General features: G+C 38.4%; 2 protein-coding genes and 1 long non-coding RNA gene across 3 annotated transcripts in view; 2 read left to right on the top strand and 1 right to left on the bottom strand.

Annotated features, from left to right (window-relative positions):
- Window positions 1–233, top strand: part of LOC145066587 (uncharacterized) — a 4,156-nt gene extending 3,923 nt beyond the window's left edge. The window contains exon 2 of the long non-coding RNA XR_013688785.1: window positions 1–233. This exon is cut by the window's left edge and continues 2,828 nt beyond it. This is a non-coding gene — a long non-coding RNA (uncharacterized LOC145066587).
- Window positions 234–5,826: 5,593 nt separating this feature from the next.
- Window positions 5,827–7,905, bottom strand: LOC145067568 (germin-like protein 9-3). The gene is made up of 3 exons (XM_079014681.1): window positions 7,849–7,905; window positions 6,428–6,681; window positions 5,827–5,929 (listed from the first exon to the last, which is right to left on the bottom strand). Exons 1-3 carry the CDS (start codon window positions 7,903–7,905, stop codon window positions 5,827–5,829), a joined length of 414 nt encoding a protein of 137 aa, XP_078870807.1.
- Window positions 7,906–14,767: 6,862 nt separating this feature from the next.
- On the top strand, window positions 14,768–83,211 carry LOC145067569 (mannose/glucose-specific lectin-like). The gene is made up of 4 exons (XM_079014682.1): window positions 14,768–15,262; window positions 15,378–15,605; window positions 82,423–82,869; window positions 82,960–83,211. Exons 1-4 carry the CDS (start codon window positions 14,768–14,770, stop codon window positions 83,209–83,211), a joined length of 1,422 nt encoding a protein of 473 aa, XP_078870808.1.
- Window positions 83,212–144,179: the final 60,968 nt, after the last annotated feature.

The following is a 144,179-nucleotide window of genomic DNA, read 5'->3' on the forward strand; positions in this document are numbered from 1 at the left end:
GGGTTTAATTCATGGAAAGTCTACTGAAGGAGGCCTAAGCCACGTGGCGGGGAGTTATTGTTCTGTTGAGAATTCTGTTAGAGGGAGGAGATCTTTATGGGTCATGAGGATGTAATAGTGATATCATCTTTTTTCCATTCTAGTATTGTAATCGGATCTGAGAGCTTGGGCAGGAAGACTCATTTTGGAGCTTCAATGATTTGGAATTGAAATAAAAACATCCATCCCCCTCATTCTTGTTTTTCATTTTCTTGAATCTTATCAGTTTCCCACCAAAACCAAAAGACACTCCAGCTTTGCGTTGGTACCATTTTGGAGCTTTTAAAGGTGCTGCATAGAAATTATATATAAAACCAGCATTTAATAATATAATATTATATAAGAAAGGGGAAAAAAGAATATCAAAACTCAGAAGTGAAAAAATATACAAGCCAAAGATAAGGGGAAATAGGGGTCTTTGGTTATTGGATTCTTATGAAATTGGAATTCAATATTCCATTCCATGGTGCGTTTTAAAAGCCAAAGATAATGGGAAATTATGGCATCTTTGCTTAGTGGATTCAAATGAAATTGGAATTCAAGATTCCATTCCATGGTTTTTGGTTGCCAAATTTACAAAACTTAAATCTGTTAGAATCCTTTGATATATTTGTTTGGCTGGGTGGAAGGAGTTTAAATTCATTCGTTTTTATTAGAAGACCAAAATACCCTCATTATTTTATGCAATAAAAACCAAATGCACTGTGAATAGCACGCTTTGGAGTTTTAGAATTTGAGCATAAGACTTTAGCATGCTGACATATTTGGTCCTTATGTAGAAAATAAATTACAAAAGTAGTCCCCATAATTTACAGAAAAGTCCCTGCGCAATTTTCTTTATGGAAATGGTCCATGTGGTAAATTAGTATACTCTTAGGATTGGAAATTATATAATGAAAATGATTATATATATATATATATATATATATATATATATATATATATATATATATATATACACACTAGCCGTTTACCCGCGCGAATCGACGGGTGCAAATAGTTTTATTGAGATGATTAACAGTTTTGCAGAAATAGTTTATCGGACATCCAACTTTCAATCATAGGTAATGAGGCGTATAAAAAAACCAAAAATTAGTTTTTTTTCGTTGTTTGTTCCCTTTTGGTTTGACTATTCTATTTTGGGTTTTACTAAGAAGTGTCAATAACCAAAGTTTAGTTTTGTTTTTGGTCATCCAACTTTATTTTCATGGTTTGAACCTTGATAATTATAAAATTTTTAAATTTGTTAGTAGTTGTATGACTCCAGCTTAAAAAATAAGCAAGACCAATTATTAAATTTTAAATATGTTGATCGTTTAATTTATAATAACGCTTTTAAAGAATAGCTACGTGAATATATATAAACATATAGAAAAGTTGTTTTAAATTTAGTCTTGGTTAGGGTAAATAAGAATTCAAATAATCAATAGATAATCTCTTCATAAAACTATAATATTTGCCTTTTATAAAAACCCGTCTTCTAAACTGATCGGATACATCTCAAATCAGACTTCATTAAGTACAATGGAATACATAAAAATATATAGTTAGTGAGTAACTCAATCAACTTATAACATATAAAAATGTGTAGTTAGTGAGTAACTGGATCAACATTAATTTGAAAAATAAATAAAAATAAAAAATAAAAAATAAAAAAAAAAAGAAATAAAAAATAATCACTTTTATTTGACAATTACAAATAAATAAATAAATAAATAAATAAATAATGATGCAAAGGGCAAAACTGTTCTATTCTTGGCACATATGCTACTCATCCAAATTCCAGCCCAGTCATACCAGCAGCAACTCAAAGAAACGTTTGTATCAATCAACATCAGAAGATATTCCCCAGAGTGTGTACAAAAATAAAATAGAGAATAAGAAAATGTCACAACCATTTCAGTTTCTCCGAAAAAGTGAAAATAAAGTAGACAATTTACCACTTGGAGACATAAATATTGTTTTCTAAAAACAACGAAATGAGATAAAATAAGAAACGATGATGTTTAGTTTTCTCAAAGCTTTAAAAATAAAACTACTCTCTTTTTTTATTCCTGTAAGTATATTATTCAAAATTTAGCTATTCAAAAACAATTCATACTAAATTGCATCCTTAGAAATGCAACAAAAAGCAAAAGTAAAAAACCAAAAGCACAATCTACTTATGGATTTTAAATTCAGCTGTAAGAAAAAATAATGTCACGATAACCTTGAAAAGATGAAATAATCAGAAGTTAGAGACTTTTTTGAGGGACATTATGAATATTTTTTTTTTAATGTAGTCAAACCTTTGGGTACCTGCAACTCGTAATGTTCACATCAAACCACAGAAAAATCAATTCAAATTTTGACAAACAATAAAAAACCTCAAAATTAATAACAAAAATATGGTATTAACGACAAATTACTCAAAATATTTGATTTGACTCCTTTGTGAAGAAATCATTCATGGATGCTGCTTAATAAACCCAAATTAAGCACCAAGTCAAGAAAGTATAGCTATGTATTTCCACAAACAATTTTGAAATTACAAAAACTAATCACAAATTTGTTGTGAAACACATGAAATTGAACATAACTATGTGTCCTATAAAGAAACGCATACTTCTCATTGTCATGAATAAAAAACAAATTTTGAGAGAGAGATAGAGAGATAGAGAGATGGATGAAGGTAGTACCATTAAAAACACGGTTGTATCCCCAGATTCTGTTTCCTTTCATCAACATCATGAGGCACCCCCTTGATTCTCTTCTATTAATGAAATAAATCATAATAAAATATCCATAATCATAACCAAACTTTTAGATCAAATAGAAAAAGAAATGATATAAAAAAGGTCAAATATATATCAATGTGAAACGAGTTTCTGATATATAAATATTAAAAAAAGTCAACAATTTAGTTGAACTCCCACCAAATCCTAATTTCTTTTCCATAAATCCATGAAATAGTAGACCTATTCATTAGGTTATGTCTGTTGTCTCGGGACAAATCTGAAATGTAACTCCAATACTCCATATCCCATACAATTTGCAATTGTTGTGCACATCCTACAGAGAACAAAAAAAGAAAAAAATAACATGAAAGCATAAATGAATCTTGTAAGTTATCAAAATATGAAGTAAAAGAAAAAAATCTGATCAATATATACATGTGGTAGGGGAAGTTGGAAGCAGAAGGGAAAATATGAAATGCAACTCCAATTCAGAAAACAGTCATCATATTTGAAGAATAATAACCGATAAGGATAATATGCAAAAATCAGAAAAAATTGTCACTTCAATTTCACAACTGACCATTTAAACATTAGAAAGACTGATGTGTAGACCAAGCAAAAATCAGAAGTGGGGATTCTACAAAAAGTTAAGTGATTGACTACATAGATTTCAGAAATCATAACAAATTACACTAATATAAGTAAAGAATTCACCAAATCAAGCAAAATAAATCAATACTTACTGGGATTCGACATCAAACATCTTGATGGAGGATCAAATCAAGGGTATCGACCTATTTATTGCCCATATAGTTGTATTTTGAGGTATTTATTTAGATGAGAGAGAGAGAGAGAGAAAGAATGGATAAATTGGAGGATTTGATCAAGTTTTTTTTCCAATCGATATCCTTTTCCCCTAAATCATCATGAATGAATGGCCCTGTTCCAACAACAGCAAGGGTTGTCCTTTTTTCCAATAATGCCTAAAAGAAATAAGAAATCATCATTAGATTATGTACGTAAGTAGAGGAATGAAGAAATTAAAGGTTTAGAGTATTTAAGAGAAAGGGGGAGAGTTAAAGGAGAGAAAAGAAGGCATGTTTCTTGTTGATATGGAGAGAGGCAAAAGAGAGTTAGAGATATCTGGGGTTTGGGTTAGGATGAAGGAGAGAATGGGGGTGTATATTTATAATTCAAAAGGAACAGATGGATCAGATGTAGGTTAGTGAGAATATCGAATTCTGGTAACTGGTATGGTTATCCATGATGGCCTTGGAACTGGAGAGCATCTAGAGGAGATAGATTTTGCAATTGATAGAGGATCATTTGGCTTACCGATCAACGCATATCGACCACGAAATCGTTTTAGGTTTTCTAGTGGTGATGGAGTTCACCAAAACCTTAAAAATACGATGAGAGAAAGTTTGATGAGAATGGATTAGGGATTAAGCTGTAGCGACACTGACTACTGGTAGCGGTGGATTGGGGTTTTAGAGAGAGATACATCAGCGAAGACGGTTTAGTGGTTGTGGGTCGATGGTTTCTAGAGGCTGAGAAGGATGAGGAGAGACGATCATACGATGATTTATATATGCCAGAGCTGGTAATGACAACAAATGGGAGATACAACGATAGTTTGTTTGGAGATGATTGGTTTGTACCTTTGTGTTATTACCTCTGTATATATAAGGAGGGCAGACCAAAATCACAATATTTGACTCGGTCAAGGATTAAAGGGCCAGGTCAAAGCTTGATTTGAAGGTATTAGGCGAAAAACTTGGGAGATTTTTGGGATAAGGTGATATTAGTTCAAAACATTGCATAAAGTGATTGTTTGTATTGCAGTTTAGTTTGTACCTCTTAAAATTCAGCAAAATCTTGTAAATGCTTTTTAAGGTATACAGATAAAGATATATATATATATATATATATATATATATATATATATATATATATATATATATATATATATATTATAATTGGATTATGTATATTTGAACATATAAAATAATTAATTATAAATATAATAATATGATTCAATATTAGTTATTGATTCCCATTCATTCCATACATAGAAAAGATGAAACTATTTTGTTTCAATAGCAAAAAGGGTATTTTGGTATTTTAATAGAAACGAATGAAATCGAGCACGAAGAAGCATGTTACATGAGCCTTAAGGACCCTCACCAACACCATATCGAGCACAAGCCTACATGAAAGAAAGAACAAATATAAGCATTTCATAAATCTCAAAATAAAAACAAACAACTATCAAACATAAGAACATTGAATAGGAGAAAAATAACAAACCTCAATGTTATAAATACAATTTTCCCATTAAAAGAAGATGCTGATATGACCCCTGGTAACTTTCGATACCAGTGCACATTGAATTCCAATTGGTTCCAGATGGAAATTCAGACACAATCTGAAAAGTTGAAGGATCATTTTAAAATGTTTAGTAAATGTTGTCACAAAAATAACTAAAAAAATATCTAAATATCTCAGCAGATTTAGTGTTCCAACAAATAGTTTAATTATCTTTAGCACATGTAATCAGATATGAACCATCATGAGGACACCATTCCATTGCTACAACACTTGAAAAGTTGAAAGATCATTTTAAAATGTTTAGATAAATGATGTTTGATAAAATGAAGGTACACTTGAGGAGGTTGAAGGAAAACATAAATGAAAGAAATTTGTAATAAGTATAGATTAATAGAGGAAGGATCGTTTCCCTAAGTTTCTTTTTTAAGTTGTTTCTTTCTGCATTAAGTAGGAAAGAAAGCTGTATACCTTTAGTATGACCTACTAACTCTCGCAATGGTGACATTGTGTTCCTCATATCCCATAACTGCATGCCAAAAACAAATGTAAATTGCAAGAATTAAGAGTTTTAAGTATGGATGCATAAACAAAAACATAATTCATAATCATTACCCTTAGTGAAGGTGAATTATCATCCTCTGAAGCAACAATAAGTTGAGTGGAAAAATCAGGACGCCATTGCAAAACTGAACATCTTTTTCTAACTGAATCTGAGAAGCTGCGAAGTGAAAAATTCATATCAAATTGGTTGGTGGATGTAACGATTTGCAAAATTCATTATCTGAATCTGAATGCATACAATTACCTTATAATTGGTTTTTGCTTCTTGAGGTCCCAAACCACTACAACCACCAAAAAAACAGATTTAAAAAGATGTATTAATATTTGGATAGCTAAAACATATTCAGGTAATTCACATCCATACCAGTTATGGGAAGTTCTAATTTCTTGGTTGTTGATATTCAGGTAATTCACATCAAAGTTTAATAAATGAAGAAATAATCCTTCGATTGACTCCAATTTGGAGTGAAATCGATATCGATTCAGCTAGATAATACCAATTTCAATTTCAATTTCATGTACTCTGTTGATGATGAAGTTATGATTGTACCCAAGAAATTGAATCGCTTTCAAACTTAAGGAAGCACACATGCAACACAAGCAGCTAAATATCTCCCACAAGTTGAAAAATGAGCACCCATTTCACTACAACAACATACAATACACACATTAACCCTCACTAAGCTCCTTAACTTTTATTTATATAAAAAAATGTTACCTACAAAGGACAGCATGTGGTATTGTTAAGTGAGTACTTATCAATTAATTAGCCTGAAAACCCGGATTTTATCTTTTGAATGGTAGCAACGTCGGTCTTGAATGACATGGCCAATATCTGATCATCGATGCTCGAATTGAAAATTGAATTTGGAACAGATATAGTCCCTGCGCTTGCAGTACCAAATGCAGAGAGTGCTAAAGCTGGATTCTTAGTAGTGTCGACAAATCCAACTTCTAAATAGCCCATGAGAACAAACAACAGCTCCGAAGCTCCTGGATGGGTGTGTGGTGGGTTGACTGTGCCATTAGGGAACTAGAGTACAAGATAAGAAACACTTTGACCATTAAGAGCTGGAAATTCAGCCATGGTTGCTTTCAGAACCTTAAAAGCTGTTAGAAATGGTGCACCCACTAGTGCTCTCATTGTTCAGGCTTGAGAGAGGCACATGGATTGTTTGAATCATGAGACCACAAATCCTAATTTAGACCACAAATATGATTGGTTGAAATCTATATAAAAAAGTAATACAAGAATATAATGTAACTTCACAAATCATCCTAATCAATGAATCATTAAACCCTAAACTCAGTTAGGATGGACCAGAGCAACAATTAGAAAGCCTTCGGTACAGTTAAACCTAAGGATTCAATAAAATGCCTAGATAGATAAATGAATCTGATCGAGTAAAGTAATTAACAAACTATTGTAATCATACCAACTGATAAATAGCTTTGGGAAAAAGCCGGTGGTGATGTCCATAAGAATTTGTCAGAGGAACCCTACTCTTGAAGTGAAAATGAGAAAGAACTTTCTGATCAGGAAGTGGCCTGAACAACAACTCCTCAGTGAATTCTTCTCCATTGATTTGTTCTATTACTTCTCTCGTGGATTTAGAGGTAACGTGGAGTGCAAACACTAACAGCACAAAAATGGAAAGTAAAGGAGACATGAGATTCTGAATGTTCGTGATTATGTACTGTGGTATAGATCTAAAACTAACTAACAGAAACAACATAGAATCGAAATTAAAGAGCAATTAAAAATCCTTACCAAAGAACTTCTGCATGAGTACAGTTGAAGAAGGCCTAAAAGAAATCATATGAGTAAACAGAAACCCATATATGATTTTAGGGAAAAAAAGAGTGTAACGGAGAGAAGAAACGTATGATGGCATCAATTATTGGCTCGTGAATAGATAGAAAGGTTATGGTTTCTTGATTGAGAAAAAGGTTAGGATTGATAGAATTTATGAGAAAGATCTTGCGAAGGAGTTGATAAAGCCTGAGGTTGTGACGATGAATATATGGGATATGTGGATGATATCATCTTCGGATCCACAGATTAGAGGATGGTGGATGATTTTGCTAGGCTCATGACAAACAAATTTCAGATGAGCATGAATAGAGAGATTAACTTCTTTCTAGGACTTCAAGTTAAACAGATTCCTCAAGGAATCTTCATCCATCAAGAAAAATATACCTCTAAGCTGCTGAAGAAATACTCAATGGATAACTGCTCTTCAGCTAAGGTGCCCATGGAATTCGACTAGAAGATCTATGCTGACACCTTCGGAGAACCGGTTGATCACAAGACCTATAGAGGACTCATTGGGTCTCTCATGTATCTCACTGCTAGTCGACCGGATATAGTGTTTGCAACGGGTGTATGCGCAAGGTATGAGGCTGATCCAAAAGTGTCTCACATGACCGCAGCCAAACAAATTCTTCGATACCTAAAAGGAAGCAAGTCTCCTGGTCTATGGTATCCTGTAGGCAATGACTTTAGTCTTCAAGCATTTACTGATGCTGATCATGCTGGATGCAAAATTGATCGAAAGAGTACATCTGGTGGTTGTCAATTTCTGGGAGGAAGGCTTGTTAGCTGGTCATCACCAAAAAAAGCTGTGTTTCATTGCCTACTGCAGAAGTCGAATATGTGGCCGCAGCCAGCTGTTGCTCACAAGTGTTATGGATGAAAACACAATTGTTAGACTACGGGTACAAAATGTTGCGGATACCAATCTATTACGACTCTGAGAGTACCATAGCAATTTCTCACAATCCTATCCATCACTCAAAGACCAAACATATTGAACTACGGTATCATTTCATCAAAGACCACATTCTGAAAGGTAACATTGAACTCATCTTTGTCCCTTCACATGAAGAAATTATTGATGTGTTTAAAAAAGCACTTGACTCTACCAAACTCAATGCATTTTACAAATGTTAGGAATGATGAATCCGGTCCCTCAATTCTTCCTAAATTGATAGCTACCGCAGACAATTCATGGTCTCCATTGCGGTTCTAAATGAAAGATATTTATAATAAATGGTTTTGGGATATCCTGTGTACTGCAGTCCATGTACCGCAACCATATACTATACTTACCTTTCATTGGTCTTTTTGTTTGTTACTACTAACCTCTTTTACAAGTGCCCTTCTCAGTTTCTTCTACTGTGATCATCCGCAATAGCAAAGGATCCATCCGTGATAATGAGTCCATCCGCATTTTTTAAAAAAAAAATTAAAAATATAAAAATTATAAACAAAAAAAACCTTTTCAAAAATTATAAACCATAGTGTGCTATTTAATGAAACTTCATTAAATAGACCTATTTTAGGTGTGATGACAAAAAGATTGCTTTTCCATAAACACATCCTTAACCTGTCCTTTCCTATAGCCAGAACATCCCATCAGTTACAACCTCCACTCCCTCTCCGCACGTTTTCCAGACGTGATGTCACATGTCTGACTTTTCTTTAAATGCTAGCCCTTTTAGAAAATCCTCATAATCTTTTAGAAACAATTTCATTTTTATGTGGCTAAGATTAAATCCTAACCCAAAGATTCCCCCCAAAATGACCCTGATTCTTATCCTCCGTTTACCTAGGGTAGATTCCTTTTACCGTTCATCCTCTCCCCTATATAAACCTTTCGCCATCTCCATGGTCACTTTATGCTTTCAGAACTCTCAAACCCTCAAAAACTCATTGAAAACACAATCTCTGTAATCTTCATCGTCTTTCTACCTTCAACAATGGTGAAATCAGGCGTGTCACAAAAACCAACTAGGCCCTCTGGATCATGAAGCTCCAACCCCACAGACTCTCCCACGATTGCTTCCAGTAATTTTAGAGCAATCTTCGATGATCATTCCTCCTACAATGCCCCACTCAAGTTGATGATCAAGTTCTTAAAGAATCATCTGTTGTATGGTCCATTCGACGCATTCACAGATGTTGTTCCCATTTCTACACTCTTCAGGTGTTCTTTTTCTGCCTATCGACCACCTAATAACCCTCAAGAAGTTCATCTCAACCAAATCGATGATTCCCTGGTTATACTGTCAAAAGAGAAGTTTCTTACCGCCATCAATCTCTTGGTTCACCCGTCCATCAAGTTTTTCACTCCTTCAATGGCCGACATCACATCTGCTCTCTATTAGATAGGATACCAAAAGAATATTAAGGGCATTGGTGAATTCAAGAAGAACCAACTGCCTGCGGTGTGGCAATACGTGTGCCACTATGTCATCCACAGTCTCTCTGGTAGAACCGGAGGCATTGACAATATGGGTCTCAAGCTGCAGGAACTTGTTTGGAGTATTTTCACCGGCCACGACGTCAACTACGACCAAATTCTTTGGGATGATTTCCTTTACTACATTCCCAAGGAAAGTCCTAAGGAGAAACCAACCAAGCTCACTTTTGCTAGGTTTTGGTCTCTATGCATCTCGGATCTTCATTCAGATGCAGGTATCAGCATGGGTGATGACATCAACTTCTTCGTCACCAAGGATCTTAAAAGGTACTCTCCCTCCTCTGATCAAACTCCCTTTGCACCTATCCATAGACTTCCAACATACATTCTTACAACTCTTGGTCTTGAGACTGCTGATGTCTCTGATCACATAGAGGCTACGGAGGGTATTGACCCATACCCACCTACCCCGCCTCTTCCATCCGCAGTTGTTATTCCTGAAGGTAACACAGTCCCTTCTTCGACCACCCTCTTTAATGTCTCTGGGAGAAGAAAACAGTTGGCATCCAAGAAAACACCTCCAACTCCCAAGAAGAAAGCTCCCAAGACAACCGCACCCTCAAAGAAGCGTAAGTCAAAAACTGTCACCGTATTTGACAGTGATTTAGATGAGGATGCGCAACCAATTTCCATTCTCAAGAAGAGAAAAACTACTCCCCCTAGCCAAATGCGTGACTGGACTGATACCGCAACCTCTCAACAGGCTCCGGTAGTCCTTGGGGTTTCCGCAAACCCATTCACTGCAACCATCGAATTCCACTCAAGCTCATCAAGTGAGCATGTTTCATCTCACCCTGGAGACACCCCAACGGTACTATCCAAATAGGATGATACTGGTCCATGCCCTAAGGTCTCCAGGGCTTCCCGACTGCACTTCTTTTCTTCTGAGGAGTTGAACTTCATCCTTTTATCTGTCACCCAAACACTGCAAACACATTCCCATCCGCTGGGCACTTCTTCCGCCATTGCCAGAACTGAGCTGAGGCCACACTAGACCACAAGTCAAGAACAACAAGGACGCTTAGGAAATCCTACTCTACTTACATCTAGTATAGGTGGTTTAGGCACGGTGAGCACTAATGTGCCAAGATCCGTGAACCCAAGGGACACCTTGGTGCGAAATCAAGGAATTGACGGTGGTGACTCTAGTGATTCTTAGCGCCGGTATCAACCATCTACCGAAGCTGAAATCAAGAAGTATGAAGCTTTCAAAAGGGCCTTCGAAGCCCATAAATATCAGCAAATCAAGCAGCAACAACAGAAAGAACAGGAACTCCAAGTTGTGGCTAAGTATTGGGCAAATGCTATCAACAATGCCAATACCGTAGCCACCATTCTTAAAGTTCAAAGTTGGATGGATCAAATGGCTGCATCTCTACAAAAACAACAGGCAGATGCAGGTGCCCAACAAACATCCAAAGTTCCTCCTACTCCAATCGTTGAAACATCACAAGACAAAGGGCCCAAAATTGAAATCAGCTCTACACCCACCTTCGGTCTTGATGATGATGACATCCAAGAGGTAAAAAAACCCTCCTCTTCTGATGACGACTTAATGATGTTTGATGAAGGTGAAGAATCTAGTGTCTCTCACCACTCCACCTCCAAACCCAAAAAGAAGAAGAAGAAGAATGTGGTGACCAGGAAATTTTTTTATCTCTCTAAGCCAAAGTCGATCAAATCCTGGCTGCGGTCAAGCCAACTCAACCGCAACCAGATGATATCCCACGACCGTAGTCGCTGATTGAAAGGATTGAGCGACTGGAAGCTCGAGAAAGATTGGCAGCGGAGCGCATCTCCTTGAAAGTTGAAATGGGGATCAAGTCTCTTGACAACAATCGAAAAGCTGATCATAAAGAGTTTTTATCTACTGCTGATCGTCTCATTTCAGAAGTCACTACAGTCAAGACATCCCTTCAGACGGCCATTGCTGATTAGGCTTCCAATTCTGAAAAGTTGATTGCTGAGACTCACTCAGCTTATGAGTCTGCAATCTCTGTTCTTCAATCCACTATCAACAAGCTGCAGCGCTCATTAACTGCCAACTTCCATGGTCCTGAGATTCTTCTTCTGGTCAAAGAAATCCACAAACTGCTTTTCAATCCCTTTATTCCCAATAATCAGCAGCTGGCTGATGCCATGAAATCCTAGTTCCAAGACGTTTTCTCTAAGGTTGATGGCCTTTGTTCTTGGCTTGAGGAAACTCCGAGGGTGCGTTCCTCAAGAGGGGGAAGTGATGAAGAAGTCCATCACTCTCATCACTCTCATCATTCAATCTCATCACATCAATCTCCTCCAATCATCACAGAGAAAATTCCAACTCTGCATCAATCTCCCCCCATCATCACTGAAAAAATCCCTACACCACAATCATCCCATCATACTCCACCTCACCAATCTCCACCTCATATTGAAATTACCCTAGAAAAACAAGAGAATCCCCCGCATTTCAAACTCCTCGCGGATCATATGTCATCTCCAAGTTCAATCGATTCTCCTACCACCCTCCAAAAAAAGGACCGGAAGTCAGCCAAACTTGCTGAAGAGATCTGGAGATTAAGTGGTTTTGACACCGTCATGGACGAATCCTTAATCAACTCTTGGTTCAATCCCCATAGAAGACTGCTAGATGAAGAGTACGTTCCCCACCTCACATACGCAGAACCACCTCCTGATGGGTACTGGGATTTTCCATTCTCGCCTAATGCCAGATACTTCACTATATTTGAGCAGTTCGACCAAAGCCTTCCTGATGCTAAAAGACTGCCTATGGAGTTCGAGAGACTTAGTCAATTCTATACTAAGCATGCCTCACCCATAAAGCATATATGGTCCAATGACAGACCATCCACAGTCGTAAATTACAAGGCTCGGAAGTTCATGAAGGCAGAATTCTTCCAGTACACCCTCACCCGAAGGGGACAGGATTGCATTCGCACCCAACATGACTTCCCTAACATGAACCCAGAGGAAGTGTTTCTCATCGCCAAAGTGTTTCAGAACAAGGCGGAGAAACATCAAAAAATGAAATTTGCGCTTGACCGGGCCAACAACTTCTTGATGGAAACAGATTGCCACTTTGCCAAAATAGATGGGGACATCCATCCCATCATTTCTAAGAAGATTGATCTACCACCCCTCGACCCCGCACTGATGCCCACCGAAGGCTTTGCAGACAGATCTCTAGGAGCAACCAACTTTCCTGAACTTGACATCATCTTCAAAAGGAAGACCGACAACATCAAATACTTTATTTCTATGATGGCCATGCATCGACTCACCAGGAAACAAATTGACATATGTCGAATTGCAGTAGAGAAATCCAAATTCACTACCGCAGAGGTCAGGTTTGAGATCTTGAGAAGAATAACCTTGTTGGAGAATGTTAGGAAGTTCTGGTGGATTTTGATCACGTATCTTCATCTTGATAAATGATCAGAAGTTAAAGAGGTCACTTAGGGGGAAATTGTTGAAACATTAAAGTGACCCTCTTGAGCTTCTCCACTACCGTAGTCTGCACTGCACCCGCAATCAATTTTCTCCTTCAAGCATCCGCATCCGAAGTCCAAAGGATCCGCAGTTCTTAGTTTTTTTACTTAGTCTATTTTGTCTCATTTCATTTCTCTCTATTGTCCAGTAGTCCTTGCACGGATACTCTTAGAGAATTTATTGTTGAAATGCATGCGTCTCTATAAATAGGGACCATGCTCTTTGTATCAATAGATCTATCTCTTTCTAATACACTTCTCCAAATTTATCCTTTCTATCTCTTTCTTACTCTCACATACTACTTAATCTTACATAGCTGATTACGATCTCTCTTCGGAGCAAGTCTCTGTGACTTAATCACTAAGTTTGATCTCACTCACTAACATTGGCTTGAATGCATTCCATGTTATGAATCAACTTATGTGTATATTTGATATAACAACTGTTGTCATTTTTCTTTTCTTTATTTTCCGCATTTAACTATCTAACCATCTAACAATCTAGCTTAATATTATTGTTGTGCTCATAGATCCTCTGAGATTAACAATTCCGCAAAATACTTGTTCTAACTTTTGTTCAAGTGTATCTCAAAGTTTTTATCTCAACAATATCAAATGACATTTGACTTAACAGTAAGCAGTGACTCTTTCAAATGAAAGGTTATGGGTTACATAGGTTGTATTTTGGAGTATGTTAGCTAGTTTGTTATTTCAAAAAAATAAAATAAAATAATGAGATAGCATATATGTTTAAATTAACAATGTATACGTTTATATTTATGAGTTTACAAATTACACTATACATTGTCAAAATTAATTTCTATCTTAATTTGTTTTTTTCTATATTCTAAACTAGATATCATGTCATCTTGAAGGCGTACAACACTTGTATTTTCAAAATTATTTTCTGTCTTAATTTTGTTTTTTTGTATATTGTAAAATAGATATCATGTCATTCATTGAAGGCGTGCAACATTTAAATATTCCCCTTGAGGATATAAAATCGGCCACCAACAACTTTTGTGATCAAAATTTTATTGCAAAAGGTGGATTTGGAAAGGTATTCATAGGTGAACTAACTGTGTCCGGGCACCACATGACCACGGTTGTAAAGAGGTTAGATCGTACATTGGGACAGGGGAATCGTGAGTTCTTAATGGAAAACCAGATGCTTTCATGCTATAGACACAAGAATCTTATCTCTCTTGTTGGATTTTGTGACGAGGGTGGAGAAAAGATGCTTGTTTAAGAACACACAAAATATGGAAGCCTTGACAAATACATAAGTAGCACCGACCTCTCATGGATGCAACGTCTGAAAATAAGCATTAGTGCAGCCCGTGGTTTCAATTATCTTCATAATGAAATGGGACCACAACATCGAATCTTACATCGTGATATCAAGAGTGCAAACATTCTCCTGGATGAGAACTGGGAAAGCAAAATATCTGATTTTGGATTGTCAAAAATCGGCCCTTCAAATCACAAACACACTTTTCTTTTCACAGCTGCTTGTGGTACCTTCGGCTATGCTGACCCCGTATATGTAAATACTGGAATTATAACAAAGGAGTCTGATGTGTATTCTTTCGGTGTAGTCCTCTTCGAAATCTTGTGTGGGAGATTGGCATGTGCTCAACAATATCATGATGAGCGTCGTTATCTTGCTCCATTGGTCCAACGTCACTGTGAACAAAGCAGATTAGATGAGATCATTCATCCTGATCTATGGAAACAAATGAAGCTACGTTCATTGAACAGTTTCTCAATGATCGCATACCAATGCTTCAAAGAGAGTCGAAATGAACGTCCAAGGATAGGTCAGATCTTGGAAGAACTTCTTAATGCGTTTGAATATCAAGTAAATTTATTTTTGTATGATGGTTACAGTTTTCAGTATTTATATATTAACATCCTAGAACCTTGTCTTTGTTCTATCACTAACCTAATTGATTTTATATTTTCTTTGTTCCAAGGCTAGTAAAAAAACACCATACATTGCCAGGGTTGGTCCATGGGGAAGAAAAACTGGATGTCCACAAAATTACTGGTCTTTCATGCTTGAGAATGGTCATCATCTGAAAAAGATAAGCGTTGACCATGGTGATATAATATATTCCCTCATGCTCACCATTGAATGTGAAGGTGTTGTGCATAATTTTGACAAGGCTGGTGGTTGGGCTGGTGGAAACACAATTTCTGAGGTCAAGAAATCTTAACTCCACCAATCAACAAAAAACATATATACATATGAATTTGTATATGTTCATGACGTCATGTTTGGATTTGTCTTACTTAGGTTATATTATATATATATATATATATATATATATATATATATATATATATATATATATAGAGAGAGAGAGAGAGAGAGAGAGAGAGAGAGTTATGTTCCAATGAGAATATTTTTCCCGTGAGAACATTTGAGAACATTTTTAAATCATCACAACGATATCAGTTCATAGGCCATAAGATATAATTCCACCGGATCTACAGCTGAATGTCACTAAATCTTCTTTGTTGATCTAGTTCCATAGTTCTCAACTCATGGCTTTTCACCTTGTAAAATTGTGTGTGAATGTATGCCACAACTCCATGGTAATGTCATTGGGCGATTTACTATTGGTCCGACATTCTCAACTCTGCTCCTGTACCATCCGCAAGCATAACGACTTTTCCAAATCATCTCCTCCTCCGATCTCAGAGTGTTCCACCAATTCACTGTAAATGAATGAGAATTTCATGCCCTCAAGTAGTGCCCTAAATCGCAGTTGTTCTTCCATCTTCTACAGCGTGGCAGAAAAAGTAAAAAATAGAAAAAGAGAGATGTCTAGAGAAAAAGGGTGCTAATGTTCAAGGAAGAGGAAGAGTGATATATTGACTTTCTTTCATCGTTTTCTGTTTCTTCTCGCCAGCAGTTAAGAAAATGCAAACCCTGCCTACGTCTAGCATTCTATAAATTATTAGGTTTTTTTATTTACTATATAATATCAAACTCATTTAGAGGTCATAATATTAATATTGAATGATTTATAGATTATAAAATTAATATTAACTGGGAATTTGATAATATATTTTGACATCGACATTCTGATCCAGACATATTATTTGTATAGATTTTTTTGAACACCAAGTGTTCGATGAAATGCCTCAATGAAAAAGTAGCATTTTATATGAAAATCCTTAACTTTGAATCCTCATTAAGCCAAGCATTAAGGCCCTTAGGTTAAATTGAATTTCATATCTTAATAGCCTAATAAGCAACCAACAATCATATAAAAAGTGATAAACTTAAGGCCTAACCATTAAGTCCTTAATAGAACACCAAAAGTGATTTAAAAGCTATTATGATCAATTTTCCCAAATCTGTCCTCCAACTTCTAAAATTCTTGCAGGTCAATAAGAACATCTAAAAATCATGAGACTTAGTTTTCTGGAAATCCTAGGTTGTCTAATTTCTTCAAACTTTGAATTACATTTCAAAATTCCAACCTCTTGAGGGGTAAAATTGGCAATCTTCTCAGGCTGCTCCATGCTGTCACAGATTTCATGCATTGTCTTGAAAATATCATAATCATTCATTAGAACTCCAAATGCTAAAATTCCAAATCCTATAATTAGATTTGGATGTATAGTTTCCCACACATAAAGGTACTGATGTAATTCTTAGTAGATTGGTACAGTTTATTCCAAGATTGTTGAGTGGTCCAGAAAGTGACAACCTAAAGTTACTAACTTGTAAATTTAATATAAAATCAACCAAAAATCATTAGAATAAGATCTTTATATTTCTGAAAAGATAAAAGCGGGAACTTTACTAGTATTATTGTATTAAAACTTAAGAATGCATTGAAAAGTAAGAAAATAGATCCCCAAAGCGCACTACAATCAAAGAGAAAATAAGAAAATATATACATAAGTTTTATAAAAGTAGTAAACCAAAGCACAAGATAAATAATGTTATAATTGTTGTGTAGGTTCTCGGAAAGAAAATGATCCATCTTGTTAATGCTAGCTGATTTTCAAGTTCAAGGAGGTGAGTTACATTAACTCTCCTATTAAGGAGGTGAGTTACGTTCAATATGTGTAATCACATGTGATCAAGTACACGATAACAACTATTGAATCGAGATCATGAAAATGATTATTGTCCACATAAATGATATGTGATTAGATACATAAAATAACATGTGGTTATTTGTATCTAATGACATATGATTTATGTGGCTAAGATTCATTTTCGTGTTCTCGATTCAATAATTGTTTTTTCAACTTTAATCATACATGATTAAATACATTTAATCAAATGTGATTATATGATTATAATAACATATGATTTTATTTGGAAAAAATGAATATTGTCTATATAAATCATATACATACAATCACATGTGATTATATACATGATAACAAATATTAAACCAAGAACACAAAAACAAATCATTATCCAAATTAATCATATGTGTTTAAATACATCTAATCACATGTGATTAAATAAGTGAAAAAATTATTAAATCTAAAACTCGAAAGTGAATTTTGTTCATATAAATCCTATGTGATTAGATAAATTTAATCATACGTGATTATATACATGAGAACAATTATTGAATCAAGAACGTGAAAATATATTTTTTTTCTATATAAATCATATGTGATTAAATACATATAATCACATGTGATTAAATACATGAGACTAAATATTGAGTCGAAAACGTAGAAATGAATATTGTCCATGTAACACCGTTAAATTTCAAATAATTTTCATTTAATTTTTAATAAAAACATCTCATTTCCAAATCATTCGAAAATCATGTATCCATTATTTCCACAAAACACAATACATAATCCATATCCGAAGATCTCAAAAACATATCATCTGCAAGTGTGTACTGATCATGTCGGCGCCTTCCCACGATCATCACTGGTACCTAAAACACATAACACACAATGGTAAGCATAAATGCTTAGTGAGTTCCCCGAAATACCACATACAACACATACGCCTTTCTAGGCTATAACTCTATAGGATCTTCCAATCCAAGTGTCTCAGGAGATTTCCATCCCATAACTCTGTTGACCTTCCGGCCCATAACTCTGTTGACCTTCTGGTCCATATCATGATAGTTATATCATAAAATATCACATATATAACATGCATCACATTAACATCATACACATAAGACCATCCGGTCACACATAATTACCCCATCGGGTATGGCATAGTGAGAAGACTCACCTCGCTTGATGTCGGATAATCACTCATGCTCGATTCCCCGACTTATCATCCTCCTATATCATAAGTACATCTCTAATTAATACTTTCCTGGCTTAGTTTGACTAACACTATTAAGTCAACACTAGTCAACCCTGGTCAACGCTGTTCAACGGTCAACCTTTGACTCGACTCGTCGAGTCTTGCATAGACTCGTCGAGTCCATACGTGAACTCGAGTCCTTTGAACCCTTTCTGACTCACCGAGTCACTCACCCAACTCGGCGAGTCATCCACTGATCTGAGTCACGGGACAACTCGCTCCGATTCGTCAAGTCTGCTCATGGACTCAGCGAGTTCATTTCATGCACAACCTCAAACAACTTTCTGAGGCCAGATCTATTCCCCTAATCCTTAGATCTAGGCTTCCCAAGCTTAATAGTCACGTAAAGTCTCTATCTTGATGCACATGCAACATCTATATGACCATATATGACGATTTAGCCCCAAATACCTTAACCCAAGGTCATAAGCTCCATTGCTCTTCATAAAGCTTGATGAGTAAGGCTCTTTGGACCTCTATGGATCCAGATCCAAAGCCTCATCACCAGAAAGGGACTATTTGGACATCAAATCAACCTAACAAAGTTCACAAGGAACCCTAAATCCATATATACTTCATAAAACAGAAGATGAGCCGAATTAATACCTCAAATACGATGATCTTAGCTTCAAATCCAAGTAATAGCAACCTCATTTGCTTCCTCTTGGCTAGGACCTCCTTCTTCTTGCTAAACAACACCACAAAGGTCAAGAATGGCTTCCTTTCTCTCTCAAAACGCTCAAGCACTCTAGGGTTTCTCTCTATGGACTGGTAGCCGCAAATGAAGGCCATAAGGGCCTTTAAATAGGTCCCAAACCTGAGAAATTAGGGTTTCTTTCGTCAGCTCTGACTCAGCGAGTCGCTCCCTTGACTCATCGAGTCCCCTCATTAACCACGTCATCCAGTCACGACCATACTCGACGAGTCTAAGCACCAACTCGTCGAGTCACCTTACATAATTAAAGAAATACAACATAAATCAATATACCTGGGAAACTGGGTGGTAAAATTCTCCCCCACTAGAATCAGACTTCGCCATCGAAGTCTCGCTCAGCAAATAACTCTAGATACTGCTCATGCATCTCTAACTCCGACTCCCAAGTTAGCTCGGACCCCTTCCGATGTTGCCATTAGACCTGAACTAATTACACCTCCTTGATCCTCAAAACCTTGATCCTCATATCCCGAATCGTGATCGGCCTCACAACATAGTTCAGGCTCGCATCCACCTGAATGCCCTCTAGTGGAACCACTGCTGACTCATCGACGATACACTTCCTCGACTCAGACACATGGAAGGTATCATGAATCTGACTCAACTCCGCAGGTAGCTCCAAACGATATGCTACCCTGCCCACCCTGGCGGTCACCCTGAAAGGACCAATATACCGAGGCCCCAACTTGCCTCTCTTCCTGAATCGAATCACACCTTTCCAAGGTGAGACTTTCAGGAGAACGAAATCACCCACCTGAAACTCGATCTTTGACAATTGTTTATCCGCATAACTCTTCTGACGGCTCTGGGCTGTCCTGAACCTCTGTCTGACCTGCTGAATCTGCTCGGTGTTCTGTAGTACTATCTCTGTGCTACCCATCACCCGCTGCCCTACTTCTCCCTAGCAAATGGGATTCCGACACCTCCTCCCATATAACAACTCAAAAGGAGGCATACTGATGCTCGAATGATGGCTGTTGTTATAGGAAAACTCATCCAAAGGTAGATAAGTGTCCCAACTCCCTCCAAAATCCAATACACATGCACGAAGCATATCCTAAACAGTCTGAATAGTCCGCTCACTCTGACCATCGGTTTGAGGGTGATAGGCAATGCTGAAATGCAATCACGTACCCAACTCCTCATGAAACTTCTTCCAGAACCTGGAAGTAAAACATACATCCCATCCAACACAATCGAAATTGGTACCCCATGCCGAGACACTATCTCCCTCACATACATCTCTGGCAACTTCTCCGCAGAAGAACTCTGACTGACAGAAAGAAAGTGGGCACTCTTCGTTAGTCTATCCACTATCACCCAAATCGCATCGACACCCCTTGGGGTTCTAGGTAACTTGGTGATGAAATCCATAGAGATCTGATCCCACTTCCACTGGGGAACCTCGAGTGGCTGCAATTTACCATGTGGAAACTGGTGCTCAGCCTTAACCTGATGACAGGTCAAGCACCTCTCTACAAGGCATGCTACATCCCTCTTCATGCATGGCCACCAATAATCTTTCTTCAGATCCAAGTACATCTTGGTAGCCCCGGGATGGATCGAGAACCTCGATCGATGCGCTTCCTCCACAAAGATGCTACGTTCTCCACCAATATATGGCACCTAAATATGACCCTGAAATGTCATAAGCCCTAGGTTATCAGTCACAAACTCAGATACTTGCCCACTCACCCGCTCTTTCTTACGGTTCTCCGGCCTCACAGCCTCGGTTTGGGCCTCTCGGATGGCATCCAACACCGGAGTCATCACAGTCATCCTCATATACATACCTCAGATCGGGGCACTTTCTGCCCTCCGACTCAGGGCATCAGCTACCACATTCGCCTTGGTACAAGATCTCATAATCATAATCCCTTACCACATCCAACCATCTCCTCTAGCGCATGTTCAAGTTGGGCTGATCCATCAAATACTTCAAACTCTTGTGGTCCGTGAATAAGGTACACCGAACCCCATACAGATAGTTGCGATAGATCTTAATGGCGAACACTACTGCCCCCAACTCCAGATCATGAGTGGGATACCTCACCTCATGAGGCTTCAGGTGCCTCGATGCATACGCTATCACATGCCCCCTCTGCATAAGCACTGCACCTAACCCAGATATCTATGCATCGCAGTAAACCACAAAATCATCAACTCCCTCTAGGAGGGATAACACCGGGGCTTCGCACAACTTCTGGCGAAGAGTCTCAAATAAGGTCTGCTGCTTTAGACCCCATGAGAATGCAACACCCTTCCGGGTCAATCTAGTGAGTGGCACTGAAATTTTGGAGAAATCCCGAATGAATCTCCGATAATAACCGGCCAACCCTAGAAAACTCTTGATCTCGGTTACCGACTTTGGCACTTCCCAACTCATCACTGCCTCAATCTTGGCTGGATCAACCAATATCCCATCCTAATTAACGAGATGCCCCAGGAACTGGACCTCCCATAACCAGAAATCACACTTGTAGAATTTGGCATAAAGCCTCTCCAATCTCAATACCCCAAGAACCTCTCTCAAGTGCTCCTCATGTTGCTCCCGGGATCTAGAATACACTAGAATGTCATGTATGAACACGATCACCGATCGATCCAACATCGGCCTACATAGTCTGTTCATGAGATCCATTAATGTTGCTGGCGCATTGGTGAGCCCGAAAGGCATCACCACAAACTCATAGTGCCCATAACGCGTCCTGAACGTCGTCTTTTGGATATCCTCATCATGCACCCTCATCTGATGATATCTGGACCTCAGATCAATCTTGGAGAAGCATGATGCCCCCTGCAGCTGATCAAATAAGTCATCAATCCTCGACAAAGCATAACGGTTCTTAACCGTTAACTTGTTCAACTCCTAGTAATTAATACACATTCAATGTGAACCACCCTTCTTCTTAACAAAGAGGATCGGCGCTCCCCAAGGCGAGCTGCTCGGACGAATAAACACCTTCCCCAACAGCTCCTGCATCTGTGAGGATAACTCCTGCATCTCCGACGGTGCTAGACGATAAGGTGTCTTATCGATAGGCGCGGTCCCGAGAATCAAATCGATGCGAAACACCACCTGCCTCTCGGGAGGCACACCTGGAAACTCCTCAGGAAATATGTCCGGGAAGCCACGCATTATCGGGACATCACCAAACAAACTTGGCCTCCCAGAGGCCACCCGTGTATCCATCACATAGGCTACAAACCCCTTGCAGCCCTGCTGCAAACTCTGCCTCGCCCTGGCAGCCGAACAAAATGCTGATCCACTACGAGTCCCCTCACCATAGACTGTCAGCACTCCCCCACTAGGATCTCGGATCATCACCAGCTACTGCTCGTAGTCTATTACTGCCCTAAATCGGCTCAACCAATCCATGCGCACGATAACACATACGTCCCCCATCGCAATCAGGACCAGATCTATCGGAAACCCAACGCCGAAGATATCAAGTACACACCCCCGAATCACATCTGTGGCATACACTGCTCGCTCCTTAGCTATAGAAACACACAAAGGTCGACTTATCACCTCTCGCTGGATACTGATGTTCCTACTGAATTCTAATGACACAAAAGACCGACTCGCACCCGAGTCAAATAACACCAAAGCAGGTACAAAATTCACAAGAAAAGTACCTATGCATAACATAATATAAACACAAGATCTTATTAAAGCATAAATAAATATGAACAGAATACATACTAGCCACGACGTCGGGTGTTGCATGAACCTCCTCTGCTGTCAGCTGGAACGCTCTCCCTCATGCCTTCGGTACCTCGGCCTTCACCGGCCGACCCTCAATAGCTCGCGTAGCAGCAGGAGCAGATCCGTGCGGCGTCGCCTGTGTTGTCCCCCTCAACTGCGGACACTCGGCCTTCCGATGTCTGATTTGGTTGCAATAAAAGCAAACAATGAACCCCTTGGGGCAATCCTTGGCGATATGCCCCTCCTTGCCACACTTGTAGCAAGCACCAGATCTATAAACCCCATCATGACCCTTTCCGCACTTTCTGCAAGTGTGGCCCTTCTGACCCCCATCATGACCTTGAATCGGCGGGCTTTCCCCGCTTGGTTGTCGGCTGAGATTGCGCCGGTCGTTTATCCCTGCTCTGAGACTCGGCCTCCTCCCTGGCTTGAGTCTCCAGCTCAATCTCCCTCTTCCGTGCATTTGCCTGGAGCTCAGCAAATGTCCGGTATGATGTGTTCGCCGCGAACTCATGAATGTCTCTCCTCAGAAAGCTCAGATATCGGCTCATGCGTGCCTGCTCGATCGACAATTGCTCAGGGCAGAACATCGCCCTCTCATGAAACATCCTGGTAATCACAGTAACTGATTCAGTACCCTGCTTGAGGGTCACAAACTCCTGAGCCAACCGTTCCCTTTCCACCGGGGGAACATACTCATCTCTGGACATGGTGGTGAACCTCTCCCAGGTCACTGCTGAAATCTCCGCAAAACTAAGATGCACAGTCACAAACTTCCACCAGTCCTTCGCTCCCAAGCGAAGCTGGTTCAGCGCAAACCGAACCCTCAAATGCTCTGGACACGAACATGTATAGAAGCATCCCTCAATGTCAGATATCCATCTCATCGCAGCAATCGGGTCCTGCGTCCCATCAAACTCTGGTGGCTTCTTTTGCTAAACTCCCGGTACAGCAACGAGTCACCCCCCTATGGCCTGGCGGCAGCGATAGCTACAGTGGCCGCATCAACAACAACATCAGTAAGAGCAGTGTACCGCTCATCGAAGGTCTCAATCAGTGTGGTCTTAATAGACCTGAACATCTCTGGAATCTCAGCTCAGACGGCAGCAGCCACCTCCTCATGAATCATCTGGTGGAGCTCCTCATCGCTCACACCTCCCTAGCTGGTCTCTGGTCTGTGGCGCATCCCAACCATGATGTCATTGAAATACAACATAAAAATATCAGGGACTCGCTCCAGTATACTCGCACTCGATAACCCAACCCTTCTTGATTCCTTGTACCCTAAGGATTCCTACTTGGACTGCACACTGATCCGGTGTTTCCAGTAGTACGGGCCCAGTACTACCTTCCAAAACGAACTAATATTCATCCCAAGTCATCCTCCAAGGATCCTAAGTCACAAGTACTTTATCTCTTTCCACACATAAACCACCCTTTGGTAGACTCTCATAGCACATCACTGCTACCTACTCATTCTAAGGCATCCCATGGTAGCAGAAATCTTCCTAGGCTAAGGCATCAAAAATCAGGCCACTCTAGTCCTAATATGAATACCTAGCCTACTCTAGCATGCATAATACATTTCAATATATATATATATATATATATATATATATATATATATATATATATATATCATAACACATAATGTAAGGGTAAATTGGGAAATCACTGTTCGGGCGCTGGCTGATCGTACACATTGTTTCCATGCGCATCTTCCAAAATTTTTTACTCTTTAGAAAAATTGTTTATATTATGAAAATCTTTCTCAACTCCTCAGTTTGAGTTCTAATACACCCAAAGGTGAATCCGAATCCCTCAAACCAAGGCTCTGATACCAATTTGTAACACCGTTAAATTTCAAACAATTTTTCATTTAATTTTTAATAAAAACGTCTCATTTCCAAATCATTCCAAAATCATGTATCCTTTATTTCCACAAAACACAATACATAATCCATATCCTAAGATATCAAAAACAATGATGGGTTTTGGTCATAAGAACATCCTATGTGCTCATACAAACCCTAATGCTTGGATCTAGGTTTCTCTATTGTACATGCAAGTTATCCAAGACTATAAACCCTAATTCTAGCATTCAAATAATCATATTAACATGAGAATGGGTTTAAGATATTACCTTGATTGTTATGTAGCAATAACAATCTCAATTCCTCCGTGTATTGACTTTAGAAAGCTTAGAGTTACAAATGTCACTCCTCTAATGGTTCACAAACACCAAGAACAAGAAGATGAAGAGGAGAGAGGATGGAGGCTGCCCAAAAACTGTGTGAAACCCTAGAAGGATGCTTAGCCACGTTTTTGGGTCATAAGGGATCTATCTATATATATATATATATATATATATATATATATATATATATATATATATATATATATAGGAGGCTATTAGGGTTATCTAACAAGGAAACCCTAAATTGGATGCTTAAGCCCTAAGCAACCCATTGATTCCTTTCCTTAAAGCCTTGGACGATTTCCCCATGGGTTTCCCCATAGAATTCGTCCACTACTTAATATAAGGCAATCCATGGCCCAAATTGCAAATATCTTATTATTACAATTCCAGTCCTTAAGTTTAATTAATCTCTTTTAGTCACAAAACTAATTACTAATTAATTCTTGACTAATATTAATTAAACAATATGATTTCTCCTTTAATATATTATTCCCATAATATATTAATAAATCATATTTAATCCTTTCTCTCCATAATTCATCCTATCAAGTTGCTTTGGTGAAGGCAACCCAAAAGGACCATGCACCATCGGGTCAAGTACGTACCAAAATAGTTATGTACTTAGACACTAATCCAACAGTCTCCCACTTGGATAAGTCTAATAACTATTATGCGTATGACTTCAGATCCTGATCTGCAATCGTTGCTTTCCAAAGCCGCTGTCAACTCTGATCCTTATCAGATACGCGTGTCCTTTAGATAAGGGATCATATGTTCCTCCATTCTAGATATCGTATGAGACATGATTTCTAATCATTCTCTTTGTACTATTTCTCGACTTCCGATTTATGACGACTAACTAATTGAACAAATCAAATTAGCCCAAGCCCAGCCGAGCATTTACGTTTGTCATCACTAAATCATCGAGGGGCCCAAAGATATCGCTTTTATCCTTCTTTGGATAAAAGGAACGGATAAACATTGGTACAATGCTTGCTTGCACTCACTCACTGAATCACACACAACAATATGTTTTTTAACACCAAGTTACTAGTGCGTTTAAATATTATCAATGTGCAACCGATTCGCAAGATACAACTCACACATCTCGGTTTCAAGAATATAAGATGTTATCGTCTCACCAATCACTCGTGATCCAATTCATGGAGTGATCCAAGTGAGCGTGGGTTTAATCCAATGCTCAAATCATATTCATAAGCACTCATGAACGTTGCAGCAAACCTTTGCTATGTCTAATACGCTCTAGACAATCTACAAACCAATTCATGACAGTCTTCATTAGTACTTACTTCCAACGTATGACTAACTGTGGTCCGTTTGAATAATTCGATTATTCTTAATAAACTCAATTATTCTGGAAGTCAAAACATGCAAAGTGAAACACAAGAATAATACTAATCCCATATGGCCTCAAACCTTTGAGTATAAATAAAACTCCTTTTATTTATCACCATATCGATTACTCATTATTTGTCGTTTCGGGTAATCAACTTCTTACTTAAATTATTACACTTGTCCCATGCTCTTAGCATGCACAAAATGTTTACCTATGGTTCTTACTTTGTGCAATAGATCAAATTGAACACATTTCCAATCATTCTCATTTCACAACTCCTAATCCCTTTCCATAAGTAAAAGAATATCAAATTCTTGCTACTTATAGAATATATTAGATTCTAACATTTTATGCAATGATCCTTTCGCAATGTCACTGCACTAAAGTCACAAAGACTATTGCCAATGAAATTACAAAGTCCTCTATCGGAGATTGTTACAATACAATTCCTTAGATATGATGTCTCTCACTCAAAGAACATTCCTTTGAACATCCTTTTGCATAAAAGTTTCTAATCTTAGTCACAGGTTTTCAATATTCAATTCCAAATATGGACACGTTTCCATATTTTCCATATGACAACTCATTCTTAATAGAATCTTATCTATTCATAATAAGGTCGATATGGTCCATCCAATATGGAACCATTTCCATATTTTCCAATACTATACTTCCAACTACTCACAAGCGACCAATCCTCGTCGAACTTTGGATTGTTCTTTGATAGTTGTTTAATTATTTTAGTCAAAACCGATTCTTGTCCCTTTTCCCTCTAAATGCGCTAGACATTTGGAAAATTTTAGAATGGTCAAATATTATAGCATTTGCAATCGATCCTATACCCGAAGCGTATGGGACACGATGCATAATGTCTTACATAAAGATTTGATACTTTATCAATCTTTTGCCATAATGTTTTATTTTCTATGCTCTCAAATTCAAATTGTGAAGAGGAATGCCGTAATCATAATCAAAATTTTGAGAACACACTATGTACATTTGACTAAATTTATTAACATTCCACAACCTAACCCTTTAGATTTGAAATGAAGCATAATATTCTCTCCCTTAATTATAGCAAAACAACTTTACAACTCTTGCGACTTTGCAATGTAGAACTCTTGTTTTCTATAATTAATATTGTTAACATGCAATACTTGCCATAATAATCATACAATCATAACTGTTATGCTCCTACTATCATGATGATTATTATAAACATAACACTTATGCTCCCACTAGCTTTGACATGTATTTAGAAATAGCTTAACTTTCAGAAAAACAATACTTATTGAATTTCTTAAGTTCATGTTTCTAATACCAAATGCTTTGATAATCCTTTATCTAAGCTTATACAACTTTCCTTTTAGATAGCTCTTATGTGTGTCTAAACAATTTCAGACTAATTGCCAAACCTCACAATTCAAATTATGGAAAGGGATACCGTAACCATAATCGAATTCGAGAATGCAATTTTACAATCACTATCTTCATAAAATCTTTCTTAGTGAAAGTATTTCCTCACAATCATTCTCATGAAGGAGGAAATCTTATGACACTTAGATTTAATGGTATATTTGTTCCTATCCATGTGAATTTGTCAAAACCAAAGTTTACGACAAATTCAAACTCATATGGACCGAACTTTCTTAATATTGTCTTCTTTCCTTATGGAAGCACAGCTGCCCACCATGTCTTCCAAGTAGTTAAGCAGCTCACCTTTTCCTATCAATGTAGCTTTCATTGATCAAGGTCCTTGCCTTTTATGCATTTCAAATGAGAACTCATATAACTCACATGCATAATTAACTTACTTGGAACGACACAAAAACAAAATAATGTCAACACGATAGGTTGTAAACCTCAACTCGTGTGCTAGTGATGATTGATAAGGTTTATTTGATTTGTTCTTGAAACCTTTCAAGACCATTAAGACTCCCACTGACTCCTTGACACATAAGATTCTCTTGTCAATAACCATTTCTTGACAAACAAATATTCAAGAGTTAGTGTAGCTTTTATCAAAATACTTCATAAATTGGTCCAAGTTGGTCTTTGTCTTATCCAAGACATCACAAATTTCCACATTTGATGAATATTATAAACCTTCTTAATACTTTTCACTCAATGTCACAATCCTAACTTTAAGACTTGTTTTGGAACGAAGTATGATTGACTTCTTGATTTAACCATTTCTTCAATTCTTGATTCATCTTCTCATACATACAATTGTACTAAGACTCACTTAGTGGAGCAATGGAGATATGGTTCTTAATCGTTAAGACCTATCATAAAGCATAAAAGCTACTCTCCCTTCTTTTTAGAATGGAGAAACTTTTATCTTTCTGCCTACTTGATTCTTCTTATTCGTTTTGCTATTGATTTAAACCTTTTTAATCAATTCCGAATTAAACTTAATCTTATAAGTATAATCATATTTATTAAACTTTTAGTAAATCATGATGAATATCTTGTTACTCTTATGGTGGACTTGATTAACACACAACTTTGTGTACTCGATCTCCTAGTCCTTCACTTGACACTTTGTCAATGAATTAGTCTAATTTCCAAATATGAAATTTCTCATTCATCGTGCAACCAAGTTGCATGATTCCAAGTTTCTGTCCAATTGAACCTTGGGCGATGAGAAACTCTCCCTATTTGGCAAATTCTTGACTTTTCCATAAACACCATAAATAAGAATCATATCCATTTTGTTGTAGAAATATTCAAACATCAATTTTCATAACGATTTCATTGCAAGGAAGTAAACAAATAAATAAATAAGTCAAACAAAAAATTTATTTATAAAAGCAGCGGAAAACATTTGTCCTTACAATGCAAAATCCATTGAAAACTATGTAGTCAAATATTCCTAACAATTCTATCATAACTATCTAAGCTCAAAATCTAATCATCAAGTCCATGCGATCGAGATCCATTTCTTTGTGATTAGACTCATCTTGCTCTTTCCTCAAGCTTCGTTTCTTTTCACCGATCCTTCAAAACATTCAAATTCAATCTTATCACATCATGTATCAAGAATCAACGAATAGGAACTTAATGGAGTTAGATAGTGGATTTTACCTGAACTCAACCATACTCTTTGACTCTCCCATCTTTTGGACTCTTCAGGCTCTTAGGGCAGACTTGTATCCAACGCCCTTTCTCTTGGTAGCAAACGCAGGTCACTTCTCCTAGAACGTCCTCGGATGCATGGTCGGTTGACTCTCCCAACAAATATGCTCCATTGCTTCGCCAAATCATTTCTGATTCAGCAGCAATGAGCATGTATGTAACGCCCGAATCTGACTTCGTATGAAGAAGTTATGATTTTTCGAAGTTTCGGACTAGCACTGTACAGCCCAAAATTCGAATATTAAATCAAGTGATTTTTAGCCGACAGGACCTAAATGAGAATCGAAGATCTCGTTGAGAGTAGCGTAACAAGAAAAAGGTGGGCGAAAACGGGTCTCGGATGAAGAAGTTATGAGGATTTAACGGACCAATCCTGTCCCGGCCCGTTGATAATATAAAATTTAAAATCGAGCCAAAATTAGCCGACGGAGTCTAAACGAAAGTTGTAGAGTACGTTCCCACCTTCGCGTGGATATAAAGAATGTCAAAAACGGATTTCGTATGAGAAAGTTATGAATTTTTAAAGTTGAAGTATGAAAATGCGAAACCTGGTGCGAGACTGATGACATGGCGCGTTGTGGGCCGTCCGATGAAGGTCTCAGATCTTGCTTCGGATCATGCCACGAAGCCTCGCCTTACGACCTGCGTAACCTAGGTCTTATCCGGTTTGAAGTGGCTAACAGCTGGAGTCAATCTGGCAGTCTTATCCGAAGCTACGCCCCACGTAGCTGCTGAACGCCCAGCGTACCACCGAGGCTTCGCGCCTATAAAAGGAGGCCGAGGCTGCCTCCATTTTCACACCATTTCTTCACTCTCTCTCTAAAATACTTTCTCTCTCTAGCTCCCCAACCACGCCTAAGCCCTAGATAAACCCCTAGCACCCTAAGGAAGCCCCGAGGCTCCCGGAGTCCCGAGAAAAAGGAGTTTTTCGGTTTCGAAACGCTACTCCAATTAAGTCCCAGTTCTCGATAAAATTCTTTGTAAGTATGCTACGCTTACACAATTTTTAATATAGCTTTCAAATAATTATAGGAATGTTATTAGGTCCTTAAAATAATTATTTGGGCTATTATTATGAGTTATATCGAGTATTATTAACGCTTAATAATAGTCGGACTAATAAATTTGTCGCGGTTATCGTTAAACTAAACCCTAGTGGTATCGATACTAGGTTTTATCGAAGGAATATCATTTTCAGAGTATCGAAGCGTTGTCCGAGTGCTGAGTCACCACCTAATCAGGTGAGTGCATAGTTACTTTCAACTTACACATAAATATGAAGTATTTTATATAAATTACGTGCTATGTGTGCATATTATATGAATACTTGCTATCTATGCTGGATGAACGTTGTTATACATGTTTTCAATGATTTAAACCGTATATGTATTTTATATCTACAAAAATGTTGGGGTAAAACATGGGTAGATGTAATAGGTGATGTGTGATAAAATGATGAGAGGCCTCGATGTTGATGTTGTTGATTCTGTCATCTAGCGGAGTATGGATGACGACCACGGACTCTTCTAGACAGTCCAGTGGAACACTAGCAGGCTCGCAACCTGTATGTGTTTGTGAACGATGTGTTCACCGGTGTACTCCATCCCCACATGGTTGCCTTTAGGACATTTATTGCTGAGGAATCCCCTTAGCAGTAGTGTCCATCCCGATGATAATCCTTAGGATAGGTCCCTTATGATAGATGCTTAGGGACGTAATGTGAGGATAATGGGAACGGGTAATCCGGTTATTGTTGATTGATGAAATTAATAAACTTATTTATTGTGGGTTGAAAACCCTATGTGCTCACCAGGCTCCCAAGCCTAACCCACTCAGTTTTATGTATTACAGGTAGTGGCGCTTGAGCATAGATATGATGTTTGGACGAGGGATTACGGATATAGGCCTGTAGATATGAAATAATGTAGTAATGCTTATACTGTACTGTTTATGCTTTTGATCTGTACGAACATGACATCCCAAGTCTTTTAATGAAATACATTTCTATGGAAATGATTTTGATAAATCTTTATCATATTTTTGTTTTGGGACAAATTCCGCAACATTTTCATTTAAAATGTAACTCTGATTTTTAAACAAAGCATAAACAAACCGGTCTTTTCTGGTCATGATTTTGGGGATGTCACAGTTGGTATCAGAGCATTAGTTTAAGCGAACTAGGAATTTGTAGGATTTCTAGACTTAAACTTAGAATGCTAAGAGATGATTGTGAGGTGTGAGCACTAGCTTATTTTAGGAATTGTGCCTAAAATGCTTTTATGTGCTAAATGCTTTATGCATGATATGCTGTTATTTTGTTCGGATCTATGGTCTGTTGCCGACCGGATCTGGAAACCTTATGTGTTTAGGATTCTAAACGTACGACTACGATATTAGAACTAGCATGTAAACGTTTCGGAGTGATAAGGATGATTTAAACGTCTCTCCTAAATAAAGATCTAAATTCACCTTATTCGGTGTACAGATCAAGATGGCAAGGACCCGTAGCGGAAACGTGAACGCGAATGGAGGTAGGAACCAACCCCCAGTGGTTTAGCAAATACCTATTGTTGAAGAAGTTGCACCTGAGCCAGTTACCATGGCTGGAGTTCAAGCCATGATTCAGGCTATGCTAGCTGAACAAAGGGAAGAAATGAGACGGATGCGCCACGAGAATAGGGACGAACCTAACATACATGTTGAACCGACGGAGCCGGTTCCCGAGCCATCTGAGGAAGGGAACTATAGCCGTCAAGTGAGTCAAATAGGGACTCAAGGTGAGCAAAGGGATGGACCAGAAGGGAGAAACAACAAGGATGGGCGGATGTACAAAAATTTCTTGGGTGCGAAACCACCAAGTCTCTCAGGAAGCCCAAAGCCTGTTGAGATTATGGACTGGATCTCCGAGATGGAGATGGTGTTTGAGAGCTGCGACTGCAGCGAGAAGCAGAAGACTGTCTTCGCTGTGAGACAATTGAATACTGGAGTCTTGAGCTGGTAGAAGCTATTGGCAGATACAATGCCACGAGGAGAAGCTCTGAAAATGTCATGGGATGAGTTCTTGGAACAACTGAAGGCGCAGTACTGTTTAGAGATAGACCTGATTGATCTGAACAATGAGTTCCAAAATTTGAAGAAGGGGAGAATGAGCATCGATGACTATGCTGTTGCATTTACGGAAAAGATGAAGTTGTTTCCATACCTACTGCCAACCGAACTTTCCAAAATTGAGAAATTCGCAAACGGACTGCCGGCTGACTTTGGCCCAACAGTCAAGATGGCAACCACTCTGAAATCAGTTGTTCGAGCAGCTAAGAACGTGGAGACCCAAAAAAAGGAAAGAGGTCTGGAAAGGGCTGAGGTTGGTGAGAAACGGAAGTTCGATGGATCCTCGAAGTCCAACAAGAAGAGTAGGTTCTCGAAGTCTGGTTCGAGAGGAAGAGGATCAGAAGCGAAGTGGTGTGACAAGTGCAAGAAAAAGCACTCTGGGAAGTGTGACGGAGGGGTCACTTGTTACAAATGCGGAAAGCCTGGGCACTATGCCAACGAATGCACCCTCAACCAGAAGGCCTGTTATGGGTGTAATGAAGAAGGGCACATTTTGAAGGATTGCCCAAAAAAGAAAGATGCGGGAAGGCCCAACATACCACCGAAGCCGAAGGCGAGAGCCTTCCAGATGACACTCGAGACTGCAAAGGAGGCAGCAGACGTCGCTTCAGGTACCTTTCTTGTAAATGGTTTTCTTACAAATATACTATTTGATTCCGGAGCCAACTATTCCTTTGTATCGCATAAATTTTGTGGGAAATTAGCATTACCTGTAGAAAAACTAGATAATGCCCTGATTGTAGAAGTTGCCAATGGCAAATTCGTACCTGTTAGTGATCGTATTAGGAACATCGTCATCGACCTAAACGGAAACGAATTCCACGAAGAGCTATTACCCATAGAGTTAAACGGTTTCGCCGTCGTTTTGGGTATGGATTGGCTAAGCGCCAACGATGCCGAAATATGATGCCGAAAGAAGATAGTTAGGATTAATCCCCCTGGAAAGGAGCCTTTTATGGTGTACGGGGACAATCGTAGAGTGAGTTCTGGAATCATCTCCTTGATGAAAGCCAGGAAATGTTTGGCCAAGGGATGTGCATCATACTTGGCATTTGTAATCGATGCTAAGAAGGAGAAGAAAGAGATGCAGAATATACCGGTTGTGTGTGATTATCCGGAAGTCTTTCCCGAAGATCTTCCCGGATTACCACCTGATAGGCAAGTGGAGTTTTGTATAGACTTGTTACCAGGAACGACACCGATAGCAAAAGCACCTTACCGATTAGCACCAACGGAGATGAAGGAGCTTATGATTCAACTTCAGGAGCTGTTGGACAACGGTTTCATTCGACCTAGTTCATCACTCTGGGGAGCTCCGGTGTTATTCGTGAAGAAGAAGGACGGAAGTATGAGAATGTGCATAGACTACCGAGAGCTGAATAAGGCAACGGTGAAGAACAAGTATCCATTGCCGAGGATTGACGACCTATTCGATTAGCTGCAAGGTTCAAGCTACTTCTCAAAGATCGATCTTAGGTCAGGATATCATCAACTGAAGGTGAGAGAGCAGGATATTGAGAAGACTGCATTCAGAACAAGATATGGACACTATGAGTTCTTGGTTATGTCATTCGGACTAACCAATGCTCCAGCAGCATTCATGGATTTGATGAATAGGGTTTCTAAACCATTCCTTGATAAATCCGTGATAGTGTTCATCGACGACATTCTAATCTACTCAAAAAGCCAGGAGGAGCATGGCAAGCATCTACGAGAAGTATTAAAAGTGTTGAAGAAGGAGAAGCTTTTTGCAAAGTTCTCCAAATGCGACTTTTGGATACGGGAAGTCCAATTCTTGGGTCATGTTGTTAACCAGGAGGGAATAATGGTTGACCCCGCAAAGATCGAGGTTGTGATGAAGTGGGAACGTCCGAAGAGTCCCACGGAGATTCGAAGCTTTCTAGGATTAGCCAGATATTATCGACGATTTATCCAAGGCTTTTCTTCGATAGCTGCTCCATTAACAGCTTTGACTCATAAAGGATCTACGTATACGTGGAGTGAGAAACACGATGAGGCATTCGATAAGCTAAAGAAGAAGTTATGTGAAGCACCGATACTTTCTCTACCCGATGGAGTCGAAGATTTCGCGGTTTATAGTGATGCATTTGGAGTTGGGTTGGGTTGTGTTCTGACCCAAAGAGAAAAGGTGATAGCATACGCATCTCAACAATTGAAGGAGCATGAAAAGAACTACCCGCTCATGATCTAGAGTTGGCAGCGGTAGTATTTGCCTTAAAAATATGGAGGCATTACCTCTACGGCACGAAGTGCAAGCTCTTCACTGATCATAAGAGTCTCTAGTATCTCTTTAATCAGAAGGAGTTGAACATGAGGCAACGACGCTGGCTAGAAGTTCTCAAGGACTACGACTGCGAGATACTTTACCACCCAGGTAAAGCAAATATTGTTGCTGATGCTCTCAGTCGAAAAGTCAATCTTGAAAGGAAAAGGCCAAGAGCGTTAAGAATTGAAGTCGTCTCGACGATTGTGGAAAGTATCAGGAAAGCTCAAGAAGAAGCTTTAGAGAAGAATGACCGAAAGGAAGAACGTTTGGGAAGAACGTTAGTGTTCGGTACAAACAGTCGAGGACTGAAGGTATTCCAAGATCGAATTTGGGTACCCAAGACGGGAGGAATAAGAGATCTTCTAATGGAAGAAGCACATAAGACCATATACTCAATTCATCCCGGTAGCACTAAAATGTTTAGGGACCTAAAACCCTACTACTGGTGGCCGACAATGAAGCACGATGTTGCGAAGTATGTGGCCGAGTGCGTAACATGTGCGAGGGTTAAGGCACATCATCAGAAACCATATGGAAGATTCACCTTTACCTATACCCATGGGTAAATGGGAAGACATCACCATGGATTTTGTGACTAAACTGCCCAGGACAAAGAGCGGACACGACATGATTTGGGAAGTCGTGGATCGTTTCACCAAGAGTGCACACTTCATAGCAGCCAACGAGAAGTGGTCTATGGATAAGCTTGCAAATGCTTACGTGAAGGAAATTGTAAGACTTCACGGTGTCCCTCTAACAATTGTATCAGATCGTGATAGTCATTTCACATCGAGGTTTTGGAGGAGTCTACAAGAGGAGTTGGGTACAAAGTTGTGTTTAAGCACTGCTTACCATCCGCAAACTGATGGTCAGAGCAAAAGGACGATTCAGACGCTGGAATATATGCTGAGAGCATGTACCCTCGAATTCCAAGGGAATTGGGATGAGCACTTACCTCTGGTAGAATTTTCCTACAACAATAGTTTTCACTCGAGCATCAAGATGGCACCTTACCAAGCCTTGTATGGACAGAAGTGTCATACGCCGTCTTGTTGGCTTGAAGCCAGAGAGAAGCAGTTTATGGGCCCCGAGATAGTCCATGAGACTGCTGAGAAATTGAAGGTGATTAGGGAAAGATTGTTAGCAGCTCAGGATCGTCAGAAGAGCTATGCTGAAAAGAAAAGACGACCAATAACCTTCAAAGTTGGGGATTCTGTTTTGCTTAAAGTCTCACCATGGAAGGGACTTATACGATTTGGGAAACGAGGAAAGTTGAGTCCAAGGTTTATTGGACCATTCAAAGTTCTTCAGAAGATTGGGAACCAAGCTTACAAGTTGGAATTACCCGAAGAACTCAATGGTATTCATAAAACTTTCCATGTGTGTTATTTGAGGAAATTCACGGGAGATGTTCCCAACATAATTCCAATCTTGAAAGGATGGATGAGAACAAAAGGCTGATCGAAGAGACTGAGGCAATTGTTGAGCGTAAGACTAAGAAGTTACGACGCAAGATGGTCGACTTGGTGCTAGTCCGATGGAAACATTCGAATGGGCCGAATCTCACTTGGGAAACAGAGGATGACATGATGAGTCGCTATCCACATCTGTTTGCTGATGCATGATTCCGGGACGGAATCATCCTAAGGAGGAGAGAATTGTAACGCCCGGGTTTCAGGGCTAAGCATTTTTGTCAATGTGATAGTCTAGGTCAACTCTTTTAACTCTTTTTGAAGTAATAAAGATGAAATATTTGAGTATTATGTGAATTATATATGTTTATTATTTAATTATAAATGTATAATTAATAAAGACTAAAAATGAGCGTCAAAATTAAAGTGTGAGATAAGCCCGATATCTCAACATAAAGTTGTAGAATATGTATCAAGGTTTCCGTGCAGATAAGGAACGCCGAAATCCGAGTTATAACGAAGAAGTTATGACCTGTCGAAGTTTCGCGACAGAACCGGCACGATACCGAAAAGCGTAAATAGTGAATTTATGATAGAGCAAGATTTAGCCTTAACAATCTAAACAAAAGTCGTAGAATATGTTAAACTAGGAACATCGATAAAAAGAACGCCCGAATCTGACTTCGTATAAAGAAGTTATGATTTTTCGAAGTTTCGGACTAGCAGTGTACAGCCCAAAATTCGAATATTAAATCAAGTGATTTTTAGCCGACAGGACCTAAATGAGAATCGAAGATCTCGTTGAGAGTAGCGTAACAAGAAAAAGGTGGGCGAAAACGGGTGTCGGATGAAGAAGTTATGAGGATTTAACGGACCAATCCTGTCCCGGCCCGTTGATAATAAAAAATTTAAAATCGAGCCAAAATTAGCCGACGAAGTCTAAATGAAAGTTGTAGAGTACGTTCCCACCTTCGCGTGGATATAAAGAATGTCAAAAACGGAGTTCGTATGAGAAAGTTATGAATTTTTAAAGTTGAAGTATGAAAATGCGAAACCTGGTGCGAGACTGATGACGTGGCGCGTTGTGGGCCGTCCGATGAAGGTCTCAGATTTCGCTTCGGATCATGCCACGAAGCCTCGCCTTACGCCCCGCGTACGAGATCCGGAACGCCCCGCGTAACCTCGGTCTTATCCGGTTTGAAGTGGCTAACAGCTGGAGTCGATCTGGCAGTCTTATCCGAAGCTACGCCCCGCGTAGCTGCTGAACGCCTAGCGTACCACCGAGGCTTCGCGCCTATAAAAGGAGGTCGAGGCTGCCTCCATTTTCACACCATTTCTTCACTCTCTCTCTAAAATACTTTCTCTCTCTAGCTCCCCAACCACCCCTAAGCCCTAGATAAACCCCTAGCACCCTAAGGAAGCCCCGAGGCTCCCGGATTCCCGAGAAAAAGGAGTTTTTCGGTTTCGAAACGCTGCTCGAATTAAGTCCCAGTTCTCGATAAAATTCGTTGTAAGTATGCTACGCTTACACAATTTTTAATATAGCTTTCAAATAGTTATAGGAATGTTATTAGGTCCTTAAAATAATTATTTGGGCTATTATTATGAGTTATATCGAGTATTATTAACGCTTAATAATACTCGGACTAATAAATTTGTCGCGGTTATTGTTAAACTAAACCCTAGTGGTATCGATACTAGGTTTTATCGAAGGAATATCGTTTTGAGAGTATCGAAGCGCTGTCCGAGTGTTGAGTCACCACCTAATCAGGTGAGTGCATAGTTACTTTCAGCTTACACATAGATATGAAGTATTTTATATAAATTACGTGCTATGTGTGCATATTATCTGAATACTTGCTATCTATGCTGGATGAACGTTGTTATACATGTTTTCAATGATTTAAACTGTATATGTATTTTATATCTACAAAAATGTTGGGGTAAAACATGGGTAGATGTAATAGGTGATGTGTGATAAAATGATGAGAGGCCTCGATGTTGATGTTGTTGATTCTGTCATCTAGCAGAGTATGGATGACGACCACAGACTCTTCTAGACAGTCCAGTGGAACACTAGTAGGCTCGAAACCTGTAGTTGTTTGTGAACGATGTGTTCACCGGTGTACTCCATCCCCCACATGGTTGCCTTTAGGACATTTATTGCTGAGGAATCCCCTTAGCAGTAGTGTCCATCCCGATGATAATCCTTAGGATAGGTCCCTTATGATAGATGCTTAAGGACGTAATGTGAGGATAATGGGAACGGGTAATTGGGTTATTGTTGATTGATGAAATTAATAAACTTATTTATTGTGGGTTGAAAACCCTATGTGCTCACCAGGCTCCCAAGCCTGACCCACTCAGTTTTATGTATTACAGGTAGTGGCGCTTGAGCATAGATATGATGTTTGGACGAGGGATTACGGATATAGGCCTGTAGATATGAAATAATGTAGTAAGGCTTATATTGTACTGTTTATGCTTTTGATCTGTACGAACATGACATCCCAAGTCTTTTAATGAAATACATTTCTATGGAAATGCTTTTGATAAATCTTTATCATATTTTTTTTGGGACAAATTCCGCAACATTTTCATTTAAAATGTAACTCTGATTTTTAAACAAAGCATAAACAAACCGGTCTTTTCTGGCCGTGATTTTGGGGATGTCACAATGTAAGTTAGGTCAATGAGGTTATCGTCATGATCCATCATATAATACTTTCTTTTGAACTCATTATATGATTCAAGGAGTGACTGTAAAACCCAGTTCACAGCCAACTCATCCGGGAATGACACACCCAACATTATGAACCTATCAATGTGTGATTTTATTCCTAGAATGTGGGCACACACAGATTTACCATCTTCATGTTTCATTTCCAATAGGGCTTTAGTGATGTTGAACCTTTCAATTCTTCTATCTTGTGGGTTAGGGAGAACAATTGGAGGAGGTGGAGGAAGTGAAGTATGATTTGTTGTTCCCCGATCAAATCATGGAATACTATCTTGTGGGTTAGGGAGACCATAGTTGTCGAACTTTGACATCTACAAAATAGGAGAAAACGAATTCAAGTTAGTTGGTTGAGTGAGTCCTTAGTAAATCACCCAAATGAGATACTAAGGCTAGGACCCAACACAATATACTACAACCTAGAAAAGGGATGCCATAATCTTGTTGCAGAATATTTGAAGGTAAGTGAATGACGATTCACTAATTTCCACCATGAAAAACGGAAAAAGAAATTTTAGTTTTAAATCTATGAAAACTCCTAGATCCTTTGAGATTCATTGAACATTTCAATGACATGTTTAAATCTCGATATGCCCCTCTAGTTTCTGACTGGGATGCCGAGGATCACAAAGCGGGTGTGAATAACCATGCAAACTACATGGTGCCCCCACATGTTACCTTTGCTTAGAACCATTTAGTGTGCCGGTAAACCACACACGCTCCACTAACGTCTTCGGAAGGGCACAAAGTGTAATTTCATGGAATTGCGTCAATTCACTTTTGCCTAAGTAACTAAGATCGGGAATTTGGAAAAACATTTAGTTACTTTTGTATTTCATTATACTTATAATGGAAGGTTTTCGTCCTATCCTACCCGTTCGGCTAACGACCCTCCACTAGTCAAGAGTGCGGTGGGTAAGAGTGGATACCCATTCAATCGCCATTTTATAGACAATTTCCTTAAACACCCCTTATAGACCAGCTTCGTGAATGAGGCCTACTAACGGTAAGACTGACTTTCACTCATACATATATATAAAGTTAGACTTTTAATGTTATATATAGTATAGGGTGTATTTTACACTTTTAAAATACTATATGGTCAAATTTAATAATTATACTTTTAATTCAATTAAATTGTAAACCAAAACTTTTATAGATTTATTAAACCTCTTTTAATTATACACCTTAATTAATTAATAAAACCACAAGGGTGTGATTTGAACTTTTCAAAACAATACTAGGGTTTTAGAATTTAACATTTCTAATTAAACCTTTAATCAACTTTTAAATTCCAAAACTTGAGGGCACGTTTTGAAACATTTCAAAAACATTGGGGTTTAGAATTTAAATATACATCAAAATTAAACTTTTTAATCAAAATTTAAATTCCAAAACTTGAGGCAAGTTTTGAAAATTTCAAAACATTAAGGTTTAGAATTTAAATATGCTTCAAAATTAAACTATTAATCAAAATTTAAATTCCATAACTTGAGGGCAAGTTTTGAAACCTTTTTCAAAACATTAGGGTTTCAACTATTTAAATTTCAAAACTAAACTTTTGAGTTCAAATTTAAACTATAAAACCTAAAGGGGAAAATATGAAACTTTTCATAACACAAGGATCAAATAACAAATAATCTTAATTAACATTTAATCACATAATTATCCATATTTGATTTATTTAATGATTTATTGCAAAACAATTTACCACTTTAATCAAAATAATTAATCAATTATCACATAAGGAAACAAATATTTTATTAATTGATAAATATCTTCTATTAGATCAAGAATATACTCATATATATATATATATATATATATATATATATATATATATATATATATATATATATATATATATATAAAAATCAGATTTATATTGATCTAATATGATAAGGCAACTATCCTCAAGCAAAAACAGCAAGAAATCCCGAAAATAGCTCCATCTGACGCTTGAGCTCGCCGAGTACCCCCATGGACTCGCCGAGTCCACAGTGGGACTCGCCGAGTCCATCATGTAGAACCACAAAAATTGAATTTTTTTAAAATACAAGGCATCAATACAATAGAAACCAATCAAGGCTCTGATACCACTGATGGGTTTTGGTCATAAGAACATCCTATGTGCTCATACAAACCCTAATGCTTGGATCTAGATTTCTCTATTATACATGCAAGTTATCCAAGACTATAAACCCTAATTCTAGCATTCAAATAATCATATTAACATGAGAATGGGTTTAAGATATTACCTTGATTGTTATGTAGCAATAACAATCCCAATTCCTCCTTGTATTGACTTTAGAAAGCTTAGAGTCACAAATGTCACTCCTCTAATGGTTCACACACACCAAGAACAAGAGGATGAAGAGGAGAGAAGATGGAGGCTACCTAAAAACCGTGTGAAACCCTAGAAGGATGCTTAGCCACGTTTTTGGGTCATAAGGGATCTATATATATATATAGGAGGCTATTAGGGTTATCTAACAAGGAAACCCTAAATTGGATGCTTAAGCCCTAAGCAACCCATTGATTCCTTTCCTTAAAGCCTTGGACGATTTCCCCATGGGTTTCCCCATAGAATTCGTCCACTCCTTAATATAAGGCAATCCATGGCCCAAATTGCAAATATCTTATTATTACAATTCCAGTCCTTAAGTTTAATTAATCTCTTTTAGTCACAAAACTAATTACTAATTAATTCTTGACTAATATTAATTAAACAATATGATTTCTCCTTTAATATATTATTCCCATAATATATTAATAAATCATATTTAATCCTTTCTCTCCATAATTAATTCTATCAAGTTGCTTTGGTGAAGGCAACCCAAAAGGACCATGCACCATCGGGTCAAGTACATACCAAAATAGTTATGGACTTAAACACTAATCCAACAAACATATCATCTGCAAGTGTGTACTGATCATGTCGGCGCCTTCCTGCAATCATCACTAGTACCTGAAACACATAACACACAACGGTAAGCATAAATGCTTAGTGAGTTCCCCAAAATACCACATACAACTTTCCAGGCTATAACTCTATAGGATCTTCCGATCCAAGTGTCTCAGGAGATTTCCATCCCATAACTCTGTTGACCTTCCGGCCCATAACTCTGTTGACCTTCTGGTCCATATCATCATACTCATATCGTAACATATCACATATATAACATGCATCACATAAAAATCATACACATAAGACCTTCCGGTCACACATAATTAACCCATCGGGTATGGCATAGTGAGAAGACTCACCTCGTTTGATGTTGGATAATCACTCGTGCTTAATTCCCCGACCTATCGTCCTCCTATATGATAAGTACATCTCTAATTAATACATTCCTGGCTTAGTTTGACTAACACTATTAAGTCAACACTAGTCAACCCTGGTCAACGCTGGTCAACGGTCAACCTTTGACCCGACTCGTCGAGTCTTGCATAGACTCGTCGAGTCCATACGTGAACTCGAGTCCTTTGAATCCTTTCTGACTCACCAAGTCACTCACCTAACTCGGCGATTCATCCACTTATCTGAGTCACGGGACAACCCGCTCCGACTCGTCGAGTCTGCGCATGGACTCGGCGAGTTCATTTCATGCACAACCTCAAACAGCCTTCTGAGGCCAGATCTATTCCTTTAATCCTTAGATCTAACCTTTCTAAGCTCAATAGTCACGTAAAGTCTCTATCTTGATGCACATGCAAGATCAATATGACCATATATAATGATTTAGCCCCAAATACCTTAACCCAAGGTCATAACCTCCATTGCTCTTCATAAAGCTTGATGAGTAAGGCTCTCTGGACCTCTATGGATCTAGATCCAAAGCCTCATCATCAGAAAGGGACTATTTAGACATCAAATCAACCTAACAAAGTGCACAAGAAAACCTAAATCCATATATACTTCATAAAACAGAAGATGAGCTGAATTAATACCTCAAATGCGATGATCTTAGCTTTAAATCCACATAATAGCAACCTCCTTTGCTTCCTCTTGGCTTGGACCTCCTTTTTCTTGCTAAACAACACCACAAAGGTCAAGAATGGCTTCCTTTCTCTCTCAAAACGCTCAAGCACTCTAGGGTTTCTCTCTATGGACTAGAAGCCGCAAATGAACGCCATAAGGGCCTTTAAATAGGTTCCAAACACGATAAATTAGGGTTTCTTTCGTCAGCTCTGACTCGGCAAGTCGCTCCCCTGACTCGTTGTCACACCCCCAAACCTGAACGGCGGAAACGTTCGGGGGCGGATGACTTCATGTGGTAACGTAACAAATGAATACATAGTAAAGAAAGCAATACAACCATCATATATATAATTGAAAGTTTACATTTGTCAAAATTTACATGTTCAAAACCAATTACAATATGATGTCAAAATATGAGATTAAACTGGCGTCGCAGCATCCCTTCATCAAAAGCATAATGATACCTGAAATTAATGATTCCCTGGGACATACAAGTAATTTTGAAAGAGTAGATCAGCATTTAAGCTGGTGAGCTTCATAAGTATTTAAATGACAATGTTTGTATGAAATGAAATGTTTTGTCTTTGTTTGTTTGTGTTTAGAAAATCCTATATTTTCTACTAGTATAAAAGTAGCCTTCACTCAAGACCAATGTTTGTTTCTAAAATGTATGTAAGTGTAAAACAACCAATGTGTTTGAAAACCTTGTAAATCAATGCATTTTTAATACCCCATGTGAGTTTTATAACCATACTATTGACTCGGAATGCCTATACACAACGTTCTTCAGGCGTTGGAATGTTATGACGTTTGTCACCCCAAACGGTGGACTGCAGCTAACAGTCAGGGCGCGGGTTGTCAAGCCCGTATAGATCTATACACAAACACCATGCTCCCCCTCCAAGGGATTCTGGTATATAATACAGGACTTGAAATGTGTACTCGAACGTACGTGAAGTTAGTGTCTCACAAAAACCGTGGTATAAAAACAGACCTACTTGTTAAAATGTTACGTTTGTTCTTGTATATGAAAGTGACTTCTTGAAATTCATGTTTCTAGTACATAAGAGTTAGAAATTTGTTCGTAAAACTATACCTATTATAGTTTTCTAAAAGTGTGTCTCGTTTGTTTAGAAATACCTAGAAAAGGAATCATTTGTTATGAAAGCATAGATTTTTGGTGTAGAGTCTAAGATAGACAAGTATACATATAATCTAAGAAAAGTTTAGTTTATACATGCATTACAACAATTTATGATGAGATTAAAACTTTAATCTTTGAAGATCGATTAGATCTTAAACAGGTAAGTAAATATAAAACAGCAAGAACACGAAAATAAGAACAAGTCAAGAATGAATCAAACGTATCGAATGATTAAAACAAAATCCTCAGAAGAGCTCTATTAAGAACATCAACTGTAGAGGATTAGTAGGTTACAAGAACGATCAAAGGAATCTGTAAATACTATCGTTATGCTCTAGATCAATCTTAAAATCATTAACCTAATATGCATGCAAGCATATACTTATATAGTAAACAAAACAGGCTCACGGTATGGACATGCGCAAAACCGGAATACAAAATTACATAAATAAATATCCGAGCCCAAAGACGCAACCCTTGAACAAATCTTCAACCCAACAATCTCCCCCTTTGCGTCAATTGGAGCGAGATCTTCACTTGTTACTTGGGCCAGCAGCGGAGGCGGGTACCTTCTTCTTCACAGTGTTAAACAGACGAGAGATAAGAGCCAGAATCGTCTGCCTAAACCTGATGTACCATTGGATCATGTCGTTGAAGTACTTAACATCATCCGCTGCATTCTCTTTACACCTTCGAATGATCGATAACACATGCTCTAGACAAGCAGTGGTGTAAAGATGTTTGTCAGCTAAAGCGAAGAGACATTTTTGTCCTTCAGCTCTAGTGAACATAACCGAATTGCGTCTCGGGTCGATCTTGCCCATCTTCATTTGATTGAGATCACTGGCCGATCCCACAGGAGCTATCTTCGGTTTCTTCTTGAAGACTATGGCAACCTCCTGATCCATAAGGGCAACCTCCATGATGTAACATACAATCATCCTCTTGAGATGGTCTATGATCGGACCATATTCAGCTTCATTTGTCAAGAGGATGTTGTGCAGAACAATCCAATCATGAGGATTCAAATTCGGTAAGTCTGCCAGAGATATAAGGTGTTCAGTTTTCGCAGACCCTCGAATCACCTTGAACCGAACGTTTATGAATTTTCCTTCGGTGTATGGCTTTAAGACCCGGACGTTCACTATCTTCTGGGCGCTCCATGTTAAGTACTGAGGACGAGCAGCCTTCAGATAGAATTCAATCAACTCCCTATCCACCTCAGGGTTCGGATGAGGGACTTCAAAAATACATGAGAAGGCGTGGAAGATAAACGCCTTTCGAGTCAACGGCATGTCGAACTGCGAATCGACAGAATTATAGCAGTCGAACGAAATCACCGGCTCGAGCCATAAGATGCTAGGAGTATCTATGGCCTCTTTAATCATGCGCTCCCGAGTCCAGGCAGGGAAGAGAGTCTTCCTGCTCTCGAGGAGATCGTGGGCTTCCTTCTGCTTGCGTTCAGCTTCTTCAGCCTCTCGCGCCACACGATTAGCATCTTCATCAGCATTGCGACTGTTCTTTCGCTTCAACATGTCAGCAATGGTTTCATCATCTTCAACTGTGTTTTTCCCTTTGTCCTTCACACCCGAACCCGAAGCTTGACCAGTTGGAGGTGGTTCGGTTGTGTGAGCAGCTTTGGAAGAAGGAGGTGGTTTCGATCCGGACTTTACTTCTCCCCCTTGTTTCGGATCGGACACGAAACTAGGTAAACCTTTGATTTTGCTGAGAAGGCACAAGGCAGGAGCAAGTTTTTCAGCAAGGGTTCTCCTCACCGAATAGTTTAGAATCGGATCGTGTGCTTCTAGGATGTTTGATAATGCAACGTGTACATCCGAAACACATGTCCGGATGACCTCCCTTTCGGATCGAAGAGCTTCCAGCTGTTGTTGAGAGTTGGATAGCTGAGTGCTCTTGACCTTTAGGGCGGTGGTTTTGCTTGCCAGAACGTCCATCAATGAATTCTCAGCTGCGAGATCCTCCTGAAGCTTAGCGAGGCGCTCATCAATGGAGGAACGAAGGGCCGAGTTGTCGTCGCTTATTGATTGGCGAAGGTTGGCGAACGAGGTCAACTCCGTTGAGACGAACTTTTCCAATTGCTGAACAATCGGTTCCAAAGTTTTCTTGGTAGAATCCGCACTCTCCTGTAATGACTTCAATAGAGAAGAGGCGTCGGAGAATAGTTTATCGACTTTTTTGGTCGCTGCCTCACAGGCTTTGGTAGAGGCTTCGATTGCCGCAGTGGCTGAGGCTACCGAATCATGCTGAGCCCTGGAGAAGGCATCAACAATCTTCTGAAGTGCAGCTTCAGATAACGAGGATTGTTGGTTGGAAGATGAGGCGAGAAGTAAGTCAACCTTCTCGTTGAGCTCCTTAAGATGCTTCTTTGTCACTGGAGCATCATCCTCATCATCACTCTGAACCTAAAACGGACTAAAATAGACCGAATCGAAGGTCATGTTGTCTCTGCCAAGAAACGGGTTATCTCCATCAGAGGCATGATCTGGAGATCGTGGGGGTGGTGAAGCTGGGGGTGTGGGGGTTTTGGTAGGTTCAGGTGGAGTGTGAGGTGGGGTAGTTTCGGGTGGTGGTTGAGTATGGGTAGGTTCGGTTGTATGGGTTTCGGTTGTAGTGGTATGAACCCCCGTATCAGATACGTTGGTTGTAACCTTTGTAGTGGTTGTGGTGGTATCTGTGAAAATGGGTGGTGGTATAGGGAAAGAGGTTGGTGGAATAGTGGTAGTGGGGATTATGGTCGGAATGGAAGTAGGGATGGTTTGAGGAGGTGAAGGAACTGGTGAATTATGAAGTTCCATCTCTGGGGTAGGTGAGCGAGGTGGTGTGTTGCCTCTTTGAGGGGTTTCGCCTCCTTGAGAGCCATCCGAACCCGAATGCTCATCTTCTGAGGCACTCAAAGAGGAAGGGATTATAAGCTTTCGCTTCGGTTGAGTCTTCCTTCTCTTCGGCTGTGGGGACTGAGCAGGTTTCGTTTGTTTCCTCTTCTTGGGAGAAGGACCTTTAGCAGCTTTGGTCACTTGCTTCCCTTTGTCCGCCTTGTTGCCTCTGTTCACCGGTTTGTCAGCATCGTGGATGGACTTCAGCAATTCCGGTGTGAGTTCCCTTGGTCCAGTTGCCCTGAACTCCTTGATTGTCCGGATTAGCCTGCTGTCAGAGGGAATGTCGCCATACATTGTCTCCGGAATAGAGCCAATGAACGAGAATTTGGATGCATCAGAGACGATGATCTTCTTGGTATGAAACGTACTAATAGAAGACATCGATGCACCAGCAGCAGTGGGAATATCAAACTTGTCCATCGCCCACTTTGTGATTAGGGTCCAGAACCGGGCATACGACACCTCAGAATGTCGTGATGAAGAAGAAAGGCTCTGGAGGAGCTGTTGCCAGAGAACCAACCCAAAATCTAAGTTGACCCCGTTGTAAACTGCATACATGATCGACAAGAAAAGTCGACTAGCACCGTCGGATCCTGAGCTCCGTTCCGACAAGCCCTTGAAGAGGACTGTGAACATGCCGTTCCACTGTGGCGGCAAACAAGATTTCTTGAACTTTGCGACGGAGGTGAGGACCTCCGTGTACCCCATATTGTAGAACATGCTGTAGAGATGCCCAACCGGAATCGTCTCCGGATTAATTCTCGATGGGATCAGCAGCCAACCCTAGCAGCGTGCAGAAACGTTGTCGAGAAATTGAGGTCTTGTGATCAGCAACCTCAAAGAACACCCGGTCGACTGCTTTGTCGTAATAGGCAGTCGCATAAACCTGCGAGAGAGTCGACATGGGCACAGACTCAATCCTGGAGAGAGCCGGAGCGATTTGGGAGTACTTCAGGCACTCAATGATCGGCGACATGTAGGAGTTGTACGCCAGAGGGTTGAGATCGATCACCATGCATTGTTGAGGACGAATAGGAAGGATGTGGGATGTAGCATGGACTGAGGATGATTCCGCCATTGTTGAAGGTATTAGAAGAAGAAGATGAACAATGAAGCTTTTGAAAGTTTTTGCTCTTTAGAAAATCCGGAAGCAGTAAAAAGGTAAATGAGAATGTAGACTGCCTTATATAATGAGGGAATGGAGAGAGAAAAATCGTTTCAAATCTTCTCTGCGATGATCACGTAGGAGAGAGAGTGTCAGATTCCTAGGATCACGCCACCCAAGAAGCGCCATTTCAGAAGAAAACCGTTTCAAATCCTCACGCGCCTTTAAGTGCCAGAGAGAAATCCCTTGAAATTTGGACATGCGTCCTTGATGTCAGTAAAAGTAGGGGCGTTTCAAATCCACACACGCACCATTTTTACCGTCGTTTGAAATTAAACCTTTTTAACTCCCGCCGAGTCAGCAACCTTTCGTCTTATCTTTTAAACCTTTTTAAATCCCTTGAAATTGGCATCTTTTGAATTAACTACCCACGTGGATTATTTTTGACCACAGCTTCATAATTAACCACCAAAGTAATAAATCAGCCTGAAATTAATTAGTAACGGAATTTTGGAAAATCAAAGATTTTCGTGCAAAGAGTGTAAAAAGAAAAGAAATAAAGCAACTCTTTTTAGGATTTACTGTGATGTCAATAATGACACGAAACTAATGATCCCGGGCACGAATCTCTTCCTTCAAGGTCAAGAGAGACCTTAAAGTGTTAAGGTGGTTTCCCGTTGAATTACGATCAATCATTTATTAAGAAATGTTGAAAGGCTTCTTTTAATTAGGCTAATTCAGGGTGGCTTTCGCTTTGATGCAGCAATTCTAATCTTGAAATAAGAAAGAAAGTGATCAAAGTACTTGTGAGACCGGTGTAGTCTGTTGAACAAGTAGGTAGGATTTTTCTTTAAATAGACGTGGAAAATATGAGATCTAAAAAATAAAAGCTGGATCCCAAGGGAAGAAATGTTATGGTGTTTAACAATTTCATAGGAATCACACAAAATAAAATTTGAGATTTCACGTAGGTACATTCGTCAATTCTTTGGTGAAAACTTGAGCAAAGTAATTGTTCACCGTCAATTCAGATTTGGTGTTGAATTTTGGGTTTCACTTAGCTCGTAGTGGCACGAAACTAAGATCATAAACACAGTTGTTGTGTAACCATAAACCTCAGTGGTAATATCTGAGAGTCTCAAGGGTTACGTTGATGAAACGAATGTAATGGAGAAATTTAATGGAGATGGTGTAAGAAAATAAAGTACCTCTGCTGCGAAAATAAGGACCAAGCAGGAAACTCTTAACTCATATGAGAAGAGAGTGAGGTAGCTCACGATTAGAATAAATGTGATAGCCTTATTGGGAAGACAAGGTTTGTTAATACCAGGTCATGAAGGCTTTTATTCAGAATCTTATGAGGCTTGAGACACATACAGCAACATGCTTCTAGGGACACTTAAGTGATCCAATAATTATATGCCCATTAATGAACAATTACACAAACAAAAGTAAGAAAAAAATATTTTTGGAGTTTTTGAAATAGACAAAAAAAAATAAGCAAGAAAAAAATAGACAAAAAAAACTTTTGAAAACTTTGAAAAACCGAACCCGAGCGTTCGGTTGGTTTCGGTTGAAGAAAATTTTGAAAAACCGAACCCGAGCGTTCGGTTGGTTTCGGTTCAACAAAATTTTGAAAAACCGAACCCGAGCGCTCGGTTGGTTTCGGTTCAACAAAATTTTGAAAAACCGAACCCGAGCGTTCGGTTGGTTTCGGTTCAACAAAATTTTGAAAAACCGAACCCGAACCTTCGGTTGGTTTCGGTTCAACAAAATTTTGAAAAACCGAACCCGAACCTTCGGTAGGTTTCGGTTTTGGAAAATTTTGAGAAACCAAGGAATTTAGACATGCAATTGGAAAATATTTTCAACAACAAAAAAAAACTTTGTACAAGTAGTATACAACCAAGAAAACTACCTTTGTAGTGATGAGCGAGTCAGATGGTTTAATCGAACCCGAACGTTCGGTTGGTTTCGCTTCTTACGTTTGAGGTTGAGAGGTAGTGTGAGGTACTGACTCTGATTCCATCATACCTAGCCCTTGCAAGATTTTATTGAATGATGCTTCAGGAAGAGCTTTGGTAAAGACGTCAGCCAGTTGATCAGTGGTTCTTACGAAATGAACTTCGACGTTTCCATCTTCCACGTGATCTTTGATGAAGTGATACCTCAGTGCTATGTGTTTAGTTTTAGAGTGTTGCACTGGGTTATGACAGATCCTAATTGCACTTTCAGAGTCACAATATAGTGGGATCTTCTTCATATTGAGTCCATAGTCTCGAATTTGACTCTGGATCCAAATCACTTGAGAGGTGCAGGATGCAGCGGCTATGTATTCCGCTTCAGCAGTAGACAACGACACACACGTTTGTTTCTTGGATTGCCAGCTGACCAACTTCCCGTCAAGGAATTGACAGCCACCATTAGTGCTTTTTCTGTCGAGTCCACATCCTCCAAGGTCAGCATCAGAATAGGCTTGAACGAAGAAGCCTGAGTTGGAAGGATACCATAGACCTAAGGAGGCTGTTCGCTTCAGATAGCGTAGAATGTTCTTCACTGCAAGCATGTGAGGTTCGCGTGGGTTTGCCTGAAATCGAGCACAATAACATACAGAAAACATGATGTCAGGCCTGCTAGCAGTAAGATACATTAGTGAGCCAATCATTTGACGATAGAGTGTGATATCAACAGGCGGTTTGTCTAGAGATGGAGTTAGCTTGGTGCCGAATGCCATTGGGACTTTGACTTTGGAGTCTCCCATCATACCAAACTTTGCTAGGAGAGTCTTCGTGTAAGCTTCCTGATTGATAAAGATGCCTTCGGGTCCCTGTCTAATATTTAAACCAAGGAAAAAGTTAATAGGACCCATTGAGCTCATTTCAAATTTAGTCTCCATCAACTTTCTGAATTCAGCGGTTAGGCTGGGATTAGTAGAGCCAAAGATGATGTCATCGACGTAAATTTGAACGATCATAAGGTGGTTACCTTCCTTTTTGCGAAAGAAGGTTGGGTCAACCGAACCTTGTTTGAATTTAGACATCTTTAAGAATTTAGTTAGCGTTTCATACCAGGCTCTCGGAGCTTGTTTAAGGCCATACACAGCTTTATCCAGAATATAACAATGGTTTGGATACTTTTCGTTCACGAACCCAGGAGGTTGCTCCACATACACCGTTTCTTCGAGTTCTCCATTAAGAAATGCACACTTGACATCCATTTGGAAAACTTCAAAGCTTTTGTGGGCAGCATAAGCAAGAAATATTCTTACAGATTCAAGCCTAGCTACAGGAGCGAAAGTCTCTTCATAATCAATCCCTTCTTCCTGACAGTATCCCTTTACAACCAGACGAGCTTTGTTCCTTATAACATTCCCTTCCTTGTCCATTTTGTTCCTAAAAACCCATTTGAGACCAACAACCGAAGCATCTGGAGGAGTTGGAATGAGGCGCCAGACTTTGTTCCTTTCAAATTCGTTCAGTTCGTCTTGCATTGCTTGAACCCAGTCAGAGTGATCGAGGGCAGTGTTAACTGTCTTCGGTTCAACTTTTGATACGAATGAGTTAAACATACAAAACTCAACCTTTGAAAATAAGGATGTCTGTTTTGCCTTCAGTTGTGATCGGGTCAGAACCTTTTCAGAGACATCACCAACCACTTGAGAGATAGGATGATCTCTGGTCCATTTGGTAAGAGGAGGATAATTTGGATCAAAGGTTGGGTCTAATTCAGCATTGATCATTTCTTCTGGCTCGGATTGGCTATCATAGTCAAGCGTCATATCATCAGGCTCCCCCTCGATTGATGATCTTTGAGAAACTTGAGGTTCAAAGTTTTCCTGTGATGCTGGACTTGCAGGCGTTGATGCACCTTCGGTTGGAGAAGCACTTTCGGTTGCAGTTGTAGAGCTTGGCTCCCCCTCGACTTGTGAGCTTGGCTCCCCCTCGACTGAAGCATCGTTGGATGGAGGTTCATCAAAATTCGATCGTCCTTTGTTCATTCTCCTGGCAGCATCTTCGAAAATTTGCTTTATGTGGTCTACCTTGTTGTCTGCTGCACCAGCTTCTAAGAGAGTAGCTTTCTCTGGTTCGTCAAATAGCTCCATAAACTTCTCGTATAGATTAGCGATCGAGACTGTGACTTGGCCAGTTTGAGGGAAGATTTCCCCAGTTGTGTCTTCTTTGGCCTGTAGCTTTTTGATATAGCTATCGTCAAAGGTCACATAATATGTCTCTTCAATTTTTCTCGAACGCTTGTTTAGGACTCTGTATGCTTTGGAAGTGAGAGAATAACGCAGAAAGATTCCCTCGTCGGCTTTGGCATCGAACTTGTTGCGGTGCTCTTTAGAGTTAAAGATGAAACACCGTGAGCCGAACACATGGAAAAATTTCACGTTGGGCTTCCTATTGTTGAGAATCTCATAAGGTGTGAGCGTGAATCGCTTATTGAGATAAGACCTGTTCTGTGTAAAAGAAGCAGCAGAAATAGCATCAGCCCAAAAATAAAGAGGTAAGGAAGCGAAACTTAGCATAGTTCGGGCAGCTTCACACAAAGATCGGTTTCGTCTTTCGACAATTCCGTTCTGTTGAGGTGTGTAGGGAGCTGAGAAGTTGTGACTTATTCCCTTTTCTGCCAGAAATTCTTCAAATTCCCTGTTCTTGAATTCCAGACCATTGTCACTCCTGATGTTGCGAACGAACTTCTTGAGCTGTACCTCAAATTGCTTGATAAACATTTTCAGCTTATGAGTTGCTTCAGATTTGAGCTTTAGAAAGAACACCCATGTAAATCGAGAAAAGTCATCAACAATAACAAGAATATACTTGCTACCACCGATGCTTTCGATAGATGATGGACCACACAAATCAATATGAAGTAATTCGAGTGGTTCAACAACTTTTGTGTTAATTACAGATGGATGACTTTGACGACTCTGCTTCCCCATTTCACATGCAGCACACAAATGATCTCTATCGAACTTGAGCAATGGAAGACCCCTAACATGACCTCCAGTGACAAGTCGGTTGATATCTTTAAAGTTGAGATGAGAGAGTCTGCGGTGCCACAACCAGCTTTCGTCAGATTAAGCTTTTGATAACAGGCATATAGCTGGGTTTCCTTTGATGGGTTTAAGGTTTAGAGGAAACATTTCGCCCTTTCGCTCCGACTTGAGAATTACTTTCTTTGTCTTTTTCTCAATAATTTCAGAACTTTCATCATCGAATGAGACTTTGAGACCTGTACCTCCAACAAGCTGAGATACACTGATGAGGTTGTGTTGGAGTCCTTCCACATATGCCACCTTCCTTATAGTGAAATCACCATTAGTTATCATTCCATATCCCTTTATGGTGCCGAAAGAATTGTTTCCAAACTTGAATTTGCCACCATTTGTAAGAGATCTGTATTCCCTGAGCTCCTCTTTCCTCCCTGTCATGTGACGTGAGCAGCCACTATCGATGTACCATTCTTCGTCGAACTGCTCGTCACTTATAACCTGCAAAAATTAAGCAGATTTAGGAACCCAAAGTTTCTTGGGTCCACGTGAGCTTTTCATGGGAACATGAACAGTAAGAGAGATGTCAACAAGATATGTTTGTTTTATAAGTGTTGTTTCATCTTTCCTTTTAATGGTGAAAACTTTTATTTTATTAGGGTTGGGTGCGTTCGGTTTAGACTCTGGTGTGGATGCAAAAACCTTCTGTTTGTCTTTTTGTTCAGCCGATGAATGAGATTTTTGAGAATGAACAGACTTAGCTTTAGAGCTTGATAGAGATGATTTGGAAGAATTAGAAGAATTAGATGAACTAGAAGGAGTGGGTTTAGATTGAGAGGACTTCTTGGCTGGAGACTCTAGGTGACCCTTTTGCTTTTGATCATTGGAGGGACTGACCTTAGAGTTTTGATCTCTTTTAACTTCAGAACCGAACGTTTGCTTTCGGTTGGAATCGTTCTTTGAACCGAACCTTTGCTTTCGGTTGAAGTCATTCTCAGAACCGAACCTTTGCTTTCGGTTGGTATTCTCTTGTGAACCGAACCTTGGCTTTCGGTTGGTATTCTCTTGTGAACCGAACCTTGGCTTTCGGTTGTTGTGGCTCTCAGGCTTTCCGACAGGATCGTTTTCATACTTCAGATTCTTGTCTTGATGTGAGAAGTATGCATTCTGGGATTGCCAGAATTGCCTCCTTTCAGAGAGATTCTTCCTGTATCTTTGGTTCCTTTCACGTTTCTTATTCCTCATCTGCTTAGGTTGATGATGAATATTAGCTTTCATTTTCGGTTTCTCCTTGGCTGGTTCATTTTGAACTGTAGTAGTTTCACTGTGAACTGAGAAAGTAGGGGGAACATCTTCTTTTGCCGAACTTTCATTCTCCTGAGGAATGTCTTTCGTACCACTGGTGCTTGGCTCATCGAAATTATCTGGCTTATTCAAGGGTTCAGGTATGTATCTACCTTTACTCATCCAAGAGGTTCTTTCTGACAGGCCTACAGTTTCATCAGCATTATCGATTGGAGCTGTCCAGAAGAACTCATCACAGCCATCAGCATTGTCTTCGTTCACAATAGCCGTGAGTTCAGCCGTCTGATGTTCGGTTACTCCAGTGACCTTGTACACTTGATTTGGAGTGGTCTGGACCTTTTGATAAACGACTGCTTTCTCTACTAAGATCGAGGACTTTTGTTGGGACAATCGAGCGAACTCCACTGAATTTTCAGAAATTAGATTTTTGTGGTTTTCAGGTTCGTTTTTAGCAAATTCTGAGCAGTCAACCGTGTCCTCTACAGAAATTTCACTCATGTTGTCATCCTCATTAAGCTCAGATGCATTTTCAACATCAATTTTGTTTTCTGAGCTTACGTTGGCTTTTAAAGAGTCAAATTTTTGTATGGTTTCGGTTCTCAGTTTAAGTTTATCATTTTCATCCAAAAGATTTTTAAGCATGTTCTTGTGGTCCTTGGATTTAATGAAAGATTCTATTTTGTCCAGTCCATACATGTAGGTCGGATTGACGTCATCAGATGATATCACACTCTCACAGTTATAGGCTTCAGCATCAATTTCATCCTCCTTAAACTCAAGGAAGGGCAAAGTCATGCGATGGATCTTTTGGCCTATTTCACAGTCCAAGTGAAGCTGAGTAATATTAGAATAAAGACGTTTGGCAATTAAACAAAAAACATTCCGCTGTTTTAACAACTTTAAATTGTCTCTTTGTAAATAAATGTTTTCGTCTTTAATTTTTACTAATTCAGACTCCTTCAACTCGATCCACATGCGCCGCTCCTCACTCTTCGAAGACACCCTGCTTAATTGATCAGTTAGATTAGAATTGGTGACTCGAGTTTGAGTTAAACTACTATCTAGATGTGAAATTCTTGCATTAACATTTTTTAGTTCTTTCTCATATGAGGATGGTGGTACTTTAAATGAAACAAAAACCGATTGTACCTTCTTGATCAGTTCATCGAGCTCATTGAACTGCTGGCTGAGTAGTTTGGCCGTAAAGCACATGTCCTGCTGCTCCTTCGGTTCCTCGCTTCCACCATCAGTGTTGTATCCCCTCATCTGAGACACATCGGACACCATGAAGCATCTTCCTCCACTGCTCTCCTCCTTTGCCATATAAGCCTTTCCATGAGTAGGCTTCCTCACTTCATCGTCTTCTGAGTCGGTAGACCAAACTTCCACTCTACCGAACTCGTCATCAGCAATCGAACCCTGCACAATAAGAGCATTCATAGAAGGGTTAGCGGTAGATTTCTTCTTTCTCATCTCATCGAGTCTTTTCTTCAGCATAGCTTCCTCATCCTTTTCATCATCCTTTTCAGCCATCTTTTTAAGGACACAATCTTTAGCATAGTGGTTTTTCCCACCACAGTAGTAACAGCTTACTCCAGAATCACCATCCACCTTCGGTTCCTTCTTGGGCTCTTCAACCTTTGGTTCATTGTTAACTTTTTCTGAACTATAACTCCCCTGCCAGTTTTGGTTTTTATTGCTGGGGAATCTCTTCTTTATGAACCTCTTGGGGTTAGACACCATCATAGCATAATCCTCAGACGTGAGATCATACTCCTCCAAGTTAAGGTCTTCATCCTCCATCACAGCTTTACTTTTTGATAGGAGGGCCAGCGAACCAAGGCTTGAAACAACGTTCTTCTCCTGCTGTACAATCTTCTCCTGGGACTTGAGAATACCCACCAGTTTCGCCAAAGAATATGATTTAAACTGCTCATGGGCTTTGACTGTAGACACCACTGCTCTCCATTCAGACCTTAGACCATTTAAGAACGTAACCTTCTGCTCGATAAGCTTCCTTTCAATGTCATGTTTGATCATCCTGCTGAGAAGATGATTGAAGCGATCGAACGTCTGGGTCACAATTTCTTCGGCTCCTTGCGTGAATTCTCCAAACTCAGATAAGAGCAAGGTTTGGATGGAATGTTCCAGATCCTCGTCTGTAGAGTACAGTTCACGAAGTCTATCCCAAACTTCCTTTGCCGTCGTGCATGAGCTGACCAACCTGAAAGTATCGGACTGAAGGGCGAATCTGATCAATCTTAACACCTTGATATTGCACTGGAATTTATCCTTTTCATCTTGTGCAATATCTTTGACATCCTTCAGCAGATCATTGTACTCCTTTTGAGTTTTAACAATTCTTGACGTTGCAGAATGAGAAAAAGGTCCATTAATGATTGCTTCCCATATGAGGTATCCATTATCCTCAGATCCTATGACGTAGTCTTCAAAGTGATGCGCCCAGACTTCATAATCATGGGTATATAGGATTGGAATCTTCGTCGTCGAACCGATGCTGTTGGAAATATTGATAGGATTTGATTGCGATTCATCCATTATGATCGAAAAAACCTGTTAAAAGATCAGACTTGTAATAACTCAGATTAGGGAAAAACAATAAATATCAAGATACGTCAATAATGAGATGACGGCTCAATAAATATTAGTAATTGCGGAAAAACCCTAATTGTAACCTTTTCACAAAAAAGATGTGTATCGATTACACAGCCTCCTGCTCTGATACCAATTCATGAGATTAAAACTTTAATCTTTGAAGATCGATTAGATCTTAAACAGGTAAGTAAATATAAAACAGCAAGAACACGAAAATAAGAACAAGTCAAGAATGAATCAAACGTCTCGAATGATTAAAACAAAATCCTCAGAAGAGCTCCATTAAGAACGTCAACTGTAGAGGATTAGTAGGTTACAAGAACGATCAAAGGAATCTGTAAATACTATCGTTACGCTCTAGATCAATCTTAAAATCATTAACCTAATATGCATGCAAGCATATACTTATATAGTAAACAAAACAGGCTCACGGTATGGACAGGCCCAAAACCGGAATACAAAATTACATAAATAAATATCCGAGCCCAAAGACGCAACCCTTGAACAAATCTTCAACCCAACAATTTATATTTCAAAAGATAGAATGCTATTTTAACATATGTTATATATATGAAAGTTCCCTATAAAGTTTGTAAATCGCATGTGATTTGGATATATATAAAAGCATATAAAATAGTTCTTCATGTAACACACGATAATACTCATGTGTTTTACTTGTAATCCCCCCCTTGAAAGCATATAAAAGAATTTATAGAACATTTAAAGGTAAATTAAGGGGTATGAACTCACTTGAAAGTTTGAAGATAGCGAGATGGAAAACCGGGCAGAGTTTTGTCTCGGGAAACGGATTTTTCTCGGGATTCTCGGGAATCTCGGGAGTAAAATCGACCCTCGGGACTTGAGCAAAAAGACCAGAGCTTCGGGTTTGAACGGGCACGGAAAACGAGGCAAGATCGTGAGAGAAAGGAGAGAAATGAGCAAGTTTTTCGGAAGCCTTCGCATGCTATTTATAGGGGGTCTGAGAAGCCTCGTACGCAGGGTGTACGCTCGTACGCAGTGCGTACGCGTACGTCATGCATGACCGAAGCCTCGACTGCCTCGGCTTCGGATGGCACGGCGGGTCGGATGGGACGGCGGGTCGGACGGGTCGGTCGGACGGGCGGGTCGGTAGCCTCGCATAGGGCGATGTGGACGATCCGAGGCCAAGGCCCTCGGGTACGCAGGGCGTTCAGGGGTACGCGGCGCGTACCTCGGATGAGGACGCTGACTCCTCTTCGGATAATACTTGATTTTTGAATTAAATAAATATATAATTTATTTAATAAACTTCAAAAATTCATATCTTCTTCATACGAACTCCGTTTTTGATGGTCTTTATATCCACACGTAGGTGAGACTATGCTCTACAACTTTTGTTTAGACTCCGTTGGCAAATTCCGAAATTATTTTTATTATTTATTTATTAAAATGACGTGATTAAGGAATTTCTTTAAAAATTCATAACTTCTTTATCTGACGTCGGTTTTTGCCAAACTTTTTACCGCTGAAATACCATTGTCGAGACCTTCGATTCTCGTTTAGGTCATTCCGGTCAAAAGTCGCTCGATCTCCGATTCGAGTTTTTAGCTGTCTGTTGCTAAGCTGAACTTGGAAAAATCATAACTTCAATATACGAAGTCAGATTTGGGCGTTCTTTTTACGTACGATCATGGTTTAAAGACGTTTAAACATAGAAGGAATTTAAATAGAACTCTTTGGACATTTTATTATCAAACTTAATTTTATTAACTCAAAAGTGGTTACAATACTTGACTTTTTAGGTCATTACAAGGAATTGAAATATCGGGTTGTCACATCATCCCCCCGTTAGAGGAAATTTCGTCCCGAAATTTAAAGTAGTAAAGATACTAGTGAACATGAAAGAGATGAGGGTACTTTTGTTTCATCTGATCTTCGCATTCCCATGTGAATTCAGGTCCCCGCTTGGCGTTCCAGCGAACCTTCACGATGGGTATGCGACTTTGTTTTATTTGTTTGACCTCTCGGTCCATGATTTCTACTGGTTCTTCCACAAAGTTGAGGCTCTCGTTGATCTCGATCTCGTCGAGTGGAATAAAAAGAGTCTCATTGGACAGACACTTTTTCAAGTTTGAGACGTGGAAGGTTGGATGTATGTTACTAAGGTCACGCGGTAGGTTAAGCTTGTAAGCCATAGGGCCGATTCTGGCAAGAATCTCGAAAGGCCCTATGTATCTTGGATTTAGTTTCCCACGCTTTCCAAAGCGTGTTAAACCCATCCACGGTGAGACCTTTAATAAGACGTGGTCCCCTACCTGGAATTCCAAAGGTTTCCTCCTTTGGTTGGCGTAGCTTTTCTGTCGGTCTCTAGAGGCTTTCAATCGTTCACGAATCTGAACGATCTTCTCTGTCGTTTCTCGTATGATTTCCGGACCGGTGAGAGTGCTCTCAGGAACTCTTCCTCTAGCTAACTGGGTATCGCCAACTTCAGTCCAACACAGAGGGGATCTGCACTTTCGACCATAGAGGGCTTCAAACGGAGCAGCCTTTATGCTTGTATGATAACTATTGTTGTATGAAAATTCGACAAGGGGTAAATGGATATCCCATGCCTTTCCAAAGTCAATCACACAGGCTCTCAGCATATCTTCTAAAGTTTGTATCGTTCTCTCACTTTGCCCGTCTGTTTGTGGGTGGTAGGCTGTACTCATGTCTAGCCCAGTCCCCAGGGAACTTTGTAGTGACTGCCAGAATCTTGAAGTGAATCTACTATCTCTATCGGAGATAATGGATATCGGAACACCATGCAGTCGCACTACTTCCCTCAAGTAAGTTCTTGTAAGCTTTTCCATTTTGTCAGTCTCCTTGATGGGTAGGAAATGTGCGGATTTGGTCAATCTGTCGACGATGACCCATATGGTATCGAGTCCACTCGTCGTCTTGGGTAACTTGGTTATGAAGTCCATAGTAATCCGCTCCCATTTCCATTCTAGTATCTATGGTTGTTATAGTAATCCTGACGGTTTCTGATACTCGACCTTAACCTTAGCGCAAGTAAGGCATTTACTTATGAAGGTAGCAATTTCTGCTTTCATGTTAGGCCACCAGTATAGTCTCTTAAGATCCAGATACATTTTATCTGAACCCGGGTGAACGAAATATCTTGATTTGTGAACTTCGGTCATGACTATGTTTCTGAAACCACCATGTTTCGGGGTCCAGATTCGGTCCATGAGATAGTAGGCTCCGCCACCCTTGACTTCTAGATTCTTTTCCATTCCTTGTAGGGATTCACCCGCCACATTTTCAGGTTGCAAAGCTTCCATTTGCGCCTCCTTAATCTGTGTGGATAAGTGGGAATGGATAGTCATAGTCAGAAATTTGACCCTCCGACCAGTGTATTCCTTTCGACTGAGGGCGTCAGCTACTACGTTGGCCTTGCCAGGATGATAACGAATTTCGCATTCGTAGTCATTTAGTAACTCAACCCATCGTCGTTGTCGCATGTTGAGTTCCTTCTGATCGAAAATGTGTTGAAGGCTCTTGTGATCGGTGAAAATAGTACTCTTTGTTCCGTATAAGTAGTGCCTCCAGATCTTCAAAGCAAATACCACTGCTCCTAACTCAAGATTGTGTGTCGTATAGTTCACTTCGTGTGTCTTAAGCTGTCGGGAGGCATAAGCAATAACCTTCCCTCTCTGCATAAGAACACAACCAAGTCATTGCTTTGACGCATCGCAATACACTACGAAGTCTTCTATCCCTTCGGGGAGGGATAGTATCGGTGCAGTGCACAAGGCCTGTTTTAGTGTCTGGAATGCCTTCTCTTGTTTCGCTTCCCAGTCAAAGGCCACGCCTTTCTGGGTTAATGTAGTAAGAGGTTTCGCAATGCTAGAGAAATTCTTTATGAATCTGCGATAGTAGCCAGCGAGACCTAGAAATTGACGAATTTCTGTAGGTGTCTTTGGTGCCGACTAGTTCTCAATGGCCTTAATTTTGGAGGGGTCCACGTGTATCCCTTTCTCACTAACAACGTGGCCTAAAAATTCGACTCTTCGAATCCAAAATTCGCATTTAGAGAACTTTGCATAGAGTTTCTCCGTTCGCAGTGTTTCTAGGACTTTTCGTAGATGCTGACTATGCTCTTCCTCACTTCGGGAGTAGATAAGTATATCATCGATAAAGATGATGACGAACTGATCCAAGTAAGGACGGCATACCCTATTCATTAGGTCCATAAATACTGTTGGTGCATTGGTTAATCCGAACGGCATCACTACAAATTCGTAGTGTCCATAACGAGTTCGGAAAGCTGTCTTTGTAATATCCCCCTCTAGAACTCGTAATTGGTGGTATCCGGATCGTAGATCTATCTTTGAGAAGTAGTTTGCTCCTTGAAGTTGATCGAATAGGTCGTCAATACGGGGTAGAGGATAACGGTTCTTGAAAGTAAGTTTGTTCAACTCTCTGTAGTCGATGCACATACAGAATGATCCATCTTTCTTCTTTACAAACAGGACCGGTGCTCACCATGGTGAGAAACTTGGTCTTATGAATCCTTTTTGAAGGAGTTCATTAAGTTGACTGGAAAGCTCCTGCATCTCTGCTGGTGCGAGACGATAAGGTGACTTCGCTACTGGGGTAGCCTCTGGAACTAAGTCGATTCTGAATTCGACTTGGCGTTGTGGTGGTAATCCTAGTAGTTCTTCTGGAAAGATATCGGGAAAGTCGCGTACTACTAAAATGTTCTTGATGTCCTTCAGTTCTTGACTTGTATCAATGATGTGCGCTAGGAATGCTCGACAATCCTTCCGCAAGCACTTTCGAGCTTGGATGCACGAAATGATGCGAAGGTTTGTACTTGATTTGTCGTCGAAGATAACTAATGTTTCGTTGTTAGGGAGATTAAGACGGACTGCTTTCTCAAAGCACATGATGTCGGCGCGAAGAAGACTCAACCAATCCATGCCGACTATGACGTCGAAACTTTTAATTTGGACCGGCATGAGATTGATTGGAAAAGAATGGCCGTCCAAAGTTAACGTACAGCCCATGTATATGCAGTTAGTGTTTTCGGTTTTTCCATTGGCCATCTCTACAGTGAATGATTTTTCTAACTTGCTAGGTTTAGGTTTAAGTAAATGAATAAAGTTTTGACTCACGAAGCTTCTCTCCGCTCCACTATCGAATAGTATGCATGCATATGAATTATCGAGAAGGAACGTACCAGCAACTATAGTTGGGTCAGCTACAGCTTTGTCGTGGCCTATTGCCAAAACTCGTCCCACACTGTCGGTGCCTGCTGCCTTAGGACAGTTCCTCTTGTAGTGGCCCACCTCGCCACAACCGTAGCAAGTCTGCCCTACACCCGCACTGGGAACTTGAGTGATCGGCTTCGCGAGGTCTTTGCAGAAACGGGCTGTGTGTCCCTTTCTGTTGCAGTTGGCGCACTGCATTTCTCGACAAGGTCCATGGTGGTGGTAAGTGCATTTGGTGCACTTTGGGAGGTTACCTACATAAGGCTTTGTTAGGTAGGTATTTGTAGGAGCTGTAGTAGGTACAGTGGCAGCATTCACTGAAACCAGTTGTTTCTTTGCGGATTCTTGGGAAGACCCACCCTTCCCTTTATTCCACACTCTCTTCCTGCTATTGTTGTTGTTGTTCTTGTTGTTGTTGTTGTTGTTGTTGTTGTTGTTGTTGTTGTTGTTGTTGTTTCCTTTCTGTGGTTCTGGTGCAGAAGTGGTTGAGTTCTGATGACCTCCGTAGTCAATCAGAGATTGTGCCAGTTCCTTAGCACTTTCAAAGGTGTCAGGTTTGGAAGCTAACACGCTTGATCATATTTGGGGCGTCAGTCCCCAGATGTACCTTTCTATTTTCTTGCTCTCGGGAGCAATCATATCTGGACAAAGGATTGCCAGCTCACAAAATCTGTTGGTATAAGTAGCGATGTCGGTACCAACCATTCCGAGAGTCCATAGTTCGTGTTCGCGCTTTTGAATCTCTCCCCGTGGGCAGTATTCTCTCATCATCATGGCTTTCAGGCTCTCCCAGCTTATGGAGTTTGCCACGATTAGGGTAAGTAATTTAACGTGGCCATTCCACCAAGTTAAAGCTTAATCAATAAGGGTGAAAGTTGCAAATTTGACTTTGCTGTGCTCGGGACAGGAGCAGATTTCAAAGACTGCCTCCGTCCTTTCAATCCACTGCCTCAGGGCCAACATACCACCCGTTCCATAAAACATCCGGGGCTTGGCATTAGTGAAGTCCTTATAGGTGCATTCTCGAGGTGGTCCATGACTCTCGCCATGGTTGGATGGGTGTGTGCCAGATCCCGAGCCATTAGTACTCGAGTTATTGATCTGTGACATGGCAGCTGCCACCGCTGCGGTGACTGCTGCTTGGAACATAACAGCATCAAATTGAGGTGGTGGAGGTGGAGGTGGTATAGGTGTTTCCCCATCGTTGTTTCGCCTTGGGTTCCTACGCGGAGGCATCCTTCAACTATAGGTTGAAAAGACAAGGATATGAATTTCATAGAATAGAAAATGTATGTGTCCCATGAACTAAATCGCTATAGTTCAACAACATATGATAGTATGAGTCTTAAAATAGAAGAATGAAAGTTATTTGTAAGACTGAAAGTATGAAACAAGTATTTGGTTTCACAAAGACCTTTCAAGGTTTGAACGAAATACTTAACGTAGTAATAATAGTGTCACTTATATTAATATAAAAGTTGTTACAACGATCATGAAAATTTGAACCCTATAAGGGTCTCCGATTACAATGTTCGAGAAATTTAAAGACTTTTAGCCGATGTCCTAAGCTATAACAAAATTTGAGTCTTTGACAAGAACTACTTGCGACGTAGGTTGCGCTTGGAGCTTGACTCCGCATCTGATTGCTTCGACTCCATTAGACGCCTATCAAAAGCGGCTTGTTGTTCCCTCAGTTCAGCGAGGGCTGCAATCATTTGCGCTTGAAATGCTTCGTTTTGGAGTTGAGCATTGTCTTGTATCTTGTCCAGCCTACGGATGTCAGAAGTGTGAACCTGCACTTCCACGTTGACATCCCGGAGTCGGCTAGCTTGAACTCCGGACTGATAGGACTGATTGGCTAACTTACCCACCATTACCGGGAGTGCTCGATCAGCCGAACCTCCGCCGCGAACATCATAGAAGTCCCAGAACATGCTGTAGGGAGGGCGTAGGTTTTGTTGTTGGCTCCAATGGTGGAGGTGACTTCCCCAAACGGGAGTCGGTCCTTGAAAGTTCCTTACGAAGACGGGAGGTTGAATGGGTGGTGGATCGATAACTTCCGGCTCTGAGTCGGTACCGGAGTCATCACCCACTTCTATGGGTTCCTCGTCCTCTTCGGGATCATCTTCGATCCATCCTCCGTTGCCTTGGTTGGGAAAGTAGGGGTCGCCAGGGTGGTGAAATCCAGCCATTTGACTGTACGAGAAATAGGGTTATAAGAATGGAATAAAGTTGAAACATGCAAAACATGTAAGTTAAACTAGTTTAGATAGCAAATACTCCAATAGTATTTAAATTCTTGTGTTTGATTCTAGTAATGGTTTGGTAAGTTTTGACTTGTTGCTTACTACGATCATTCCTCGATATACGTTGGTCCAATCTCGGGCAAATATAGTTGATCACGCTAAATTTGTCCAAAATCTGATTACATATATCGAGTCTCAATCGTAGTGTCAACTTGTCTAAATACTTGTATAGTTGGATAACACGAAAATAATTTGTGGTATGCATGTAATTGTACTTAAATGAACTATCAATTTAAGTTGAACGCAACGCTGCTTAAGCGTAAAAAGAAAAATTGTTTTGTCAGAGAGTATTAGTCCCTTAAGCATTTATAGTTTGTATATCTTATTTGGTTCGATACACTTAGTTCACTATAAACATTGCTCTGATACCAATCTGTCACACCCCCAAACCTGAACGGCGGAAACGTTCGGGGGCGGATGACTTCATGTGGTAACGTAACAAATGAATACATAGTAAAGAAAGCAATACAACCATCATATATATAATTGAAAGTTTACATTTGTCAAAAGTTACATGTTCAAAACCAATTACAATATGATGTCAAAATATGAGATTAAACTGGCATCGCAGCATCCCTTCATCAAAAGCATAATGATACCTGAAATTACTGATTCCCTGGGACATACAAGTAATTTTGAAAGAGTAGATCAACATTTAAGCTGGTGAGTTTCATAAGTATTTAAATGACAATGTTTGTATGAAATGAAATGTTTTGTCTTTGTTTGTTTGTGTTTAGAAAATCCTATATTTTCTACTAGTATAAAAGTAGCCTTCACTCAAGACCAATGTTTGTTTCTAAAATGTATGTAAGTGTAAAACAACCAATGTGTTTGAAAACCTTGTAAATCAATGCATTTTTAATACCCCATGTGAGTTTTATAACCATACTATTGACTCGGAATGCCTATACACAACGTTCTTCAGGCGTTGGAATGTTATGACGTTTGTCACCCCAAATGGTGGACTTCAGCTAACAGTCAGGGCGCGGGTTGTCAAGCCCGTATAGATCTATACACAAACACCATGCTCCCCCTCCAAGGGATTCTGGTATATAATACAGGACTTGAAATGTGTACTCGAATGTACGTGAAGTTAGTGTCTCACAAAAACTGTGGTATAAAAACAGATCTACTTGTTAAAATGTTACGTTTGTTCTTGTATATGAAAGTGACTTCTTGAAATTCATGTTTCTAGTACATAAGAGTTAGAAATTTGTTCGTAAAACTATACCTATTATAGTTTTCTAAAAGTGTGTCTCGTTTGTTTAGAGATACCTAGAAAAGGAATCATTTGTTATGAAAGCATAGATTTTTGGTGTAGAGTCTAAGATAGACAAGTATACATATAATCTAAGAAAAGTTTAGTTTATACATGCGTTATAACAATTTATAGTTCAAAAGATAGAATGCTATTTTAACATATGTTATATATATGAAAGTTCCCTATCAAGTTTGTAAATCGCATGTGATTTGGATATATATAAAAGCATATAAAATAGTTCTTTATGTAACACACGATAATACTCGTGTGTTTTACTTGTAATCCCCCCCTTGAAAGCATATAAAAGAATTTATAGAACATTTAAAGGTAAATTAAGGGGTATGAACTCACTTGAAAGTTTGAAGATAGCGAGATGGAAAACCGGGCAGAGTTTCGTCTCGGGAAACGGATTTTTCTCGGGATTCTCGGGAATCTCGGGAGTAAAATCGACCCTCGGGACTTGAGCAAAAAGACCAGAGCTTCGGGTTTGAACGGGCACGGAAAACGAGGCAAGATCGTGAGAGAAAGGAGAGAAATGAGCAAGTTTTTCGGAAGCCTTCGCATGCTATTTATAGGGGGGTCTGAGAAGCCTCGTACGCGGGGCGTATGCTCGTACGCAGCGCGTACGCGTACGTCATGCATGACCGAAGCCACGACTGCCTCGACTTCGGATGGGACGGTGGGTCGGACGGGTCGGTAGCCTCGCATAGGGCGACGTGGACGATCCGAGGCCAAGGCCCTCGGGTACGCAGGGCGTACAGGGGTACGCGGCGCGTACCTCGGATGAGGACGCTGACTCCTCTTCGGATAATACTTGATTTTTGAATTAAATAAATATATAATTTATTTAATAAACTTCAAAAATTCATATCTTCTTCATACGAACTCCGTTTTCGATGGTCTTTATATCCACGCGTAGGTGAGACTACGCTCTACAACTTTTGTTTAGACGCCGTTGACAAATTCCGAAATTATTTTTATTATTTATTTATTAAAATGACATGATTAAGGAATTTCTTTAAAATTCATAACTTCTTTATCTGACGTCGGTTTTTTCCAGACTTTTTACCGCTGAAATACCATTGTCGAGACCTTCGATTCTCGTTTAGGTCATTCCGGTCAAAAGTCGCTCGATCTCCGATTCGAGTTTTTAGCTGTCTGTTGCTAAGCTGAACTTGGAAAAATCATAACTTCAATATACGAAGTCAAATTTGGGCGTTCTTTTTACGTATGATCATGGTTTAAAGACGTTTAAACATAGAAGGAATTTAAATAGAACTCTTTGGACATTTTATTATCAAACTTAATTTTATTAACTCAAAATTGGTTACAATACTTGACTTTTTAGGTCATTACAAGGAATTGAAATATCGGGTTGTCACACTCGTCGAGTCCCCTCATTAACCACGTCATCCAGTCGCGACCAGACTCGACGAGTCTAAGCACCAATTCGTCGAGTCACCTTACATAGTTAATGAAATAAAACATAAATCAATATACCTGGGAAACTGGGTGTTATAGTCCGTATAAATCATATGTGATTAAATACATATAATCGCATGTGATTAAATACACGAGACCAACTATTGAACAGAAAAAGATTAATGAATATTGTCTAGAAAATTCATATGCGATTAAATACATATAATCACATGTAACTATACGTATCTAATCACAAAGGTTTATGTGGACAAAATTCATTCTCACTTTCTCGATTCAATAGTTTTTTTTTTATTTTTTTTGTATAATCACATGTGCTTATATATATATATATATATATATATATATATATATATATATATATATATATATATATAATCCCATATGATTTATATGAACAAAAACAAATCTTGTCCACATTAATCATGTATGATTAAATACATTAGAAAATTATTTAATCGACACAAAAATAAATATTGCCCATATAAATCACATGTGATTAAAAACATAAAAAATTTTGTTGAAGAGAAAATGTGAAAATGAATCTTGTCAATATAAATCATATGTGACTAGATACATCACACATATAATCACATGTGATTAATTATAATATAACAACTAACGAATCACCAATGTAATAATGCATGTTGTTCACATAAATCATATGTGATTTTAACATATAATCAGATGTGATTATATATGTCTAATCACATGTTATTTATGTGAATAATATATATATTTTTTGTTATTCTAGTGTATTTAATCATATGTGATTACAGGTATCTAATCAAATATGATTTATTTGGACAAAAACGAATCGTATCCATATAAATCATATGTATACATATAATCATATATGGTGGTGGCGGGTGGTTTGGTGGTGAGTACCAACTCTCCTATTATGTAGGCATTACTTGATTTATGTTATTCTTCACAAATACCCTAATAACATGTGATTATGTGTATCTAATCACCTAAGATTTATGTGGCTAAGATTCTTTTCGCGTTCTCGGTTTAATAATTGTTTTTTCCCACTTTAATCATATGTGATTAAATACATTTAATCAGATGTGATTTATATGTTTCTAATCACATATTATTTTATTTGGAAAAATTAAATCATATGTGATTAGATACATACAATCACATGTAATTATATACACTTTAAAAGTATTGAACCAAGAACGCGAAAACAAATCTTTATCCAAATTAATCATATGTATTAAATACAAATAATCACATGTGATTTTATGAATATAATCTCATATGATTTATGTGAACATAATTCATTTTTGCTTTTCTGATTCAATAGTTGTTCTCATGTATTTTATCGCATTTGATTAAATGTACAATCGTATGTGATTAAGTACATGAGCACAACTATTGAATCAAGAAGGAAAAAATGAATCTTGTCCACCTCAAATCATATGTGATTATATACATATAATCACATGTGATTAATTACACAAAAGTAATTATTCAGTCAAAACCGCAAAAATAAATATTGTCTACATAAATCATATGTGATTAAATACATATAATCACATGTGATTATATGTATCCAATCATATATGATTTATATGGTTGAGATTCATTGTCACATTCTCGATTCAATAGTTGTTCTATGTCCACTATAATCATATGTGATTAAACACATATAATCATATGTGATTATATGTATCTAGTCACATATGATTTATACAGACAAAAAATTAATGATGTCTATATAAATTATATGTGATTAGATACATATAATCACATATGATTGTATACACAAGAACAACAATTGAATCGAGAACACAAAGATAAATATTGTCCACATATATCATATGTGATTAAATATATATAATCACATATGATTATATGTATCTAATCACATATGATTTATCTAGACAAGATTCATTTTCACGTTCTCGATTCAATAATTGTTTTTTTTTTTCACTTTAATCATATGTTATTAAGTACATTTAATCAAATGTGATTATATGCTTCTAATCACATATGATTTTATTTGTAAAAAACAAATATTGTGTATATAAATCATATGTGGTTAGCTATATACAATCACATGTGATTATATACATGATAATAAATATTGAATCAAGAACGCGAAAACAAATCTTTATCCACATTAATCATATGTGATTAAATATATCAAATCACTTGTGATTACATGAATCTAATCACATATGATTTATGTATCTAATCACATACATGTAAATATCATTAAATACTTATAATCATATGATTAAATACATCAAATCATATGTGATTAAATATATGAGAAAAATTATTGAATAGTAAACTCAAAAATGAGTATCGTTCATATAAATCATATGTGATTGGATACATATACTCACATGTGATTATATGTATCTAATGACATATGATTAAAGTTAACAAAAAATAATTATTAAATCGAGAGCTCGATAATGACATATGCGATTAAATATATCTGATCACATTTAATCACATGTGATTAAATGTATCTAATCACACATGTTTATGTGGAAAAGATTCATTTTCACGTTCTTAATGCAATAATTATTTTTTGTCCATTTTGTTCGTATTTGATTAAATCTGTTTAATCACTTGTGACTAAATACACGAGAACAACTATTGAATCAAGAGCACGAAAACGAATCCTGTCCACATAAATCACATGTGATTAAATACATATAATCACATGTGACTATTGTATGTATCTAATCACATACGACTTATGAGGACATTGTTTGTTTTTGATTTCTCGATTCAATAATCGTTCTCATTATTTAATCACAAGTTATTAGTGTTGGATTAGTGTCTAAGTCCATAACTATTTTAGTATGTACTTGACCCGATGGTGCATGGTCCTTTTGGGTTGCCTTCACCAAAGCAACTTGATAGGATGAATTATGGAGAGAGAGGATTAATTATGATTTATTAATATATTATGAGAATAATATATTAAAGGAGAAATCATATTGTTTTATTAATATTAGTCAATAATTAATTAAGAATTAATTTTGTGGCTAAAAGACATTAATTAAACTTAAGGGACTAGAACTGTCAATTGTATGATAGTTGAATATTGGGCTAATGGACTCCATATTAGAGGGGTGGACAAATTCTATGGGGAAACCCATTAGAAATCGTCCTAGGCCTCTAAGGAGGGAGTCTATGGATTGCTTAGGACAAATTCCTTGTTAGATAACCCTAATAGCCTCACTATTTAAGGATCCCTAGGGCACCAAAAACATGGCTAAGAGTTTCCTTAGTGTTTCCACAAGTTTTTAGGTGCCTTCTCTCTTATCATTCTTCATCCTCTTGCTCTTGGTGTTTGTGAGCCATTAGAGGAGTGACACTTGTGCCTCTAAGCTTTCTAAAGCCATTACAAGGAGGATTTGAGAATTTTATTGCTATATAACAATCAAGGTATGATCTAAACCCTAATTCATATATTAATATTGATTATCATATGCTAGATCTAGGGTTTATAGCTTTGGATATTCAATTGCATGTTCACTAGACAAACTAGATCCAAAAGCTATTAGGGTTTGCATGTACACCATAGGAATGATGTTTTGCTCAAAACCCATCAGTGGTATCAGAGCCATGGCTGTTTGTTTGATGTATTTGATGCTATTGTGAATTATCCTTGCTTAAAATTCAAAATTTAGGGTTTCTGGGAGCTGAACTCGTCGAGTCCATAGATGATCTCGCCGAGTTCATGGTGAACTCGCCGAGTGCATGCCTGACTCGACGAGTCAGCTGGTCAGAAAGAGGGAAAATCAGGATTTTGTGCTATTTTGGCTTAGGATTATTACCAAAAACGTTTTTAATGAATAAAATCCGATTGTTATTGATTTTGGGTGAATATCCTTACCAAAATAGAAGATAATTACCAATTAATCAAATATTTGTTACCTTATATGATTAGATTTATTTATTTGAATTATTTGGTGAATTATCTTGCAAGAATTTGTACTAGGTCAAATTAGATTACCACCAATTAATTGTTAATTGCCTTATTTGAAATTTGTGATCTAGAATATTCTTGAAAAAGTTTGGAAAAGTTTCAAATAAACCCCTTTAGGTTTTATAGTTTAAATTTGAACTCAAAAGTTTTGTTTTTTGAAATTTAAATACTTGAAACCCTAATGTTTTGAAATGTTTCAAAACTTGCCCTCAAGTTTTTGAATTTAAAAGTTGATTAAAAGTTAATTTAGAAATGTTAAATTCTAAAACCCTAGTATTGTTTTGAAAAGTTCAAATCACACCCTTATGGTTTTATTAATTAATTAAAGTGTGTAATTAAAAGAGATTTAATAAATCCATAAAGTTTTGGTTTACAATTTAATTAACTTAAAAGTATAATTATTAAATTTGACCACCTAGTATTTGAAAAGTGTAAAATACACCTTATACTATATATAACATTAAAAGTCTAATATCATATATATGTAAGAGTAAAAGTCGGTCCTACCCTTAGTAGGCCTCATTCACGAAGCTGGTCTATAAGGGTGTTTAAGGAAATTGCCAACAAAATGGCGATTGAATGGGTATCCACTCTTACCCACCGCACTCTTGACTAGTGGAGGGTCGTTAGCCGAATGGGTAGGATAGGACAAAAACCTTCCATTATAAGTATAATGAAGTACGAAAGTAACTAAATGCTTTTACAAATTCCCAATCTTAGTTACTTTAGGCAAAAGTGAATTGATGCAATTCCATGAAATTACACTTTGTACCCTTGCGAAGACGTTAGTGGAGCGTGTGTGGTTAACTGGCACACTAAATGGTTCTAAGCAAAGGTAGCAAAGGGTGACCCGATGTTTGTCATAGTTCGGTGGAGCGTGTGTGGTTAACCGGCACATCGAATAAGTGACTGTAACATGTGGGGGCACCATGTAAGTTTGCATGGTTATTCACACCCGCTTTGTGATCCTCGGTATCCCAGTCACAAACTAGAGGGGCATATCGAGATTTAAACATGCCATTGAAAAGTTTAATGAATCTCAAAGGATCTAGGAATTTTCATAGATTTAAAAGTTAAATTTCCTTTTCGTTTTTCATGGTGGAAATTGGTAAATCGTCATTTACCTACCTTCAAATATTCTGCAACTAGATTACAGCATCCCTTTTCTGGGTTGTAGCGTATTGTGTTGGGTCCTAGTCTTAATATCTCATATGGGTGATTTATTAAGGACTCAATAAATCAACTAACTTGAATTTAGTTTCTCTTGTTTTGTAGATGTCAAAGTACGACAACTATGGTATTCCCAAATCCCGTGGAACAGGCTTTCCACATGAAGATGATATTCCATGATTCGATCGAGGAACAAGAGATCATGCTTCACTTCCTCCACCTCCTCCAATTATTCTCCCTAACCCACAAGTTCGAAGGATTGAAAAGTTCAAGCTCACTCAAGCCCTTTTGACAAGTAAACATGAAGAAGGAAATTCGGTGTGTGCACACGTCGTAGAGATGAAGTCACACATTGATAAGTTAAGAATATTAGGATCCGTTGTCTGTGAGGAGCTGGCCGTTGACTGGGTTCTTCAATCACTTCCTAACTCGTATAGTGAGTTCGTAAGAGAGTACTATATGATGAACCGCGACGTGACCCTTATAGATCTCACCTATATGCTTATTGTTGTTGAACCAGCGATGGTTTGGCGCACTGGAAAAGCAAAGTTGATTGGTGAATTTGCCTTCCAGACCTCTATGGATATAGGCAATGGCAACGAAAGGCATGCCATGATCGAAGAGTTTGATCATAAGAGAAAGGCAAAGTCTGACGTAGTTCCTTGTGTTGTTCCAAAAGCGTCAATTTGCTTTTATTGCCAAGTGAAGGGGCATTAGAGACGAAGTTGCCCTATTTACCTAAGAGATCTAAGAGATGGGAGAGTCAAAACGTATGACTCTACTTTAGGTAAAATCCATTAGCTAACTCTTTTAAGTTCCTATTCTAGATTCTTAATACACAATGTGATAAGATTACATTTCGATGTTAGTAGGATCAAAGAAAAGAGAGGAAGCTTAAGGGAAGAAGTGAGCGGAATCTAATCGTGAAGAAATGGATTTCGATCGCATTACTTGAAGATTAGATTTTTGAGCTACTACTTGGAGTTAGAATAAGATTGCTAAGAAATATGTATTAGCATAGTTTTTCAAAGAATTGCATTGTAAGGATAAATTTTTCCGCAATAAAATAAATTTTGATTTTATATTATTTATTTATCCTTGCAATGGCATGTATGAAAAATTGATGTTTGTAAGTTTCTATTATTAGCAATAATGGATTTGATTCTTAATTATGTTATTTGTGGAAAGGTCAATATTTTACCAAATAGTGAAAGTTTCTCATCGCCCAAGTTGCAATTGGACAGAAACTTGGAATCATACAACTTGGTTGCATGATGAATGAGAAATTTCATATTTGGAAATTAGACTAATTTTTTTGACAAAGTGTAGAGTGAAGGACTAGGAGATCAAGTACACAAGGTTGTGTGTTGATCAAGTCCACCACAAGAGTGACAAACATATTCATCATGATTTACTAAAGGTTTATTAAATATGATTATACTTATAAGATTAAGTGTAATTCCCAGTTGATTGAAAGAGTTTAAATCAATAGCAGAACGAATAAGAAAAATCAAGTAGGCAGAAAGATAAAAGTTTCTCTATTCTAAGAAGAAGGGGGAGTACTTTTTATTATGTTTTATGACAAGTCTTAATGATTAAGAACCATATCTCAATTGATCCTCTAAGTGAGTCTTGGTGCAATTGTATGTCTGAGAAGAGGAATCAAGAATTGAAGAAATGGTTCAATCAAGAAGTCAATCATACTTCGTTCCAAGATCAAGTCTTAGAATCATACTCCAAGATTGTGAATTGAGTGACACACATTCATCAAATGTGAAGTAGAATTTTTTTTCTTACTCTTACACGTTTGAATTTGGTATGTTGTGATGTCTTGAAGAAGCCAAAGACCAACTAAGACCAAATGTGTGTAATGTTTTGATATAGACACACACTAACTCTTGGATATTTGTTTATCAAGAAATGTTCTTGATAAGAGAATCTAATATGTCAAGAGGTCAGTGGGAGTCTCAAGATTTTGAAAGGATTCAAGAATTAATCAAGAGTAAACACTAGCGCACGACTTGAGGTTTGCAACCTATCGTTTTGACAAAATTCTATTTATGTGCCAATCTAGTTGAGTGATTATGCATATGAGTTCTACGAGTTCTCAATAGACTGCATAAGGCAAACACCTTGTTTAATGAAAGTACATTGACTGACATAGGTGAAGTGCTAGATAACTTGGAAGCAATGGTGGGACCCTTAATGGCAAGAAATTAAGAATGAACAAGTTCTGTCCATATGAGTTTGGATTTGTCGCAAACATTGGTTTTGACAAATTCGCATGGATAAGGAACACATACACCATTAAAATCTAAGTGTCATAAGATTCTCTCCTTCATGAAAATTACTGTGAGGAAATGGTTTCACTAAGAGAGATTTTAAGAAGATAGTGATTGTGAAAATTGGATTCTCGAATTCGATTATGGTTACGGTATCCCTTTCCATGATTCGAATTGTGAGATTTGGTAATTAGTCTGAATTGTTTAGACACACATATGAGCTATCTAAGGCAAAGGTGTATAAGCTTAGATAAAGGATTATCAAAGCATTAGGTATTAGAAATATGAACTTAAGAAATTCAATTGGTATTGTTTTTCTGGATGTTACGCTGGTTTCTGAATACATGTCAAAGCTAGTGGGAGCATAAGAGTTATGCTTATATGATAATAATCATCATGAAAGTGGGAGCATAAAAGTTGTGCTTGTATGATTATTATGGCAAGTATTGCAAATTAGCAATATTAATTATAGAAAACAAGAGTTATACTTTTCAAATTTGCAAGGGTTGAAAAGTTGTTTTGCTATAATTAAGGGAGAGAATATTATACTTCATTTCAAATCTAAAGGCTTAGGTTGTGGAATGTTAATAAATTTAGTCAAGGATACTTAGTGCATTCTCAAATTTGGATTATGATTATGGCATCCCTCTTCATAAATCGAATTGTAAGAATATGAAACATAAAATATTATGGCAGAAGATTGATAAATTATCAGATCTTTATGTAAGACATTATGCATCGTGTCCTATACGCTTCGGGTAAAGGATCGATTGCAAATGCTATAATATTTGACCATTCTAAAATTTTCGAAACGTCTAGCACATTAAGAGGGAAAAAGGACAAGAATCAGTTTTGACTAAGATAATTAAACAACTATCAAAGGACGATCCAAAGCTCGCTGAGGATTGGTTGCTTGTGAGTAGTTGGAAGTATGGTATTGGATGGACCATATCGACATTATTATGAATAGATAAGATTCTATTAAGAATAAGTTGTCATATGGAAAATATGGAAATGTTTCCATATTGGGAGTTGGATATTGAGAGTCTATGTCTATATTAGAAAATTTTATGCAAAAGGATGTTCAAAGGAATGTACTTTGAGTGAGAAACATCACATCTATGGAATTGTATTGTAACAATCTCAAATAGAGGACTTTGTAATTTCATTAGTCATTGTAACTTTTGTGTTATGACATTACGAAAGGATCATTGCATAAAATGTTAGAATCTAGTATATTCCATAAGTGGCAAGAATTTGATATTCCTACACTTGTGATAGGGATTGGGAGTTGTGAAATGGGTATGATTGGAAATGTGTTCATTTGATCTATTTCACAAAGTAAGGACCGTAGGTAAACATTGTGTGCATGCTAAGAGCATGGGACAAGTGTAGTAAGAAATTCAAGTAAGAAGTTGATTACCCGAAACAACAAATAGCGAATCAATATGGTGATTAAATAAAATGTTTTATTTATACCCAGAGTTTGGGGCCATATGGGATTAGTATTATTCTTGTGTTTCACTTTGCATGTTTTGACTTCCTGAACAATTTAATTGGTTTAGAACAATCAAATTATTCGAACAGACAACAGTCGTTCATATGTTGGAAGTAGGTATGAATGAAGACTGTTGTGAATTGGTGTGTGGATTGTCTAAAGTGTATTAGACATAAGCAAATGTTTGCTACAACGTTCATGAGTGCTTATGAATATGATTTGAGCATTGGATTAAACCCATGCTCACTTTGATCACTTCATGGATTTTATCACGAGTGATTGGTGAGACGATAATATCTTATATTTTTTGAAACCGAGATGTGTGAGTTGTATCTTGCGAGTCGGTTGCACATTGATAATATGTAAACGCACCAGTAACTTGTTGTCATAAAACATATTGTTGTGTGTGATTCGATGATTGAGTGCAAGAAAGCGTTGAATCAAAATTTATCCGTTCCTTTTATCCAAAGTGATATCTGTGGGCCCCTCGATGATTTAGTGATGACACTCAAGCGCTTGGCCAAGCCGGGACTAATTTGATGTATTCAATTGTAGTCTTTTGTCAGTCGTCATAAATCGGAAATCGGGAAACAACACATAGACAGAGAGAATGATTTAAATCCATGTCTCAGTCTATACGATATCTAAAATGGAGGAATATATGATCCATTATCTAAAGGACGCATATCTGACAAGATGAGAGTTGACAACGGCTTTTGAAAGCTACCATTACGGATCAGGATCTGAAGTCAAATGCATAATAGTTATTAGAATTATCCAAATGGGAGACTGTTGGATTAGTGTCTAAGTCCATAACTATTTTGGTATGTACTTGACCCGATGGTGTATGGTCCTTTTAGGTTGCCTTCACCAAAGCAACTTGATTGGATAAATTATGGAGAGAGAGAGGATTAATTATGAGAATAATATAGTAAAGGAGAAATCATATTGTTTAATTAATATTAGTCAATAATTAATTAAGAATTAATTTTGTGGCTAAAAGAAATTAATTAAACTTAAGGGACTAGAACTGTCAATTGTATGATAGTTGAATATTGGGCTAATGGACTGCATATTAGAGGGGTGGACGAATTCTATGGGGAAACCCATTACAAATCGCCCTAGGCCTCTAAGGAGGGAGTCCATGGATTGCTTAGGGCTTAAGCAGTCAAATTAGGGTTTCCTTGTTAGATAACCCTAATAGCCTCACTATTTAAGAATCCCTAGAGCGCCAAAAACGTGGCTAAGAGTTTCCTTAGGGTTTCCACACGTTTTTGGGTGCCTTCTCTCTTATCATTCTTCATCCTCTTGCTCTTGGTGTTTATAAGCCATTAGAGGAGTGACACTTGTGACTCTAAGCTTTCTAAAGCCATTACAAGGAGGATTTGAGATTGTTATTGCTACATAACAATCAAGGTATGACCTAAACCCTAATTCATATATTAATATTGATTATTATATGCTAGATCTATGGTTTATAGCTTTGGATATTCAATTGCTTGTTCATTAGACAAACTAGATCAAAAATCTATTAGGGTTTGCATGTACACCATAGAAATGATGTTTTGCTCAAAACCCATGAATTAGATTATATGTATTTAATCACATATAATTATATTTTATTAAATACATATAATCACATGTGATTGTACATATAATCACATGTGATTATTTGTATCCAATCACATACGATTTTTTTGGCGAAGATTCATTGTTATGTTCTCGATTCAATAATTGTTCTTTGTTAAATTTAATCATATGTGATTAAATAGATGTAATCACATGTAATTATATGTATCTAATCAAATATGATTTATTTGGACAATAATCATTTTTGCATTTTTGATTCAATAATTTTTCTCTTGTATTTATTCATATGTGAATGTATTTAATCATAAACAATTTTTGTCTATAAATGATATTGATTACATACATATATAATCACATATGATTATATAGACGGGAACAATTATTGAATCAAGAAAACGGAAACAAATATTTTCCATACAAATGATATGAGATTAAATACATATAATCATATATGATTAGATACACGAGACCAACTACTGAATCAAAAATGAGTAATAAATATTATCCACATAAATCATATGTGAGATATAATCACATGTGATTATATGAATCTAATCACATATGATTAAATACATATAATCACACGTGATTATATGAATCTAATTACTTATGATTTATGTGGACATAATTCATTTTTGCATAGTTGATTCAATAGTGTTCTCATGCATTTTATCACATGTGGTTATATGTATAATTGTATGTGATTATGTACATGAGCACAACTATTAAATCGAGAAGGAAAAATGCATATTTTCCACCTCAAATCATATATGATTATATATATATATATATATATATATATATATAATCACATGTGATTAATTACACAAAAGCAATTATTCAGTCGAAACCGCAAAAATAATTATTGTATACATAAATCATTTCTGTTTAAATACATATAATCACATGTGATTATATGTATCCAATCTTATATGATTTATGTGGATGAGATTCTTTGTCACATTCTCGATTCAATATTTGTTCTTTGTCTACTCTAATCATATGTGATTAAACACATATAATCATATGTGATTATATGTATCTAATCACATATGATTTATACGTACAAAAGATAATGATGTCTATATAAATCATATGTGATTAGATACATATAATCACATATGATTATATACACAAGAACAACTATTGAATCGAGAACACAAAGTCAAGTATTGTTTGCATGTATCATATGTGATTAAATGCATATAATCACATGTGATTTTATGTATCTAATCACATAGATACTATGAGCAAAATATTTATTTTCACGTTCTCGATTCAGTTTTTGTTCCTGTGTGCTTAATTACATGAGATTATATGTATGTGATTAGATATGATTTATATGGGCAATATTTATTTTCACATTCTTGTTTAATAGTTGTACTTGTACATTTAGTCACGTATGATTTCTGTACACAAGATTCATTTTCACGTTTTTGATTAAATAGTTTTTCTTTTTCCACATTAGTCATATGTGACTAATACATACAATCACATATGATTAAATACATAAGAAATAATATTAACTCATGAATATTATCAATATAAATCATATGCGATTTGATACATATAATCACATGTGATTAAGTACATTAGTACAACTATTGAATTGAGAAAGAAATAACGAATCTTGTCCACATAAATCATATGTGATTAAATACATATAATCACATTCGATTAAATATATTAAAACAATTGAATCAACGCAAGAATAAATATATTCCACACGAATCATATGTGATTAAATATATATAATCACATGTGATTAAATACACAAGAACAACTATTAAATCAACACGTGAAAACAAATATTGTCCACATAAATCATATATGATTAAATACATATAATCGCATGTGAGTTAGTACACGATGCCAATTATTAAATAGAAAATACAAAAATAAATACAGCCCACGTAAATAATATTTTATTAAATGCATATAATCACGTGTAGTTATATGTATCTAATCACATATGATTTACGTGGACAATATTCATTTTTGCATTCTTGATTCACTAGTTTTTCACATTTATTTAATCACATGTGATTATATGTATTTAATAACATATAAATAATATATGATTCAATACACATAATCACATATGACTCGATACATATAATCACATGTGATTAGATACAAAAGAAAACCTAATGAACCAAAAACACAATAACAAATTTTTATAGGTGGGGGTGGGGGAGGTGGCGGTAGGTGGTGGTGGTGGGGTGGTGGTGATTGGTGGTGGTAGTGTGTGGTGATGGGTGGGTTGGTGGTTGCAAGTGGTGATGATAGTGACAGGTGATGGTTTTAGTTGGTGGTTGAGGTGGGTGGTGGTGGCGAGTGGTGATGGTTGGGAGGTGATGATGGTGGGTGGGTGATGGTAGTAGTAGGTGGTGGTTGGTGGTGTTGGTAGTGGTGGGTGGGTGGTGTGTGGCGGGTGGTGGTGGTGGGTGGTGGTTGGGGTGGTGGTGGCGGTGACGGGTAGTGGTTGGTGATGATGGGTGGTAGGTAGTGATCGGTAGTGGTGGCGCGTGTGGTTGGTGGTAGTGGTGGTTGTGGTGGTTGTTGTGGTTGTGGTGGGTGGTGGTACGTGGTGGGTTGTGATGGGTAGTAATGGGTGGTGGTGGCTGGTGGTGGTGGTTGGGTGGTCATGGTAGTGGGTGGTGATGGTGGTGGCGGGTGGTGGTTGGTGGTGGTGGTGGTGGGTAGTGATGGGTAGTGGGTGGTGGTGGGTAGTGATGGGTGGTGGTTGGTAGTGGTGGGTAATGATGGGTGGTGGTGATGGGTAATGGTGGTGATAGGTGAAAGCTAGTGGTTGTGGGTGGTGGTGGCAGGCAGTGGTGGCAGGCGGTGGTTATGGGTGGTGGAGGTGGGTGATGGTGGCAAGTAGTGGTGGTTGGGCGGTGGGTGGTGGCGGGTGGTGGTGGTGGTGGGTGGTGGTAGGTGGAGGGTAATGATTGGTGGTGGGTGGTGGTTGGTTGTGATGGTGGTGGCGGGGGGTGGTTGGTGGTAGGTGGTGGGTAGTGATGGGTGGTGGTGGTGGCGGGTGGTGGTGGGTGTTGGGTAGTGATGGATGGTGGTTGGTGGTTGGTGGTGATGGTGAGTAGTGATGGATGGTGGTTGCGGGTGGTGGTTGCGAGTGAGGGTGCTGGTGGTGGGTGGGTGGTGATGGGTGGTGGGTAGTGGTTGTTGGTGGTGGGTGTTGGTGGTGGGAGGTGGTGGTGGCGGCAGGTAGGTAGTGGTTGTTAGTGGTGGTGGCGGGTGGTAAAGGTGGGTGGTAGTGGCGGGTGGTGGTGATTGGGTGGTGATGGTGGTGGGTGGTGGAGGACGGTGGTTAGTGGTGGTAGTAGTGGTTGGGTGGGTAGTGACGGGTGATGGTTGGTGGCGGTGGTTCGTGATGGGTGGTGGTGGTGGGTGGTGGTTGGTAGTAATGGGTAGCGATAGGTGGTTGTGGTTGGTGGGTAGTGATGGGTGGTAGTTTGCGGTGCTGGTTAGTGATCAGTGATGGTGGGTGGTATTGGTTGAGTGGTGAGTGGTGTTAGTGGATTTTTTAATTGTTTGTAACTATTTTTTGATTTATATGAATATTGTTTTATAATCTTAATTAAAAAAATTGTGTTTTGCAATTTTGCTCTCAAATGTTCTCGTGATAAGAAATGTTCTCGATTGAACGCTACTCTCTCTCTCTCTCTCTCTCTCTCTCTCTCTCTATATATATATATATATATATATATATATATATATATATATATATATATATATATATATATATATATATATATATATATATATATATGGAAAATGACTTACAAGCCCAACTAAGTTTTCAAACCATTCAAAAAACACCAATAATATTTTGTCTGTTCAAGAAAACCCAATGAACTTAACTTTTGCCTTGAAAAACCCAACGAAGTTTCCAACCCGTTCAAAAAATTCCACTCATTTTTTTTGTGTTCAAAATGTTATATCGGTTCGGTTTTTTTGAACAGACAAAACATGATTGAGGTTTTATGATTGATTTTAAAACTTCGTTGATGTTAAAAGTCATTTTCTCAATATGGTGATTTCCATATAGTTGAATAAAAATGCAATATAATTGAGCTTTTTTAGACAACTATTAAGTTTGTTGGGTTTTTCTAAACACACAAAATATGATTGATGTTTTTTGAACGGTTTGGAAACTTCGTTGGGCTTATAAGTCATTTGGATTTGTGTTACTTAGGTGATGTTCTAAATGTTTGGGTTTGTCTTACTTAGGTGATGTTTTATGAAGATGAGGAAATAATTGGCATTAATGGAACAGTCGGTACCTACAATGGTTATACAGTAATTTCATCGATCTCTTTTCTAACGAACAAGAGCATCCATGGACCTTTTGGTCAAGCAACAAAGTCTTCTTTCTTGGTGTCATGGCCTAATGGTTCATTTTCTGGATTTTATGGGTTAGCCGGCTATTATATTGATGGAATTGGTGTTTATATGAAGGCTTCTGAAAATATCATTTCGATTGGACCATGGGGAAGAGATAGTGGAGATGAACCAAATCGTTGGTCTTTCCAGCTAGAAGAAAATCATCATTTGAAGAAGATAACGATAGATCACGGTGATCTTATATATTCCCTCATCTTCACTACTACATATAGGGGTTTATTTCAAACATCTAACAAATTTGGTGGTTGGAATGGTGGCGAAAATGTTTCTGAGGTTAGTAGTTCTCAGCTGAGAAAAATCAACCCATAATTGTCAGAATCTATCGTCATTATTGTTGTTCTATATCTAATCTTTCCTTGACAGGTTACTTTTGACTGGGATGAAGAAATAACCGCACTTGATGGAACCATTGGGCTATCACACGGAACATATGCAGGTTACACTGTAATTTCATCGCTGTCTTTTATAACAAACAAAAGGATACATGGACACTTTGGTGATGCAAGGGGAGATCCTTTCCTAGTTCTACGGGACAAAGGTTCATTTGTTGGGTTTTACGGCTTTTGTGGCTATTATGTTGGTGGTATTGGGGTATATCTGAAGGCTACTATGTGACAAATTTCAGTAGCCGTCAACCATCATTCATCCGTTCATCATAAGTGAAGTTGACAGTTGAATTAGTTATTGTGTAGCCTCAGTTATTTGTCAAAATACATATTTATAAAGACTTATGTGCACTCCCTGTTGCTAGTTGCGGATTCAAGAAATTTCTACATTGGGGGCACTAATGTGTAACGATCAACTATATGATCATGCCAGGTCAAATCCTAACAATAATAGTTGATATATCAAGCCAGGTCAAATCCTAACAATAATAAGGCTGGGAGTAAGGGAATTGAACGATGTTGATAATTTAAGCTTTGCATGGTTGGGACAACTAGCTTGGAAGACTAGAGAAAGGTCATATTCAAGTGAAATAACCTTCTAAAAAGACGACTCAAGTTCTATCATGGTAAATTAACATTAGCTCAAGTTATGAAATAAATTTTAATAGTTTAAATCGTCTAAATATTTGAGTATTAACGAATAAAGATTTATACTTATATAGTTCCGTCTTCAGTATTTATAAGATAATCTTTTAATCGTGGAGTCTCTGTGCTTACCTAAAATATCTTATTCATTCAAGTTTTCCTGGATGTGTGATGTAGGCCACTACGAGATCTAGCAATTCATGTTTTCGTGTCATGTATAAATGTCAGACTCGAATTTACACGACACAAATCAGTATAGCATGAATACGACACAAATTCTAAATCATGTTTTGTGTATCAAGCACAAACAAGACATGTAATTGAACCCTGTGACATGTGACACAACGCGAAAAAAGATGCTAAAAATTAATGTATTTAGTGGCCCCTAATGTTCATATTTCTTATTGCATACTAATTAAAAATGCCACTAAAGATCATAAAAACATGATACATAACTTTTAAAAACATTGTAATAAAATAATAAGCATTAAATCCCTAATAATAATCATAATAAATATTATTTTGATGAAATAAAATTATACAATTAACAAGCATGCTTAAAAAATTCAGCTTTTTTTTTAGCACCCTCTATTTCGGTGGTTAAAACTATGAGGATCTTTGTGATTTAGTTTCAAAAGTATTAATTTATTTGTTGATTTTCAAAAAGTGAATAAGACAAAAAGATCTTGGCAAACCTAAAACACTTTTGCGAAAAGAGGAATTGATTAATCTAACAACAATGTACTTTGGATTTAAAGAAAATATTGCCAAAATAAGCAACAAGTCGGGAATCATGAATTTCAGACTTAGAAAATTTTTCGGACTATCATTCTGAATTATGGATTAAAATTTTGGAGTTCTTAAAAACCATTGGGAATTTTAAAAATAAGTTCGAAAATGAATAAACAATCTTAGAATCTCAAGAAAAAAAACTGTTTTTACTAAAAATAAAACAAAATATTAAACAAATATAGTAAATAAAACATATATATATATATATATATATATATATATATATATATATATATATATATATATATATATATATATATATATATATATGATACTATGGTTTAAAATCGAATAATTGGTTCAAAAGAGTAACATTAAACACTTCGAAATATTCATTTCAAATATAAGTAGAGAGATTTCTCTAAAAAAAATTTAGATGCAGAATAACAAAAAAATTTGAAAAAGAGTCTAGAATGGGACATTCTTGACATTTTTCAATATATATATATATATATATATATATATATATATATATATATATATATATATATATGGAATGATTATATGGAAAATCAAAAAAAAACCCCAAAAAATCATAAAAACGAATAAAAAAATACCTAGAGATCACAAATCTTTTTTTAACTTTATATTTTTAAAAATCACATCTTTTTTTATAAATTCGTTGAAAACATAATAAAAAATCAATTATTTATTTATTTATTTATTATTATTTTTTTATTTTTCGTAAAAAATTTCAGCGAATTTATATAGAAACGTGCGGTTTTAAAGAATATAAAGTTAAAAAAAAGATTTGCAATCTTTAAGTAGTTTTTATGCATTTTTATTAATTTTACACTACTAGAAAAACAGTATTTTACGACGCGCAAACGACGACACTCATTGATTTATGTTACGCATACGATAGTGACATTAAAAAAGTGTCATCTATTCAGAAAATTTAAGGATTTAGGTTACACATTATTACGTGCCCTTAAATTAGTGTCATAAGAAAAAAAATTAAAAACACAGAGGGCGCTGTATCTTAAATGTGCGTCCTCTGTAGGTATCGCTTTATAATTTTTGTGAACGTGTGTTCCTTAGTTACAAGCGGGAAATGAAAAGCCAAAAAATTTAGAAAAGCCCGCTACCCTCTTTGCCCTAAAGAGTTTTGACGCATCTTTCATTCTCCTCACACTCTTGTGCAACTTCTCAATCAAAGATCCAAGGTTACGATTTCATCTCCATATCTCGACTTCATCATCTCAATCAAGAAAAAAGGCTTCTGATTTCCATTCATTTACTTCATCTCTACTATTCTTGAAAATACTCGCCAACAGTGTTCTTGCACTATTCCTTGACCTGCTTCTTTCCTTATTCTTTTCTCCACAATATCTTCAAAGACATTGTCACACGCTTTCTCAAAAAATCATTTGTTCTTTCTCATGAACCCTAGCCGTCACTCACTCCACCATATTTGTAGTGTGTTTTGTTTGGATGTATAGTCATCGATGAAATAAGGAACCGTGATATGGAAGTCCACCCAAGTATTAACTCTTCAAGATTCAGACCACCAAGGGTTCATTGATTTATATTTCCCATGTTAGAGTTTTTGGCCAATGTTTATCATTTTCGGGTTTCTTAATTACCCAGGTCTGGATACTCTAGTATTTCTTTGATTTCCTTTTCCTCTTTTATTGATTTTTATTTATGGGTTATCTCCACACGATGCACACAACCCGTTTGATGAAATAAGCGAAGCAGAAAGAAACTTACAGTCCACCACTGGCGATGACAGCTCCAACAGCAAATACAATTCCTCCGCTAGCTCCGTTGTACATCACCCTCCTGCTACCATACCAAGACAAAAAAGACCAAACTGCAAAAACGATGCCTTTGCTGCCAATCGCTATTCCTTTAGCCAAACCTTGCTTTAACCCTAATTTCACAGTACCTTGAAGAGCAGCAGAGTACTCTGTTATCGTCTTGTTTTCACCCACAAAAGAATAAACGGTCCTCATGGATGAAATCGCCTGCTCTGCCACCGTACTCCTCTCTGATCTTTCTCGACAAGCTCATAAGAACCCTTCCGTAAATCAAAGCAGGTATAACTAAAATTATAATAAATGGAAGCCCAACAATCGCTAGCCTCCATAGTAATATTAACGCCACAACATACGCCCCTCCAAAAATTGACATGGTCATCAAGAACACAGGTACCTGCATTTTTATTTCCACTTAAAAGTCAAACACTTGTAATGATTTTAGACTCATGGATTCATGGTCGTCAACGCCCTCTTCCAAGTTCTATTTCAGTTTTTCTCAAATTAGTGCTTGCCATTTGTATGATGAAATGCCTGAGAGAAAAATTACAGCCAAAAGTGCATTTTGATTCCGTTTCAAACACTTCAACTAGCTGACCATATTACCCTTGTGGTAGTTAACTTTTGTATCATTAGTGAACTAAACTTGGTTCTCTGTAATGTGCAGACAAGGCAAACTGCTCTCTTTTGCTGCAACTCAAACAAAGAAGGTAAAATCTTTTTTCATACACATTTGTAAATTTTAACTATTTATTTCATTGTGTAAATTAAATCATGATAATATTTATTTATATATTTATCTATATACTTGTTCAGAAGCACTCTTGATTCTAGGCTTTCTCGTTGTGGTAAAAGTTGTCGTTTAAGGTGGGCAAATCACTTAAATCCTGATCTCAAAAAAGGTGCATTTACACCAGAGGAAGAACGCCGCATCATTGAAATCCATGCTAAAATGGTGAACAAATGGGCACGCATGGCTATTGAGCTCTATTCCTCTACTTTCTTTCCTAATTACATTTTTTTTTCTTTTTAATTCCAATCCTTCCTTAGTTGCTATATCCAAGCAAGTTGTATACATTCATATTCTTTTGTGAATGTAAATTGATATTGGTGATCATAAGTTTATGTTTATACATACATACATGCTTTAAAAGTTATAAATGGCGACGAGGACAGGTTGGTCATTTCTATGTAGATAGGACATAACATATGGTCCTTTAAAACACTCTAAAATAAAAATGCACATGGTGTGTTCAATTAAGGTTCTTATTGTACCCTGCATTTATTTCATCTGTTAATTCCTTTTATCTCTTTAAGAGTCTAAAACGGCTCATACTTGAAAAGACTTGAAAATGAAGATAACTAAATAAAAAGTGAAATACAACTGTATTATTGTTTGTTTCTCATATTTCCACAACTGATTAGTTTACACAAAACTTTCAAAATTCATCTGCACATCTCATTTCATGATCAATTCTTTATCTTCAAGTATTAGTGACACTATTAACATAAAGCTTTGAGATGAAAACAAAAGCAGCACCCAAAAAAAGCTGTTGAATTTCACCAAAACATCACCAAGGGCAAAATGGTCAAAAGTTGAATCTACTGCCTCTGTTGTTTACCCTGTTGAAGGATAGCAATTGAATCTCATTAAACACTACATCTTGATGAATAAAAACTCTTGGTTCTTTAAAAGTTTTCCTAAAAGATTCACCGCTGAGGTGGGAGAAGATCACAACTGCTGTTCCTGGAAGATGAAAGGCAGCTTGCACGAAGAGGGTTGCTAATCATAAAAAAAGAAAGGCCCTGTCATATTGCCATCATCGAGCCATCTCGATTGAAAAAGTTGTTAAACTTTATATTCCATAATATGATAATATCTATCAGTATCTATCTCTGCTACCGAATCACACGAGCTTAATACCTAACATTCATTATAGACATTCAAAACCAGAATTATTCCCCAATTTTGATGAACACTTATCTGATTAGTGCGATCTCTGAACAGAAGAAACTTCGATTAGAATTTTATATCACCAGAATTTTAACTATTAATATAACTCGTTAACATTAAATCACCTTCAATAATATGGTATCTTATATCTTAGTTTCTTCTGAGATAGGTTAGTTTGTGTTGTTTGCTGTTGTATTGTACTTTTTTTAGCCTCTTACGGACAATTTATTCCATGTTAATTTTGGTCCTAGGGTTTGGCCAATTAAAAGCAACACTTATATTTTGTAGATATAGTTAGTTATGAGAGTTTTCTTGTTACTTTTGGTTGTAGATTACTTGTGGATTCTGGACAGCATTAGCCGATGGACTAACCCAACCCAAATGAATTTTAACGTTTAAACAGGTAGCTTTTTCTTTTCATGCTTATATATATATATATATATATATATATATATATATATATATATATATATATATATATATATATTATATATATATATATATATATACATATATATATATAATACAAATGTTTTTATGTATATTTAAATAATATATCCAGTGGTTTTACTTTTATCATTTATGTTGTTTGATTTGGTAAAGGTGCTGGAGGAAAAAGAAGAGAAGATAGCCCTAGGTAGGGATGAGCAAAACCGGGTACCCGCCTATTTTCGTTGGAACCGAAACCGCTCTCGGAACCGGCGGTTCTGAAATTATTGGTATTGGAACCGGAACCGCTTAAAAAAAACAAACTACAAAAATAATCACAAAATTGCAACAACTCAAAACAAAAACAGCTACAACACCAACAACACAAAACAACAATATCAACAATCAACAGCAGCAAAAACAACAAAAGTATATGTCTTGGCAAATGGCTCTCTGGTTATCCTGATTTGCCTTGAATCTAGATAAGAAAAGAAAGGCATGAAGCGAGATTACCATATTTTATAGAAAATAAGATAATAAACAATGTTTCTTACATCTCAAGATTAAAAATAAAAAAAGTATGGAAATGAAACCTATAAATAAGATAAAACTCTGCTTTAGATCATTTGCATCTCATCCCTAATCAAAATAACATCACAAAGACCAAAGACTAGGAAACCTACAAAATAGAAGCAAATTTAAAACATTATATGATATCAAAGAACAAAACTACAGATTAAAAACAAAATCAAGGACTTTTTTCACATTTGTACTCTCAAGTTCCAACACTTGTACATTTTAAAACATCATAAAACTATTAAAAAAGCAAAAGCAAAAGCAAACTATGAGTAGGATTATTTATTTGTAGCTATTATCTAACTTCTAACCTTGGTGCAAAGCTTTTTAGTAAACTTACATTCTGGTTTAACTGTATGGATGAATTTTTCCCCTTTCTTCATTGTTTTTACAACCTTAGCCAAAGTCGGGCAGAAATGGCCTGATCAAAACCAAATATGTTAGCAACAATGAAAAAAGATTGTAAGGTCACAATAGAAAGCAACTATGTGCTAAAGTTACAATCTTCTACTTTAAACTCCATTTCATCATCTTGATACCCAGATCCCATCCCTTGATCACTTGCCCTATTGTCAAATAACACAAGAAAATAGTGTTAATATGTGATCACCTTGACCGATAGTGAACTTAAATGGCGTTTCCGTATCACGACTTGAATCAAACTGAGTCCCGTCGAGCAACGTTCCAGTATAATGAACTGTCAAAAACTCAAATCCACATCGCGATCAATACTATCATACAATTTAACCAAAAAATAGTACAAGATGCATTGGATATTAGCTATACTCCCAAATCGAGCTATCAAATTTCATAGTCAATAAATGAAATCTAAGAATCGAGATATCAAATTTAAGAAAACAGATGCAATCTAAAAGAACCTAAAGCATCGAGAATCGAAATATCAAATTTCATATATTTACATATCAAATATAGATGGTCTACTACAGTGAATCAAGCAACGTGGTCCACTGTCGTCTTCTACTCTTCATTAATCAATGTGGCATTTGCCTATTTGGGTCCATCTATATCCAATCACAGTGAAAGGCAGAGAGATGAGGGAGACGAGAGAACTCAGAGAAGAAGTGTGTGTCGACGTATTTTTTAGAATGAGTCAATATAACCTTAGACGAGATATAAAAATATATAAATAATTAAATATATAACTTTTTAGAAATAGGCGGGTACCTGTCGGTACCGGTTCCAGTTAACCGCCAGTTCCGGGTACCGGATATTGAAACCGGAACCGGAGGGTATATAGTGGTTATCGGCTTTTTGAGTTATCGGTTTTTTGAAAATGAGAATTGGAACCGGAACCATTTAAGGCAGTTCTGAGACTTTAAGAACCGGACCCGGAACCGCCTTCTTCAACTGGCAGTTCCGAGGCAGTTCCGGTTTTGAAAGCAGGTACCCGCTTCCGCTGCTCATCCCTAGCGCCAAGAACTTTGCTTGGAACTACACATACGTATGCAATCTACTTCTTTCCTTTTTTTACTTCAGTAATCAATATAATGCATTTATATCTTCAAAGGTAATTTTTGGAATGAGATCTTTTTGATTTTGGTTGCAGGTATGATGATGAGGTGGGTATTGGCAACAACTCCCTTTGTCTCCTATACTTTTTCAGATCACACCCTTTAATTGTACATAATTCACTATTGCCTTAAAATTAAAGAAGTTGGTTGAAGGATACTTGCTTAGAGCTGCTCAAAGAGACTCGGGTTTTTATAGCGACATCTACAGATTAGTGGTCAGCCACGTGTCAAGGTATTCTTTTATTTATTAAGATGTTATCTAAAGGTCTTAATACTTCACACAAGTTCTTAATATTTGGTAATTTTCTGCTTTGATATCTTTATGGCATGGAAGTGCAAATTGGATCCCAAATTGGTATGGCATTTTGGATCCCCTTCAAAGGTGTCTCAAGGTAACATAACATATCTATTTGTAGTTGGAGTCTTTATATATTAAGTACATGCAATCAGAATATTGACACCTTTATATGTAGTGTGTATTTAACAAGTGATTTTAATGATCTTGTAGGACCTAGATGCATTCACTGCAGCTATTGTTGTGAGTATTGCCTTCTCTTTCATTCCTGCTTCGTTAATTGTTGCTATTATGAAGGTAGGCCAATCTTCGGTTGTATTTTTCACATAATTGACAAGGAGCCGTTGTATCTATTTAGACTAGGCTTACAACAATGGTTGCAAGAGATGAGTTCAGAAGAAGAAGAAACAAGGCTGCAACTATAGTTCAGGTACTATGGATGAATTATGTTTGTAAAGTATTTAAGAAAATGATTAGAAACAAGGTTGAATTTATACATATTAGTTAGCTACTTGCAGGTTGATCTTAAATAAGCAAAGGGGCAATGGATTGTATTTTTTGTATCTAATTTGTTTGTAAATTTTTGTTACAACTTCTATTGATTTGTTTTATCTTTCCATGGAACGATTATTTGTATGGCATTAAATTTATGCACTGGATTCTATTTTTTGTATATGATATTTTATTTTCTATTGATATGTGCATAATTAGTTCATTTTAAGCATACATTATTATTCATTTATTAGCTAAATTATTGCATATTGTGGACAAAAGGTACTTAAAAATGTTTGAATTATGTTTATCAGTCCAAATATGAAGCTCGGAAGCAAAAGGAAGCGGTAGAAGCAGTTAGAAGATCGAGGAAGAAATAAAGAAGAAAAACACTAAAAATGGCTTTGACTCGACGAGTAGGGGCGATGACTCGGCGAGTCCAATCAAAGAATCGAGAAGATAATGACTCGGGATCCCAGAAGGTTATCACAATACGGGGAATGTGAGAGGGACTCGACGAGTCACCACTTGACTCGACGAGTCGATTCGAATATATATAGATAACTCCACAGATCGATAGAGGGGAATTCTGGGACGATTCAGAAGTGTTTTGCTGCGATTGAGAAGCCAGAGAAACCCTAAAAGATGACGAAGGAAGCTAGAATTCAATTCTGGAGAGTAATTAAGGCAAATTTCATCATTCTTCTTATTCTTTTGTTTTGTCATTATGATTAAGCAACTTGATTTTGTTTGTTTGCTGTTATTTACTTTAATTATGAGCTAAAACCTTTAGACTTCTGTTTGGGGATACAAAGATGACAATATGGTTTGATTGATTGGTAGGATTAATTCCAAGTTGGTGAATTTTTGTTATTTTAGCTTGCTAAAGAACCTTGTGTGTGAATAATAATTAATTTTCTGTTAATAGGAAGATAATTGATTAGCATGAACATCTATTGATTATTGACCTCATATGCTATGTGACCACTATGCTATATGTCTAGGATTAATGAATATGAAACTAGAATTAATAAGAAAATTGAGTAAATTCATGTGCAAGCTTGTAAGATGACCATCAAACAAGAAGTTAATTAAAAGAATAAATTAGTTAACTATTGCAAGTCTAACTTGACCCGAATAATTAATCTAGTGAATATAATTAACTTAGACGATTGGCCACTGTTTAAGTTAGTTTATTTGCTAAGGATTAGGGTAGTGAACACGAATCTAATCACTTGAATCGGTAACCAACGAAAGAATTAATCCATTGCACCATTACCTTGAAATCAACCATAGAGTTAACCAAGTTGAACTAAACAGAAGTTCCTTTCCAATTATTGAATCTAGTTAAGTCGTTATTTTCTAGTCTTAAATTAGTAATAGTTACTAAGTTTCTAGTCATGTAAAACTAGAGAAAAATCCCTACTTCTTAATTAACTTAGATAAAATTAGTTTTTAATTTAATTTACCGTTCCCTGTGTTCGATACCCTACTTATCCAACTATACCACAATTGATAGGTTCACTGCCTTTTGTGTGTTATTTTATAATTAAAAGTAGGTTTAAAACTAGGTGAGTTTGCACACATCATCTATTATGAAACATTAAATACAAATTTAATTTGAAAATAAGTAAATCTATAAATAATATTTTTTTAAATATTTAGAATTATGATATGCAAAAATGTGTGTCATCTTCATTGATGACATGGCCTTTCTTGACAAGGGCTTTCTTGATACGCATTGCGTGTCATTAACACGTGCGTCATAAGGTTACGACACGTGAATGTGTGTCGTCTTACTTTACGACAGGGCCTTCCGTGATACGCATTGTGTGTCGTATGGACCATGTAATTCTGCATCAATTTCCCCTTCATTTGTAACAATTTCTGGAAACCATCCAAAACAATCAAGTCATGAAAAATACGGGGACCAGAACTGTTAAAATGCTAAAGTTGCATGGACCAAATGTGAAACTTTGAGTTATTTTCCCCATTTAAGCTTTACCAGACGAATACAACGACTCAAACGAATGTTCCTAAACAAAAACCATAAATTTGATTCTGATCAACCAATAACTCTGATGAAAGCTTTCGTTCCGAGTGCAAACGTGCAAATCCAAGCACATACACAGTTCCAATTACACGTTGTTTCACTGCGAATCAACCAATTACGAGCACAATCAATTTTGACATTCGTATGGAAGGTGAGTGCAAACCCAAAATCACTTTCGCTCTAAATCAATCGACTACAGTTCTAATGTGAATCACTGGCAAAACCGAATCCAAGCACAGGTTAATTTTTGATTGAAGAAAGGAGTTCCAATTCCGAGTTCATTCATCAAAACAATTCTGAAATCTAGTACCAGGATCAAGATTGGTTCAGATTCTGAGATTCGAATCACTGTTGGAAACAAAATCAACATGAGAGTGTGATGTGGTAAGTTCCGATCTGATTTTGAAGTTCCGATAATCTAAACCATTTTCATTCCAATATCTAAATACTGCTACAAGACAGCTCAAAGAAAATTTGATTCATCATCGTTCCGATTGTTCTATAAAATAGTTTATTCTAATACGTGTTCCCAAAGCATCTCCTCCATTCTGATGCAATATTCACCATTCGTAAGTTCATTCCTTTCATCTTCGATCAGATCGACACTCCTATTGCTAATTCACTTTTCCATTATAATGGATTCTGATGACATTTGCATTCTGAAATACAAACTCAAAGATCTTTTAGATTTTGATTCATCATACCAAGATCACCATATTCAACAAATACGAACCACTTAGGAATGACAATTGATAATCGATAGATATCAAATGCTTATACCATCGATTCATGAGAAATTTGTGATTACTAACAACGTCAACAGATTCATTGATTATTTGAAATTAATTCATATTTATGATGAAATCGACAATTTTAGTGGAATGACAAGTCTGGATAAATCCATAAATCGCTAGATGATTTTGAAGATGAAAGTGATTCGATTGGAAAACAAAAATCAATTAAATAAAGAATAAATTTGATCAAAGATCAACATCATGAGAATCGTGATTCATAAAGGAGCTTGAATCGATTAACCAAAAAGCGATTAAGGCTTCAAATTGAATCATCTAAATAATATCGGTAATCGTGAAACGTTGAAGAACATCAATAGGAAGACAAAACGCGAGTGATGATTTGATCTAAAATGAACAATGAAAAATTGAATTTGGGCTTGAGATAATCGGATGAACAGTAAACTAGCGAATCTTTGGGCCAAATAAAAAGAAATATAATAGACTTATTTTAGACTAAAAATCGAATAGAAAGTATGAATGAAATACGAACAGAATTAAAATATTACCCAAATGAATGGAGAAAACCCCATAATCTTCATGAACATTAGCTTAAACTGAATTCTGATTCCAAGAGGCCAAAACACCAATAATCTACAATAACTTGTGCAGAAAATCATCAAACCAAAAACCGATACTTTAAAAATCAATAGATCTTCAAAGACCCGCTCTGATACCACTTGTTGGGATTAAAACTCTAATTGTGATTTGATAAACAAGATGCGGAAAATAAGAACAAACACGATAAAGAAGATATGTAAAATCATCACTCGATTTATTCAAAACATGAGGAATAAATTACACTTTCAGAATAGACTAAAGAATCTAACTCAACATAAGAAACCTTACAATGTTTGGCGGCTACATTTTGCCTCACTCTTAACCCTATTTATGAATAAATCATGACTATTTATAGGGAAAACACAAGTGTTGGGCTTTTAACCTACACTTCATGAAGGGGGCCTATTGCCATAATCCAGGGAGTACACTGAATCCCTACATAAATGAAATTAGTGTTTCATTCTTGATCTAATTCCATGAAACCATGAAACGTCTACATGTTAGGCATAATGTATAATAAGTTTCATATTATGTAGTAGGTCATTGAAAATCAAGAACAAATATTTTCCCAATGATTTAAATGACAGCAAGGAAATTATTGGATATTCCCGATGATATTGTCATTGTTGAATCATCTGATCCTATTGGTTCATTAATTGAATTTGTCTATCCTCATATTGTTGAAAATGCCAAGAATCTGATTTACTTTCAAGAAAGAGCAATCCTTGCACCAAAGAATGAAGTCGTTCAAGAGATTAATAAGTGTTTGTTAAAATTATTTCCAGAAGCTCAATAGGAGTACTTAACTTCAGATACTCTTTCTCAAGCAAATTTTGTTCATGATGACTTTGATGAAACTTTATGCTCCCCTGATGTTCTAAATGGTGTTAAACCTTTAGGTATTGCAATTTATAAGTTGGTATTAAAACTTAGTGTTTCGATAGTGGTTCGATTATGTTACTAAGGAATATTGATGAAAAATGCGGATTGTGCAATGGCAAAAGGCTGCTGGTAAGTGCATTGGGTAAACATTTTATAGAAGCTAAGATAATATATGGAAGTAATATTGGAAAACGTCGTTTATTCCAAGAATGTCTTTGACACCATCGGATAAAATGATTCCTTTCACATTTCAAAAATGATAATTACCACAAGTTGTATGTATTGCAATGACATTAAATAAAAGTCAATGACAGTCACTGTCGAATGTGGGGTTGTTTTCTAGACGACCAGTATGCATTGTCGATAATTAAAAGTAAAGATGGATTAGAAGTATTAATTTTAGATAAAGATGGTAAACTTAGCAATATGGCATGTAATGTTTTATTCATGGAAGTCTTTGGAAATTTGTGATTCATAAAAATAAGTGTCAATATTTCGATATTTGGTTTTATTATTAATATACGTTAACTTACTTACTTATTCATCATTTTGTTTTTATATATTTAACAAGTTTTACTTAATTAATGTTTAATGTTAACAACTTCACATTGTTCTCATCATCATTTTATAAATACATATATTTTTATTTTCTTTGTTTCTATGTTGAAATAGTTAACTTGGTCATTATAGATTTTTGTATTTATGTAAAATTATTACTAAGAAACATGTAATGCTTACCAATTTATTTTAATCTTTTTAAAAAAAACGTGCAATACATTTGGTAATATTAGGTTAAGAAAACAAATCAGATTCTCTACCAAACAAAAACAAATCTAGTTAAGATCACTAAGGTTTAACGGCATGCAATTAATTACGTTGGGAAATCTCCAGAAAAGTACTAATATTTTACCCTAATTTTTGAAAAAGTCTCAATTACCGGAAAAAATGACGAATTGATTCATTTTCCCGGTTTAACGGTTTCACTAATGTCTCATTATTTTACCATAATTTACGAATAAGTACCAAATAAAATTAAGTAACGATTTGACCCTTTTTCTCCGTTTAACATATATTTTACCGGTTCATTGCTGATCTGGACGTCTAGTCATTAAATTAACCGATAAGACGTATATAATGGGTTATATAATGCTATGTTTAACGTAAAATTTAATATCAATCTCATTCACTCATTTATGATTATGTATCCACGTCAGCAATGAAACCGCTAAAATGTGTGTTTTTGGGAAAAAATGGTAGGAAATGAGCTGATAAGATGGACCTTGATGCAAACGGTACTCAAATGGTTACGACTCACACATGCAAGTAAAAGAGAGTTTCTTGGTTTCGTTCTTTTTATTCATCAAAAATCAGCTGCAAACAAATAGCAAATAAGACACTTATGAAGAGCCCCATAGCCCGGCTTAACCAAACGACATACAAAAAAGAAGATAAAGCCTAATCCCTAAATAATGGGTCTTTTAAAATTGAAATAAAACCATCTAAAAATAATAATCAAATTATTAAAATGCTTGATATTTCCCAAAATAAGAAACGTGAGTTTCCCCTGCATCTGCATTATCCTCCCCGATTTGAAAAGGACTCGACTCCGAATCCACCTCCTTGGTCGACTTATATGGCGAGAGGGAAAAAACATTAAATGTAGCAGAAAGGTTATAGTTGCTCGTAAGCTCTATCTTATAGGAATTATCGTTAATACACTAAAGTATGCGAAAAGGACCATCTACAAGAGGTTGCTACTTGTTGAAACAACCTCTCAGGAATCGCTTTGGACGTAAGTGAATCTACACAACATCGCATGCCTTGTACATGCCCATTTACAGTGTTTGTTGGCTTGAACTTGATAACGCTCGTTGTGTTTAATGATATTGTCAAGTACTCGCTGGTGCAACTCTTTAGTATACTGGGGAGTGATCTATATAAGATCAATATTGTTGCAGTTGGAACACTTCTAATATCTCAATTAAAATACCACCGAGAAAGCAAGCAACAATGTGTTCTTCTTCCTCGTCCAACGCACGCCTCATTCGCATCGAATCAAATTCAGTTATAAACTCTTGGACTGACAAGTCAAGTTGTGCTACACTATGGAATTCATGAAATGCCCCTTAGTGATGATTAATGAGAAGAAACATGGTTTTTAAAAAATTTTCATTTTTACCCACGCCTCAACTTTAGACTTCCCTTCTTGCATGCATTATTTTTTCACATGATCACACCATAATGATGCGTATTTGCGAAGCTTAATAGCAACAAGTTTTACCTTGAGATGATTGGATATCTCTTGCAAGTCGAACACTCGTTCGACAATGCTTAACCAATAAATGAAATCATCAGGGTGAGCGGTACCATCAGATTTAGGAATCTCAACTTTGATACCCATAGTGCATACAAGATCTTCATGCGCGTGCCTCTGAAAATTTCGTTGGTTAGCAAAAAGGGTTCTTCTCTTCATATTCGCCCCTTCCTCTCGCATTGGAATATGTCTCAATCTTCTCGTCTTGTGCCTATCTTCCTAGTTCAAGCTCTTGAATCCTTTATTGAAGGGGCTCGATCTCAACATCTCTCAGTTCTGCATCGTTGCCTCCGTCAACGTCTCGACAAAGTTGATTGCAAGGGCTTCCACGTCCGACCATTATTGATACCAAATGATGCAAACAATACTCAAATTGTCAAGACTCACAAATGCAAAACAAAAGATATTTTCTTGGTTTCGTTCTTTTTATTCATGAAAAATCACCTCCAAAAAAAAAATACTTATGAAGACCCCAAACTCCGGCGTAACCAAACGACATTAAAAATAAAGAAGAAAAAGCCTAATCACTAAATAATGGGTATTTTAAAATTGAAAAAAATTAATAAAATTATTAAATTATGAGATACTGCCCAAAAAATAAGCAATGTGAGTTGCCCCTTCATCTGCATCAGATATAGTGGGTTACATAAGATTAAATAGACAATTTCAAATTTCTTATAAACTCTAAAATGATGAATTTATTGTTAGTTTATTTAATTATTACAGTTTTTGTTGCACTACTAGAAAAATAGCCTTTTATGACGCACAATGCGTTTCGTAAAATGCTCAGACGACGCGCAAATGTGAGTCAAGAAAGTCCCTGTCATAACGAGAGACGACACGCTTTTGCGCGTCGTCTATAAACGACGCGCATTTGCGACACGTAATTACGACACACGATTTACGATGCACATTTACGACACACAATGCATATCAAGGAGGGCCCTGTCATAAAGTAAGACGACACGCATTTGTGTGTCGTAACCTTATGACGCGCATTTACGACTCGCATTGCGTATCATTAAAGCTCCTGTCAAGAAAGGCCATGTCATAAATGAAGATGACACACATTTTAGCGTATCGTAATTTTATATGTTTAAAAAATATTATTTATAGATTTACTAATTTTCAAATTAAATTTGCATTTAATGTCTGATAGTAAATAAAATATCATATACAAAAATACGGTCCATTGCATAAAATTTAATGTCATACAAATAATCGTTCCATGGAAAGATAAAACAAATCAATAAAAGTTGTAACGGAAATTTACAAACTAATTAGATACAAGAAGTATGAAAAACTTGAAATCCCTAAGATTGAGAGTTCTAACAGAAGCTTCACGTGAGATACATACAGTTGGACCAATAAGTAAGGATGTTCCCGAATCCACAATAGCATCACAAGAGCATGTACACGATATCTTCTGCAAGAAGGTGCCAGTCCAAAACTACTGTTGAAGGTTGCCATGATAGCTGTTAATATTTAAGCATAATAAGAAACCAATCAGTGACTATAATAAGCTAGAAAACAAGAAACTAATAAACAAAATAAGCAACTAATTAAGTCAAACTATGACTATAGATACAAATTGGCAGCAAACAAGTAAACAAATGAAGAAAGTTACCTTCCATTGAAATGGATTAACAAGTTCAACATATATATTTCCCATGGCATCTCACCTAACCAATTGCAGATTAATATATCAAGGACAATGCTTACCCACTAACACTCATTGAAATTTGGCAACATATGGCGAAATGTTATATTAGGAAAGAATATAAATTAAAGCATTATATTTTCTGAAAATTTTGATATTTAAGATTAAGAAACTGGATTAATTGAATTTGAAAATTGGACCTCCATTAACTCGAATCTGATTGATAATACGCATAAAATTGGTTGATTACGGATCATTATTGCCTTTGCCCGCCACCCGAATAACTGAGCAGGAACAAATTCATCAAAAAGTGTTTTCTGAAACGCCAAAAAAAAAAACTTTAAGAAAATATGTAAAAAAAATAAAATTGAAGAATATAAAGGTTTGAAGATTGTGAAAAAAGAAATCATACATAAACATTTATAAACCTGTTAGTGGGATTATTGGGTACATATATTCGACAATCAGCACCATATGATCTTTCTGGAAGTTCTGATGATAAAAAAACATTACAAATATAAAATCATGACATGATGAAAACTTCTCATAAAATTAAAAAATTAACTTAAATTTTTCATGGTATATAGAAATATGTAAGATATAAAAAGTTACCAACACTAAGATCAGGATGGAGATACTTCATGAACTGCCTAGTAATTATCTTAAAAATACTAAACTTGTATTAATATCTTTTAATATAATGCTATATCTGAGTAGATTTACCAAAGTACGATGGATTACTAGGAAAAAATTGATAGCACAATGCCAAAAAAAAAAGTAGGTTGCTACAATACACAAATAAATTAAAATATGTTGCTATTTCTTGTATAATATTAGAAAAAACAAAACTTACCCTTTTATCTGCACGAATAGAAATATAAGCTCGTTCAACAGTTGAGATATCCCCAGTTTCTTCTATGAGCAAATTAAAGATATGAACAATAAACACATCAAATTCCAAGAAAAACGTTAAAATAAGACTCCAATAATTGTCCTAATAAGAAAGGAGTTGAAAGTATGATGTTGTAACAGTAAGAAATGATAAAATACACAAATAAGTAAATAAAAGGTCTATTCAGTACTTAATTTTTTTTACCTTCCTTTTTTGACTGTACTATCAATCTCGCACATGTTGATTGTAAAACAAGATCGAGATGACTTAAAGCAAAATGAAACTTAATCTTCTGCCTTTTCTAGGTCCCCACTCTCACCCTTTCACACAAAGTTGTAGGCCAGAAAAACAATTTTTTTAAAGCGTGTGCCACGTATCATAAGGGGGTTTTCAGGATTCGACTTATCAAGAATCTTCATAATAGTTTCCTTTGTCAATTGATTAAAACAATACATTGCAGCAATCTGTCAAGGAATCAAAAAATAACCAGCTTTACTATGAACATACTTTCATTAACTTGTTTATTGTAGCATTTTACTTTCATTTGTTCGTATTATAGCAATGTCAACTGAATACATGGTAATTTTCATTACTATAACTGGACAGATTTTAAAAAAAAATGCTATAATTTGATAGAGTGTAAAAAGTAAAATGAAGTAACCGAAAGAAATGAAAGTAGGATGCTATAAAATACAAACAAGAAAAGAAGTGTGTTGTTATTTCTTGCAATAAAACAGAAAAAAATATCATGAAGTGAAGATAACCTTTAAGGCATCGTTGTTAATGTGGGCACATGACCACAATAACTTCAAGCGTGAAGCATGCATTCTATAAAAGGGATCTACAGCTGATGGATTCAAGCAATAGCCTTATCATACGATGCAAATGATTTCTCATGTGAGTATTTAAGATATTCACTAAGTTTTCCCAAGTAATATACATAAGACCAGTCTTCCCTTTTACTTAAAAGTAAATGAGTAATGTTGATTCATATAATAAAACTAGAGATGAAACTGGAAATAGAAATAGAAATGTACTTTTGTACAAGGCCTTCTCAAAATGCTTCATAGAGTTCTCACAAAACATTTTCCATTCAGCATCTTTTACTGGTAAATTTAATATCTGATCATATATTGGCACCACATTCTGAAGGCCATCATAATACACCACATTTTGAAGGCCACATTCTGATCATATATTGACTCAGTTTTTGTTGCCACCTGGACAAGGAATTCATAAGTTATGATAATTTTGGATTATATATCACAATAAGCTTTAAAAAAATAAAAGCTAACCTGGGCAACAATGTCATTCATGGAATCACTAGCATCAGCATCTCCATGGCCTAAATGACGAAGCAGACTTATATGAGGAAAAGGTTCTACAATATCTGAAACATCATATTCGGGAGCATATGGGCTGTTCACGACATCCTTCAAAACTTTCACCAAACAATTCTTAGCACAAATAAACATTAGAAAGATAAAGAAAGAGAACAAGAAGAAGACAATCCCAACAAATAATAGAGGATCTTTGACAAGATCAAGTATATTTACCTTCCTGAAAAAATCAAGAGCCTCTTCATTAAGGTTACAGAGATCTGTACAGAGCTGGATTGATGTTAAAAGAACCCCATGATTCTTTTCTTTAAGTAAGGAAACAACATGGTTGACAAAATTTTCTGCAAGGTCATAGACCTTCTTTACAATCCTTATTGAGCACAATGGTGCCTGTAAATTGTAAGAACATGTGTGAGTATGATTCTATGAAGTGTGAAATCTGAGAATTAGATGAAAAATCCTTGAGAGATCATGAAATGAAATGAATGTTAACATCAACATACTTTCTTACGAATATTTGGATCTCGAAATTGCAACAATCTTTCAGCTTCAGGTGCAAGATCACGAGCCGTTTCTGCAGAACATATATTACCGAAAGCACAAAGAGCTAGTCCCACAATGTACTGATTGGTGTGGTTAAGATCTATAAGATACTCTCAAATAAGTATTTTTAGTAAAATAAAATCTATAAAATACTTACTTTTCAATCACATCTGCTTACTCTGAGATGGAATAGTTGGATCATCTATGTCCATTAAATCCCCATTCCGTTGGGCTGAGTAACATAGCTAGGGAACGCCATGCCAATAGCAGGAACTCCAAGCCCACTAGAAATTGCAGATTAGACACCAAAATTTTTTAACATTTTTAATGACCAAATAGCCCTTGGGTTTACCTGGAAAAAACGTTGAATGGTTGTACCTCTCCATCAGGTGAAAAGCTCAAAACAGAAATTGCAGTATTTGCACTAAACAGTGGGTTGGCTTCTATAGGAAAGCATCCTTCTCAGGCAACTTCAATACATCGTTATGGTTGTTGAGTTTTGCCACATCAATAGGTGTTTTCCCATCCATGTTTTGCAGAGTACTATATATCTTAATAATAATAATAAACCAAAATCAAAATTAAAATAAAAAAGATTTAAAAATAATTGATTATATAAAAACTAAACTTACACGGCAACACCGTTATCCAACAAGAGGGATACACACTCTTTTCTGCCATAACCAGCTGCATAATGGAGCGTTGTGTTCTTGATTTTGTCTAATGCATCGACTTTAGCTCTAGCTTCCACCAGAATTTGTGGACATTTCACACACAAATTTACATATATGCCCATCACCTCATATTAAATTGGATTATTTTCTATAGATTAAACCATTATGTGTTGAAAAATACCTCGTCATATCCATTTTCCCAGTGTGAACTACTCCTTGAAACACAACATATTGCATATCAGTCAAAGTGCAGATTAACCTGTGGCCTCCATCTATTCCATCTAGTTCTATTACTGTGTAATCATCAGAAGGCTTTAATCCAACCGAACCAGTTAACGAAGGGACATAAAAAGCATGACTTTCAAGCACCTGTAATGAAAGAAACATTACATAGTGAGCTTTTATTCAAAGGTCGGCGATTCGTATCCTTGCAACATTAACATTTCTTCTATTTCTTTTTCCTATGTATAAAAATCAATTGTCTGTATATAGAGTTCTCGATTCCAATATGATAAATCCATTATGATCTGTTTAATCAATTTTAACATTCAGTTATATCCATTTTAATCAAATGACAAATGGAATTAGCAATCACTTTTAACAGTCTAATTTTCACTTCATTCCAATCTAACTAGTTTGATTCAAAACTTAAAATACTTATTGATTAATCAAATAAACCAACTTAAAAAACTTATTCAGTAATCAAATGAAATCAACAACTTATGAAAAGATTGAAAAACATGTAATCGGCTAATTATCACATTGTGAACCAGAATCAGAAAACGTATTTATCAGATGAATTAGCAATATTACCGATATGTACTTAAAAAAGATGGATAAAAAACTTATTAATCAGATGAAACAAATGTAATCAACAATATAATCAAACATTTAAGATGCTTTGTTCTTGACCCCTAATGACTAATCAGATGAAATCAGGAATAACTAAAGTAGTGCCCACCGGAAAAGTAGCGCCGAACGGCAACCTACAATGAAGGAGCAGTGACCAGAGATGGAAGAGCGGATTCTTGATAGCCGATTAGGAAGGAGGTTGTTTCATCATATAAGTTTTTTAATTAAAAAAAGGTATAATTAGAAAATCAAAACTTGAATTCTTTTGGGGTTAAAATGTTTACTAGACATGTGAAGCAGAAAAGAATGGAAGATGAAGTTTTACCTTCTCGGGTGCTATTTCTTTATTTGATTCTTTTGGGGTGTAGAAAGAACTTGACCCAACATCAAAATACCTTTCTCTTTAATAATTTCTTTAAAGATGACTATTGTTTAGGGCTATCAGCAGCATCATCGTCCCTACTACCACTCTATAATAAACAAAGCGCCTTTGAAGTCCCTTCATCATCTTGCACTACCCTTACTTCCTCCAGTGACAATTTCAAACTCGATGGGGAGAGGAAATCAATCGCCAAAGAGAAACCCTAAATCGCATATCTTTATAGTTGTACGCGAGTGATGGGCCTATGTACAAGTGAAGGCACTGGTGAGGGATGGAGGAGGTGGCGGGTAAGAAATTAGGGCTTCTTGGAGAGACGTTTTGAATCACACCCTAGAAGTCATCTATATATTCGGAATTATGTTTCACCCCATTAAGTCGTTGTCTTCTTCTTTGATCACGAAAGCAAGAGCAATTCAGCTATGAAGACGAAGGCCCTAGGGCTTGTTCTTACTAATTGGAAGAGGCGCGGGGGGGGGGGGGGGGAGGTTAATTTTTTGGATCCAATACATAGGTGAAATCCCTCCTTAAAAACACGTGTTTCATTAAAAGTTATAAAGTGACACATTTAGATGACACACAGTTTATGAAAGGTGCCCTCCGCATTTTTTTTTTTTTTGTTTTCCGACACTAATTTTAGGGCACGCACAAATGCGTGCCCGCTATCCTTCAAATTTTGCGAAACTGACATTATTTTTTTAGGGCACGCACACATGCGCGTCCTCTATTAGCGCGTGTCATTGCTTGTGCGTCATTAAAGGGCTGTTTTCTAGTGTGTATATATATATATATATATATATATATATATATATATATATATATATATATATATATAGTAGATGCGTGTCCGCACAAAGCGCGCGAAGATAAATAACTTTTTTCGCGAATAGTTTTTTAATGGCAAATACTTTTTATATTTTAATATTAGTTCTTATGTAATAAAAAATACAAGCTTTAAATAAAATATTTATGTTTAGAACATAATTTTAAATTGTCATTTTTTGCATTTTATGTAAATTAATTAATAACGGTGTCTAGTTTAAGTAATGTTAATTAATTTACTTACATGAATTTAATATTTTGAAATTGACATATTCCTACAAAACTACCATTGGTGTGTGTGTGTATATATATATATATATATATATATATATATATATATATATATATATATATATCACCACTATAAAACAGCCCTTTAATGACGCGCAAACAATGACACGCGCTAATAGAGGACGTGCAAACAATGACCCGCCACCTCCTCCATCCCTCACCAGTGCCTTCACGTGTACATAGGCCCGTCGCTCACATACAACTATAAAGATTTGGCGAATGATATCCTATCCCCGTCAAGTTTGAAATTATCACTGGAGGAAGTAAGGGTAGTGCAAGATGATGAAGGGCCTTCAAAGGCGCTTTGTTTATTACAGAGTGGTAGTAGGGACGATGATGCTGCTGATAGCCCTAAACAATAGTCATCTTTAAAGAAATTATTAAAGAGAAAGGTATTTCGATGTCAAGTTCTTTCTACACCCCAAAATAATCAAATAAAGAGATACCACCCGAGAAGGTAAAACTTCATCTTCGGTTCTTTTCTGCTTCACATGTCTAGTAAACATTTTAACCTCAAAAGAATTCAAGTTTTGATTTTCTAATTATACCATTTAGTTAATTAAAAAACTTATATGATGTAACGACCTCCTTCCCAATCGGCTATCAAGAATCCGCTCTTCCATCTCTGGTCGCTGCTCCTTCATTGCAGGTCGCCGTTCGGCGCTGCTTTTCCGGTGGGCACTACGAGGATCAGGACCCCAAGTGGGGGAGAGTTGGTGATCCATGGCGAGAGGCCACTACGAGGACCCACAGTATGTTCAGCAGCGAGGGCCAGGCGCTACCTTCAGCAGGGTTGCGCGGGATAGGTCGCGTATGTTCTGGATACCCGGGAGGCGGGTAAGACGACGGTGAGCGAGGTTCTAGTGGTGCGAGACTACACATATGTGTTCCCGGAGGAACTTCCTGGAATACCTCCGGAGCGACAGGTAGAGTTCAGGATTGACCTAGTTCCTGGTGCGGCTCCGATAGCCAAGGCACCGTATCGGTTGGCTCCTCCTGAGATGCAGGAGTCGTCTACACAGCTATAGGAGCTGTTACACAAGGGATTCATTAGACCAAGCAGTTCACCCTGGGGAGCCCCGATCCTATTTGGGGAAAAGAATGACGGGTCGCATCGGATGTATATAAATTACCGGGAGTTGAACAAGGTAACGGTGAAGAACCGTGACCCACTCCCGAGGATCGACAACCTCTTTGATCAGCTACAGGGAGCATCTTGGTTCTCCAAGATCGATTTGCATTCGGGTTCTCATCAGATGAGGTTCAGAGAGGAGGATGTGCAGAAGACAGCGTTTCAGACGCGTTATGGGCATTATGAGTTCGTGGTGATGCTGTTCGGGCTGACCAATGCTCCTCCCGCGTTCATGGACCTCATGAACCGCGTGTGCAGACCGATGCTGGATCGGTATGTGATAGTTTTCATTGATGGCATCTTGGTTTATTCCAAGATGCAGGATGAGCATGAGGAACATCTGAGGGAGGTTTTGGAGACCCTGAGGAGGGAGAGCTTGTATGCTAAGTTCTCCAAGTGCGAGTTCTGGTTGTGCGAGGTGCAATTTCTTGGGCACCTTGTAAACCAGAAGGGTATACTGGTCGACCCGGCCAAGATCGAGGCCGTGATGATATGACAGGTTCCTAAGTCTCCATCCGAGATTCGGAGTTTCCTAGGATTAGCGGGCTACTGTCGGAGATTCATCCAGGATTTCTCCAAGATAGTCGTACCCCTGACACGGTTGACCAAGAAAGCCGTGGTCTTTCGATGGGGGCCTGAGCAGTAGACAGCGTTTCAGACGCGTTATGGGCATTATGAGTTCGTGGTGATGCTGTTCGGGCTGACCAATGCTCCTCCCGCGTTCATGGACCTCATGAACCGCGTGTGCAGACCGATGCTGGATCGGTATGTGATAGTTTTCATTGATGGCATCTTGGTTTATTCCAAGATGCAGGATGAGCATGAGGAACATCTGAGGGAGGTTTTGGAGACCCTGAGGAGGGAGAGCTTGTATGCTAAGTTCTCCAAGTGCGAGTTCTGGTTGTGCGAGGTGCAATTTCTTGGGCACCTTGTAAACCAGAAGGGTATACTGGTCGACCCGGCCAAGATCGAGGCCGTGATGATATGACAGGTTCCTAAGTCTCCATCCGAGATTCGGAGTTTCCTAGGATTAGCGGGCTACTGTCGGAGATTCATCCAAGATTTCTCCAAGATAGTCGTACCCCTGACACGGTTGACCAAGAAAGCCGTGGTCTTTCGATGGGGGCCTGAGCAGTAGGCAGCGTTCGAGACTCTCAGATAGAGATTGTGCGAGGCGCTAATCTTAGCCCTGTCCGAGGGCATAGAGGATTTTGTGGTATACTGTGACGCATCCATTTCGGGATTGGGCGCGGTACTGATGCAGAGGGGGCATGTCATTGCCTATGCTTCGAGGCAGCTAAAACCTCATGAGGCGAACTACCCGACACATGATTTAGAGTTGGGGGCGGTGGTCTTCGACCTCAAGATTTGGCGGCATTACCTTTATGGGGTTCGATGTACCATCTACACGGACCACAAGAGTCTGAGGTACCTCATGGGTCAGCCAAATTTGAACATGAGACAGCGTCGGTGGTTGGACGTGGTGAAGGATTATGATTGCAAGATCCTTTATCCACCGGGGAAGGCCAATGTGGTGGCCGGTGCGCTTAGCCATAAGGCGGCACCGATCAGAGATGTATGTATGAGAATGACAGTGGTGACTCCACTGTTAGAGAAGATTCGGAAAGCTCAGCAGGAGGCTATGAAGGAGGAGCATCGGAAAAATGAGCGGATAGTAGGTCAAGTCACCTCCTTCGATTATGATAGCTGGGGATTATTGACACTACATCAAAGGGTGTGGGTGTTGTATCATGGAGGCGTGCGTCAGATCTTGATGGAGGAGGCGCGCAAATCCCGATTTTCTATTCATCCAGGGGCAACGAATATGTATAGGGATCTTCGTCTAGACTATTGGTGGCCCCGCATGAAGCGGGTTGTGGTTTGGTACGTTGAGCGGTGCTTGACCTACAGGAAGGTCAAGGCCGAACATCAGAGACCGCACGGCAAGATGCAGCCGTTGGATATCCCGTTGTGGAAATGGGAAGATATTACGATGGATTTTATCACAAAGCTTCCCAGGACTATGCAAGGAGTAGATTCGATTTGGGTCATCGTGGATCGATTGACCAAGAGCGCCCTTTTTATTCTGATCCAGGAGAGTAACTCGGCCGAAAAGTTGGCCGATATCTATATCAGGGAGGTAGTGGCGCGACACAGGGTGCCGATGTCAGTGACATCAGACAGAGATGTGCTTTTTCACTTCTAGGTTTTGGAAGAAGTTTCATGATGAGTTGGGCACTCGTCTGCATTTTAGCACCGCCTTTCACCCACAGACGGATGGTCAGAGCGAGCGGACCATCCAGACTCTGGAGCATATGTTGTGGGCGTGCGTGCTAGACTTCAATGGTATCTAGGATACCTATCTTCCGTTGGCTGACTTCTCGTACAACAACAGCTACCACGTGAGCATTGACCGTCCTCCATTCGAGATGTTTTATGGAAGGAGGTGCAGAAGCCCGATATGTTGGGGTGAAGTGGGCCAGAGGGTCATAGGGAGCACCGAAGTGGTGCTCAAGACTACTGAGAGGATTCGACAGGTTCGGAGTAGGCTTCAGACTGCACAGAGTCGGCAGAAAAGTTATGCCGACAAGCATCGTTCGGACTTGGAATTCCAAGTCGGGGATATGGTTCTGCTGAAGGTGTCGCCATGGAAAGGCATCATCCGATTCAGAAAGTGAGTTAAGTTGGGCCCAAGGTACATTGGGCCATTCAGGGTGGTAGCCCTGGTGGGCAAGGTGGCATATAGGTTGGATCTGCCAGTCGAACTCAGCCAGACCACAACACTTTCCACGTCTCTCAATTGCGAAAGTGTTTGGTGGACGACTCGACAGTAGTGCCTTTGGAGGACATTCAGGTCGATGGCAGCCTGAATTACATCGAGCGGCCTGTGGCGATCCTCGACAGGAAGTCAAAAGATCTGAGGAATAAGAGGGTGGAACTCGTAAAAGTGCAATTGCAGCATCGGAAGGGATCAGAGTGGACTTGGGAGCCGATGAAAGAGATGATGCAGCACTACCCCGAGCTATTTGAAGATCGAGTAGTAGACTTCGAGGACGAAGTCTAAAATAAGTGGGGGATATTTGTAGCACCTGGTTCCCGGTGAGTATTTCTTGTAATTTAATATTCATAATTCTTGCATTTTTGCCTTGGACTCTGCGAGTTGAAGGACCGACTCGCCGAGTAGGAGCGGGATGAGACGCGGTGTCTGAGCCTTGGACTCAGCGAGTCGGTTCCCCGACTCGGCGAGTAGGCCATGTTTGGGCAAAAACCCTAACCCAAGTATTGTCACCCTATATAAGGACGCTAACTCGGCCCCTTTTGCTTGGTGAAGGAAATTTGGAGCTTAGGAGAAGAAAGAGGTGGTTGAAGAGTGCAAGGAAAGGAGTAGATCCAAAATCTACACTGGGAGAAGCTTCCATTCAGGTAGTAAAGTTTCTACCTTGATCCTTAGAACGTTAGATACCATTTTGTCCCAATTTGGTGGTTTTCAAGCCCTAAAACACCAAACTCCATGTGTTTGTGCTTAATGATCCGAAAAGCCTTCAGATCTAGACCTTTTGGACGTGTTAGAAGCGTAAAGTTGTTGCGGTTGAAGTGATTGAGGTCCCCATTGAGTGTATGACCTCTTAAAGAGCTTGGAATTGCATTTTTGAGCTTATAGGGCCATGCATGCACGTAAAGTTTGTAACTTTACGTGTTAAGCATGCCCTAGGACCATAGATCTGTGGCTTTGAAGCGTTGCATGTCTCAGATTTGGCATATATGGGAAATGGGTCAAGGGACTCGGCGAGTCTCAAAGTGGTACTCGGCGAGTTCTATGAGGATGGCCTTAGACTCAGCGAGTTGGATGAACAACTCGGCGAGTCCTATGATGATTTCCTAGTACTTGACGAGTTGTTCTTCAAACTCGGTGAGTCGTATGAACTGATTACTGAGTACGAAGGGTTTAAGTGTTGAAAGTCCAACCCTTCGTGTTTGCACGTAGAATTAGCAATCTAACGTGTTATGATAGTCCCAGAAACCCAGATTCTCATGAAGGATGCTCGGATGAGGATCTGGAAGCGAGTGGGAAGTCTGCTCGCATGGACTCAGCGAGTTGTTCTTGGATTTGGAGAGTCGAGTCACGGGCCGGTCCTATCGTCCCAAGTAGTGAGTCATGGACAACTCAGTGAGTGGAAAAAGGGACTTATAGAGTGGGACCGGGTTAGTGGGAGAAGTACTCGACGAGTCGGTGCCATGACTCGGCGAGTCCAGTCCACTGGAAGTTGACCTTGACCAAGGAGTTGACCTTGGACCAGGGGTGGGTGAGTCATCTGACCTACGGGAGTGTATGAGAGGCTAATCTATGTTTATGATTTATAGATGGAGGATTTCCGATTCAGCAGTTGGGCGCTTAGAAAACAAACTTCAACAGCTACTTTCGAGGTGAGTTACCTTCCAGTAGCGGTGGGGCTACGGCCACAATGCTGACCCACCAGTAGGAGTTGTATGTTAGATGATTGTCTCTTTGATATTCATCTAGGGTTGCTACTACCTGTGATATGTTTATGTGCTAGTATGATATGATGCTATGTGCTAGTGACAGTAGGGGGAGATAGTCCCCAGATTACCGGTCGATAGGGCCGAAGGGGCGGTCATGCCCATCCATGCTAGATAGATTCTGTGATAAGTGTTATGTGGTAGTAGTAGGGGGTGAAATAGTCCCCAACATCCGGTCGAGAGGACCGAAGGGGAGGCCAGCACCCAGATATGCTAGTCAGTATCCGGTCGAGAGGACCGAAGGGGTAGGTCGGGCACCCAGATATGCCTGACAATATATCTATGTTATGTGGTTATATGGTATGTGGTATAGTGGGGGAACTCACTAAGCTTCGTGCTTACGGTTTTCAGGTGTTGTTTCAGGGACCTCTTCTGTCAAGGGGAAGGAGCTGGCGTGGTAGCGGCGCATCACACACGCTCTTTTGATTTCCGCACCAAGATTCATTATGGGTTTTTGTACTCTGACATTTTCATGTTTTATGTTTTGGTTTACGGCCACGAGACATGTTTGATCAAATATTATAATCGTACGATGTTTTGTTACAAACGCTTTTTTTTTCAAATCGCTTAATTAAATACGAAATTTTTTGCCCGTAGCTTTGGGATGTTACAGATCAAGAACAAAGCATCTTAAATGTTTGATTATATTTTTTATTACATTTGTTTCATCTAATTAATAAGTTTTTTATCCATCTTTTTTAAGGACATATCGGTAATATTGCTAATTCATCTGATAAATAAGTTTTCTGATTCTGGTTCATAATGTGATAATTAGCCGATTACATGTTTTTCAATCTTTTCATAAGTTGTGGATTTCATTTGATTACTGAATAAGTTTTTTAAGTTGGTTCATTTGATTAATCAATAAGTGTTTTAAGTTTTGAATCAAACTAGTCATATTGGAATGAAATGAAAATTAGACTATTAAAAGTGATTGATGATTCCATTTGTAATTTGATTAAAATGGATAAAACTAAATGTTAAAATTGATTAAATAGATCATAATCGATTTATAATATGGGAATCAAGAACTCTATATACATAAAATTGATTTTGATACATAGGAAAAAGGAATAAAAGAAATGTTAATGTTGCAAGCATACGAATCGCCGACCTTGGAATAAAAGCTCACTATGTAATGTTTCTTTAATTACAGGAGCTTGAAAGTGATGCTTTTTATGTCCCTTCATTAACTGGTTTAGTTGGATTAAAGCCTTCTGAAGATTACATAGTAATAGAACTAGATGGAATAGATGGAGGCCACAGGTTAATCTGCACTTTGACTGATATGCAATATGTTGTGTTTCATGGAGTAGTTCAAACTGGGAAAATGGATACTGCGAGGTATTTTTCAACACATAATGGTTTTATCTATAAAAAACAAGCTAATTTATATGAGGTGATGGGCAAATATGTAAATTTGTAGTTGAAATGTGCACAAATTCTGGTAGAAGCTGGAGCTAAAGTGGATGCATTAGACAAAATCAAGAACACAACCCTCCATTATGCAGCTGGTTATGGCAGGAAAGAGTGTGTATCCCTCTTGCTGGATAACGGTGCAGCCGTGTAAGTTTAGTTTTTTTATATAATCAATTATTTTTAAATCTATTTTATTTTAATTTTGATTTTGAGTTATTATTATTATTAAGATATATAGTACTCTGCAAATCATGGATGGGAAACACCTATTTATGTGGCAAAACTCAACAACCATAACGATGTAATGAAGTTGCTTGAGAAGGATGGTTTCCAATAGAAGCCAACCGACTGTTTAGTGCAAATACTGCAATTTCTGTTTTGAGCTTTTCACCTGATAGTGAGGTACAACCGTTCAACGTTTTTGCTAGATAAACCCAAGGGCTATTTGGTCATTAAAAATGTTAAATTTTTATGGTGTCTAATCTGCAATTTCTGGTGGGCTTGGAGTTCCTGCTGTTAGCATGGCGTTCCCTGGCTATGTTACCCAGCCCAACGGAATGGGGATTTCATGGACATAGATGATCCGACTATTTCATCTCAGAGTAAGCAGACGTGATTGAAAAGTAAGTATTTTATAGATTTTATTTTACTAAAAATACTTATTTGAGAGTATCTTGATGTATAAATTTGTGTTTTCATAGGATTGGAAGCTTCTCCAAAAAGTAGCCCTAGAGTTGCATCGTGTATGTTACGTTGTAATTAGTAATCTAGATATCCATTTAATCTAATTCAAATATGTAATTCAACAGTCAATCCATTAATTTATGTTAAATTTTTACAGGTCCAATTTTAACGATATTTGAATAGCCTTTATCATGATGATTATCCAACTGCATTAGAGAATCTTCATCATTATTTTCATTATAGGTATCCTTAACACCCAAAACTCAAAATTACAAAGTAAACCAATAACCTCTAAATTATTATTATTATTATTACTTTAAAAAATAGAGTAATTAATACTCGATTATTGACATTGTACTGTAGGAACAGAGGGATATGATTTTGTTCCCACATCATTTGGTTACACTAGTAATGGAAGATATGAAATTGCATTATTATCTTTAGGAATGACACATTTTTTCATCATCTGCAAAGATCTTAACGACACCAATCAGTACATTGTGGGACTAGTTCTTTGTGCTTTGGGTAATATATGTTCTGCATAAATGGCTCGTGATCTTACACCTGAAGTTGAAAGATTGCTGCAATTTCGAGATCCAAATAATCGTAAGAAAGTAAGCTGATGTTAACATTCATTTCATTTCATGATCTCTCAAGGATTTTTCATCTAATTTCAGATTTCACACTTCATAGAATCATACTCACACAAGTTCTTACAATTTACAGGCACCATTGTGCTCAATAAGGATTGTAAAAAGGTCCATGACCTTGCATAAAATTTTGTCAACCCTGTTGTATCCTTACTTAAAGAAAAGAATCATGGGGTTCTTTTAACATCAATCCAGCTCTGTACAGATCTCTGTAACCTTAATGAGGAGGCTCTTGATTTTTTCAGGAAGGTAAATATACTTGATATTGTCAAAGATCCTCTATTATTTGTTGGGATTGTCTTCTTCTTGTTCTCTTTCTTTATCTTTCTAATGTTTATTTGTGCTAAGAATTGTTTGGCATATGATTTTGTAAGGGCAAATTAGTAATTTTAGTGATGAGATATATTTTCTTTTTTCTTGCTTTTGTATAGAAATGCACAGAGGTGTTGGTGAAAGTTTTGAATGATGTTGTGAACAACCCATATGCTCCTGAATATGTTGTTTCAGGTATTGTGCAACCTTTTCTTCATGTAAGTCTGCTTTGTCTTTTGGGCCATGGAGATGTTGGTGCTAGTGATTCCATGAATGACATTCTTGCCCATGTTAGCTTTTATTTTTTTAAAGCTTATTGTGATATATAATCCAAAATTATAATAACTTTTGAATTCCTTGTCTAGGTGGCAACAAAAACTGAGTCAATATATGATCAGAATGTGGCCTTCAAAATGCTGAATGGAAAATGTTTTGTGAGAACTCTATGAAGCATTTTGAGAAGGCCTTGTAGAAAAGTACATTTCTATTTCAATTTCCAGTTTCATCTCTAGTTTTATTATATGAATCAACATGACTCATTTACTTTTAAGTAACAGGAAAGACTGATGTAACATCCCAAAAATACGACCCAAAAATTTCATTTTTTTTTAATATAACAAAGATCATAAAGCTGAGTATTTCATAATAAAACCATACGTGGCATGTCTCAAACCATGATGAAAATATACTATGAGAAAATTGTGTCACAACTGTATCAAAACACATCTAAGAAAAACTGAATCAACTCCCAGGACAAACTGAAGCTGTGGTGTGTGCGATGCCATCATCCCAAGTTCTTCCTACTGCATCGGACCGAAGTCCGGAACTGACTGCATCAGACCGAAGTCCGGAACTGACTGCATCGGACCGAAGTCCGGAACTGACTGCATCGGACCGAAGTCAGGAACTAACTGCATCGGACCGAAGTCCGGAACTGACTGCATCGGACCGAAGTCCAGAACTGGCTGCATCAGACCGAAGTCCGGAACTGTCTGAACATAGCATAACATAAACACGTATCCACTAACATAACACATATACAACATTGGACCTATGTCCGGGGCACATAACACATAAACATGCCTGAGTCACAAAGACATCAAGCACCCTAAACTGCTGCTTCGGACAGAAATCCGGGACTAACTGCTAACTAAACGGGCCGACATTGTGGTCGTAGACCCGTTCCTACTGGTAGGAAACTCACCTCAAGAACTGGTTGCTGAGTGCATGGCTCTGGAAGTTATATGCTGCTGCTCCGGTATCTCCCCGGCTACAATTCCATAAACACACTCAATCAAATACTGATAACTGTATTGGGGTAAAATGACTCTCTTACCCCTGGTCAAGTCAACTCTCCCGGTCCAAGTCAATCAACAGTTGACCTGACTCGCCGAGTTGGTCCGCCAACTCGCCGAGTCCCTGCTCACACTTCACAAACCTCACTTGCTGCTACTCATCGAGTGTGGCATCAACTCGACGAGTTGCCTTTCGATTCTAGAACTCAAGCTATTTGCATCCAACTCGCCGAGTCTGATAAACAACTCGACGAGTTGTTCTTGAGCTAATGAGATTGTCCTGGACTCGCCGAGTTGTATGAACTACTCGTCGAGTTCCTCCATTACTGAGTCTGACCTCCAACTCACTGAGTCCACTCTACCACTCACTGGTCCCCACTCGACACCACTCAAAAGGGGAAACTCAGTGACTCGCGACTCGACTCGCCGAGTCGCATGCATGCAACTTCTAAAAACTCGATTCTGCTTGAATCCAGCGTATATAACTTATAGATCTGGGCTCCCTAAGCTCGATTAACACGTAAATATTCTATCTTTACGTGCCCATAAGTATCCATGAGGATTAAAAGGCTCAAAAGCATGATAAAGGCTAGATCTAGGGCTCTCATGCAAAGCAACTTCGAAAAAGGCAATTTATAAGGGCTCTACCACCCCTAAAAGAACAGATCTAAGGATATAACGACCCGTCAAGGCATCCATAAAACTAATAGGGATGGAAATTACATTAAATGAGTCCTAGCGGTGTTCCAATGGAGGTTTTAAGCACAAAACAAAGGGATTCCGAGATATACCTTAGTGAACTTCGACTCTGGCCTTGGATCTTTGTTTCCCACCTCCTCTTCTTGGTCCTTTCTTCTTTTCCTTCTTCAAACCTTCAAGAATCCACACAAAAACACTTTAATCACACAAGGAGTGGCTTAGGGTTGCTCACAGGCTCTCTGAGGGTGAAGGAGGCGAGTTTGGGGCACATATCATTGTTTAAATAGTGAGCAAACTCGGGGTTTTAGGGTTTCTTCCAGACAGGCTGACTCGCCGAGTCCGGAATATAGACTCGTCAAGTCGCCGACTTACGCGTGCTCGAAATCCTGTCTCTACTCGACGAGTCGGCTATAGACTCGCCGAGTCCCTCAGGAAACTTCTAAATAAATAACATAAAAACACATACCAAAGACGGGGCGTTACAACTCTTCGCCACTTGACTCAGACTTCGTCCTCGATGTCTGCTATGACTGTATCTGCAAATAACTCCGGGTAGTGCTCCCTCATCTCTTCCTCAGCCTCCCACGTCCACTCAGACCCCTTTCAATGCTACCACTGCACCTTCACTAATTCGACCACCTTGCTCCTCAAGGTCTTCGTCTTCTGATCCAAGATCGCTACCGGTCTCTCAATATAATTCAGGCTGCTATCGACCAGAATGTCCTCCAAAGGCACCACCGATGACTCGTCCACCAAACACTTCCTCAATTGAGAAACATGGAAAGTGTTGTGGATTTGACTAAGCTCCGCCGGAAGATCTAACTGATACGCAACCCGTCCAACCTGGGTCAAAACCCTAAAAGGACCGATGAACCTGGGCCCCAACTTGCCCTCTTCCGAAATCTAATAACACCATTCCAGGGTGACACCTTCAGGAGGACCATATCACCCACCTGAAACTCCAAGTCAGAACGCCTCCTATCAGCGTAACTCTTCTGCCCACTCTGCGCAGTCTGCAGTCTGCTACGGACCTGTTGGATCAACTCTGTCGTCTTGAGCACCACTTCGGTGCTCCTAATGACTCGCTGACCGAACTCGCCCCAACAAATTGGGGTCCTACACTTCCTCCCATAAAGCATTTTGAAGGGAGGTCGATCAATGCTCGCATGATAACTGTTGTTATACGAAAATTCCGCTAACGGAAGATACGTATCCCAACTGCCACCGAAGTCTAGGATGCATGCCCGGAGCATGTCCTCGAGAGTCTGGATCGTCCTCTCGCTCTGCCCGTCCGTCTGAGGGTGGAAGGCGGTGCTAAAATGGAGACGAGTACCCATCTCATCGTGGAACCGCTTCCAGAATCTGGATGTAAAATGGACGTCCCGGTCTGACGTGCCACTACCTCCCGCACATAGATATCGGCTAACTTTTCCGCTGATATGCTCTCCTAGATCGGTATAAAATGAGCACTCTTCATCAACCGATCCACTATTAACCAAATCGAATCAACCCCACGCGCGGTCCTGGGGAGCTTGGTGATGAAATCCATGGTGATGTCTTCCCATTTCCACACGGGAATGTCTAACGGCTGGATCTTGCCGTGAGGCCTCTGGTGTTCTGCCTTGACCTTCTTGCAGGTCAGACACCTCTCTACATACCAGGCGACATCCCGCTTCATGCAGGGCCACCAGTAATCGGGTTGAAGATCTCTATACATCTTCGTTGCCCCTGGGTGGATAGAAAATCGAGACTTATGAGCCTCGTCCATCAACACCTGCCGTACTCCGCCCCAGTACGGTACCCACACTCTCCCATGAAGGGTCAACAACCCCCGACTATCATAATCAAACGAAGCTAGTCGGCCCACTATCCTCTCACACTTCTGCCTCTCCTCCTTAAGGCCCTCAACCTGAGCCTCCCTGATTCGTTCCAACAACGGAGTAATCACTGTCATCCTCAGACATAAGTCTCTGATAGGGGCTGCTCTCACTTTGCGGCTTAGGGCGTCGGCCACTACGTTGGCTTTCCCAGGATGGTAAAGGATCTCACAATCATAATCCTTCAGCACATCCAACCACCTCCTCTGCCTCATGTTTAGATTTGGCTGATCCATAAGATACCTCAAACTCTTGTGATCCGTGTAAATGGTATAACGGACCCCATAAAGGCAATGCCTCCAAATCTTGAGGGAAAACACTACCGCCCCCAGCTCTAAATCATGGGTAGGATAGTTAGCCTCGTGCGGCTTCAACTGTCTCGAGGCATAAGCTATCACATGGCCTCGCTGCATCAATACGGCTCCCATACTTGTGATTGAGGCATCACAGTAGACTACAAAATCCTTCACTCCCTCTGTCAAGGTAAGGATCGGAGCCTCGTACAATCTCTGCTTGAGGGTCTCAAATGCTGCCTGCTGCTCAGGCCCCCAACGGAACACCACCGACTTCTTGGTCAGCCGAGTGAGCGGTACGGCTAACTTGGAGAAATCCTAAATGAATCTTCGGTAATACCCTGCCAACCCTAGGAAGCTCCGGATCTTGGATGGAGACCTTGGGACCTCCCACTGCATCACGACCTCTATCTTGGCCGGATCTACTAAAATACCCTTCTGGTTGACGAGGTGACCAAGGAACTGCACCTCGCGCAACCAGAACTCGCACTTGGAGAACTTTGGAAAAAGTCTCTCCCTCCTCAAAACTTCTAGAACCTCCCTCAGGTGCTCCTCGTGCTGTTCCTGCGTCTTGGAATACACCAGGATATCATCTATGAATACTATCACAGACTGATCTAGCATCGGCCTACACACGCGACTCATGAGGTCCATGAACGCGGCTGGAGCGTTGGTGAGCCCAAATGGCATCACCACAAACTCATAATGATTATACCTGGCCCTGAAAGCAGTCTTCTGCACATCCTTATTTCTGACTCGCATCTGATGATACCCGGAACGTAAATCGATCTTGGAGAACCAAGACGCTCCCTGAAGCTGGTCAAACAAATCATCTATCCTCGGGAGTGGGTAACAATTCTTCACCATTACCTTGTTCAACTCTCGATAATCTATACACATACGGTGCGACCCGTACTTTTTCTTCACAAACAAAATCGGCACTCCCCAAGGCGAACTGCTCGGTCTGATAAAACCCTTATCTAGCAGCTCCTGCAGCTGCGTAGACAACTCCTGCATCTTAGGGGAGCTAACCGATACGGTGCCTTAGCTATCGACGCCGCACCCGAAATCAGATCTATCCCGAACTCGACCTGTCTCTCTGGAGGTATTCCAGGTAAATCCTCTAGGAATACATCAGGGTTGTCTCGCACTACCGGAACATCATCTACTACTGCCTTACCCTTCTCTTGGGCATCCAAAACGTAAGCTATATATCCGGCACAGCCCTGCTGAAAGTAGCACCTCGCCCTCGCAGCTGAACAAAAAGTTGATCCGCGCTGTGGCCTCTCGCCCTGAATCACTAACTCTCCCCCACTAGGAGTGTGAACCCTCACTAGCTGCAGCTCGCAATCAATCACCGCCCCATTGGGGCTTAACCAGTCCATGCCCACTATAACCTTATTCCCTCGCAGGGGAATAGGGACCAAGTCCACCGAAAACTGCTAGTCGAACAATTGAAGAGAACATCCTTTGTGCACCCTAGCGACCCTCACGGTCCTGTCGTCTACTATCTCAACCTCTAATGGACAATCCAGCTCTCCCGGGGCTCTACTAAACCTCTTGCTAAGCGCTAGCGATACAAACAATCGGGTAGCCCCCGAATCAAATAATACTGTAGCGGGAATGTCGTTCACAGAGAACGACCCTATACAAAACATATAACCATAAGCAATAATCAATAATAAATACCAAGATAAGGGAAGCATACATACCCGTCACAACATCAGGAGTCGCTCGTGCCTCCTATGCTGTCATCTGGAAAGCTCTACTCTTCGCCACTGGCGCCTCGGCTCGGCCCTGACGGCCATCAGTAATCCTCAAGGTAGCAGGGGCAGGTGCCGCCACCTTCCCTACTGCAGCTAAACTCAGGTACTGGGACTTTTTATGTCCCCTCTGATTGCACTGAAAGCAAATCAGATATGATGTCGCAATGATGGTAGTAGGAGCTGTACAATCTCTGCTCAAATGCCCAGTCCGGCCGCACTTGTAGCAGCCGGAACTCCCTGCCTTGCACACTCCATCGTGCAATCTCCCACACTTGCCACATCGACCGCGGCTCTGCTGACTCTTGGATATGTGATCTGAAACCTTGGGCTTTTTTCCCGAACTACCAGTACCCGAAGCCGCCTCCGGTTTCCTCTTCCTCTCGATCTCAAGGTCAATTTCCCTCTCCCGAGCCCTAGCAATCATGTCGTCCAGCGTTTTACAGCTGGACCGGCTCACGAACTGGCGGATGTCACTCTGTAGCATCTCATAATAACGGGCCTTCTTCATTTCCTCATTAGCTGCATACTGAGGAACGAGAAGAGCCCTCTCCCTGAACTTGGCGGTGATCTCCGCCACGGTCTCCGTAGTCTGGGTGAGGTCCTGAAACTCGCTGGCTAACTGCTGCACCTCGATAACCGGTGCAAACTCCGCCCTGAACCTGGTAGAGAAATCAGCCCAGGTCATGGCATCTAGCGCTGCATCATCTCTTATGGCATGTCCAACCTCCTCCCACCAATCCCGTTCCTTGTCCTTCAGAAGACAGGACGCTAATCTGACCTTGTCCCCCTCGGGACACCTGCTCGTGCGGAAAGCATTAGCCACATCAGCCAACCATCTAGTACTCGCAATGGGGTCCTGCGCCCCATGATAGTCCGGAGCTCCACACGCCCTGAACTCCCTGAAAGTAAGCGTGCGCGACCCTATCATGGTCGCTACCTCGGCACGGAAGGTGCCCAACTTCTCATCCATCAACTCTAGTATGCCCTCCTTGATCGAACCAAAGATCACTGGAGTCTGCTCAAGAATAATACGAGTAACTTCTGAAGTGAAGAACTCTCTGGTTTGCTCATCCAACTGTTCGACTCCTGAGCCTGATCCCGATCCTTCTCCGGCGCCTGAACTGCCGCCTGCTGGTCTAGAGCGTAAAACCACCATTCTGAAAACACATTACAATAAATGTCAGAAACACGGATATATCTCGAGGGATCACTAGTACTACAGGCCCTCCGGTCTCATATCGGCCTTCCTTGATTCGAGCACAGATCCTCTGCTTCCAGTAGTATGGGCCCCTACTACCTTCCACATCTATCTGTACCTTCCTCAAGAACTACCTCGACTCCACCCGACCACTACTACTGCTGCTGATCTCTACTACACTCATCCTAGGCTTGCCCTAGGGAAGTATCTGACTCAACCCTTACCCGTCCTCAGCTGCTGAAGGCCTCCCTGCGATGCCAATTAGTCATTACATAAATGCCATCACATGTGGCAAGGCTCAGATAATCCTTCGAGTACAGAATTCGTCCCCACAACGGTTAGACTCAAACGAGAGCTGCGCAGTAGGGCCAAATCCAACACTCTGAGATTATTCAACCCTGTTCACATGTGCTGTGGCGCATTCACCTAACGGCTAACTCCCATCACTCAGAGTCCCACAAAGCACAAAGCAAGTAGCATTCGGACACGGAACTACTCAAGCAATTCTATCATTTTAATGAGAAACTATACTAGCATACAATGCTAAACTCATATTATCAGGCATAACCTAGATAGGCTATCCTACTGTTGTCTACTCGAAGCTAGCATGTAATTCTCATAAAGCTGAAACACATAAAGCAGGCACATAAGGCATCCTCCTAGATCCTTAGTCCGATACTACCATGCTGTTCTTCTGAAATTGAAATAAACTTGTATGGGTAATTTGGGAGTACTTACTTGAGCTCGGTTGATCGCATGCACCACACCCTTATCTCGTTTTCAAAATTCTTTTCTTTCTAAGCGTTTTTTCAAAAATTATTTCAAAAACATTTCGCTTTTGAAAATTCTTTTTATCTTTCCCTTGGTTTGAGTTCAGACACACCCGAGAGTGTATCCGAATCCCTCAAACCAAGGCTCTGATACCAACTTGTTACATCCCAAAAATACAACACGAAAATTTCATTTTTTTTAATATAACAAAGATCATAAAGCTGAGTATTTCATAATAAAACCATACGTGGCGTGTCTCAAACCATGATGAAAATATACTATGAGAAAACTGTGTCACAACTGTATCAAAACATATCTAAGAAAAACTGAATCAACTCCCAGGACAAACTGAAGCTGTGGTGTGTGCGATGCCATCATGCCGAGCTCTTCCCTTTACTTGCGGAAGTACCTGAAACCAAAACTGAAACTGTAAGAACGAAGCTTAGTGAGCTCCCCCAAACTACCACATACCATACAATAACAAATAAAGCACATACTGGGCCTTGCCCACTGCATCGGACCGAAGTCCGGAACTGACTGCATCAGACCGAAGTCCGGAACTGACTGCATCAGACCGAAGTCTGGAACTGACTGCATCGGACCGAAGTCCGGAACTAATTGCATCAGACCGAAGTCTGGAACTAACTACATCGGACCGAAGTCCGGAACTGACTGCATCAGACCGAAGTCCAGAACTGGCTGCATCGGACCGAAGTCCGGAACTGTCTGAACATAACATAACATAAACACTTATCCACTAACATAACACATATACAACATTGGACCTAAGTCCGGGGCACATAACACATAAACATGCCTGAGTCACAAAGACATCAAGCACCCTAAACTGCTGCTATCTGCATCCGACTCGCCGAGTCTGATGAACAACTCGACGAGCTGTTCTTGAGCTAAGAAGATTGTCCTGGACTCGCCGAGTTGTATGAACAACTCGTCAACTTCCTCCATTACTGAGTCTGACCTCCAACTTACTAAGTCCACTCTACCACTCACTGGTCCCCACTCGACACCACTCAAAAGGGGAAACTCGGTGACTCGCGACTCGACTCGCCGAGTCGAAAGAATGACTAGCCGAGTTGTATGCATGCAGCTTCTAAAAAATTGATTCTGCTTGAATCCAGCGTATATAACTTATAGATCTGGGCTCCCTAAGCTCGATTAACATGTAAAGATTCTATCTTTACGTGCCCATAAGTATCCATGAGGATTAAAAGGCTCAAAAGCATGATAAAGGCTAGATCTAGGGCTCTCATGCAAAGCAACTTCGAAAAAGGCAATTTATAAGGGCTCTACCACCCCTAAAAGAACAGATCTAAGGATATAACGACCTGTCAAGGCATCCATAAAACTAATAGGGCTGGAAATTACATTAAATGAGTCCTAGCGGTGTTCCAATGGAGGTTTTAAGCACAAAACAAAGGGATTCCGAGATATACCTTAGTGAACGTCGACTCTGGCCTTGGATCTTTGTTTCCCACCTCCTCTTCTTGGTCCTTTCTTCTTTTCCTTCTTCAAACCTTCAAGAATCCACACAAAAACACTTTAATCACACAAGGAGTGGCTTAGGGTTGCTCACAGGCTCTCTGAGGGTGAAGGAGGCGAGTTTGGGGCACATATCATTGTTTAAATAGCGAGCAAACTCGGGGTTTTAGGGTTTCTTCCAGACAGGCTGACTCGCCGAGTCCAGAATATAGACTCATAGACTCGCCGACTTACGCGTGCTCAAAATCCCGTCTCTACTCGACGAGTCGGCTATAGACTCGCCGAGTCCCTCAGGAAACTTCTAAATAAATAACATAAAAACACATACCAGAGACGGGGCGTTACAACTGGTCTTATATATATTACTTGGGAAAACATAGTGAAAAGCTTAAATACTCACATGAGAAATCATTTACATAGTATGACAAGGCTACTGCTTTGAATTCATCAACTGTAGATCCCTTTTACAGAATGCATGCTTCACGCTTGAAGTTACAGTGGTCATGTGCCCACATTGACAAGGATGCCTTAAAGGTTATCTTCACTTCATGATATTTTTTCTGTTTTATTGCATGAAATAACAACACACTTCTTTACTTGTTTGTATTTTATAGCATCCTACTTTCATTTCTTTCGGTTACTTCATTTTACTTTTTACACTCTATCAAATTATAGCATTTTTTTTAAAATCTATCCAGTTATAGTAGTGAAAATTACTATGTATTCGGTTCACATTGCTATAATAAGAACAAATGAAAGTAAAATGCTACGATAAACAATTTAATGAAAGTATGTTCATAGTAAAGCTGGTCATTTTTTGATTCCTTGACAGATTGCTGCAGTGTATTGTTTTAATCAATTGACAAAGGAAACTGTTATGAACATTCTTGATAAATCGAATCCCGAAAAACCCTTGATGATAGGTGGCACATGCTTTAAAACGATTGTCTTTCTTGCCTACAACTTTGTGTGAAAGGGTGAGAGTGGGGACCTTGAAAAGGTAAATGATTAACTTTCATTTTGCTTTAAATCTTCTCGATCTTGTTTTACAATCAACATGTGGGAGATTGATAGTACAGTCAAAAAAGGAAGGTAAAAAAAATAAAGTACTGAATAGACCTTTTATTTATTTATTTGTGTATTTTATCATTTCTTACTGTTACAACATCATACTTTCAAATCCTTTCTTATTAGGACAATTATTGGAGTCTTATTTTAACGGTTTTTCTTGGAATTTGATGTGTTTATTGTTCATATCTTTAATTTGCGCTTAGAAGAAACTGGGGATATCTCAACCGTTGAACGAGCTTATATCTTTATTCGTGTAGATAAAAGGGTAAGTTTTGTTTTTTTTTATTATTATACAAGAAATAGCAACATATTTTCATTTATTTGTGTATTGTACAAACCTACTTTTATTTTGTCATTTTGCTATCAATTTTGTCCTAGTAAGCCATCGTACTTTGGTGAATCTACTCAGATATAGCATTGTATTAAAAAAGATTAATTCAAGTTTAGTATTTTTAAGATAATCACTAGGCAATTCATGAAGTATCTCCATCCTGATCTTAGTGTTGGTAACTTTTTATATCTTACATATTTCTATATACCATGAAAAATTTAATTTAATTTTTTAATTTTTTGAGAAGTTTTCATCATGTCATGATTTTATATTTGTAATGTTTTTTTGTCTTCAGAACTTCCAGAAATATCATATGGTGCTGATTGTCGAATATATGTACCCAATAATCCTACTAACAGGTTTTGTAAATGTTTATCTATGATTTCTTTTTCACAATCTTCAAACCTTTATATTCTTCAATTTTACTTTTTTTGACATATTTTCCTAAAGTGTTTTTTTTGGCGTTTTAGGAAACACTTTTTGATGAATTTGTTCCTGCTCATTTATTCGGGTGGTGGGCACAGGCAATAATGATCCATAATCAACCACTTTTATGGGTATTATCAATCAGATTCGAGTTAATGGAGGTCTTATTTTCAAATTCAATTAATCCAGTTTCTTAATCTTAAATATCAAAATTTTCAGAAAATATAATGCTTTAATTTATATTCTTTCCTCAGATAACATTTCGCCATATGTTGCCAAATTTCAATTAGTGTTGGTAGGTCAGCATTGTTCTTGATATATTAATCTGCAATTAGTTAGGTGAGATGCCATCGGAAATATGTTGAACTTGTTAATCCATTTCAATTGAAGGTAACCTTCTTCACTTGTTTACTTGTTTGCTACCAATTTGTATGCATAGTAATAGTTTGACTTAATTAGTTGCTTATTTTGTTTATTAGTTGCTTGTTTTCTAGCTTTATTATAGTCACCGATTTGTTTCATGTGATGCTTAAATCTTAACAGCTATCATGGCAACCTTCAACAGTAGTTTTGGACTGGCACCTTCTTGCAGAAGATATCGTGTACGTGTTCTTGTGCTGCTATTGTGGATTCGGGAACATCCTTGCTTACTGGTCCAACTGTATGTATCTTACGTGAAGCTTCTTTTGAACTATTAATCTTAGGGATTTCAAATTTTTCATATTTCTTGTATCCAATTAGTTTGTAAATTTCTGTTACAACTTTTACTGATTTGTTTTATCTTTCCATGGAACGATTATTTGTATGACATTAAATTTAATGCAATGGATCGTATTTTTGTATATGATATTTTATTAATTATGAGACATTAATTGCATATTTAATTTGAACATTAGTAAATCTATAAATAATATTTTTTTAAACATATAAAATTACGATACGCAAAAATGTGTGTCATCTTAGTTTATGACATGGCCTTTCTTGACAGGAGCTTTAATGATACTCAATGCGAGTCGTAAGGTTACGACACGCAAATGTTTGACGTCTTCCTTTATGACAGGGCCTTCCTTGATACGCATTGCATGTCGTAAATGTGCGTCGTAAATCGTGTGTCGTCATTGCCCGTGTCGTAATTGCGCGTCGTAAATGCGCGTCGTCTATAGACGACGCGCAAAAGTGTGTCGTCTTTCGTTATGGCAAGGCCTTTCTTGACACGCATTTGCGCGTCGTAAAAGGTTGTTTTGCTAGTAGTGTCTATATATATATATATATATATATATATATATATATATAGAGAGAGAGAGAGAGAGAGAGAGAGAGAATCAGATTCAAATGTGGATTGACATCTATTGTGTGGACGTGTGGGCAATGCTATTTTGTGAGATTGACAAAGAAAATATGTTGTTTGATAATATGAATACGTTCAATATTAAATAATTATTGTAATTAATACGTATTTTCACTAATTAAATCGTCTATAAGGTTATTATAGATTTTTTTTTTAATTATTATCATTCTGTCAGAATGTTATCAGGAAGTTTATTTAGTCGTCTTCTGTAAGAATGCAAATAAACGAAAAACTATGCATGACAACAAAAATGAATTAGAATTAGTAACAATCCACTAAAATAGCAATAGTTTTGTGAGATTGAACGTATTCACATGACGAAACAACTTATTCTCTTAGTAATTCTCATAAAATAACATTATCCACACGTCCGCACAATTGTTGTACATCCACATTATAACCTAGCCATATATATATATATATATATATATATATATATATATATATATTGTTGGTAAATTCTAGATATGCATGCACTTGTGACAGACCTTTCATAATGTGGTGATAAGGTAGTCATTATTTGTTAACACAAGTTGGTATTAGAATAGAATTGATAGTCCTAGTTTTTTGGATATTTCATATATATGTGTGGTGTATATATGGTTGTTTGGATATCGAGTTAGGATATTAGGAAAATGGTTGTATCAAAGTTTGAGTTAGTTCTTTGTATATACCAAGTGAATTTCCTTTAATCCTTTGTTAGTTTCTACATCAACTCTTCTCTTTAAATGGTATTAGAGCGTTTGAATCAACATGAGGGATGTTTCCAATCTAGGCACGAGTAGAACGATAGAAAGCTTTTCTATCATGCTTCATGAGCCTATGTTGAATTATATAAATTATATAGTATTTTCAATTTGAATGAAGGTAAATCTTTAGGTTTGGCATACCTTTGATCCGGGATCGTCTGACAAGAAGAAGAATAATATCGCCATTATATTTCTTTTCCATGCATTGACCGTAGACATCATCTTGCAAAGTCAGTGTCATGCACAAAGCAAAAGAAACCTAGACAGCAATCAAGACTTAACATCTGGGTTTTGTTAGGGTACGAAAAGCATGATTGTAAACCCTCCCTACCAAGTTTTACAATTTGAAGATGAAGGAGATGAGTATTATTGACGAATTCACCAGCAACCTCTCAGGCATCGCGTCAATGTCAACCTCTCTTGGTAAAACCATCCTTGAGAGAAAAATAGTGAAGAAATTTCTTAGTATCCTACCAAGAAAAATTGTTCACATTAATTCCTCAACAGCAAGTTCTTGATTTGAAAATTGTTGGATATGAAGATGTGGTGGGCGATTAAATGCGTATGAGGAATGTGTTCATGAGGACGAACCCGCTATCAATCAAGCTAAGTTGCTATTCAAATATACAACACCCAACACTCAAAATCACGATGCCAACAGAGGAGGATGTGGTGGACGCAAATCAGGGTGAGGACAAGTAGGAGGTCGTCAATCTAAAAATCAACGTCAACCCACACCTACAGCCAACAGAGAGGCCGGTAAATCAAAATCAAAGATCAAAGATAGATCAAAATTTCAATGTTATAAATATGAAAAATTTCGTCTCTTTACGTCCTAATGCTCTGATGTCTAAACAGGAAGAGGCTCACATGGCAGAAATAGACGATCACGACACTCAATTGTCTATGTTGACAACACTTTACACGACTGTGCTTTTAAAATAAGAAAAGATGATACCTAGAAGATATGAGATGGGAAAAGACAAGAATTACATGTGGTATTGGTACAACGACACAAGTAACCACATGACAGTTAATCTATTGTTCTTCATCGAGATAAACATACGTATTGAGGGTGAGTCAAATTTGGAGATGATTCTTTTGTTGAAGTTCAAGGAAAAGGATCTATTCCCTTCAAACTCATTCATAGAGAGCAATGTCAACCAATCATGCCATATACTATGGTAGGAAAAAGGTATGTTTTTGTCTTAATCAATGAATACGCATGTTTTATGTGGTGTTATCATATGAAAGAAAAAGTGATGTAATAACCTACATCAAGAGGTTCAAAGTCACAGTAGAAAAAGAAACCAATAACTCGATCCAAGTATTTCGAAGATATAGAGGCGGCGAGTTTACTTCACAAGATTTCAACACTCTTTTTGCAGAACATGGGATGATATGACACCTCACAACTCCATACACACTATAGCAGAATAGCATAGTGGAAAAAGAAAATCATACATTGATCGAGATGACACGAAGTTACTTGAAAGCAAAGCAAGTGCCCAACTATCTTTGGGGTGAAGTACTAAATCTGGCAATCTACATAATAAATCGAATCCCAGCAAGAGCAGTAAAAGAGGCAATTCCATATCAGTCATACTACAAATAAAAACCCAACATCGAACATATTTGAGTATGCGGATGTGTGGCCTATTCGAAAATGATTAGAACACAGTTAGTAAAACTTGATGATCTCTCAAGAAAAAAAAATTCATCTTGGCTTAGTTAACTAAAAAGAAAATCATATCGTTTTTATGATCCTACATGTCACAAAATCTTTATATCCTGTGACGTGATTTTCGACGAAAACGTGAACTAGGATGAGAAGTCACTGGTCGATTCTAATTTTTGAGCTCCGTTTTGAAAGTTCTTTATATCCCCGGAATCCTCTCGACGAGTTCTACAACTTTCATTAAGGTCCTAGCATCTAATTTTTTCTCTAACAAAAATTCATAGACCGGTTTAGAGTGTTAAAGTCCATGCGAAATACATAAATCCTTCATAAGAACTCCATTCTTGAATGCATTTATATCAACATGTTCATATTCAAAAGATCTTCAATACTCATTTAGATTCTTTAAGATAACATCAACCGATTTGAAATTCGATTTCTGTGTACGCACTATTGTGTTGAAACTTTGAAAAATCATAACTTCCAATCACGAAGTAAGATTTGCACGTTCTCTATATGTACGCTCTCATTTTAACTACTACTATGACTTTCATTTAGATAGCTTAGGATAGAAAGTAATTTATCAAATTTTCACTTTTTACGATACGTAGAGTTGTGTCCGTTTAATCGTGAAACTTCAAAGAAGCAAAAATTCTTCATACGAAGTCGGATTTCAGCGTTCTTTATATGTATGGAATCCATGTCACATATAATATAAGTTTATTGGAATCAACATGATTTTAAGGGTTTATTGGATTCAAAACAGCTTTTCGGCACTGTTGAGCGTTCACGGCCCTTGAAGGGTTGACAACCATTAACACGTTCAACCCCCACTTTGCCCTAAATTAAAATTTTCTCTTAATCTAAGTCAAAATTAAAAGCCTAATTGCATGATTAATGAGAAAAAATAGTGTTTATCAATTAAATTATGTGTTTTCTCACTTGTCTTGGTTGGTGCAGATGAAAAATGGCTGACTTGAAATTCACTGACATCCACAACTTGGTTATTTTCTTGGTTGATCCACCTACATCCCACACTGAATTCAAGTCCATGGTTCATGGATTGAGGAGATGTTGCCAAGCTTCTTCTCTTACATCCAGTCCTTTCATCTATCAAAGCTTGATCAAACAATTTTGGAGCAATGATGTGGTGCAAAGAGGTGAAGATGATGATGTATCCCTAGAAGAAACTGTTTAAGGAAAGAAGATTTTTGTGACGGAGCAGATCATTTGAGAGGTTCTTCAAAATGATGACCAGCCAGGTATTCCGACTAAGATTTCAATGGATCATACAGAAGGTATCATTGAAAAGATGGGCTATGAAGGGGTGTTTCCTACAACTATCAAGAAGCTTCTGCCACCCTATTGGAGGTTCTTAGCTCATGTGTTCATGAGCTGCATTACTGGTCGGAGAGCCGGGGCTGATGAGATTTCATTACTCAACACGGGTGGAATTGCAACTCTTTCCATGAGTGTAGAATTCAACGTCTCCAAGTAAATTTTAAACGAGATGGTCGGGAACGTTGAATAGAAGAACAGAGACAAGTTTCTTATGTACAAAAGATTTCTGCAACTGATCTTCACCAGCAAGCACCCAGAGATTGAAAGATGCGGAGAAACCCTTGATGTTAAATCTGTTAGGTCCAACACCTTCGGCCTCATGAAACAGAACCGAAAGGGGAAGTTTATGTTTGAGGTAAAGAATCAGTTCGTAAAGTTAGGAAAATTTGTTGAAGTTAGAGAATCATTGTAACATCCCAAAAACACATCCTGAAAATTTCGTTTAATTTAATAATAAAAAACCATAGTCAATAAATCTCATACAAAATCATAAGCAATGTATCTCTAAATATTATAACAACTGTCAAGTATATCAGAGTATAAACATCCCAGGCTGAACAAATGGTGTGTGCACTACAATCTTCCCGAGCTCCTCTTTTGAAAACTGAGTACCTGAAACCAAAACTGAAACTATAAGCTCGAAGCTTAGTGAGCTCCCACAAACTACCACATACCATACAATAACATATAAAGCACATACTAGGCCTTGCCCACTGCATCGGATCGAATTCCGGAAACTGCATCGGACCGAAGTCCGAAAACTAACCAGAGCCATGCCCTCTGTGTCGGACCAAAGTCCGGAAACTGCATCTTACCGAAGTCCGAAACTAACAAGGGCCTTGCCCTCTGCATCGGACCGAAGTCCAGAAACTGCATCGGAACGAAGTCCGGAACTGACTGGGACCTCGTCCCCTGCATCGGACCGACGTCCGAAACTAACTGCATCGGACTGAAGTCCGGAACTGACTGCATCGGATCTAAGTCCGGAACTAGCTGGGACCTTTTCCCCTGCATCGGACCGAAGTCCGGAACCTACTGAACATAACGTAGCATAAACATATCAACTAGCATGAACACATATACTGCATACTGCATCAGACCAGGGTCCGAAACACATAACACAAAACATGCTTGAATCACAAAGACATCAAGCACTCTAACTACTGCATCGGACCGAGGTCTGGATTTACTACTAACTAAACGGGTTGGGATTGTGGCCAAAGACCCGTTCCTACTGGAGGGAAACACACCTCACACTGCTGAAGTCCCGCAGACTCAGTCCCACACTACTGAAATCCCGCAGACTCAATCCCACACTGCTGAAGTCCCGCAGACTCGACCCCAACTGCTAGATGACAGATTCCTGATTTGTCAACATCAAAATAACACCCAATTAATAATTGGGTTCCACTACATAGCTATAATCACCTACTTTAGATAATTACTACATTACCCCAAGCTTGGCTTACCTAATCCCAAGGTCCAATCCATAGGCCCAAAGTCAACTAGGGATCAAATCCCAACATATGGCCCAATTTTCCAAATTGGGCCCAAACCTCTACATGGGCTTCCCTTAAGGCCCAATTGTCCAGTCCAGTCCAACATATCCCATTCTGAGGTCCCAATATCATACAACCCTCTAGGCCCAAACTATGGCCTTATTTTCCAAATTGGGCCCAATCTTCAATTTGGGCCTTACCCAAAAGCCCAACTAAATATTCTAGTCCATAATCATTCATGGATGCCCCATTATTGGCCCAATTGAAAAGCCCAACCCAAGGCCCATGTGACATTAGGGTTTCACATAAAATGACAATTAGGGATAAGTGTTTCTCACTTAACCCATTAAGGGCTTAAACCACTAAGGACTTAATACATTAAGTCCATTATTGCTTAGATTAATTTCTGCCAATGATTATTATTTAATGTTTCACTTATTAAATAATTATCGTGTGTGTCCTAATAATTTCTCAAATATTAGTATTTTCTCAATTAGCTCATTAAGGACTTAGTCCATTAAGTCCTTTACTATACTAGATGAATGGCATGGAATAATTTGGGCTTAGTTCACAATCCATCGCAATGGCCTACAAGTGGGCCCAATAAGTCTAAGGCCCAATACTCATAATTAGGGTTTTCCACCAAAACATGGCCCAATAGGACCAAAACCAATCTCTAAGCCCATTAGGGTTTGCTAGAAGGGCACCACCCACCACCACCTCGAGTAGTAGTGGTCGATGGCGGCTCACGGCAGCGGCCACCACCTTACCGTGGTGGTTATTATTATTTTTATTACTAACGAAAGCTAATTGCAATTACAATGTTTAATCCAAACATAAACACACACACACACACACTAACTAACACACACACACACACAGCCACACCATGGTGGCTGGCGGTGGTGCTTGGCGGCAGCCACCACCTCACGGTGGTGGCGGTGGCTTTTCTTTATTTTCCAGCAAACAAACCCAATCACACATCACCAAAATAACACTCATACGCCTTAAATGATTACAAAACAACTTCAAAACACACTCATCCAAGGATTCACTCCCACAGCCACCACTTCACGGTGGCTTGTGGTGGTGGAAAACGATTTCGGGGCTTCAACCACCATGGTCGGCCGCCATGGTGGGTTTTTCTCTCGATCTCAGGCTAGGATATCTCGCACACGCAACAACATAATCAACAACAACTTCGCAAGCTAATTTGAACGAACCGCCCACCTGGTGGCGTGATTAGACGGAGGTCGACAATGGCAAGGAGCAGCCACTGAGGCGGCGGCGGCTAGTCGTGGCTGACGACAGAACAAAATGAGAAGCGAAGAGGTGGAGTAGCAGTAGTGAGGTCCTAGCTCATTCGACTTCATCGACGTCAATGTTGCTTGCTGTAACAACCCGAAATTCATATCCTTAATTGTAACCCTTTTCGCGACTCATTCCGATCATCCAATCGTCGTTTCCGATTTCGTTTCCGTTTCCGACACTTTATTAAGTCGTTAATAAGAATTTTAATTTATGGCTTAATAAGTGTCTTAATACCCTTAGAACTCATTCTAACATCTCATATTGATGATCGGAATATTTTTAGAACCAACCATATCGGGTTACGGCAAATTGGCCAGGTGCGACCAAAAGCCCCGTCTAAAGCCGGTAACGGGTAAAATTTCATCGTGTCCAAATCCCGAACACTATTTAAAGTGTTCTAAGACTTCATTTTGAAGCTTTTGCTTCATTTTTCAACTTCATTCCAACCTCTCTCCTCAAACTTGATTTAAGGGTCAAAAACTCAAGTTTAAGGTCTCAAATCTTCAAGGTACCCTCCTATACTCATTTTACATCATATGAAGCCTTCAAATTCGAGTTTAAACCAAGATTTAGGACCATATATATGATTTTACGGCCCATGATGATGCTTAGGCCATAAACCCATATTTAGAGCGGTTTTAAGCCATTTAACCCTTCCTAGACTCAACCAAACCTTAGATATGATTTTTAGAATATTGGAATTGGACTTAGAACACATTTAACATAAATTTTGTGGGACTTATGTGACTTTACGGCCAAGGCATGAGCTTGGGTTGTAAACCCCACAATATTTGGTATAAATTCAATTTCAAAATGTTAGAAAGCCATCCAACACCACCAAAAGCCTTGGAATAAATCATAGGGTCTACCAAAATTAGTTTAAGGACCTTAAACACATCAAAACCCCACATTTTGAGAGTGTATGCCCATAGAACATACCCCATGGTCGTAAACTCCTAAAAGGATGTCATATGGTGCCCAAAATTCATTTCTAGGCTTGTTAGAATTTTTAGAATCACATGTGATTAATTTTGGGACCTTGCAAACACTTATTTAAAGGGATATGAGAGTTTCTGGCCATAGACCCCATGCCTAGGCCGTAAACTCCTTTGAGTGTTGCATTTGGTGAATTTAATCCATCCCAAGCCTTAGGTAAAATTTATCCAAGCATTTCCAAGTGGTATTGACCCATTGTGACCCATTAAACACCATAAACCACCCCCACCATGAGTTTACGGCCGTAAACTCATGGGGAATGGGTTTTTAGGCCATAAACTCAATTAGAAAGTTTACTCTTGGGGAGTAAACTCAAGTTCCAAGTCCCTCGCTTCAATTCCCGTCCGTAGATGTCACCCAGGTCACTCCAAACACCCATTTGAGGTGTTTTCGTTCGTTGGAGTGTAGCTTCATATCTAATTAGAGTTTGTAAATCTAATTAGATATATTTGTATGCCATTTAATTTTACATAGGAACTTCGCGTGTTATCAGGCATCGATTCGACCTTTAGCATCCGAAATCGACACACTTCCGCGTCCGGTGAGTTCATACCCCTACCCTTTTTCAATGGTTTTTCAATGTTTTCAGGGGGGGAATACAAGCAAAAGTAGAAGAATATCTTGTACATAAACTTATGATTTCAGTTAAATGAATTCATATTGTACATTTTTAAGAATTGAGAACCCTTTAACAAACTGTTTTATACTTGCAGGGTTGTTTGTTTTAATCCGATTTTCAATTCTTAATATATATTAATATGTTGTATACTTTAGATTGATTGTTCTCATATAAATCGATAAAGTACATAAACCATCGTAATGTCTGTAATAAAACACTAAGGTTCGAGTGTAAGAGTCAGACACCATTAGAAAAAATAAAACATCAATTGTAACGTCCTTAATAATACACCTAGGATCGAGTGTAAAGGACAGTCATCATTAAATAACACCTAGGCTCGAGTGTAATGTCCTTAATAAAACACCTAGGATCGAGTGTAAAGGACAGGTAAGTAGAACGTAACTAGTCGTAAATACTACTTTCCTAGTCGAAAAGTAAAGAGTAATCTTAATGATTGGAGACATGTCCTTGGTAACACGTCCCTTGGCACGAGATAGTGGAGGACTAACCCTGTAACCAGAATCTCCGTTCGTAGGAGAGCGTGGCTTGAGTGTATAGATCTATACGGGACTGATAATCCCGCACCTGGCTGCTAGCTACAGCCAAACCGAAAGGTTCAAGGGTGACGAAAGTCATAAAAAGGATACTGGCCCCGACGTGAGTCATATCTAGTCTGAGTATGGTTAAGGACTCGCAATCTAGATTATTAACGTTTTAGACTCATTTACTAGCTTTATGTACGTAGTAAAGCTAATGTACGTCCAGGGATGACAGATACACACACATACACACATTCAGGAAAACATGGGGTTTTCCTGGGGAGAACAATGAACATAACCAGAACCGGTAAAGGTACACACACATGCACACATTCAGGAAAACATGGGGTTTTCCTATGGATGATAATGAACATAATCAGAATTGGTAATGGTACACACACACATTCAGGAAAACATGGGGTTTTCCTATGGATAATAATGAACATAACCAGAATCGGTAAGGGTACACACACACACTTACAATCAGGAAAACATGGGGTTTTCTTGGGTAGAACACTGAACATAACCAGAACCAGTAAAGACACACTCACACAGTCAGGGAAACATGGGGTTTTCCTAGGAAGGACACCGAAGATAATCAGAACTGGTAACAGTTCACACACATGCAGTCAGGAGGACATGGGGTTCTTCCTAAGTAATAGTAGTACTTAATTAGAAAAGTGAAATAAATTAAACAATTGAACTGCATTTCACAAGAACAATCATGTTTTTATTTTACATTGTTTACTTTACTTTCGGATTTGGAAACTAACTTTACATAAGAAAATATGGGATTTTCTTGGATAACCACTTTTCAGAAAACCAAAAGAAACTCGTACATTTTCAGAAAAACTAACCGCTTATGAACTCACCAGCTTTATGCTGATTTTCAAACCGCTTGTATTCTCAGGTCCGCGTTAGACAGGTACCCGAAGATCATTTTGTGCGAAGTCGGAGTTCTCAGAAGACACGTTTCGTGTTGTTTATATATGATATGTATCACTTGTATAACTGATGCTTTTGAAACAAATGTAAAACTTTCATATATGTAATTTAATGGTTGATTTACTTTACTTACTATGTACATTGGATTTGATACTCAACGTGGAGTCAACCCCGGAAATGTTTCCGCCTTCGGTTTTCGGGGTGTGACAGATTGGTATGAGAGTTGTTGTTTATAGTGAATGAAGTATACCAAACCTTACATGGTATAAAACTATAAACATTAAGGGGCCTAAGTGCTCTGAACTAAAAGTATCCTTCAAAATAAAAGTATTTTCGAAAGTATATAAGTATACCGACCCGTCGAGATTTGTAAATACAAGTAGAACAGAACATAAGTAAATGGGTGTCGTGCGCTGCGGTTAAACCCGGACAGTTATGTAGTCGTGTCTAGGATCAATATAGCCTGGCCAACTATCTTCATTCGAGACACGGCCAACATGTGCTTGGGAGTGACTGTGGTAAGCGGCATGCCTAAGACATACCCTGATACCACAAACATCGAGCCAGTGTCGTATCGAATCATGAAATACTATGGGAGTATTTCTCGAGCTAATCCTTGATAGAAATTCTCGTTCATGCCTTGTTCTTTGATTATTCCCTTAGCGATAATTTCCTTGTTTTATCGCTTATTCAGCATATATTTGTTATATCCCTTGATTCAGTTCAGAGGACTTATCATCCTCTCTTTCTTGATCTTATTAGATCAAGATGCCTCCTCGAAGAAGACCTAACTCCAACAACCCTCCGCCACCACCGCCTCCCCAAATTGATCCAGTAGTATTCCACGTAGCTGTTACAGCTGTAGTAGCAGCTGCCAAGTCTCAACGGAACTCCGACGGTTCCGGTGGTTCGGGAGGTGGTACCCAAACCCAAAACCAAGAAAGCATTCAGGGACGCCAGAAAGAGGGTTCCTATAAGGATTTCATGAACGCCAAACCCACATCTTTCGATGGCACTGGGGGTGTCATTTCCCTTACCCGATGGTTCGAGAAGATCGAATCCATCTTTGAAATCTGCACCTGTTCAGATTCAGACAAGGTGAAGTTTGCCGCCTGCACCTTTCTCGACAAAGCTCTGACTTGGTGGAACAGCCGAGTCAAATCCCTAACCTTACCTGTTGCCAACGCCATGGGTTGGGAAGCCATGAAGGAACTTCTGCTGGCTGAGTACTGCCATCGGGGCGAAATGCAGAAGTTAGAACATGAACTGTGGAACCTGAAAATGAAAGGTTCTGACATTACTGCTTATACTTCCAGGTTCGACGACTTGGCACTACTTTGCCCGGGAATGGTTACCCCGGAGAGTAAGAAGATAAAGAGATTTATCTGGGGGTTGACTCAGCCAACGAAAGGAAACGTCATAGCTGCGAGGCCGGATACGTACGACAGCGCCAAGTGCTTAGCACAAATCCTAATCGATCATAGTGATGACCTTGAAGAGGCAGCTACCACTCCCGAACCGACAGTGAGGAGTGGTGAGAAAAGAAAACTTGGGAAGAAAGAGAAAAGCCAGACATCGCACGAGTCTTCAAAGAGACAACAAACGGTGGCAGTTCACGCTGCCACTTCCTCTGCAACTGTTTCTATTGATGGATCCTCAACCCGAAAATCTGCTAATAGGTATGTTGGAACCCTTCCTAGTTGTGGCAAGTGGAACTATCATCATCTTCCGTCCGTTCCATGTATAGAGGTAATTTGCAACAAATGTGGCATAAAGGGTCACATGGCGAAAAACTGTAAGACACCAACTCAATCAATGAGTCAAACTTCCGGAGCGGGCATCGGTCGGGCCTGCTATGGTTGTGGAGAAGTAGGGCATCTCAAGCGAAACTGCCCCAAGGCTACAACACCTGGGAACACCGGAAGAGTTCTAGCGATAGGACGAGAGGAGACATCCACCGATCCTACTGTTGCCACAGGTATATTTCCCCTCGTTAAATTTATATGCCTGTGATTTTTCTCAATTCTAGCACCGAAAGAAATTCGTTAATCATCCATTTGAACATTTGCTAACCCCCGTCGTTTGCGAGTAACCGAAAATGTGTACCTTCGAGATGGTTATCATGTGAGAATGAGAACGCTTGTGTCGTGTCCGTGGATTGTATTCTCAATCCGAGCGATTATTCTTTTCCAGCCGATCTATTGGCAAGCTTTTTATGAAATGCTTTGATGTCATCTTTAGCATATAATGACCGAGTCTCATTCATGCTGTCTTTCCTAGTTTCGAGAAAGCCATTCGTTCTACCTTTCCTCCGACTCGACCTTCATGATCATCGTACATCAAAGCTTAAAAAGTTTTCCCATGTATCTCTCGTCCGAGTAATCATCGAGAAACGAGTAGTCTACGATTCTTTCTCCGATACTATTTCCAAAAGATTCTTGAGAACTCTTTCCGAACGCATAGCTCAGTCTCACATCGACCTAATCCCGAGAATTTCCTCTTAGCCAAACTTCGGTGAGCGCGATGTGTGCAAGTAAGCAATTAGGGCATGATACGATCACTACAAGGTAGGAGTGGCACCCTTCGGTCGAACCATCATCTTGATCATGTAGATAAGCAAAGCAGCCATACTCGTGGATCCTTCCAAGAGCTAAGGCAATAAGGAATTAGTCGACACCAGGAACACCCATGGAAACCTGTCGATTCTTGGGTTCTGTCGACTATAATCATAGACTCATGTAGAAGTTTCCCTTAGAACCATCGAACCCTTAGTTACTCTGCCATATGAAAGCGTACCCACTTGTTGGAGGTCTTATCCTGGAAAGACATAGTATGCCTTGGGAAGTGCAGAAAGCTTAACTTGTGGAACCTGAGACACTTCGTGATCCTCGTTAGAAATCGATTCCATAGCCCTCTCCGAGCTATCTTCAGAAACTCAGCAGCGAGCATCCGGTATTCCACATCGTCGTTGTGATAAGTGCTAACCTGACGAAAACCTTAGTCACCCTTTGACAAGGTAAAAACCACTGAAGGTCCAAACCTTCATGGATGAATCAATTGAGATCATGGATTGAGTGATTATCTATGCGTAACAACGCCACACCCTGACAGTGAGGGTTCGCCAGAATGTCAAGCGGAGACCCGATTCCACTTAGGAGCTTGAAGGCCCGGAGCAGTAGATTCATCCTCGTATATCATTTCACTTCGTGATCTTTGTTCGAATCTTTGAATTTCGGGACGAAATTCCCTCTAACGGGGGGATAATCTAACAACCCGAAATTCATATCCTTAATTGTAACCCTTTTCGCGACTCGTTCCGATCATCCAATCGCCGTTTCCGATTTCGTTTCCGTTTCCGACACTTTATTAAGTCGTTAATAAGAATTTTAATTTATGGCTTAATAAGTGTCTTAATACCCTTAGAACTCATTCTAACGTCTCATATTAATGATCAGAATATTTTTAGAACCAACCATATCGGGTTACGGCAAATTGGCAGGGTGCGACCAAAAGCCCCGTCTAAAGCCGGTATCGGGTAAAATTTCATCGTGTCCAAATCCCGAACACTATTTAAAGTGTTCTAAGACTTCATTTTGAAGCTTTTGCTTCATTTTTCAACTTCATTCCAACCTCTCTCCTCAAACTTGATTTAAGGGTCAAAAACTCAAGTTTAAGGTCTCAAATCTTCAAGGTACCCTCCTATACTCATTTTACATCATATGAAGCCTTCAAATTCGAGTTTAAACCAAGATTTAGGACCATATATATGAGTTTACAGCCCGTGATGATGCTTAGGCCGTAAACCCATATTTAGAGGGGTTATAAGCCATTTAACCCTTCCTAGACTCAACAAAACCTTAGATATGATTTTTAGAATATTGGAATTGGACTTAGAACACATTTAACATAAATTTTGAGGGACTTATGTGAGTTTACGGCCAAGTCATGAGCTTGGGCCATCAACCCCTCAATATTGGGTATAAATTCAATTTCAAAGTGTTAGAAAGCCATCCAACACTACCAAAAGCCTTGGAATAAATCATAGGGTCTACCAAAAATAGTTTAAGGACCTTAAACACATCAAAACCCCACATTTTGAGAGTTTATGCCCATAGAACATACCCCATGGTCGTAAACTCCTAAAACGATGTCATATGGTGCCCAAAATTCATTTCTAGGCTTGTTAGAATTTTTAGAATCACATGTGATTAATTTTGGGACCTTGCAAACACTTATTTAAAGGGATATGAGAGTTTCTGGCCATAGACCCCATGCCTAGGCCGTAAACTCCTTTGAGTGTTGCATTTGGTGAATTTAATCCATCCAAAGCCTTAGGTAAAATTTATCCAAGCATTTCCAAGTGATATTGACCCATTGTGACCCATTAAACACCATAAACCACCCCCACCATGAGTTTACGGCCGTAAACTCATGGGGAATGGGAGTTTAGGCCATAAACTCAATTAGAAGGTTTACTCTTGGGGAGTAAACTCAAGTTCCAAGTCCCTCGCTTCAATTCCCGTCCGTAGATGTCACCCAGGTCACTCCAAACACCCATTTGAGGTGTTTTCGTTCGTTGGAGTGTAGCTTCATATCTAATTAGAGTTTGTAAATCTAATTAGATATATTTGTATGCCATTTAATTTTACATAGGAACTTCGCGTGTTATCAGGCATCGATTCGACCTTTAGCATCCGAAATCGACACACTTCCGCGTCCGGTGAGTTCATACCCCTACCCTTTTTCAATGGTTTTTCAATGTTTTCAGGGGGGGAATACAAGAAAAAGTAGAAGAATATCTTGTACATAAACTTATGATTTCAGTTAAATGAATTCATATTGTACATTTTTAAGAATTGAGAACCCTTTAACAAACTGTTTTATACTTGCAGGGTTGTTTGTTTTAATCCGATTTTCAATTCTTAATATATATTAATATGTTGTATACTTTAGATTGATTGTTCTCATATAAATCGATAAAGTACATAAACCATCGTAATGTCTGTAATAAAACACTAAGGTTCGAGTGTAAGAGTCAGACACCATTAGAAAAAATAAAACATCAATTGTAACGTCCTTAATAATACACCTAGGATCGAGTGTAAAGGACAGTCATCATTAAATAACACCTAGGCTCGAGTGTAATGTCCTTAATAAAACACCTAGGATCGAGTGTAAAGGACAGGTAAGTAGAACGTAACTAGTCATAAATACTACTTTCCTAGTCGAAAAGTAAAGAGTAATCTTAATGATTGGAGACACGTCCTTGGTAACACGTCCCTTGGCACGAGATAGTGGAGGACTAACCCTGTAACCAGAATCTCCGTTCGTAGGAGAGCATGGCTTGAGTGTATAGATCTTTACGGGACTGACAATCCCGCACCTGGATGCTAGCTACAGCCGAACCGAAAGGTTCAAGGGTGACGAAAGTAATAAAAAGGATACTGGCCCCGACGCGAGTCATATCTAGTCTGAGTATGGTTAAGGACTCGCAATCTGGATTATTAACATTTTAGACTCATTTACTAGCTTTATGTACGTAGTAAAGCTAATGTACGTCCAGGGATGACAGATACACACACATTAGGAAAACATGGGGTTTTCCTGGGGAGAACAATGAACATAACCAGAACCGGTAAAGGTACACGCACATGCACACATTCAGGAAAACATGGGGTTTTCCTATGGATGATAATGAACATAATCAGAATTGGTAATGGTACACACACACATTCAGGAAAACATGGGGTTTTCCTATGGATAATAATGAACATAACTAGAATCAGTAAGGGTACACACACACACACACACACTTACAATCAGGAAAACATGGGGTTTTCCTAGGTAGAACACTGAACATAACCAGAACCAGTAAAGACACACTCACACAGTCAGGGAAACATGGGGTTTTCCTGGGAAGGACACCGAACATAATCAGAACTGGTAACAGTTCACACACACGCAGTCAGGAGGACATGGGGTTCTTCCTGAGTAATAGTAGTACTTAATTAGAAAAGTGAAATAAATTAAACAATTGAACTACATTTCACAAGAACAATCATGTTTTTATTTTACATTGTTTACTTTACTTTCACATTTGGAAACTAACTTTACATAAGAAAATATGGGATTTTCTTGGATAACCACTTTTCAGGAAACCAAAAGAAACTCGTATATTTTCAGAAAAACTAACCGCTTATGAACTCACCAGCCTTATGCTGATTTTCAAACCGCTTGTATTCTCAGGTCCGCGTTAGACAGGTACCCGAATATCATTTTGTGCGAAGTCGGAGTTCTCAGAAGACTCGTTTCGTGTTGTTTATATATGATATGTATCACTTGTATAACTGATGCTTTTGAAACAAATGTAAAACTTTCATATATGTAATGTAATGGTTAATTTACTTTACTTACTATGTACATTGGATATGATACTCAACGTGGAGTCAACCCCGGAAATGTTTCCGCCTTCGGTTTTCGGGGTGTGACTCTTGCTGTTGTGGGGCTTCGATGGCTGAATAAAAATGACCAAATGGTGACCGCCTCACCAAAGCAACAGGTGAAGGGTATCGGTCGCTCCTCCGGTTTCCTTACATCCCCGATGGCTGCGATATGGTGGTATTTGTTGGTGAGGCAGCAAGCTACACTCTTGATTGGTTGGGAGAAAAAGGGAGGGGGAATGGTCGGTAATGGCGGGTGGAGGTGTCCTTGGGAGGGTGACGACTGATGAGTCATTGTTAGGGTTAGGGTTTGGACTAAGAAGCCATCGGCTCTATATACCCTGATCATTTAACAATTTTTCCATAATTACAATCCTGGTCCCTCCCCATGGGATCTTTTCAAATTAGATCCAATATTTATCCTTTTTGCTCCTGATTCCATGATTCCCTTACATAATAAGTCCTGATATTTAAAAACATGCCCCCGCTTCTCATATTCTTCTCAAATCAACTCCGTAATTTACTAAACAACCGCCACTATCAAAATACTTCACAAATTAGTCTGAGAATTATATTTATTAATTTATTTAAATAAATGGGGCGTTACAACTCTCGCCTACTTAAATTAAATTAGATTTTGTCCTCGAAATCATTCCTTACCATCCTTTACAAGCTAAACTACTCAAGTATATGATCACCATCATGTCGCACCCTAGCCTTCCCAATGTATTCATGACTAATCTTCACAAAGCCCTAAAATCCTTGGGTGAACGAATTCTTTGCAACAAGATAACATCTATTTCGTCCGAAATTTGTTGTCTCGAGATGGTCTGAATCCTTGACAGAACACTCATACTGAATCATTATCTCTATATACAATCCACTTGTATCTCAGCTACTTACTTAACTTCTGACAATTCGGGGCTCACACTAGAAAACAAAATCACAAATCCATTTATCACTGTGATTCACTTATACTTGGCCAAAACTCGGATCATCCTACTGAAAGTGACATAGCGTAACCTAAGCTATTTGTGACTCTAACCATACATGAAATCCCCAAATGCCATTACTACTTAAGACACTGACTGTCTGAAGCATTGAAATTTCTGAAACACTAAGCTGCCTAAAACCCTGACTTCTTAAAACACTGAACCGCCTGAACAATGAACTGCCTAAAACACGGAACTACCTGAAATACTGAACTGCGTGAAACACAGAACTGCCTGAAATACTGAAC

Source organism: Lactuca serriola, chromosome 8, assembly GCF_051521515.1.
Source record: "Lactuca serriola cultivar US96UC23 chromosome 8, Lser_US96UC23_V15, whole genome shotgun sequence".
In the NCBI taxonomy this organism is placed as follows: Eukaryota; Viridiplantae; Streptophyta; class Magnoliopsida; order Asterales; family Asteraceae; genus Lactuca; species Lactuca serriola.

Excerpts from the sequence above, each read along its gene's own strand:
- LOC145067568 (XM_079014681.1), bottom strand. The coding sequence starts at position 7,905 with ATGGGCACCTTAGCTGAAGAGCAGTTATCCATTGAGTATTTCTTCAGC. Across the intron at positions 6,682-7,848 it reads ATTTCTTCAGCAGCTTAGAG|TTCCCTAATGGCACAGTCAA; the intron begins GTATATTTTTCT and ends CTTGTACTCTAG. Across the intron at positions 5,930-6,427 it reads ATTCAAAAGATAAAATCCGG|TGGTTTGGGACCTCAAGAAG; the intron begins GTTTTCAGGCTA and ends TGGTGGTTGTAG.
- LOC145067569 (XM_079014682.1), top strand. The coding sequence starts at position 14,768 with ATGGGACCACAACATCGAATCTTACATCGTGATATCAAGAGTGCAAAC. Across the intron at positions 15,606-82,422 it reads GTGGAAACACAATTTCTGAG|GTGATGTTTTATGAAGATGA; the intron begins GTCAAGAAATCT and ends TGTCTTACTTAG. Across the intron at positions 82,870-82,959 it reads GTGGCGAAAATGTTTCTGAG|GTTACTTTTGACTGGGATGA; the intron begins GTTAGTAGTTCT and ends TTTCCTTGACAG.